Source organism: Colias eurytheme, chromosome 1, assembly GCF_061535395.1.
Source record: "Colias eurytheme isolate Ceu_HAF_F1 chromosome 1, ilColEury1 Martin Lab GWU primary, whole genome shotgun sequence".
NCBI lineage: Eukaryota > Metazoa > Arthropoda > Insecta > Lepidoptera > Pieridae > Colias > Colias eurytheme.
Window position 1 is genome coordinate 90,435 of NC_142980.1, and position 119,859 is coordinate 210,293.

Here is a 119,859-nt window from a genome sequence, read left to right on the forward strand (position 1 = left end):
ATCATCTAATTATAAAGTTTAAGAATAAGTTGTTCTTCTATACTAATATTATAAAGAGGAAAAGTTTGTATGTATGTATGGTTTTCACGCATAAACTACTGCACCGATTTTGATGAAATTTGGCACAGATAATCTTTAGACCCTGAGAAAGAACATAGGCTACCTTTTATTGCGAAATATGTACCACGGGCGAAGCCGGGGTGGACCGCTAGTATCCAATAAAATTTTATTTTCAATAAAAAATAAGTATGTCCTAGCACTGGAATATGAGTATTTTATTTCGATTTTAGTTACCCACATATTAATAATTTCTTAAAAGTATAAATTGATCATAAGAGCAGTAAAAAATAAAAGCGGTATACTTGATTTTCACTCGTAACTGTATGATTTCAAAAACTTCCTAGAACGCTCGCGCGGGGGACATGCGTCACCCATGTACTTTTATATTTTCGCAGAATACACTTCGTTGCACCAAGGAAGCTGACACGCTGCTAAAATGTCCGGAGATTGGTAGTTGGGGAATACCTGAGACAACAACACTTAAGCAAGATTCTTTAAAAAAATATTTAGCAATATATAGCACTGGGTGACCTATGTCCCCCGCGCGTGCGCTCTAGTGTTAATTAACTAAAAGTAAAAACTAATTTTTCGGGATTTGCTGTATTCCTATTACCTTATTATTTATAGACATTTATCAGTTCTCAGGGAAAACCAATTAAATGGTTCACCTTGTGACAATAGTTGAAAATTTTATTATAAAGCAATAATTTTTTTAAACCTCAATAGACATGTTTAAATAGAACATTTATCAATGTACTGATGCTATGAAGTAATAATAACAATATAATACTACAAAGGGTATTTTCAACCCCATAAACTTTGTAATCGCCATATCTCGGTTTTCACTTTTTATGATTTAATTGGTTTTAGTTGTATGGCGGCGATAAACAAAAATAGTAACAGGGGCAGCTAAGAGTGACGGGCAAGCAGAGGTGTATTTGGGGAGAAGAAAATGAAAAAATGGAAGTGGTTTATACTTGAAAAGTTGACGAATTTTGGAGAAATAAAATGGAGTTGGAAACTCATATATTTGTACAAAAAACACATACTTCCAGAGTTGGTAGTTTCCCACCGAAACCTTGGTATGCCTTTGTCTCTTTGTTTTAAAGGTTTTTGTCTATATATACCTAGGTATATTATCATGATTTATTTTATTATCATGGATATTTTATGATTCAAATGATATTCACGATTTGGGTATAAAATATTTAAAAAAAAATACATAGTTTCTTCGATTCGATCGTAACTACGATATTAATTATTATCAAAAACATTAAAAATCGATTTTTACTAATGTGTCTTTTGTTAGTAAAATGTAAGTTTATAACATTTTACAATTTACATTAATAACAAAGTAGGTACGTACCTACACGATTTCTTTAAATTATAACATAGGTAACAATTTTTTTTCACATACCCTCAAATGCGGGTAGTTAGCGTTAGAAATGTCCTTCCTAATTATTATAAAACACCATGTCATATTCTTATTAAAAGTGTTCAAACGTATTTCATTTCGTAGTGTATTATGGGAACGAGGGTCTGAACGGCAAGCGGCAACGTTTCGGAAGAAGTGGCTGATCTATTGTCGCGCAGTATGAGCGCTTTAGAGGATATGAACTCTGAACGGCAAGCGGCAACGTTTCGGAAGAAGTGGCTGATCTATTGTCGCGCAGTATGAGCGCTTTAGAGGATATGAACTCTGAACGACAAGCGGCAACGTTTCGGAAGAAGTGGCTGATCTATTGTCGCGCAGTATGAGCGCTTTAGAGGATATGAACTCTGAACGGCAAGCGGCAACGTTTCGGAAGAAGTGGCTGATCTATTGTCGCGCAGAATGAGCGCTTTAGAGGATATGAACTCTGAACGACAAGCGGCAACGTTTCGGAAGAAGTGGCTGATCTATTGTCGCGCAGTATGAGCGCTTTAGAGGATATGAACTCTGAACGGCAAGCGGCAACGTTTCGGAAGAAGTGGCTGATCTATTGTCGCGCAGTATGAGCGCTTTAGAGGATATGAACTCTGAACGGCAAGCGGCAACGTTTCGGAAGAAGTGGCTGATCTATTGTCGCGCAGTATGAGCGCTTTGGGGGTCGAATGCTTCCGCGTCCGTAGGTATAACCGAGCGACACCCTACACGTGACCCCCGGGTGGTGCTAAACGGGAGCAACGCCGAGCAACAGGCGGCGGTGAAATAACCTGTCTCCTATAAAAGGATGGCTATGGGGGCCATGAGGAACTAAATAGCCTCAAAACAACCCAACGTAGAAGGCAACGGGAAACCACTACGATTATCCTCCCAAGAAAACTCCATCCATTCAGATAAAAAATAAACATGAAAAGTACAATTAAAAATATAGCGATGTCGAGTGCCCCGGTTGACCACTGGCGCCCAACGATTTCCGGGTCTTTGGGTGTGAAATATGCGACCGATGACTCCTCAGGAGTGGATCATCAGGCTCCTGTGGTAGTAAATGCTACTGAGATAAAATAAAAAATATTGCTACGTAAACAGCACAGCGAATGTTGAAATACTTTGGGCATATTTCACGCCGGAATCCCGACAACCTAGAAAAATTAATTATTACTGGCAAGGTTGAAGGCAAGAGGTTACGAGGAAGGAGTCCCAAGCGGTGGTCTGACCAGATTTCGGAACACATGGACCTACCGATGAATATGGCGCTACATCTGGCCACAGACCGGACTCGATGGCGTCAATTAATTAACAACCCTGGTGGTAGGAGTCTCGATCCTCAGTAATGAGGGAACGACTAAAGAGAGAGAGATGAGCGCTTTAGAGGATATGAACTCTGAACGGCAAGCGGCAACGTTTCGGAAGAAGTGGCTGATCTATTGTCGCGCAGTATGAGCGCTTTAGAGAATATGAACTCTGAACGGCAAGCGGCAACGTTTCGGAAGAAGTGGCTGATCTATTGTCGCGCAGTATGAGCGCTTTAGAGGATACGACGTGAAGCTGTTAGAGGCAGGCTTACATTATTTGAAAGATATATTTCAAAACTAGATAAATCACAATTAAATTCCAATAGCAAAACTGAATTAGAATTACGAATAGAGTCAGCTTGTACACTTTTTCAAAGTTACAATGATATTCAGAGTAAAATTGAACAATTAGTTGAAGTTTCAATATAGCGGTTCAATTAGAATACCGTGAATTGTTTGAACAGCAGTATTTTTCTATTATGGCTAACGCGAAGTGCTTAGTGAATCCTAACAGTCATGAAAAAACACAATCTATTTGTCATCAGGTTTGTAATTCTGTGTCTAATAAATTGCCAGTAATAAAACTACCTGTCTTTGATGGTGCTTATGATCAGTGGTTGTGTAATACACAGTCGTGAGGATCTGAATGATATACATGTAAACGAAGTACTCATGTGAGTCTTTCTTTAAAATTGGCTATCATTGCTTACTATGTGGGTTACACTATGGTTTGACGTTACTCTATAATTTAAAAGATTACTTGCTGCGTCATGTGCGACTAAGAAATAAGGAGGTTATACCAATTGAATTAAATTGCAAAACAATAGCTTTAAATGTTGTTTCTCTTTTTCAGGTGAGTTTATTTTTAAGATTAAAGTCTTGAAAGTGTAATTAATAAACTGTATAAAAACTGTGTAACATTGATGTAATAAAAAACTCTCTCTTTCAGAGCAACACACTTCTATTGTTTTTCTGTTCATCATTTGTCATTACTACCTAAATGATATAAAAACATTATAAAAACAACATTTGTTCAGCTAGTTTTCAAACATAAGTAATGGATAAATTAAAATTTGAATTCACGGTCAAGGCCAGTGAAGATGTTAAAACAAATATAATTTGTGTAACGAAAATAACGGATTAAGAGGGCAGAACCTTTGCCATCCCAGATAAATTACAACCTGTTAGACTGCATGAGGCTATAGCACAGACCCAAATATTTTAAAAAGGCCACATTACAAAGACGACATGAGAAACGACAAGTATGGGTATCCATGAAACCGGAGATGAAGATAGTTTCATTGTGATGAAGATGGGAATATACAATTTATTGGATACTTATTGGAGGAGCAAACAGAACCACCATCTGCTACATCAGGAATTTCTGAAGAATCACTATCAAGGATCATTGAGGGCTTCACTGAAATGAAAAAAGATAAATCAAAACCAGTTAACATTGGCAGATTGGCAGAAAAATTTGTTATTGAAAAATTCAAGTAAAATGTAAGTTTATAACATTTTACAATTTACATTAATAACAAAGTAGGTACGTACCTACACGATTTCTTTAAATTATAACATAGGTAACAATTTTTTTTTCACATACCCTCAAATGCGGGTAGTTAGCGTTAGAAAATATGTCCTTCCTAATTATTATAAAACACAATGTCATATTCTTATTAAAAGTGTTCAAACGTATTTCATTTCGTAGTGAATTATGGGAACGAGGGTCTGAACGGCAAGCGGCAACGTTTCGGAAGAAGTGGCTGATCTATTGTCGCGCAGTATGAGCGCTTTAGAGGATATGAACTCTGAACGGCAAGCGGCAACGTTTCGGAAGAAGTGGCTGATCTATTGTCGCGCAGTATGAGCGCTTTAGAGGATATGAACTCTGAACGGCAAGCGGCAACGTTTCGGAAGAAGTGGCTGATCTATTGTCGCGCAGTATGAGCGCTTTAGAGGATATGAACTCTGAACGGCAAGCGGCAACGTTTCGGAAGAAGTGGCTGATCTATTGTCGCGCAGTATGAGTGCTTTAGAGGATATGAACTCTGAACGGCAAACGGCAACGTTTCAGAAGAAGTGGCTGATCTATTGTCGCGCAGTATGAGCGCTTTAGGGGATATGAACTCTGAACGGCAAGCGGCAACGTTTCGGAAGAAGTGGCTGATCTATTGTCGCGCAGTATGAGCGCTTTAGAGGATATGAACTCTGAACGGCAAGCGGCAACGTTTCGGAAGAAGTGGCTGATCTATTGTCGCGCAGTATGAGCGCTTTAGAGAATATGAACTCTGAACGGCAAGCGGCAACGTTTCGGAAGAAGTGGCTGATCTATTGTCGCGCAGTATGAGCGCTTTAGAGGATACGACGTGAAGCCGTTAGAGGCAGGCTTACATTATTTGAAAGATATATTTCAAAACTAGATAAATCACAATTAAATTCCAATAGCAAAACTGAATTAGAATTACGAATAGAGTCAGCTTGTACACTTTTTCAAAGTTACAATGATATTCAGAGTAAAATTGAACAATTAGTTGAAGTTTCAATATAGCAGTTCAATTAGAATACCGTGAATTGTTTGAACAGCAGTATTTTTCTATTATGGCTAACGCGAAGTGCTTAGTGAATCCTAACAGTCATGAAAAAACACAATCTATTTGTCATCAGGTTTGTAATTCTGTGTCTAATAAATTGCCAGTAATAAAGCTACCTGTCTTTGATGGTGCTTATGATCAGTGGTTGTGTAATACACAGTCGTGAGGATCTGAATGATATACATGTAAACGAAGTACTCATGTGAGTCTTTCTTTAAAATTGGCTATCATTGCTTACTCTGTGGGTTACACTATGGTTTGACGTTACTCTATAATTTAAAAGATTACTTGCTGCGTCATGTGCGACTAAGAAATAAGGAGGTTATACCAATTGAATTAAATTGCAAAACAATAGCTTTAAATGTTGTTTCTCTTTTTCAGGTGAGTTTATTTTTAAGATTAAAGTCTTGAAAGTGTAATTAATAAACTGTATAAAAACTGTGTAACATTGATGTAATAAAAAACTCTCTCTTTCAGAGCAACACACTTCTATTGTTTTTCTGTTCATCATTTGTCATTACTACCTAAATGATATAAAAACATTATAAAAACAACATTTGTTCAGCTAGTTTTCAAACATAAGTAATGGATAAATTAAAATTTGAATTCACGGTCAAGGCCAGTGAAGATGTTAAAACAAATATAATTTGTGTAACGAAAATAACGGATTAAGAGGGCAGAACCTTTGCCATCCCAGATAAATTACAACCTGTTAGACTGCATGAGGCTATAGCACAGACCCAAATATTTTAAAAAGGCCACATTACAAAGACGACATGAGAAACGACAAGTATGGGTATCCATGAAACCGGAGATGAAGATAGTTTCATTGTGATGAAGATGGGAATAAACAATTTATTGGATACTTATTGGAGGAGCAAACAGAACCACCATCTGCTACATCAGGAATTTCTGAAGAATCACTATCAAGGATCATTGAGGGCTTCACTGAAATGAAAAAAGATAAATCAAAACCAGTTAACATTGGCAGATTGGCAGAAAAATTTGTTATTGAAAAATTCAAGTAAAATGTAAGTTTATAACATTTTACAATTAACATTAATAACAAAGTAGGTACGTACCTACACGATTTCTTTAAATTATAACATAGGTAACAATTTTTTTTTTCACATACCCTCAAATGCGGGTAGTTAGCGTTAGAAAATATGTCCTTCCTAATTATTATAAAACACAATGTCATATTCTTATTAAAAGTGTTCAAACGTATTTCATTTCGTAGTGAATTATGGGAACGAGGGTCTGAACGGCAAGCGGCAACGTTTCGGAAGAAGTGGCTGATCTATTGTCGCGCAGTATGAGCGCTTTAGAGGATATGAACTCTGAACGGCAAGCGGCAACGTTTAAGAAGAAGTGGCTGATCTATTGTCGCGCAGTATGAGCGCTTTAGAGGATATGAACTCTGAACGGCAAGCGGCAACGTTTCGGAAGAAGTGGCTGATCTATTGTCGCGCAGTATGAGCGCTTTAGAGGATATGAACTCTGAACGGCAAGCGGCAACGTTTCGGAAGAAGTGGCTGATCTATTGTCGCGCAGTATGAGTGCTTTAGAGGATATGAACTCTGAACGGCAAACGGCAACGTTTCAGAAGAAGTGGCTGATCTATTGTCGCGCAGTATGAGCGCTTTAGAGGATATGAACTCTGAACGGCAAGCGGCAACGTTTCGGAAGAAGTGGCTGTTCTATTGTCGCGCAGTATGAGCGCTTTAGAGGATATGAACTCTGAACGGCAAGCGGCAACGTTTCGGAAGAAGTGGCTGATCTATTGTCGCGCAGTATGAGCGCTTTAGAGAATATGAACTCTGAACGGCAAGCGGCAACGTTTCGGAAGAAGTGGCTGATCTATTGTCGCGCAGTATGAGCGCTTTAGAGGATACGACGTGAAGCCGTTAGAGGCAGGCTTACATTATTTGAAAGATATATTTCAAAACTAGATAAATCACAATTAAATTCCAATAGCAAAACTGAATTAGAATTATGAATAGAGTCAGCTTGTACACTTTTTCAAAGTTACAATGATATTCAGAGTAAAATTGAACAATTAGTTGAAGTTTCAATATAGCAGTTCAATTAGAATACCGTGAATTGTTTGAACAGCAGTATTTTTCTATTATGGCTAACGCGAAGTGCTTAGTGAATCCTAACAGTCATGAAAAAACACAATCTATTTGTCATCAGGTTTGTAATTCTGTGTCTAATAAATTGCCAGTAATAAAGCTACCTGTCTTTGATGGTGCTTATGATCAGTGGTTGTGTAATACACAGTCGTGAGGATCTGAATGATATACATGTAAACGAAGTACTCATCTGAGTCTTTCTTTAAAATTGGCTATCATTGCTTACTCTGTGGGTTACACTATGGTTTGACGTTACTCTATAATTTAAATGATTACTTGCTGCGTCATGTGCGACTAAGAAATAAGGAGGTTATACCAATTGAATTAAATTGCAAAACAATAGCTTTAAATGTTGTTTCTCTTTTTCAGGTGAGTTTATTTTTAAGATTAAAGTCTTGAAAGTGTAATTAATAAACTGTATAAAAACTGTGTAACATTGATGTAATAAAAAACTCTCTCTTTCAGAGCAACACACTTCTATTGTTTTTCTGTTCATCATTTGTCATTACTACCTAAATGATATAAAAACATTATAAAAACAACATTTGTTCAGCTAGTTTTCAAACATAAGTAATGGATAAATTAAAATTTGAATTCACGGTCAAGGCCAGTGAAGATGTTAAAACAAATATAATTTGTGTAACGAAAATAACGGATTAAGAGGGCAGAACCTTTGCCATCCCAGATAAATTACAACCTGTTAGACTGCATGAGGCTATAGCACAGACCCCAATATTTTAAAAAGGCCACATTACAAAGACGACATGAGAAACGACAAGTATGGGTATCCATGAAACCGGAGATGAAGATAGTTTCATTGTGATGAAGATGGGAATAAACAATTTATTGGATACTTATTGGAGGAGCAAACAGAACCACCATCTGCTACATCAGGAATTTTTGAAGAATCACTATCAAGGATAATGAGGGCTTCACTGAAATGAAAAAAGATAAATCAAAACCAGTTAACATTGGCAGATTGGCAGAAAAATTTGTTATTGAAAAATTCAAGTAAAATGTAAGTTTATAACATTTTACAATTTACATTAATAACAAAGTAGGTACCTACACGATTTCTTTAAATTATAACATAGGTAACAATTTTTTTTCACATACCCTCACATGCGGGTAGTTAGCGTTAGAAAATATTAGGTCCTTCCTAATTATAGAACACCATGACTAGTTCTTAACACCTTCGCTGCGTTAGAAGGCCTGTAGACCACCTGCAAGTTCTTCCGTCTAGTGCGGGTGAAAATGCTGCTATTTCGCTCTAGTGCGGAGCCCATAAGATTAAAACTACACCATGTATGACAAAGACAAATATATGGTTTGGTTTGTAATTAAAAGCACTACTATATTACGTCAAAATAACTGAAGTAGGTCTTTAGACCTCTAACCGCACTGTAAAGAAAATAATATCATTCAGTGCGGTAAGGAGTTCTAAAGCAGGTCTGCAGCTAGACGGTTAAAGCCGCATTCATATACCGGTCCAGATGGTGTTCCACCTTTTTTGATAAAGGATTGCATATCTATATTTGTAAAACCGTTGTTGTATTTATTTAATTTGTCTGTGCAAAATAATGTCTATCCTACCGCATGGAAAGTTTCTCGCGTCACGCCCGTAGCAAAAGATAGCAATAATTGTGATGTAACAAATCATAGACCAATTGCTGTTCTCTCAACATTTGGAAAATTATTTGAGATGCTGGTAGATAATCGCATCAAAAATCAGATCGGTACTTACTAAAGTGATGGTCAGCATGGATTTAGGTCTAAGCGGTCAACTGTTACTAATCATTTAAATTTTGTTACTTATGTTAATACATGCCTGGATGAAAACCAGCAGGTAGACGTCGCTTATTTTGATTTTCAAAAAGCTTTCGACAAAATAGATAACGATATCCTTTTAAACAAACTTGCCTCATTCGGGTTCTGCCCTAAACTTTTGCAATTTTTTGCGAATTATTTAAAAGATCGTTTGCAATATGTTCAAATTGGTAATCATAAGTCACGTATTTATTCCACTAAATCAGGAATAAGTCAAGGATCGACCCTAGGACCGACCCAGATTTTAATTAATGATTTACCGAATGTTGTCAGCAGCGCTCAGTGCTTGATGTTCGCAGATTTACGTGTAAGTGTAGTCTCAGTACAAAAAAACTATGTCTCGGGAAAAGCGATGTAGAAGAATGCTACAAATGGTAAACAATACAAATGAACAAGAAGAGGATACCTCCATTCCAAAATATCGTCGCGTTTATCAAAGAGTAACTTAAAACCCGGTAAGTCTACCGTCTTCAAGTAAAATCAACATTTTAGAGGATATAACGATCTATCCTTCTGCTCCAACACTAACCTCAACTCCATGTCTTGATAATTGTGAAATGACTCCTAAAACCCGCAAGATTACGAATCTAGTTAAACAAAAAGAAAACTCTGAAACTTACACAAGCCCTAGTACAACTCATACTTATAAAGTGTTGAAAAATGTTGAAATTTCTAATACTCCTACTTCACGAGTTTTAAAAGTTTTTAAGAGCATTTCGCCATATTGTGAACAAATTTTACTATAATTGCTAATGTTTAGCAACAAAACTTGTGAAAAAAATTCAGAGGTATCACAGCGACCAGATGTCTTCCTATTATTCCTCTTTAAAAAGAGGCATAAAATGGTTCCGCAAAGTGATGATGGAATTATTGTTTGGTGCAGCTTTGATGAATAGTTGGGTGGTTTTTAATATGGGAAAGGAGACTAAAATGCCAAAGAAGGATTATCTTGAATCGGTGATTGAAGGATATCTACTGGTGGCACAGGTAGATTTCAAATAAAAAATAAAAATAAAAAGCCACAAGGGCCCGAGTGGCTTTATTCGTAGGATGTGACGAAAGTCAAAGAAAATAATCGCGTAAACCTGACGGTTGCTAATATTTCAGAATCTCCTATTACGGTAAAATCTAATTTAAATCTCGATATAGTTCCTTTAAATCTTACTGCATTTCAAGTAAACAATAATAATTATCATAGTGTATCTAAACGAATTCAAGAAATAATTAAATCCTTAAAATTAGATCATTTGAACGACGAGGAATATAATTCCCTCACAGAACTTTGTTCTCAGTATGCAGATATTTTCCATCTCCCAGATGATAAGCTAAGCCACACCACAGCCATAGAGCATAAGATTCAAACTAGTACCGATGTCCCAATTCATACTAAATCTTATCGTTTTCCCGAATGTCATAAAAAGGAAGTAGAAACACAAATACAGAAAATGTTAACTCAAAATATCTTTGAACCGTCTTGTTCTCCATGGAGCTCACCCCTATGGGTGGTGCCTAAAAAGGCAAATTCTCAAGGTCAGCCACAATGGAGAGTTGTAATCGATTATCGAAAGCTGAACGATATAGCAATCGGTGAAACTTATCCAATTCCACAAATCAATGAAATTCTTGATCAATTAGGTAAAAGTAAATATTTCTCTACTCTTGATTTGTGCTCTGGTTTCCATCAAATTCTTATGTCTCCTTCAGATGCTCAGAAAACAGCATTTTCCGTCGCTCAAGGACATTTCCAATTCAATCGAATGCCTTTCGGGCTGAAAAACGCCCCATCTACCTTTCAAAGGTTAATGAATAACTGCCTCTCTGGATTACAAGGCAGCCGTTGTTTCGTCTATCTCGACGATATCGTCACTTACTCCTACGACTTAACAACGCATATCAATAACCTCCGAGCTGTATTCGACAGACTCAGGTCCTTTAATTTAAAACTCCAGCCCGATAAGTGTCAATTCTTACGAAAGGAAGTTACATACCTAGGGCATGTGATTGGGGAGGATGGTGTCAAACCCAATCCAGATAAAACTAAATCCGTGACCGGATTTTCTACTCCGAAAAATCCAAAGGACATCAAATCATTTCTAGGCTTAGTGTCTTATTATCGTCGCTTCATTCCCCATTTCGCTAAATTAGCAAAGCCCCTTACCAGCCTTCTCAAAAAGGACGTTCCTTTCAAATGGGAAAATGAACAAATGCTAGCTTTCGAATCCTTAAAAGATAAACTCGTAAATGCTCCTATTTTAGCATATCCAGATTTTTCACGGCCATTCCTATTAACGTGTGACGCTTCAAATTTCGCCATGTCTGCCATCCTGTCCCAAGGCCCAATTGGACAGGATCGTCCAATTGCATTCGCTTCACGCAGTTTGAACAAAGCCGAAAGTAATTATAGCGTCACAGAAAAAGAATGTCTAGCAATCATTTTCGGAACAAAGACCTTCAGACCGTATATCTACGGTCATCGTTTCACAATCATTACCGATCACAAGCCTGCAATGGCTTTTCAATTGCAAGGATCCAGATTCCCGCCTAGTTCATTGGCGTCTTAAACTTGAGGAATTCGAGTATGAAATTCAGTATAAAAAGGGTAAATTTAATGTAAATGCCGATGCCCTATCTAGATATCCTGTTAATCCCGTCCTTCCTGAAAATGACGTAGATTCAAATCAACCTAACAACGGATCTCACATTGATGCGTTAGATAAAGACCTCATGGACCTCCTTGTTTCACCTCCATCGTTTCAGTTAGACAATATTAGTCCAGGTTTTCCCGAATTTGAACTGCCAAGCCCATTAGAGCCTAACCGAAACTTACCTGACCAAACAGTAGAACCACAACCTTCTACGAGCTGGCAAAATCCTGAAACCTTACCTGTAGTCATTCCAAATCCCGAAAATCCTGCTGTTATCCTTGACTCCGAAAATCCTGAAACCTTACCTGGTGGTATCCTTGATCCTGAAATCCCTGTAACCTTACCTGCTACATCACCGAATCCGGAAAGTGCAGAATCACCTGAAATTGTAACAGATGAAAACTATAATAAATTTCTAAAATCACCACCTAGACAATATAATACATACATCAAAGAACGTAACGAAACCTTATTAAAATCAATACAAAGGTTAATCGTAATACCAACCTCTATAGACATGGATGAATCCATGCCATATGCCTGCGATGTCCTCAACAATTGCCCAAATCCTGAACGTGAAGAATTCCTTAAGTTAGAAAAATCACTGTGTTCATTCTTACCGCTAGTAATCGATACCAAGACATACATTTTCTTATTTACAAAGGTTCACCATTTTGACGATCATTCCTATCCAGATATCTTCAAGGCTCTTAAATATTTGCGTGATCAAGTAATGATGACATATCCAACTGTTAATGAAATTGCTATTTCCGATTTTAAGAATCCATTCGATAAGCATTCTTTTGTTAAAATATATAATATTATGTTAACTTATCTCTTTGACGGAACAAATATCATAATTCACATATACAAGAATAATATAATTTATCCAGCCCTTAGTGAAATTCCGAAGATTTTAAAAGAAAATCATGACCTACCAATTGCGGGACATTTAGGTTGCTCAAGAACACTGAAACGAATTAAGGAAAAGTATTATAGACTACAAGCCCGCATAGGACAAAAATATGGGTCAAATGAACCACCAGGGGACATATCTAGAACGATAGCAGAGCAAAAAATAATAAAATTCATCACTATGCCGTCACTTGTAAGCTGTCCAACTGAGTGCAGATGAGAATTGAAAAGTACAGGTAGACTCGGTAAATTTTGGTCATATATTTTTGTACGGCATTCTTAACCATCGATAGATCCATTAAAAATAATAAGGAACCGCTCAGTGCCGTACAAAAATGGTGGTCCACCAAGTCGGAATTTTTATTTAATTTCCGAGAGTTACCGGGGGTAAATTTGGTCATTTGACCATGTACGGCATCTGTGTCATACTATTGCTATACTGCTTTTAATCCATTATTCCGCAACGCCGTACAAAAATCATGGGGACAAGGGGAAAAAATCGAGAGTTGCAATCCCCTCTCTTTCTCCACTCCACGGGGTCATTTGACCAAGTACGGCTTCGGTTCCAAAACATTATCTAGCACTCAAAAGTACTATTAAAAGCAATGCCGTCAAAAAATAATTGTTCTTTTAAATGTATACCAATAATCATCTTAATTTCATCGAATTCTTGATATAAAGAGCTGTAAGGTCATTTGACCCTGTACGGGAACTTTTTTTTAACATGATTTTGTAAAATTCAATCCCACCAAAAACATTTTCATGTAAAATGTTGCCAAGACGAGTCCATATGACTCGCACTGTCAAAAAGTTATCAGATCTCATGTAGAGCCAAGCTTCAAACACTACACGCCCTAACTCTACAAGGCCTAACTTCACAAACTCTACACCTTAGTCAAAATATGTGGCCTGGCCATTTCGCTACATTCACATCGGCGTTAGGTGAAAAATTAATTCACTGTTCATTACTTTTGTGTTATACAATAGTTCTTGTAGTAACGAACGGCCAAGCCACATATTTTGACTAAGGTGTAGAGTTTGTGAAGTTAGGCCTTGTAGAGTTAGGGCGTGTAGTGTTTGAAGCTTGGCTCTACATGAGATCTGATAACTTTTTGACAGTGCGAGTCATATGGACTCGTCTTGGCAACATTTTACATGAAAATGTTTTTGGTGGGATTTCATTTCTTTTTGTAAGTTGTTTGTAACAATTTTATTTTTTATTTTTAGCTACTGTGTGGACGTAAGAGGCAGGAGACGTTCGCAACACTTCTATTCATTCATATTTATATGATCTGATCTGAAGTATATGTCTCAATATATGTCGATTAAATTTTTAAATTTTTTTTGAAGTGAAACTTCTTTATCGGGGTTGGACAAAAATTTAGTGTTACATTTTTGCGTTACGCCGTACGCGTGACATTTTTGCGTTACGCCGTACGCGTGACATTTTTGCGTTACGCCATTCTCGTGACATTTTTAAGGTCATAAAGAAGTTTCACTTCTTACGTGTGTACTCTAGTACACGCATACATTTTTTATTTTAACAAGGAGTACCTATACATATATATATCTAGGGGAACCAAGTTTTAGATTATTAGATTAGACCTCTAGCGTCATCAAAATTTAATTTAAAATTACAGGTCTCATACAAACTCCCATCCCCTAGTTTAAGGGGTTGGGGGATGAAAGTTACAAGTTTTATAATTTTTTTGTTGTTTGTGTGCTAATACTAGCTTACATACAAAATTTCAGCTTTCTAGGGCATTAGGAAACACCTTAAGAATTTTGATGATCATCAGTGAGTCAGTGACGAAATTAGCGTTTTTTAGATATAAATAAAATCTGAAGTATAAAAGCTAATGTAATTAAAACTTAATATGTTCAATAAGTCCGCTATTGACAATATATCCCGAAAATTTTGTTGATCTAGCATAATCCAAACCCAAGTTATGAGGGTTCAAAAAAACGTCGAAGCGCTTCGAGAAAAGGTAGGTAGTGCCCGTGCGCGTAGTCGCTTGGCTCGTCTTGGCGGGGGCACTACCGTGCCCCCAGATTGTTGTATAGTATTGCCGTTCAAAAGAAACCGTTCTAAAAAAAGTTATAGAGAAATGCAAAACCAGAAATTTTGTTAAAGTTTAAACATCGTAGATTAATGAAATATAATAGTTTTCTACACTTTATCCGTTGTTTTAAATAGTATTAACATAGATAAATTAGGAAAAAACGATGCCGTACATTTTTGTGCAGACCACATCTTTTAGGCTGATGAAAGCGACGAAAGCTACAATTTTAAGAGTGCTTTATGGCCATTTGATACAGTACGGCATTAACATATTTTTACCCAACTACGGCAAAGCAAAAGGAGGGTTATGGTTGTTTACAGGTCATGTATATATGTTCATCTATTCCCTCGTAACTTCTAAACTACTTATCAGAATTCGACAAATGACATATCATTAGAGGCGTCTGAATTGTTCACTGGATAACCAACGACCAGCTAGCTAAAGGCTATATGGGGTTTCACAAAATCTAATGTGCCGCCCTCTAGCGGACAAAACATACAGAGTAAAAAAATAAAGTTAAGATAAATATGCAGTGTTTGGTATCATTTGAAAGCGCTTTACTTGTACATTTTGAATATGTATATATTACTAGCATTTGCTTGTGACTTTACCTGTATTCATGGACTGATTGCATATAATTCACATCTTTTCGTTCATAGCTTTTTTATTAGTTCATCAATTTAACGGAGTCCATTCCACCTGACTCCGACTTTCCAAGGTGATAATTAACCACCTCGAGCTTCTTAATATTAATGTATATTTATATTTTATTATAAAAATATAAAGCAAACATTTCGTTATATGGATTTTTTTCTTTTTCAGATTTTTCCCCTTTGAACCAACGAAAATGTACGGCACATGAAAAAATATTATCTATGCATAAAATACTTTAAAAATAAATTTATTTCGTGTTGTGTCAAATGACCCCCTGGAGTGGGGAAAGAGAGGGGATTATAACTCTCGATTTTTTCCCCTTGTCCCCATGATTTTTGTACGGCGTTGCGGAATAATGGATTAAAAGCAGTATAGCAATAGTATGACACAGATGCCGTACATGGTCAAATGACCAAATTTACCCCCGGTAACTCTCGGAAATTAAATAAAAATTCCGACTTGGTGGACCACCATTTTTGTACGGCACTGAGCGGTTTCTTATTATTTTTAATGGATCTATCGATGGTTAAGAATGCCGTACAAAAATATATGACCAAAATTTACCGAGTCTACCTGTACTTTTCAATTCTCATCTGCACTCAGTTGGACAGCTTACAAGTGACGGCATAGTGATGAATCTTATTATTTTTTGCTCTGCTATCGTTCTATATATGTCCCCTGGTGGTTCATTTGACCCATATTTTTGTCCTATGCGGGCTTGTAGTCTATTATTGTAAAAACATGGGCTCTGACGTTGAAAATTACATCAAAAACTGTCAACTGTGTCAGGCAAATAAAGCCCTACGTAAAACAAATAGAGCGCCAATGGTTATAACGTCGACGTCAACATCACCGTTTGAAAGGTTAGCAATTGATATAGTAGTACGCAAGGCGCGTTAGAAAGGTCTCATTCTACGCTAAAAGAATATTTAAAATCTTATGTAAACGAAAATCAAGATAATTGGCCGCGTTATGTATTCACTTCAATGTTAGCATATAACTCCGCCGTACATTCCACAACTCATTATTCACCGTATGAATTATTATTTGGTCACAAACCTCATATCCCTAGCTCTATATACGATAGTTCAAATACTACTTACCCGGAATACGTAAAAATGCTACAGCATAGAATGAAACATTCGAGAGATAAGGCTCTAGAATTTATCAACAAATCTAAAATAAATTCCATAAATTATTATGATACACACACTCGGGTTGTTCAATATAAGGTAGGCGATTACGTTTTATTAAAGAATCATTTAAGGCTGCGAAAAGCCCTATCACCAATATGGAAAGGTCCTTACAAAGTTGTGAAAATTAATGGAAATCATACACTAACATTATTGATAAACAGGCGCCACGTAACCCATCACTATGATGAAGTCAAGCTAGCTAATTGCCCCGGCGACGCCTAAATTATAAATTGTATTATCTTAAGTATATCTTAGTTATACCAAAATATATTGTTTTATTATTATGCGTAATTTAATTAATGTGCGTGACGCATAAACGTACTTTATACCTAGTTCTCTTCATCCCAGACATTAATATAATCATCATAGATAAATACTAGATTTAATTATAAATATTATACACTCTATTTCCAGTGCAATGGCCCATGGTCACCCCGAATATGTACATCGAATCAACTCCAGTTCCGGTGTTTATTTTGACCCGATTGGGAAATTAAATATTAATGTAGGCTATTTAGATATATCTTATATAAATCCGCATATAGCGAATGTTAACTCGTTTTTAAGCACATTACGTTTCATATGTTACAAAATCCAGGCTCATTATCCTAATAACACTGAATGTAGTTATATACTAAAACCTCTCAAAACCCGATATAATGACATAGTATCGGAGTATTCTTCTTTTTCTCACTTGATCAGTAGTAAGTTCAAACGAGGGGCTTGGTTTGCTGGTATTGGCACACTCTCCAAAACAATATTTGGCACTTTAGACGAAAATGATGCAGTAAAATATGATAACGCTATACAAGCTGTACAGAATAACGAGAAAAAACTGAGCTCATTACTAAAAGAAAATATTTTAGTCACATCTTTTACCTTTTCTAAATTCAATTCAACATTATATGATATAAAAAGTAATGAGGCCAGTCTCGCAGAAGCTATCGACAAACTCTCTTCTCAATTTCAGAATTTTTCAAATCTTTCAATTAACTTAAATATTAAATCAAAAATTGATAATATATTAGCTCGTCTCGAAGCGTCAATGCTGACGATATCATTCCGATTAGAAGACATAACAAATGCTATCCTATTCAGTACACAAAACATTTTACATCCGGCTATATTAACTCCCACGCAACTGTACCAAGAGCTTGTCGATAACTATAGACACATACCCGTAGATCGTAAGTTACCTTTAAGTATAGAATTAAATAATATACATTTGTTATTAAACATCTCTAAAGTTATTTGCTATAGTTTTAATAACAAGATCATTTTTGTTTTACGAATTCCGTTAGTTGCCATACAAGATTACAAATTATTTCACTGTTTAGCCTTACCTACTCCGCATAATGGAGATAAACCTAATTCCTTTAGTTATGTAATTCCTAATATTAAGTACATCGCAATAACCACTGATAATTCATTATACTGCACATTAAATTCTATCAAATATTGCACCGTTATAAACCCAAATGAGCTCATATGTGACGTCACGAGTGTATACTCAACAACTTCAAATCCTCGGTGCGAAAGTGAACTATTAACAAATGCCGTAAGCGCCCTACCAGTCCAGTGTCGTACAGATTTTATATTCGGAAATGTAACAATTTGGCAACCTATTTCTAATTATAACTGGATTTACGTGCAATTCCCAAAAGATAAATTATTTGTAGAATGCCGCAATAGAAAATATTAACCATTTCAGGAACGGGTATCCTGAATATCCCAAATGACTGTGTAGCTCATAATAAAAATATTCGGCTTATACCTAAGTTCAAAGACATGTTTTTAAATGTAACGCTTGCTAATTCCGACTTTAATATAATTAATGACTCATGCTGTAATAATATAAGTAAATTTAAAACTGAAAGGAATAATGAGCCTCCTATGCATTTAAAGGATATTAATTTAGACATTTTTACAGTAAAATCAAAACGTAAATTTGAAACGATTTCGGACGACATAGACGAAATGATTAACCAACATCAAATAATTAAATATGAGACCCATTATTCTATAATTTTAGTTCTAGTAATAAGTATAATAATTATATTTCTATTTTATAAATTAGCCGTATACTTCAAAACCGGCAACTGTCCTCGTTTCCTTCACACACCGCCTGAACCTGAAAATATTCCAATACCAAATGTCCAAGAAACCCCTCCGAGAAAATCCGTTTCATTAGAGAGTTCAACCCCTTTACCTAAGTCCGGACCTAGCACCAGAATTAATTATTAATTTCGTATTTTTCCTTTAGTTCCGCTCCAAATCTAAACTACGTAATGTTTTAACCCCGTAGTTTAGACTACCCCCGGGAGGTGTTATATTCCGAGACTGTATACATTAATGCATACAGCCATCCCTCTAACTATCCCGTCAGCACATTCCTTTCCCGCCATATTCCTTACGCAGTCTACTTCCAACATCCTAAGGGTACGGTTGCCGGCAAATCCATATAAGTCTGTGTATTAATCTTAGGCTTAGGCGATAAAAAAAAAAATAAAAATAATCATTGTGTTGTAAACTAAGTTTTAAATAATAAAATCTTTTTTTAAAAAGAGGTTTATTTCACCTCCCGTAACAGTTCGCATGGAATTCGAAAAAAGGGCGACAAACTCATTATTTGCGGTTGGTACAGTAGCTGTTTCTAGGAGTTGAACCGCAAAATTAAGTTTGTTTTGCATTGTTCATAGAGGTAGCTTTCACAATGTGAAAATAAAAGTAGTCTTAGAAGTGTACCTGTAACTGTTTCAGTTGAAGCTTCTGGAAGTGGCAGTGTCACCTGTGGTAATGAATGATCTAAATCAGGAGCAGGCACAGTGACCACTTGTGTTGAATGTTGCAGGTGATAAATCACCTGCAACAGTGAAAATTTTAAATTATATATGTTGTTACATCAGGATGGGTACCTTAACATTATCCACTATGCAACTATGATATGTAGGGTAAAGCAGCTAGTGAAATTACTAGCATGTGATACTGAAGAACTTATACCTCAAGGTGGTCACCACTTACCATCCACCAAGGGCAATAAAAAAACTACTACCTACTTACAAAATAACCATGGGGAATAAACTTGCCTTACACAAAACTCGACACATAGTTGCAGTAGCAGATGTGGAGCAAATTAAAGGGAGTTATTAAGGCAGCTTTCACTTACCGTGAAGATGTAGTGTAGGAATAGCCATATAATTTAATCGATTATTCCGATTCTTATCACAATCACGGAAATGAATATCACAGATAGAGACCTTCTTCTTATAATATTCATATCATCATCATCTGATGGTGTTTCCAATTTGCCACCAACAATATGAACCCAGGCCTTGAAACGCTCAGGATTTCTTTCCATATGTGGAAATTGGTGGAATATTAAAATAAAGAAAATTATAAAAACTGCTAAAAAAAACTTAATAACTAAAAACTAAACTGAACTAAACTGTTAAATTCACATAAAAATAAAATCATCATACTATATAGCTTTTTACACAGGCTTGTTATTAGTAAATAATGTATTACACTACACACAGTATACTTATATCAAAACATAGAATTAAACACAACGACAACATCAGGTATTTTACATTTAATAATTGCAATGTTTTCTTTTAGACTAAGCACAGATACTGAGCCAAGAACGAGCCAAGAACCCAAGAAGAGTCAAGAATATGAAATCACACGATTGGCCGCTGAAAGTATGGCGATTCAGGTAATTTATTTATTTATTTGGAAACCCAAAAATAGCATACCAGTATAATTTTGGAATTATACAGGGTGTCCCACTATTGGTATACTAAGCGCGAAGGAACTTGTAGTTTTGCATACACTGATCACGTAAAAAATACTTAAAAAAAAAATTACGTCCAAAATTTTACAAAAAAAAAACAAAATTCAAACGTCATATTCCTGAATTCTTTTCGGCATTTTAATCAAATTTGTCATACTGCCATCTGCAGGATACTTGAGTAAATGTAAATTGCTTAGTAATTTCGGATGGTGTCGTTAGAGAGTGCTATTTTCAATTCAGTGGATGATTTGACAGCTTGTTTTAAGTGTCCCCCCACTGATTGCTATCAAATTGCTAAATTGCGTTTTGAAGATTACATCCATTTATGCGATGCAATTAGCACAGAAGAAGGTGCAGAAAATGTTGGTCTATTGATTATTTTACCGGCGACATACACAGGTAGCCCAAGTGAATATGCGCAAGATGCAATGAATAATATGTTCGTCATTATGGTCGGCCAGATTTATTCATTACATTTATATGTAATCCGCAATGGATGGAAATTATTCAACTGCTGCTTCCCGGACAAATATCAAGTGATCGGCACGACATCACCACACGTGTTTTCAAGCAAAAAATCCGATCACTTATGAGTTACATTAATGGAACACATCTTTGGGATTATTCAATGATGGATGTATTCAATCGAATGACAACAATCTGGCTTGCAGCATGCACACATTTTAATTTGGTTAGTCGAAAGGATTCGGGCAGATAAAATATTATATGAGTGTGCGGGGATTGCTAATCCTGAAACCGATCTAGACCGACATAACGTTGTTATCACGAATATGATTCATGGACCGTGTGACACCATCAACCACCAATCACCATGCATGGTTGACAGTGAGTGTACCTGTACCAAAAGGTATCCACGAAAATTGATGGCAGAGACCATCACAGGCAACGATGGTTACTGTATCAGCGTCGATCGCCCAACGATAATGGTAAAATTATTATCACAACTAAAGTGAAACGAAACGATGGCGTGGTCGATAACAGTTAAAGAATGAAAAGAGTTAATCCATGCTGCACAAATTATTAAAATTCAGTCATTTTTCTCTGAGACGTGTTTGAAGTAATAAAATAAAATACTATTACATATCAATCCATATAAATATTTATTTTGTATCATTGTATTACGTTCATCAAAGCCTAAATTAGTTCAGCTAAAAGGTAACACAACATTCATTGACAGGGCGGTACAAAGTTCGCCGGGACAGCTAGTTGTTTATAAATTAAACATTAGTTAAGGTTCTAATTCGTTTTGGTAATCATTTTGGTCTTTATTTTTAGAATTTAGTTTCATTGCACAAATAAAATGCAGCATTTTTTGATAATACGCTTTTTTTAAATCTGTCAACAATTTTTCAACGAAGACACTATCAAAATTGACAGTCAGTATAAAAGCCCCTTTGTCAAATGAAGAATATATCACAAATGAGGCTTTTGTAACATTAATAATAGCCATTCCTAATTGCACTTGTCCATAATACTCATGTCTTAAATAAATGTTTTCACCCTCTTGGATCAAACATTTGCCAATTACCGATTGAACCACTACATGAATATTCTTAGATTTACCTTGAACAGGACATTTAATTTCTAGTAATTCTGACGGTTTTCCATCTTTAAAAATAACTCCGTCAGGAGAATAAGCAATCCAAGGATTTTGTTGGGATATAATCAATCCTGTTTCAATAATATCTTTCTTTGTAGCATTTCTAAAACATTCCCGGTTTTCCCCTTTAGTTTTTTTCCCATAGTCAGTGTGCTCACTTCGAAAATTTTTCGGAGAAAAAAAGGAATCACATTTTTTCGTCCAGTCCGGATTCTTATTAGGGCGTATTCAGAAAGAAAGCTTGAAACTTATAAGCGCTTATCGGCGCTTGTCATGTTCATATATTTTCCTGTCAGTGCTGGTAACCCGCGCAGGAAAATATATGAACATGACAAGCGCCGATAAGCGCTTATAAGTTTCAAGCTTTCTTTCTGAATACGCCCTTAGAAGTATAAGAAAACAGATGATAACAAGTTGATCCGGTAATCCGGAATCGCCTCTCTTTATGCCATTCTGAGTAATGTAATTTAGTTTGAATACAAACTTCTTCATAATTACAATACAAGTCTTTTATAGTATCTGCACAGCATTCGTGTGGATAAGAAACTTTGATATTTTTGATGTTCTCCATCAATTCACTTCGCTGTAACGTAAATATCATATGCTGCTTTTCTAAATATGTGACGTCAACATTGGTAGTATGGTTAATTACAATAGGTTCATGCCTTCCAACACTGAAAAATTATCAAAATACAATTAAAATATGAGCTTTCATTAACAAATAATAAAATTCACGAAGTTATTTAAATTATGTTTACAGATGTTTAACAAACGCTGAATTTTTCAACCGAGCCCGAACTTTTTCAACTATTTGCTTCTTTTGATCCTTACTGTGCTTTAGACTCTTTACTGTGCTCCATCCTGGACGCTTGCATTTTATAATACTGGTAGAAACCACTTCTTCACCTTCACCTTCGTTGACACCAAGATCTTCATCTTTGTCATCTCCTTGATTCGAAGAATTATTAACTGCTGGATCGTTCTTTGAATTTTCTTGGCTTTGACACTTACGTTTTGCTTTGGAGAAACAAGCATGTTGATGAATTGGAGTTGAATTATATTCTTTCACAATACGATCTTGCTTGTTCTTCCATTCACATTTTTTGTCAGTAGAGGATAAAAAGCGTAGTTGATCCCCTGCTCTAAAACAAAAACAACAAACTTTTCAACTAGCATTAAACAAAAATATTTTATTAAATACAAATAATTTTTTATTGTGTTCTGACATTTGAGGTTAGAAAATAACTTACCGATAACAATATAATAAAGCAGCCACAACATGCTTAGGGCGTTTGTCCACTACAAGGAATTTTACGGTCCGGCATTCCGATTTTTTACGGTCCGGTATGGCACGCCATTAATCTATATACTAGCTTGTGCACTATACGTAATTTTACTGTCCGACATTTTACTTTTCCCTATTCCGGATGGTTTTTTGTGTCTACGAGTCGCTGTAGGTATAATTGTTTTCGAATGCCCACTTGCTTGGATTTTACTGTTTTTACTGCATATGCCAATTAAAAGCAAGCTCTTGTTTTACTTTCTTTTAGTTGGCAATGAGATTTGAGAAGTCGGTATTGTTATTTTATATACATTGACCAAGCATTGACCTATAATTATTATCTAAGTAAGTGTTGGTAAGTTAAAGTTCAAGTGGGAATAGCTTTAGCTCCTCGTCACCGATTAAAATAAATAAGTGAAACACGCATTTTAAATCTCTTACGGAACTTTACTTTTTATTATAACGAAGTAATATAATATTTCACCTTCTATATTTTTTACTCGTTTCTTGTAAAATGCAAAAAACAATCATTTATGATAGCATTATACCGCCAAACTTCCTTGAACTGTACCGCACTGATCCGAGTAAAGACGGATAGGTGCACAAGCAATTCATCGGTTTTTTCATGCCACACCGGACCGTAAAAAATCGGAATGCCGGACAGTAAAATTCCTTGTAGTGCACAAGCGCCCTTACACTTTGTGCCCGCACCAGCCTTGCATGAGCATGTGACCGATAAAATTTTTCCTGATTTGGAAACCAATCCTTCAATGTCATGAGGTTTTTCCTTCACATGCGAAGTTTGTAAACATAGTGCGGTAAAACTTACAACATCACTGTTTGGATTGTCATTATTTCTACCACATTTTAACAAATGTCCAGCTTGTTTTTTATATATATTTTTTTATATTTTTTCTTTTTCTTTCTGTGTCTTTTATATTTTTCTGAGCTGGATTGGATCCAACAAATTGAAAAAATTCATTTATAGAAAACATAAATAATTAAAATTGATGACACTAATTCAATGTAACTTATGGTTATTTCTTTTGTTGCACACAATACGTAGCCATGTTTTTTTAAGCCCCGCCCACTGGTCCGTTGTCAATATGGCGAGTCATTGCTTCTTTATTATTGAAGAAAACTAGCGATATGTAATCTATGTTTCTACGAAAACGGTACACGTAGAGTATCTTGCTATTATTGGGATGAAAGCAACAAAAAAGAGGTGCAAATAAAATCGCAAGTATTCTTCACAGTGACATAAAATCTGTGGATGAAATAGAAAATATAAAACACCTTCTTCTATATTGCGACTGTTGTCCTGGGCAAAATAGAAATCGCACTGTGTTAGCCATGGTACATTTTACCTTGCAAGAGATATTCAGACCATACAATTAACTACTTATTGACAGGACATACATACATGCCTGTTGATAGTGTACATGCCGTAATAGAGAACAACCTGAAAAAAACTATAATTTATGCGTAAACAATGGTTTACTGTGTTTACTACGGCCAGAAAGGAAGGTTCCATATGAAGTTGAAGCAATGACTTTTGAAAGTTTTAACAGATGGGATGTCGTTGAAGATAAATAGTTCAAACGAAATTTAACTGGAAAAATTAGCAAAGTTCGTGTCGTGACTTTCAAAAAAAATAAGCCTGCGATGATTTCTATCAAAGACTCCATGAACGTTACCGCAAAATCTGAATGAAAAAAGATAAAGTAATACCTGCTCTATCCCAAAGGCTATTGATGCAAAAGATACCTTGCCTGAATCATATATTGAAGATGATTAAAAATAAATTCAACACACACATTCTACTCTGTCAATTATAGGATTGTTCCTCAACTGCTGCTAGATTCATATTAAATCTTTCTTTTTGTTCTTATCATTTCATTTGTAGTTTGTTATCTGGTTACCTGCCAACAGAGAAGAACCATGCTCTAATTGATTGGGTTTAGTTGATAACGTGACTGTGTTACTGAGCAACGTGTTGTTACTAAAATGTAGTACAAAACTAGTACTAGTACACAATCTTTGTGTTCTTTGAATAAGGAACCTAATTTACTTGCAGTTACGAGACCCAAGGGTTAGTATTTTTACAACTTATTAGTTTATTAGAAATTAATTTAATAGCTTTAATAGCAATAATATAAACAATAAATAAATATTATAGAACTATTGACGAAATGGCATTATCACCCCACTTCGATTATAATGAAAAGAAAAAAAATTATACCGGCCGAATTGATAACCTCCTCGTTTTTTTGGAAGTCGGTTAAAAAAAGAGACAATATTGTCGGCTTTGTGAACAATGGCAGTGAAACCAGAAATCAGATAGCAGATCATGCATTGGTATTTATGATACGTGGAATTTGTAAGAATTACAAACAACCTATCTGCTACACTTTTTGTTCCGGGAGCACAAAGAAAGATGACTTAGTTGTACTTATTAAAACAGTAATAAGAAAATTAAACTCAGTGGGATTCAACGTTTTAGCAACTGTTTGTGATCAGGGTACTTCAAATGTCAGCGCTATAAACTCTTTAATTGAGCAAACAAAAATGGAATATGTAAAAAAAATGAGAAGAAATGAGAAATGCCACATTTGAAATTGATGGCAATGAAATAATATCATTATACACTCACCGGCACGGAATCTTGGCCACTGCAAATTTTTGGGTAAAATAACACAATTTCTTTTCTACTACAAAATTCAATAAATTTTTTATCAAAACTAGTTACTTTAATGTTTTTACTAACTTTTAGTTAGTAGTAATGTTTAATTAAACAAGAATTTACGCTTTTCCTGTGAAATTTAAATGATTTCTTAAAAAATGCACAAAAATTAGAAAGAACGTTTCCATAAAAAAAAAAAAATTAACCTTTGAATATAGGATGTTTCCTTCTCTTTCCTTAAACACTGTTTGCATCCAGTCTGGCATACTCTAGAAGACATTTTTGATGTCCACTTGAGCTATAGTGTACCAAACGGCCCCAGCTGTATTTCTAAGCTCATTTAACATTGGTGCTGGGTTGGAATCGAACTTTATGTTTCTTTTAAGCATGTCCCAGATGTGTTCTATTGGATTAAGATTCGGGCTACGAGCTGGCCACTCCAATTTTTCAATAATAACCTCTTGAAGGTACTCTTATACGCATCGTACGACTCGCGGACGTGCGTTATAGTGTATTAGTAGCAAATTTTCTTCACTGATAAACCTGTAATAGGGCTGAACATGTTCCTGGAGAATTTCCTCAATGTACCTGAACAAATTTAAGGCATTATCTACGATAACTAACTCCGTGCGAGCATTGGAGCTTATACCTCCCCATACCATTATTGACCCTCCATGAAAAATCGCAGTTTGAGTGTGGTGATGGGTGAAAACCTCTCTTCTCATCTCCTCTATACTGACTCTTGGCTATCAGAAGCTCGTAAAGTGCCTTAGCAGTCATCTGTGAACACCTCACGAGCGCACTGGCTGTGGGTCCAGTTTTCATGTTCTCGTGCAAAACGAAGACGTGCTTCTCTGTGATGTCTGAGGAGTTCTGGACGGCGTGCTGGTCTGCAAACCTTCAAATTAACTTCCTTCATTAGTCTTCTCACCAATTGCTCACTCACATTTCTTATCCTGATGTTTTTAGAGCCGGTGGCGTATCTCAAAAACTGTCAGAAAGCCATTTCTGAGTATCTCTTGAACAATAAACGGGTCTTCTCGAGCTGATGTGCACCTCACGCCTTCATTTTCTGGTCTGCACGTGTAGCTACCAGTCTCCTGGAATCTTTTCCATGCATAGTGCACCGCTGAACGTGGTACGTACTGTACATTAGGTACTTTACGTTGCGGCAGTCATTGGTCTGACATTGTGATAGCCTGAGCAGGTTGTTCAGATGTTAACGGCATTTTTTATTGTTTGTTATGATCATTGACTACAGTACAACAATAACAATATCTTAAAACGTCATAAACGATATCGAAAAAAGTTAAAAACGAACAATTCGTAACTTCGGCTTAACCACACAAATCACAAATTTCGAGTAACTCTTAAAAAGTGGTAAAAGATAATTCTCAAACTTAATGATTTCTTACCAAAAAATTAAACAAATAATATGTTAACATATCTGCATACAAAAAAATCGTGAAAAACACTTCAAACTTTTTTTATCGGCAAATTTGTAAGTGGCCAAGATTCCGTGCCGGTGAGTGTATGATGTCCCACATTTACTTAAAGGGATAAGAAATAATCTTCAGACAAAAGAATTACATTTTAAAATAGATGGAGTGGAAAAGGTGTGCGAAATGGGACCATATAACCCATTTGACATTTGACATTAAAATTATATAAAAACAATCCCACATAGGAATAAAAATAATAAAGAAACTAACAGAGAACCACTGCCGAAAAATACCGAAGATGATGCATGCTATATGCAATAGCTTTACCGCGGCAGTTCCCGAGTGCCACACGTCTTTTTTTATTATTTGCACTCTAATAATTCGCCTTTTCGCATTAAAAGTGTACAATTACCAAAAATATTCGAAATTGAGTTAATATGCGGAAACATTTGGTATCACCATTATTTTTCTCTTAAATACTGACAAAACAGCGTAGTTCATCAAAAACTCGCTAGAAGGCGCATTGTTTAGTTTTAAATTGACAGAAGTAAGATTTTGTGTCGCGCGAATACTGTACAACTTTTAGTTATGTTCAAACGACCGACCTGTGGCCTGTGCACGTGTTTGTGTCTCTTCAAAACTATACAAAAACGAAAGTTTAACCCCAAGGTAAGCATTCTATTTCATTAGTATTATACAATCTCAAAATTGTATATTTATTGCTATAAATGTATGGCAAGGTTTGAATTAATTCTCTCTTTAAATCTGTATAATTCTGTAATTGTACAGTTTTTGTGATAAAATATGAATAATACTGTCTCGATCTTTAACATTAAAACTATGTTTTTTTTTAATTGTATACTTTTTAAGATATTTTGTGTGGAAAGTTATATTTTAATTTAAAATTGTCCACTTTTTATCATAAATCTGATGTCAGAAATAGTTTTATCTTGAAAATGTTTTCTTTTTATTAATTAACGTAAGACTATTTTGATTTTCGTCGTGTATGATTTCACTTGTTTCAACGCATTTCGGCACTGCGACGGATCGTCGGGGGCAAGTTGCCGCGAAATTTATAGGTAGCTGTCGCGTCCGACCGTCCATTGTAGTGGCGGCTCTAATTGTATGTTTTAAAATGTTTTCTTTATTTATTCAGATTACTTACATTAGTTGCTTTCGAAATGGCACAAAGAAGCAAATTTTTAGAGAGCTTGAAAAAAATATAATTATTCAGAAAGAAGTTAATGAGCTGCCTATCGCTGATTCTGAAGTAGAATCGATAGACATACTACATGAAAATAAATCACAATTTTTAATAAGTCAAAACATAGGTAACATAGGTTTTTTTTTATATTACTAAGCATTATTAATGAGAATTAATTTATTTAGGTACTTATTACACTTGAATATTTTTCTTTGACAGGTTTACAGGGCGATTTACAGGAAACGACCAAATATCTCCAGGAAGGTTTACAGGAAGATTTACATAAATTGAACGAAAATCTCCTGGAAGTTTTAGAAGAATCCAACGAAATTTCCCTGGAAGTATTATTATGTATCAAAATTGAATTCCTACAACTTTACCATCTATGATTTGAAAACAAAGGATGTAGAATGTTATTTTTGGCACGAACAGCAAGGCAATAGAGGCGCGAATGAAATTGGAACCTGTGTGTATGATTATATTGTATCTATGTGTACGAGAGTAAATGAAGACGTTGATTTAATTTTTTATAGCGATAATTGTGCAGGTCAACAAAAGAACAAATTCTTTATAAGTATGTACTATATGCATGCGGTAGCAACGATTCCCCGTCTTAAAACAATAACGCATAAGTTCCTTATTAAAGGACACACTCCAAACGAAAATGATTCGGCCCACTCGGTAATTGAGAGAAATATTAAAAAATCACTAAGATCTGGGCCAATATACAGCCCAGATCAATACGTTTCATTGATCAGAACCGCAAAAAAGACTGGGAAATCTTACAAAGTTAACGAATTAAACTACACTCACTTTAAAGATTTCAAATCTCTTAGTAATGATGTGGGGCGCTATTAAAATAAAAATACTAGTAATGAAACTATAAAGATGAATGACATAAAAATCTTAAAATTCACTAAGGAAAATCGCGGTTGCTTTTTTTATAAAACTTCACATAGTCAAGATGATTTTAAAATGGTAAAGGTTGGACCCACCGCTGCAAAAGGCCTTCAAGATAATTACCGTTTTAAGGCAGTATATAAGGCGCCAATTAAAATTGGGAACTATATTTTCTATCACCAAAATTTATATTTGTCATCAAGTTGTATCACCTAATAAATAGATCTATCACCACGAAATATTTTCGTTCTCAGATAAACAAAAATTGTTCCCAGGTATGAATTATCAAATTAATGTTAATATATGTGTAAAATAAGAGATCGATAACCAATAAAATTATATTGCATTACATGAATATAAACTTCGTTCTTATAATAACAGTTTTGTTACTTAAATAATAGCTCTGTGCTCAGAATGGTAGATCTGTCACCAAATAAATCGATTATCGATCCCTGACTGCGACTCCTTTTTATTTGATATTTTGTCACCAATACATTAGTAACATTTTATTTCGTTCATATATTAAATTAATAGTATTCGTTACCAATTTAATACATCAATTTATAATTTTAATGAAAAAATGATCAAAGGGGCGGAGACAAATTGGCGCGCTTTAAAAATTAAGAATAAATATTGATTATTTTAATTTTAATTAAGTTTCTTATCTACTATTCTGCTATCCATAAGCCAGCTATTTTAAACCAGCGCTGATTGTTCAGTGGTAATTATTTTAAACAATAAATATTGATTATTTTGACTTTAATTGTTTTATTTACTACTCTGCTAAATTTAAATATAATTTATACTACCAGTGGAAATTTAGAACCTTGGGATTCTAGTTAAGTAGCAGAATCTTTTGGTTGAAACGATGACGACAACCCTAATTTTTTATTTGAACTTAATACAATTTTCTAGTAACATAATATGAATTATTGGTGATCTCTTTAAATTAGTTTGCTTAAATACTTATTAGGACACACCTAATATAATACATACAAAAACATTTATTTGGTACTAGACCTTATATTTCAGGATTTTAGGTGATTTATTGTGGAACTGATTTTGCATTGTTTGGTGACTACATTTTGGTGACAGATCTACTATTTTGAGGACAAACCCTATTATTTAAGAAACACAAAACTAATTAAATTGGTGATAGCTTAAATGATACCCATTAAAATTGTCGATCAGAAAAAAAAAGGGTTTATTAGCTTTAGTTAATAAGAAAACTATTCCGGAATATTATCGTCCATTTTATGAAACTCTGTAATATTTAACAAATTGATGTAAAATTAAAATAAAACTTTGTTATAATACAAATTGAATAGGTTTACTTGTATTCTTTAGTAGGTAATGCTTTGCATTTTTTAAATTAATACTAAATAAAAACGTACATATTTTATTTAAATTATTATACGTATAATTAATAATACTGAAAAGACTGGATAAAGATCTTGAACTTAGATTACATAAGTAAGACTGAAATACCTTGATTAACAAGTTCCTATCTTAGTGCTATGTTACTTAGTGATTATCGTGATTTAATCAACCAAATAATTTCACTTATTATTTTTTTTTTGTGTTTGTGCCATTTTGTTTTAAGTTTGTGAGACAATTTGTTTTAGTTTTTGTTTAAGTTGCATAACTATGTTTTAGTTCATATTTATTATAATAATTTCATAATTATTGTACTGGAAAAAATAAATATTTAATAAAATAGTGTTGTTTTACTGAAAAAAATCTTAGTATTACCTTCAATTAAATCGTATTTAATTATTTATATAGTCATTTCGATTTTTTTTTACGTTTGTTTTGGCTACTATATAATAAAATTAATATATAATTTCATCTTACTTTTAAAGACACATAATGTAACTAGCAAAATATAATAAAATGAATGTTGAAAAGATCATAATTATTTAAAATATTACACGTTAAACCTTTAAAACGCTCTCCTGTAAAATTAGTAAGTTTTGAGATTATACGGTTTTAATGCGAAAAGACGAATTGATAAAATAAAATTATTCGTACGACTTCTGTACGAATAATAATAAATTGTTTGTCCAGTACCCGTATTGATAATTATAAATTATTCGTACGGAACCCGTATTAATAGACTCAGCCTATGTTTTTTCCTTAATTATTATTCATATTTTAATTAGGGAATAACAGTAAAGAAACATTGCAGAAAAAAGCTGGCAGAGTCAAGTATGGGTATCCATGAAACCGGAGATGAAGATAGTTTCATTGTGATGAAGATGGGAATAAACAATTTATTGGATACTTATTGGAGGAGCAAACAGAACCACCATCTGCTACATCAGGAATTTCTGAAGAATCACTATCAAGGATCATTGAGGGCTTCGCTGAAATGAAAAAAGATAAATCAAAACCAGTTAACATTGGCAGATTGGCAGAAAAATTTGTTATTGAAAAATTCAAGTAAAATGTAAGTTTATAACATTTTACAATTTACATTAATAACAAAGTAGGTACCTACACGATTTCTTTAAATTATAACATAGGTTACAATTTTTTTTCACATACCCTCACATGCGGGTAGTTAGCGTTAGAAAATATGTCCTTCCTAATTATAAAACACCATGACTAGTTCTTAATAAAAAAGTGTTCAAACGTATTTCATTTCGTAACACCAGTGTATTATGGAAACGAGGGTCTGAACACTCGCGGGCCCTTGCTTTTTGTCGAAGGACCATGTTAAATCGTGTAACTTGTAAAGGTAGCTGGTATAAAGCAATAAAATAGACTACTAGTTAACAGCGTGTACTTTCACCATCACATAAAAACGGAAGTACAAAAAAATTGCCATACTTAAAACGTACTTAAAACTAAATTACGTACTAAATTATTATTATTAAATTATCTACTAATAACGTACTTGGGGATACTATAGTGTATGTGAATGAAAGAGAGGGAAGTATTATGTCATCTCTTGCGCACGTGCAACGGTGAGTGGTGACATCGCTCACGCAGCTCAGTTGGCTGCAGGCGGTCAGAGTGAGAGGGCACGCGCGTCTAAGAGCCGATAATAGGGAAGGACATAATTCAAATTGCGAAGAGGACAATGAGGAGACCTGAATTTTCTATTTCAAGAAAAATTTTCAAATAAGGAAAATATTCCAACATTAAATGTCATTCTCCCATCGTCATCACAAGAGAAAGAGACATTAGCAGAGCAAGTTATTTCAGAAAGGAGCCGGGTTCACTGTTCTGCATATACTGCGGGGTTTATTTGTAGAAAACTTTCCAATGGTGTAAAATGCAAAAATTGCTTAAAACATTTACCAGTCCAGACCACAGTAACATTCATGATTATATTAAACTAAGAGAATATAAGCTTTTAAAGATCAGTAATTTGTGCTATCCAACATCCAAATTGGTTATATTGTACAGGGATGGTGCTCAGGTTATTCATAATTATTTAAAATATATGTATTGTCATACATCAGGCGTTGGTCATAATTTGCGTCACCACATGGAAACAAAGTTAAGTTATACTTGGCTGAGATGCGAGAAACATAGACATATTGTAAAATCTTTGTTTTTCAAATTTTTAATATGGCTCCAGGTGCACAATCGGTGCAATATTATTAAAAAGATTTTCAAAGGGAGCATTGAAGATAAATATGTATCAAAGATGTATTGTCCCTAAAAACGGGCCCTGTCAAAATATTAAAAAAAAAGTTAAAACGAAAAGATAGAATTAAAACATCTTGAATTTTTTTTCCTTTTTAATGTTTAAAAAAATTAAAATTAAAGTAAGGCACACTAGACCATCGATAAAATTAAGTACATCACTAGTCGTCGATATCGATGACAATTACTTTTTCTGTATATTGCCCATCAGTAAATTTTTCCATTGTGCGATATGAACGACTCCAAAGAAAAAATAATCAAGAAAAAATCTAATGAATGACTGTTTTGGAAACTAAAATGTAACAAATAAATGAATATATAAATTTTAATTTGGAATTCTTAACCAAAGAGGAGATATTTGGGATCAAAGTGACCTGTACAACAAAACGCCAATTTCATATGTAAGGAATAATATTAAGTACCTACATTAATCATTCTTTCCTGAAAATCTACACGACCTTGGTTGTTAAAATATTCTGTGAATCTCCACACCGTCTCACCGCATTACCATCTCTAGTACGCTGTCTGTCTGTTCTGTTAAGATGCAATGAGATGTAATTTTCCCGCCAATCTCCTGGGCGAAAGGTGTTATTTTCAATACCTTCCCGGTCGACACAATTTCTTGTGACGTAGTTTTCAGACGTTTTTCTCAAATTGTGAAGCAAACATGAAGCCATTACCATTACGTGTACATTTTTAAAATTCATTGTGATAGGTTTCTTAAATACCCTAAAACATTCAGCTAATATACCGAATGTATTTTCAACAATTCTCCTAGCTCTGGAAAGTCTATAGTTGTATATTCTTTTTATAAGATTTTCATTCATTGCAAATGCACTGTCTGCAACTAAACAAAATGGAGCAACTACATCTGATGAGGGCAAGACAGATAGATGGTCGTGGTAAATGCAGTTGAGCAGACAACAAATTTTCATGAAAAGACGTATGATTAAATACTCCACCATCCAACGGGAGAAATACTCCCGTTTGTACCTGCTTTCACATAAATAAACTCGTAATTGGCTTTAACAATACCAAGCAGAACTATGCTGAATGATCCCTTGGAATTATAATAAGTAGAACCAGATGTTGGTGGTTTTTCAATGAGAACATGCTTTCCGTCTTTCAAAGTCGTGTGGTATTTTAACCATTCATCTTCTGTTTCAGGAACCTGCAACAAAAATGGAAAAGAGTTCAATGCGGCAAAATGCGCTTTACAAGAAACAAGAACAATTGTTAGAGTCCGCAACACAGTTAATCAAAGACCGCAGCTCGCATGAAGACACGATCAGCAGCTGCTTTTGGACGATCAGTGAGCTCTCAATTGAAAGAGTTACCGAAACTGCAAAGATGCATTGTAGAAAAATTGATTGTAGAACTATTGTTCTATGCTTCCCCTTCTATTTATTTTACATATTAATAACATTAACACTTGTTTTCTCAATTCGAAATTCTTGCTCTATGCCGATGATCTAAAGGTATATAAAGCTATAAAAACTACACATGACTGCATATTACTTAATATCTACTGTTCTAATAACAAATTAAATCTTAGTATTCCCAAATGTCACACTATTACTTTTACAAAGAATAGGAATCGTATTCTATTTGACTACAATCTTTGTAATGAAACATTAGATAAGGTTACGTATTTGCGAGATCTTGGAATCACTCTCGACGAAAATCTTCACATGAACTTACATATCGCTAACATCACCAGGGGGCCTAGACAAAAACCAAGCGTTTTCAATGCAAGCGTTTTCCGCTCACGCTAAGGACTTGACATTAGCGTGTTGAAATTGGTAGACATGTTACACATGGAACGCTGAATGCCCATTCCGCAGCGTTACCCGAAACACTCTATAATTAGTCTATGGAATAGTGTGTAGCAAGTGTCAACTGTCAATTGTCAAAGAGTCAGTATCTGTTACTGCCAAAGTTCAAACGCAAACTCGCGCGCTTAGAAATCAGATAACTTATTACTATATTATTTGCTCTGTGATAACCAGTGATAACTATGGAATCCAGACTTCGTGCGAGTCCCGAACAATTTAGTTTACTAATAGAATTTATGGAAAGGTAGGTTTTTTTCGAAATCTGTCATTTATTTTACATTTTGTTATTCTTAAGAAACTCGATTCAAACCTTAATAGGTACTTGTTTGATAAACATGGTATTAGAATGTTAGTAGCAAACTTTCGGCTAATATTCTCACTGTACACTAATCTTATGAATATTATTTTTAGCCACGGTGATCTTTCAAGGCCACAAGTTGGACTTCAAGGAAGGGTAAGGGGTGAAGGCTTGTGGCAAGAATTAGCCGAATTGTTCAATTCAGTTGGTGGAAATGGTGTTAACAAAAATCCCGACAAATGGAAAAGGGTAATATTATAATTAATTATTAAGCAAAGTCTGCTGTTGCTTAGGTACCTCTGAACAGAGGCGGCGCAAGGCGTGGGTGGTGTAGGCGACCGTCCACGGCCTCGCGCCCCTTGGGCGGCGCGTTTTTTTAGCATTTATGAGTATCAAAAAAAATCTTTTAATTAAATCCGTCTTTTTGCATCATCCCTTAGGGGGCCTCGCATAATATATTTTCCCCACATAAAAGTTAGGTCTTGCGTCGCCACTGCCTCTGAAGAACATTTATTTTAATGTTAATATTTTATATTTCGTGCTACAGGTATGGTCTGACTGGAAGACCAAAACAAAAAAGAAAGCCTCCCTTATAAATCGGGATAGTGTCGCCTGGTTCCTAAAGCCATTGAGTAGACTTGAGTAGAGGGTGTTAAGGTCAATTGGGATTACCGCAATTACTGGAACAGAAGCCATAGAAGAAGCGGGATTCCAAGTGAGTGAACATTCATATTATTATATTAATGTTATATTTAATATGAGCTGGAAACTGAACGGCTCAAAATTGAAGCACAACGTATCCAAGTTGTTAGAGAGCGAGTGCAAGTGGAAGCCGAGCGCGTTCGGGTCGAAGAAGTCCGCAACCGCACAGAGGCAGACCTACGTGACTCCACGCAACAACTTAATTCAAGAATATCACAATTGATATTACTCCACGAAGATCGTAATTTGAGACCAAATTAATTTATTTTTAACTGACTTCAAAAAAAAGGAGGAGGTTATCAATTCGGCCGGTATCTTTTTTTTATATGTATGTACACCGATTACTCCGAGCTTTCTGAACCGATTTACGCGATTCTTTTTTGTTCGATGCGGGATGGTGTCGAATTGGTCCCATAAAAATTTTATACGCCTTAGCCCAGTAGTTTTTATTTTATAAGCATTTTTGTCTTGACTCGATGACTTAATTGGAATGTAGCAAGTAACTTTGATTCGCTTCCCGGTAACCGATTGAGCTGAAATTTTGTATATGTAATAAATGTAAATTGGATAGCGATGAAACATTATCATGACATAGAGCTGATTTGATGATGGAATCGGAAGGAGGCCATAGGAAATCTATATAGCCATAGGATATAATATTGACTCAACTTTATCGAGTTTGGGCTGATTCGTATTGAAAAATACACTAAAAATTATTAAATAAAAATAACTGCGTTAAAAACAACCGACTTCAAAAACGGAAAAGTAAAATATAAAAAAGATTTGATATTATTCATTACTACATATTATTTAGATGTGCTATTTACTAAAAAGGTTTGAAGTCGGTGCCAAGCACTAAACACTTAGTATTAAGCTGGCTATCAAATCTTTTTTATTTTTTACTTTTCCGTTTTTGAAGTCGGTTGTTTTTAATGCAGTTATTTTTATATATTTTAATCTAATTTTAATTTAGGATATTTTGTATTTGAAGCTTTTTAATTATATTTTGTTATTATTTTTAAGACTCCTTTTATACTACACATATTAATTTTATAAGTGCATATATCCATACTAATATTATAAATGCGAAAGTAACTCTGTCTGTCTGTCTGTTACTCAATCACGCCTAAACTACTGAACCAATTTGCATGAAATTTGGTATGGAGATATTTTGATACCCGAGAAAGGACATAGGCTACCTTTTATTGCGAAATATGTACCACGGGCGAAGCCGGGGCGGACCTCTAGTTATTAATAAAACATTATTTTAAAGAATATTTTTAATTTTTATCTTAAATGGAAATGAAATTTTTACATTGCTTTCACAAATTACTCACTGTCATTACATATTTTAAAATTTACCACCGATTCGGAAAGCAGTATCTACGGTGAAGAACCGGCAAGAAACTCCATAGCTGCTCTTTTAAATAATGTCAGTTTACTAACACAATGTACTGTTATACACTAAGGCCCTTCGCTCATGGAGCTACTCAAAAATGACTGAACTAATCAGTAATTACGATTACAAACCAGTTACAAATTGTATCTCGCATACAACGCTACTCAAGTTATAAGGTTTCAGTCACTTGTCAATGTTTGCTCGTTCATTTTTATCATAAAAACAAAGAAACTCGGGAAACCAGTAGCGTGGAGACCGACACGACGCGTCGCGCGTGATTTGTTGCTAACGCGTTACTCACCAGTTAGTAACTAGTCGCGTCGTGTGCGAATCTCCATAGAACATGTATGGGCTGTGACGCTCAGGCAACTCGTTAATAATTTGAGTTTGTGACTAGTTCTTTTCGAGTAGCTCCATGAGCGAAGGGCCTAATAATAATCGCCCACGGTTGGAATATCTATTGTCTACGTGACAATAGATATTCCACTTATATGCAATAAGGCTTGCAATATAAGCGGAAAAAAATTTAAACGACATCACATTAGAACCTCAAAAATAACAGTACTTCTCCACTATTTAATGGATGTTATTATACATATAAACCTTCCTCTTGAATCACTCTATCTATTAAAAAAAACCGCATCAATATCCGTTGCGTAGTTTCAAAGATTTAAGCGTACAAAGGGACATAGGGAAATAGGGACAGAGAAAGCGACTTTGTTTTATACTATACTAGCGACCCGTCCCGGCTTCGCACGGGTGCAATGCTGATACTAAATACACTACAGAAAAACTGTGAACGTTGTATATAAAAACATAGCGGCCCGCTCCGGCTTCGCACGGGTATAAAATAGATAGCCGGGCGGCCGGCCGGTACCGCCGCAAACGCTACGTCCCGCAATTTTTAAATCTGTAATATCTTCGAAATATTCACTTAAATCATACGGTGTAAAGGGCCATATAGATTAATATTAAATAAAAAATTTATTCAAGGTATTTAATTGGTTAAGGATTAATGCTGTATTGGTTAAAATCGCATCGAAAATTAGCCAATATTTGTCGTAAAAAGTAAATGACAAAAAAAAGTTATTGTGGGTTATCCATAAGAGATAGACATATACCATCGCGGACTTTTCTATAGACCTTTTCAATGTGTATAATACTTAGTACATTATTTTGATAAAACTCGTAGGGTTCAGCCTGCGTTTGCAGTGTAAGCGGAAAAAATGTAATTTATTACGACATCACATCAGAAAACTCAAAAATAACAGTACTTTTCTACTATTTAATGGATGTTATTATACATATAAACCTTCCTCTTGAATCACTCTATCTATTAAAAAAAACCGCATCAAAATCCGTTGCGTAGTTTCAAAGATTTAAGCGTACAAAGGGACATAGGGACATAGGGACAGAGAAAGCGACTTTGTTTTATACTATGTAGTGATAGTGATATATATATATATATATATACATATATATATACATAAGAAACTCTTCTCGTACTTGTACAGAACTAGCAGCTGGTCTGCGAGCCATTTGTTGCAAATCCTGTATATCGTTATTACTTGAAATTTCTTAGCGCCATGAACCAGGCTGTATCAAAGTTCTGTCACTATCGTAAATATCAATAGTGCCTGGTGGACAATAATATATGTATTTGTGACGAAGTATTAGTTTTTTTAAATAATTTTTTAGCAGTATACATGCAAGTCATAGTGACAACAGATGCTTTCTCAGGATTTAGCTCGAAAGGTGATTTGAATATTCGAAACTTCGCTGACAATATTCCAAATGTATTTTCTACAATCACTATAGAGCTAGCTTTTACAAACAGGGTGGGTGTTGAAGCATTTGGAATGTCGATTTTTGAATGGCAGCCATCGCAACTGACGCTTTGTGATCTGGTGCGTTGTCTTGGTGAAACAACATTCAAGCCCGCAGTTTGCCATGTCTCTTTTTCTTTCTAACCTACCGCATTCTTTTATTTGGTCTGTGTAGTAAGAGCCCAATATAGTGGCTACCTTCTTAAAATATTCCACCATAATTATTCCTTTAGCGTCCCAAAAAACTACGACTTTAATCTATCCCTCTAATTTTCACTTTGAATTTCGTTATCGTCACTTTGGAAGCACGCATCCAAGCCATTGATTGTTTCTTGGTTTCAGCATAAACATGGTGAACCCAGGTAACGCCCATGGTCACAAATCATGACAAAAAATTATCCTGATCTTGTTAAAAATTTAGAAATTCACCCTCTAAATGTCGAATCGTTGTTTTTTCTTTTCATCGGCAAACATTCTGGCTCGCACGGTTCACATTAACATTAATGTAAATACTTGGAAACGTGGCCTGTTGATATGATTTTTTTGTGATAACTTAGTGAGTACATGAGCAAGAAAAAAAATATTATTTTATATTTTTATGTGCACAGGAAATTGCACCGACAGCCCTAGGAAATTTTGAATGAAATCCTGTTTGAATTTCCAGCCACTCTACTATTGATGATGGTATCTGTAAAATATAGAAAATAAATTTTATTTTAATCTGTTTCAGACAGAGGAGCCTTTTTTTATAGTGGGGAAATCTTCCACTGATACCCACGGCCCCCGGGGAAGGAGCCGTGGGTTATGTCGGATTCTTACCGACTAAAACCCCACTGTGTTCCGTCGAGCCGCTTTAATGATGGGGCCGCGGGTATTTGTTAGAATTCTTCCGCGAACCCCTCGGCGGCAGACAGAAGAGCCTAGGACTAGTGGAGAGAATAAAGAAAACCCTCAAACTGAATCATCTGAACAGACAAGTTCTCCTCGAGTACGTCAGTCAGAAGTAAAAGAAGCTGGGAAGTACTTGAAAGAAGCCTTTAGCACATTTCAAGAAAACATAAGAAAACGGGAATTTACAGCACCCCCAGATGAATGTGAAATCTACGTGTTGAAATATTGAGTTTATATACAAAAGTTTCTCCTTTTTAAAGCTATAATTTATTTCGACATTTTCAAGTATTATTTATTATCGTCGACCTTTTTCTTATCGTAAACATTTGGTAAACTAATTATAAGCCCTGTAAGTACCACGTCATTTGAGTAACACATGTTCACAACTTGTGAAGATTTATATTATAGTTTCTTAGTAGTAAAGAAACTAAATAGCCAAACACGGTCATAAATAAAAGTGTAATGTTGAGTGTTGAATAGACCCTTATAATTTAACACAATAAGTTAAATCTTTTAGCTTTAAGAGTTAGTTCACTCGTATCCTTCAGACTGTAAAGACATACCTTCGATACTCTATTTGAAGATAAATAAAGTGACTATCTTCCTACAACAAAGTGCTTGAATTATTTACTAAAATTAATCACACCACTATCCATAATCCCAATAGGTTATGGGCCCAGGCTACGTTGTTGATTAATTAAAATACAAATTTTATTGAGAGGAAGAAAATTAAAATTTCAAAGTGCAATTGAAAATTAGTGAATGTATCGTAAGTAAAACATTCAGAGTGAAGATAAAGATTTTATAAACAATATGGAAAATATAAAATCTAAAAAGAAACATCCAACCTTTCAACGGTGAAAATTATAATATATGGAAGTTCAGAATCCGCAGTCTCTTAAATGAACTTGAAGTGATTCATGTAATCGATAAACCAGCACCAGCGAATCCTGACAGCAAGTGGAAGAAATCGGAGTCAACCGCAAAGAATGTGTTAATTGAATATTTGTCCGATTCGTATTCGTATTTAAGTTACGTGAAACCAGAATCGTCGACAAAACAAATTTTTGATGTACTAAACAATATCTTCGAAAGAAAAAGTGTAGCAAAACAAATTGGAGCTCGGAAGAAATTATTTAATTTGAAGTTGGAAGAAGACACAGATTTGTGTAAACATTTTATGATGTTCGATTCTTTGATATCGGAGTTAGCATCAGCCGGTGCGACTATCTCAGAGGTTGATAAAGTGACTCAACTATTGCTTACTTTACCACCTTCTTACAATGGTGTTATAACAGCCATCGAGACTTTGTCAGAAGACAACATCACGTTAAGTTTCGTGAAAACAAGATTATTAGATCATGAAGTTAAACTTGTTAATGAAAGTCTTGACACAAGTAAAATGGTTCTACATGTTGAACAGAAAACTAATGAAAGAAAACGAAATAATAAGGAGCTTAGAAAACCATCGAAAATACGTCGTGGAATCGTCAAGCCGAAACTAAATGGTATAAATTATAAAGGGCACATTAAGTGTGACAATTGTGGAAAAAGAGGACATTATAAAAATGAATGTCGTAACTTCTCGAAACGCTTTAAGTCCAAACCAAGTACAGAAAGACAAAGGACAATTCAAACCATTCAAGCTGAGCCAGTGATTGAAGACAGCTTTGCATTTATGGCTGGAAATTTTCAGTTAACAAATGAAGGAAGTGAAATATCCTTTTAGCAGTTAGTAAGACAGCTGACAGTGAGGTGGAATGGTAAGACGGCAATGACTGGTAAGCCGAAATACAATATATCTATTCTGGAATTTTCGGTAAGTTAAACTTTATTAATTATTAAAATAAAGATTCTAATTCCGAATATAAATATAAGCATCAGTGACGAGGTCAAATAAGAAAAGATAAATTTTATTAAGTTTGATAAAGTTAAATTATCTAGTAGCTAATAGATGACATTAAACGAATAAGTAGATTACCTGTTTGTGTAAAGTTTGTATAAACAATAAACAATAAACAAGTAAATGTCATTTAATAAAATACTGTAAGTATTAAGAAATCAGATGTTTATGGTTCTCATGATTAAAAAAAATGAATAAATAATAATAAAATTATTTTGTAATGTTTATGATGAATTTACTCATAAGAGTGTAACATATTTTATGAGAAATAAATCTGATGTATTTTAAACCTATTTACTGATAATGGTAAAGAAAATTTATCTTACCACAAAAAAAAAGGTAGATAAAGGTATCAGTTATCATCTCACGTTGCCACGAACTCCATATTTAAAATACTTTTAGGTTTTCGAATCAACCGTATGTTGAAACCAGTAAAACAAATTTGATGAAAAGTCATCAAAGGTAAAATGGATATAGAGCGTATAAAGTGGAGAGTAATAAATATGTGGTAGAAAGAGATGTAAATTTGAATTAAAGGCAAAGGGAGACGAGGTCAATTCAGGTTTAAATACTGAAGTCCCTAACGATGTGTTAAACTCAGTTAGTAAAAACTGAATGAATAGCTATGTGCTAATCTCAGTTGGTGAAAACTGAATGAATAGCTATGTGTTAATCTCAGTTGGTGAAAACTGAATGAATAGCTATGTGTTAATCTCAGTTGGTGAAAACTGCATGAATAGCTATGTGTTAATCTCAGTTGGTGAAAACTGAATGAATAGCTATGTGTTAATCTCAGTTGGTGAAAACTGAATGAATAGCTATGTGTGAATCTCAGTTGGTAAAAACTGAATGAATAGCTATGTGTTAATCTCAGTTGGTGAAAACTGAATGAATAGCTATGTGTTAATCTCAGTTGGTGAAAACTGAATGAATAGCTATGTGTTAATCTCAGTTGGTGAAAACTGAATGAATAGCTATGTGAATCTCAGTTGGTGAAAACTGAATGAATATCTATGTGTTAATCTCAGTTGGTGAAAAACTGAAGTGAATAGCAGCTATACGTTAAACTCAGTACCTAGACGAAAAAAAAAACTGTAGTCAATAACTTTGCGTTAAACTCAGTTGCTAGTCATCGATAAAATAATTAGGCAGAAGGCTATCGAAGTACTGAAAATACAAACAATACAGTGCCTCTAATTTAATGACACACAGACAATTAGTATTAACAATCAAACCGATATATCAGATAGATATTAAAAGCCAAACTTCATCTAATGAAGATGATTATTAGCCGTTTGATTATTTACTGTGCGCATAATACATTCTATATTTACTCCTAATTCATATGAGATAATTGAAAATAGGAATGATGCTAAACAATATTCTTTATTTGTAAATAAAGCTTGGACTTTAGTACCAAAACCAAGTAGTACAAATATTGTATATAATGAAAATGGATATTATAAAGAACGATGAGTTCGGAAATCCATAAAAGTGTAAAGCCCGTTTAGTTGCTAGAGGTATTAGTAAAAATATCGGTTGCAACAATTTCGAACGTAAGTCTTTCAACAGCAGCATGGCTTGTTAGTTTACCAGATTGATTAAACTGCATTTATGTGGTCAGTTAATTGTATAGTATGTTAAAATACTTCAGGGTGTGAAACGTGAAAACACTTGTGACCCCGATTGTAAATTAAACAAAGAATTAGGTAGCATATTGCTTAATGGAAGTTGCCAGATGTTGAATTGAAATATTTGAAAAGACTATTAGAAAAAGGTTTTACAAATTCTTATAAGGATCGATTCATGTACATACTGAATAGATGAGATATCTCTAAAATATTTATACTGAATTAAATGTGAACGATCTAGTAATTATAGTGAGTGTCTATTGTTGAAAAACGATGCAGAATTTAATGAATTAATTTAACATGGGTGATTTAAAGAGGTTAAATTCTTATTAAGCTTTAGAATCACGAGACAAAATAATGTCGTAAAACTAGATCAAAGCACAGAAGTAAAAATTAAAACCGTATGAATAAACTTAGTACAACGGGTGATTAACATGTTCTTACATAGTTAGAATTCAATTTAGATTTTGAGGCAATGGAATCCAATGAGAATTACGATGCTTTCGAATTCTTATTGGAAATCTAATGTATTTAATTTCATGTACAATGATCTGACTTTAACCATAAGCAGACGTATGTGAATAAAAATAACAAAGAACTTGATAATGTTTAAAACGAGTAGATATTTACAAAGAATTATAATTTCTAAAACTAAATATGTAAAGGAAACATATAAGAAGAAATTGATAAGATACTTGATTCTAATTGGTGAGGAAATGATTAATCCTGAGTTTGAAAATAAAAGTACAACAGATTATTTCTTCTAGTTGTATGATTGATGTACAATATGTACAATAAGGCAGGCATGTGTGATAGGTTCATCTACAGAAGCTGAATCTATGGCTCTGTATGAAGCTGTCAAAGAGGCAATGTGGTTAAAAACTTTAGCAGCAGGTATAGACCTGGAAACTAAAGAACCTATCTTAATATATGAAGATAATACTGGATGTATTAGCATAGCTAATAATCCAACAAGCCACAAAAGATCTAAACATATTGATATCAAATATCATTTCTCTCGAGATCAATGTGAGAAAAAGACAATAATTATTAAATATATTTCAACAGGTGAACAAATTGCAGACATGCTGACTAAACCACTACCGAGGTTGAGGTTCCTGGAGCTGAGGGTGAAGATGGGGCTAGAAGATTAATAAATAAATAATAATTGATATCTCGATGTAAACATAAACTGTAAATTCTCATTGATTTATGATCTGATTAGGTTTTTCTGGGTTTCCCTTATCGCGAAGACAAATGTCGGATCATTATGTACACGGTTAGTAACCGTCCCAGCAAGAGTATATGAAGGATATGTCGATAGTTATTAAAAGTATTGTATTCAACTTGTAAGTTAAGCTTATCTTATTGTATACATATAATAGCAATTTAAGATGTAACTAGTACAGGGTGGTTCTAAATTACGTTGACCAAAATAATAAATTTCAAACATAGGACATGCTGCGTTGCTTTTGTTTTTTAATTATTATTTTCACATGTTTTGGCGCCAACTAAACGTTATTTGTGTAGAGAATAAATTAAAAATTAGTCATTTTTTACTATGTTTGCTCAAAGAGGTGCAATAATATCCTTATATGAGGCTGGTAAGCGGCAGCGCGCGATATTGTGACTTCTCAGTATCAGTCGGCAGTTAGTTTCTTCTGCTATTAAACGCTACGATGAGCTTGGCCATCTTGGTGACCGTCTGGAAAGAGGCAGAAAAAGAACTGTAAAGACGCCTTGGCTTCGACATATCGTCAAACAAAGATAGACCCGCAATTCACAAGCCAAGGTAAGAAAAATGGCTCGAGATTTAGGTGTAAGTCATTCAACGTTAAAACGAGTTGTTAAAAATGAGCTCAAGTTAACAGCATACAAGCTGCGAAAAGCGAAGCGGTTGGATGATAAAAATAAAAAAATACGCCTTGAAAGATGTCGCTTACTGAAAGCGCGCTCCGCTGGTGAAGCGCGGAAAATATTTTTTTCACCGATGAAAAATTTTTTCAGATTGAACAGTCTCATAACCGCCAAAACAATAGAGTTTACTCTTCTAGTCGCCTTGGAGCCACAGCAATTATCCCCCATCGGCAAAGACCGGATTCAGTCATGGTTTGGCGTGACATTTTCTCAACAGGCAAAACTCCTCTCGTTTTCGTAAAAAAAGGTGTGAAAATGAATCAAGAAATATACTGACGCAATATTTTAGAGAGTGTAGTTCTTCCTTGGAGCCAGTAGCACTTCGGTGACCAACCGTGGACTTTTCAACAGGACTCTGCTGCATCTCACAGGGCCTTAAATGTGCAGTAGTGATGTATGGACCATTTGCCAGAGTTCATAAGTTCCAAGGAATGTCCTCCATTTTCATCAGACATTAATCGAATGGATTTCAGCGTATAGTCAATTCTAGAGACGAGGGCCTGTGCAACATCACACAGAAGTGTAGACGCGCTGAAGGTAACACTTACTCGTGAGAGGGACAAAATATCTGAAGAGGAGGTACGGAAAATCGTCGAAAACTTCAAAAAACGTTTAAGCCTTTGTATTAAAGCTAAAGGTGGTTATTTTGAAAATAAATAGATATATTTACATTAAAATAATACTGTATTTTTATTATAAAGTAGTCACCGATACACTGTGTAAAAGAAAAATAAAATAAACCGTAAAATAAGTTGTCAACGTATTTCAGAGCCACCCTGTAAAAGAGATTAACTTTTGAGGGGGCGTGTTGAAATATTGACTTTATATACAAAAGTTTCTCTTTTTTAAAGCTATAATTTATTTCGACATTTTCAAGTATTATTTATTATCGTCGACCTTTTTCTTATCGTAAACATTTGGTAAACTAATTATAAGCCCTGTAAGTACCACGTCATTTGAGTAACACATGTTCACAACTTGTGAAGATTTATATTATAGTTTCTTAGTAGTAAAGAAACTAAATAGCCAAACACGGTCATAAATAAAAGTGTAATGTTGAGTGTTGAATAGACCCTTATAATTTAACACAATAAGTTAAATCTTTTAGCTTTAAGAGTTAGTTCACTCGTATCCTTCAGACTGTAAAGACATACCTTCGATACTCTATTTGAAGATAAATAAAGTGACTATCTTCCTACAACAAAGTGCTTGAATTATTTACTAAAATTAATCACACCACTATCCATAATCCCAATACTACGAAACTATGTTAGCAAAAAATTGCGCGCATTCAGCGAAATGGAAAGGTTGGAAGTTATGTATGAAATAGATGGCCTTATTCTTAATCGCCGCTGCCGTTCAATGGAGTCAAACGCATCTTCCAGAAGTACTTTTGTTTTACTTCTGACATGTGTAGGAGGCCATCGTCTTCTATGTCAAGTTACTCAGAACCGGCGCGCAGTGGACGGGTGTATAGATCAGGACAGCTCCGACAGACCACACGCATTTCATATTCTTAACCACCACAGATCCATATAGTGGATCCATCAGAAATTCATACACAAGTCGATGATCTTCCATATATTGAACCACCACAGCTTTATATTCCGGAACCACCGGAAGTTCACACACAAGTCCATGATCCAAATGTGATCATACTTCAAAATGATGTTATTTCAAACTAGTTCAACGCTTCCAATGAGACGTCAAGGTCGTTCTCATACGTCACGTACTGAGCAAGCGATTCAGGAAGTTATTCAATCAGTTGAAGAAAATGCAGAACTCTCTACGCGGCGACGTTCATCGACTCTGGGGATTTCGCGAAGCACTTTAAGGCGAATTTTGAAATTTGATTGATTTAAAGCTTCACCCTTATAAGATTCATTTGGTCCAAGAACTTACCCATGACGACCATACAAAAAGGGTGGACTTTTCCACCTTGATGTTAGAGCGATTTTCCAACTTCGAAAACATTATTTTCTCGGATGAAGCCCACTTTCACCTAAACGGATTCGTCAATAAACAAAATTGTCGTTTTTAGAGCGCTGAACAACCTTCGCTCAAGCATCAAAAGCTACTCCACTGTCAGAAAGTGACTGTTTGGGCTGCCATTTCTGCCAAGGGGCTGATAAGACATTTTTTTTGAAAATTCTCTTGGTCAGACGCTCACAGTTAATAAAGAGCGTTATGTAGAAATGCTTCAAGAGTTTTTAAAGCCTACTCTTGCTGGGCTCCAAGAATACAACTTCCAGACCTGGTTCCAGCAGGATGGTGTCACATGCCATTTGAAATTAGAAGTATCTAGGTAATGCCAGCGTACGGGAGATGTTCCACCGTTAAAGTCCTTGGATCATTACTGTTCCTCATATTTGTAAATGATATCTCAAACTGCATATTTACCAAAATTAATTCCCAAGATGATGTTATTAATATGCAGCATGACCTCTCGAGGCTTGACAACTACTGTATTTCAAACAACCTGTGTAACAATCTGGTGTATGTGTTGTATGAAAGTTAATTTATTATCGAAAACGATACCTAAATCTTTTATTTGCTCTAGCTCTTGGACAATCTCAGATTTTATAACATAATTGTTGCGTATCAGATTTCTCTTGCGTGCAAATCTCACTAAAAAGCATTTTTTAGGATTAAGGTCCATTTTATTAAAGTTGCACCAATCAACAAGCTTGTCTATGTCACTTTGTAGTTTGTAACAATCGTCGATTGTGTCAATTGTTTTGCAAAACTTAAGATCGTCAGCATACATAAAACTTTCTGAGAAAGATAACAGGTGAGGAATATCGTTAACGAACGTGTTAAATAATATTGGGCCTAAATGTGATCCTTGAGGAACCCCAGAATTAATATAGTGTAATGTAGAGCGGAAGCCATTAACAACGACGTAAAACCTCCGCTTGGACAAGTAAGAATTAAACCATTGTAAGAACTGACTTGAGATTCCATAAATGTGTAACTTTTTCAATAACAATGTGTGTGAAACCTTGTCAAAAGCCTTACTGAAATCGGTATAAATAACATCGACTTGCCCATTGTGATCTAGGGAACTAGAGAGACTTTCACTAAAATCCACTAAGTTAGTCGTGGTGGACCGAGATGGCATGAATCCGTGTTGACTAAAACTGAAGAATTACTTGAGATGATTTTGCAATGATGGGCAAATTAAGCTTTCCAATATTTTTCCAAAAGATGACAGTATGGATATTGGTCTGTAGTTATTGATTAATTCCATAGAACCCGTTTTATGTATTGGAACGACTTTAGCAAGCTTCCATTTAGATGGAAAGACACCCGAAGACAGTGATTTGTTGTAAATTTTTAAGATGGGCCATGCCAACTGCTCCGCACACTCCACTATGAACACTGCAGATATTCCGTCGGGACCTGCACCCTTCTGTTTATCTAGACTCTTCAATTTTCTTAGAACCGTCCGATAATTCAGAGTGGGGGTATTTAGATGTAAATTATTATTTCCTAATTGGTGAAGAATACTAGAAGCAGCACTTTGATATTTATTATATTCGCTATCAAAATTAATGTCGTGTAATAACATTGTTATCATTCGTATAAACTGATACAAAGAAACTAGAAAATAGCTCACAAATTTCCATCCGAGGTGGTTATTGATCCATTCGTCATGGATGCAGGGTAGGAGCTGCTGCCGCCTCTTTTTGATTTGATGTAGGACCAGAAAAGCTTAGGGTTACTGTGAAATTTATTTTCCAGATCTTTCATGTAGCGGGAATAGTTATCTTTTCGCATCTCGAACTGAGCAATTTAAGCTGCAACTCATCACGTGGATTTTTAAAAATTTTGTACCGACGTCTTACACGATGTTTTTCATTTAAATTGCGTTTTAGACTATAGTCGAACCATGGAGGGAAGTTTTTAGATTTAAGCTTGTGATTTGGTACATTATCGACAATAATTTTATTCAATACACTATAAAAGACTTCAACCATATCGTCCACGTTCCGAGAATTTGCAAATAAATCTTTCCAATTACATTCTCCTAGCAGTTTACATATAATTTCGTAGTTAGCTTTATGAAAATTGAAATAAGCTGTTTCTTTATTATATATGAGATTCGAATCCCGATTAAATGAAATGTTAATATCTAAAGGGGGGTTTAAAACATCTATATTAGTTAAGGGGTCAAGAGATTCAGATACAATGCAAGAATTTATGTTAGACAAGACTAAGTCAAGAATCCGGTTAGACGTATTATAAACATGGTTATGTTGTTTCAAATTATTCAAATAAATAAAATCTACTAATGGTTGATATAAATTAGGAATTTTAAATTCAGCTGTTTCATCCCCCAACATACTCCAGTCCAAGCCACTTAAATTAAAGTCACCTATTATACAGTAATGGCTGGGGCGGTAAACCCCCAAAAATTTGTTACATTCGTCTAGAAATTGCTCCAATAACATGCGATTAACTGGTGGAGGCAAATAAGTGACGCAAATTGCCAACTGATGCGGTGGAAAAGACTTGACTGTGGGTGTATCAATAAGCACCCAAAAACTTTCCAAAGATGAATGTTCAAAAAAAATTGGTTTAGAGATAATTTTTGTAGAAACTGCTATTAAGACTCCACCACCATCACGTTTGCAATTCGTAGAGTCACCTCTGTCCCGTCTGTAAACAATGTATCTCGAGTCAAACAATTCACTACTGGGCACAGAACTGTTCAGCCAAGTCTCAGTTAGAACCACTACATCAAAAGAGTTACACAGAACTTGTCTAGAAAAAGCGTGAGAAACTTTAATTGGCTTTATGTATTTATCCTAACTGCTACATATATCTTGTTTGTATAAGCTGTTGGTGCTCCAAGTAAATAAATATATAAATAAAAGAGAACATCTCGAGCGGAAATGGCGACTATATCCATAGGAACGTTTAGCGCGTTTTTAATATTAAGATCCGCGAATAGAAGAGTGCTCGCGGCGAGACGGGTCACACCTGGATGATGTAATTTTTAAGACCTATTTATTACCTACATTAATGTTCATGATTCAATTACTTTTTAAATAAATTCTTTGTCTTATTCCAGTCTTTTTTTATATAGGTTTTAAAAGTAAATTTTATTCTGGCATACCCTGTATTTTATAAGATTTATACATTTGGCTACAATTTTGAAAATTTTAAGAACTGTGATCCAACTGCCACCTGAAACAGGGAACCTCTGAAAATCAGCCCTGTATCTGCTTTGCAGATGAAGCACATGCTGAGAGGTCTCCCTTTCTGTACTAACTACTCTCGTACCTTATATTGTAGTTTTAACTACTTATTTTTATTTCATTTTATTTTAATCTTATTTTTGTCCCTTTTAGTTTTAAGTTGGTGCATGAATAAATTATTTCTTTCTTTCTTTCAAATATCTCATAAAAAGTGATTACCTATATTATGTACCTTTTAGTATTTGTAATATTTAAAATCTTTTGAGACTGTGATGTTATAGAATATTTTCTTTATAAAATTTCCTTAATAATTTTATAGTTATAGTTTTTCATGGTGGCGGTAATCAGCGTGCCTCCGACCCCGCAAGGATCGCGCAAACACTTAGCGCGCTGGCCGGTCTAACCGCGGACCAGGCGATGAGAGAATTGGAACAAATGGAGCGCCCGGGTAGGCGTCTGGAGGCGGCAGTCACGGCCCTAATAAATAACAGGCCTTTGGCTTCCCGTGCTATCGACTCCAGAGTGTGCCTGGTGTGCCTCGCGTGCCACTTCTCGGGGGAAGAGAACGTTGACATGGACGGGGAAGACGACCAGACGCCTCTGAATGCTGAGGTCATCAGGAGAACCCTGCTCCGCGGTGGCTCCAGTGCACGGGCCATGGCCATGGCAGCCGCCGCTCACAACAGGGAGATGCACGCGGCAAACGGCAATATACACTTCCTCACAGGCCACGCGGAAAGGAGAATTGACACAATAGAGCGCCTCCGGGACCTGTCGACGAGGGGGGACAAGTACGTCTGGCGGACAAACCGCACTGTGTCGGACTACCAAAGCGAGGCCGAGTTGGAGCTCCCGGCAATGACTATCCAGACCGGGGTGGCGGGAGGGTCACAGTCAACATCGGCCCTGCCCACTGTACACTGTTACCTCGGGACGGCGGGGGCTATAGTCCCTGACGACTTCTGCACCCCCCGGGAAGGGTCCTGCACGCCTGATGCATCGGAGGGGGGTTCCGAGACAGAAACCCGGGCCCCGGAACCTACCCCCGGACCTTCGAAGGCGGGGAGGAGGAAAGACTGTTCGGTAGATGACAAGAAATACAGCCTCCTGAAGAAACTCAAGGGCCTCGTCAAGCTGAAGGGGAGTAAGAAATCTATGGGGGACGAGACCAAGCAGGTTTTCAACTCCCTGTCAATACAAACCTCCCGGGAGTCCCTCAGCGAGAGCGGCTTGAGCGGGGGGCATACAAATAACGCGGAGGAAGCGAAGAAGGCCTGGGGTGACCTGTACTGGTTCGGGGTTGGGTCTGAGCCTCATTTTGACGTAGCCGAGTTTATACCGTCGGCGGGCTGTATCGAGGTACTAGAGGCGGAGCGCGACCCGGGTAGTAGAGACGACAGACTCAATCCCTCTCAGTCCCGGAGTGTGGACGTACATCAAGGGCGGCGCGAGGCTGCAGTCCGCAGTGGCGGGCTCAGCCACCACTATAAAGGGAGATGTCCGACTCCCGGCTCTTAAGGTAAGGCTTCTAGACTGCCTGAAGGGGTACGGGCTGCCTTTCCCCTCAGGGGTCAACTGGGCGGTTCCCTATAGGATGGACGTGCCCGCTGAGGTGGACACCCGGGACGTTCTGGACGGCTGGAATTACCAGTTCGTCGCGATCCCACCGCTCGTCCTCGACGTTGCCTTCGCGACCCGCGCGGACGGCGAGCTGCCAGTTGGCGGAGAGGTCTGGAACCTTAGAGACCCGACCGTAGCGGTAGTGGTGCTGGATGCGGCGGCTTCTGACTCCGCAAACCTTTGGGCACTGCAGATACTGATGGCACTGCCCTACCCCCTCCTCACGCGGACGGAATGGTTCCTGATTAATAACTATCAGGGGCAGGACGAGATTGAGCCGAGGGCCATTGTGCGCACGGAGGCACTCGTAACCATCCCCTCGGAGGTCAAGAAGCTTGTGCTGATATACTCTGGGGGTACGGGGTTCGTCAACATCGGTAACCAACACATCGCGGTGCAGGCACCCGACGGCACCCGCCTCCCCGAGCTAAGGGCACACGACGCTCACGACCTTATCTTCGACTCGGCGCGTCTCGTAATGGGATATCCGTTCCCTGCCTCGAAACTCCTTGACCGGTGGGCCTCTGAAAGATTGGCCACCACATGGCATGTAATGAGACTGAGAAATATTTCATAAGAAAGAAAGATTTAATAAACAACCAACTGTACCGTCATAAAAAATTGTATCCAAAAATACCAAAAAATAAAGAAACAAGCTATAATACCACTAATAGCACTATAACGGTAATGAAAACTTGTGGAAACACTACACCATTTTACAAATGGTAGACATACAAAATTCATCGAATGAAACCGAAAAGTCTACCAATGCGACTAAAGATGTTGAGTCGGCAACTTCGATGACACCAGTGTTGATGTAAGTTTCAATATCCAAACTAAAGAGTCACGGTCAAAATGGGCGTAAAACCAACAGCTTTAAAATATATTTTATGTGAAAGCTAATGACCATTACTTAAATTTATACTATGACGGCAATCACCCAAACAATCGGTGAGCAGAGATATTCAGTGATGTTCAAACGTATTTGTTATAGAATCCAAAAAAAAACCGGAGATAACACGACACGATGTTGTGCAAAGCTAGGCCAAAGAAACCAATCTATTGGTTGGTAACCTAACGGAATTACTACATTCCATCCCTTTCTAACTTCTCTCTTAATCAGGCGCCGACCAAAAAACAAGGGTGCGAGCAGGCCGGGCAATGCGCGTCAGTCGTTATTCATATTTTTCATTACTCATGCTCGGAAAGAACTCGGAGTGAACTTTTCGCAACTTGTGTTCTGCTGTTTTTGTTAAGTACAATGGAAGAAAGACAGTGTGTTATGTGTCGACGCTCTGTTTATCGACAAAGACGTCATGTTTTGCATGAAGATATTCCTCAGCGCGATCCACAAATGGCAGCATATATACGAGAACATGCCGTGATACATGTAAGTATTACGCATTACCTATGATATAATCATATTTACATACACCGCAGTGCACAATTCGAACTCTTTACCTATCTGCTACCTGTCCCGATGACGAATCCAGTGCTAAGATGACCCATAAACAAAATGAACAAAATGTTTACTAATGCCATTCAAGTGTATAAGGTTTTAGCAATAAGCAGCATAATTGCGTGTAAAACGTAAAGATCTTTAGTTACTTTTGTTCTGTGAAAAGTATTGTTATGGCTCACTCAACAAAATATCGCAAAAGACAAAGCAAGCGACTAATTATATTTTGTTTATTCATTTTTTTAACTTATAGTTACATTTTTAAATATTTCTTATATAAAAATAATTATATTTATTATTATTAGTACTATACCGACATATGTCGTTTTATCTCCGTTGCATTTGTGATTTTACCTTGAAGTACCTACATCACGATAGTTATTTGTGTTTTTATTTTTCAGGTTGAATTCAATAACGTCTATTCAACGTGTCATAGATGCTGGCAACGATTAACTAATGATGTTCCAAGGATTGAAGAAGTACATCCCAATGAAGCAGTGCAGCCTAATGCAGCTATACAACCTCAGGAACGAACTTTAGAAGTAGATGATTTTATGAGAGCTCCAAACAGAGCAGATCGTTGTATTTTTAATAACTGTCATAACGAAACACGGTTACGAATTCCTATGTCTATAAAAATACACATGTTATGTGAACATAATTTGTATATACCTGGAGAAGCTAGAGCGTGTCGACAGCACCTTGAAAGCAATAACTGGAATGATTTAATTAACAACTGTCGCACATATCACGATTTTAATGCTGCTCAGTTTACAGATATTTGTAATATTTTTAAAAACGCTGCTTCGCGTGGTACAAGATTCGATTTTGATTCAATGACTGAATTAGACAACGAAGACTTGTTTTTTTGGGTAGGATTTAATTACGAACAATTTAACATTATTTTAAATCAAACACCCTCACTCGCAAATCAAAGTCGTCCCCGGACAGTACTTGGAGTATATTTAACAAAACTTCGCACAGGTGAAAGTAATGAACGATTGGCATCATTGTTTGGTATGTCTCGTCGAACTCTAGAAAGAAAATTGAAAATCGCTAGAGAATGTATAGAGGCAGAATTTACCCCTTTACATCTAGGGTTTGACCATATCACAAGGAATAATATCTTAGAGAGGAATTTGTTGATACCAAAACACATATTCGGTAACAGTGAAAACAGCAAAGCAATAGTTATTTGCGATGGTACTTATATTTATATAGAAAAAAGTTCTAATTTTTTGTTTCAAAGATTGTCTTACAGCTTGCATAAGTATGAGAATTTACTAAAACCCTTTATGATTGTCAGCACTGATGGCTACATTTTGGATGTCCTAGGTCCGTATGCCGCCACTACATCTGATGCAACAATCATGCAAGACATTATGCGTGATGAAAATAGTGCTTGGCATTGGATTTTTCAACAAAACGACGTTATTTTGGTTGATCGGGGTTTTAGGGATAGCTTAGCTAGTATTGAAGAGTGGGGTTATGAGGTACACATACCACCCACAAAAGACAGAAACGAAACCCAATTAACAACGGACCAAGCCAATAAATCGCGAACGATTACCATTAGCCGCTGGGTAGTGGAAGCCATGAATGGCAAAATAAAACAGTGTTTTAGACTGCTGCGACAAACATATATTAATAGAGCTCTTCCCCACATGTTTGTAGATTTCAAAATTGGTGCTAGCCTTTTAAATGCTTTTCGCCCAGTTTTTGAAAACCATCGACTAGCTTCAGATATAATAAACATTATTGATGAAAAAATAAACAACCCGAATCGTTTATTCGATTACGTCGAACTTAAAAATCTGAATCGACAACGTCGAGACTTTGTAAGAATGGAAGCAAATCTACCATTCCTAAATGATTTTCCACGTTTAACAGAGGAATGTATAGTGCTTCACGCTTTGGGAACTTATCATATAAAACTGGCAAAATCGTATGTCGCAGAACATTTCCGCGATGGTGTTTATTTAATTGAATTATACAGGGTGTCCCAAAAAGTAGTGATGAACGCAAGTTGGGAGGTAGAGGACCTAGAGGGCTATCCGAATCACCCCCATGTATGTTATGCGATTTTTCGTATTTTCGGAGTTATGACGTTTTTTTCAATTTTTCTGCTATCGCCGAGTACGATGATATTTTCACTCATGGTGACGTGAATTATTGCGCTAGATGCTTGATTTTTTTTGTGTGCTAAGCTGAAAGATAGGTCAATTCAGTATGGTAACATTTATTATCGTTAAATCTTCAAATGGAATAAAAAAAAGAGTTAAATATCAAGAAAGATAAAATTATCCAGTATGTTCAAAACTTCAAGGGCCCATAAAAAAATAAAATCACATGAAAAAAGTTTTCCATTTGGCTTTTAAAAACTTGCTCTATCTATTGGGTAGCTACCCTAAAAATTTCATTTTATTATTCAGAAGGTTTCAATCGAAAAATTGAAATCTAAATGAGGCAAGTGAAAAAATTTAATTTACATGATGATTAATAAAAACAAATTAAAACCAATAACAAGGTGTTTAATTACCAGAAATTTTTAAAATAACCCTGCTGTTGCTCAGTGCAAGTGCGACATCACCGTAAAAAGTTGTCTTTTAAAATATCTGAATGCCCTTTTATCATTTTTAATGGTTTCTTCTGCTACTATGAATTTCGGGGTTATTTCGTCCAAATTATGGCAGTATCTCGTTTTTGTAGTATCCCCACGGAAAAAAATTAATAGGGTTTATGTCCGGGGACCATGGAGGCCAGGCTAAAGGGCAAAGATACCCTGAAAGATAGATTGGTCGTTGCAGCCTGCGCATGCGCCGGTGACGCCTGCCTTAAATCCTGGCCTCCACGGTCCCTCGACCTAAACCCCATTGAATTATTTCAAAGGGGATACTAAAAAGACCTCGGCTACTTGAAAGAATGCCACAATTTGGACGAAATAACCCCGAAATTCATAGTAGCAGAAGACACCATTAAAAATGATAAAAGGGCATTCAGACATTTAAAAGACAACTTTTTAAGGTGATGTCGCACTTGCATTGAGCCACAGCTGGGTTATTTTAAAAATTTCTGGTAATTAAACACCTATTTATTAGTTTTAATGATCATCATGTTAATAAAATATTTGCACTTACCACATTTGATTTCAATTTTTCGATTGAAACCTTCTGAATAATAAAATGAAATTTTTAGGGTAGCTACCCAATAGATAGAGCAAGTTTTTAAAAGCCAAATGGAAAACTTTTTTCATGTGATTTTATTTTTTTATGGGCCCTTGAAGTTTTGAACATACTGGATAATTTTATCTTTCTTGACATTAAACTCTTTTTTTTATTCCATTTGAAGATTTAACGATAATAAATGTTACCATACTGAATTGACCTATCTTTCAGCTTAGCACACAAAAAAAATCAAGCATCTAGCGCAATAATTCACGTCACCATGAGTGAAAATATCATCGTACTCGGCGATAGCAGAAAAATTGAAAAAAACGTCATAACTCCGAAAATACGAAAAATCGCATAACATATATGGGGGTGATTCGGATAGCCCTCTAGGTCCTCTACCTCCCAACTTGCGTTCATCACTACTTTTTGGGACACCCTGTATAGAGAGGAGTCATTAGATGATTTAAACAGATGTAATATTCTGCAAACTAATGTGTGGTTGCTTCGAATTAAAATACAGTCGCGGCATGTCAGATCGCGCACATATAACACTTACATTTTGATCGATAGAGACCAAATCGGTAGAAATGCGATAGTTGAGCATTACTGTACTTGCTTAACAGGCAGAAGAACAGTAGGAAGTTGTGCCCACATAGTTTCAGTTTTGTGGTTTTTGGGGTTAGGACGGCACGAGCCTTTCATTGCACCCGCAGAACATTTATTAGATGTTATAGTTGATGATAACCATTGATATTTAAATAAAAGGTATCAATATTTATTATTTTATTACAAATATGTGTGTTTTATTTAACCAATCTTTGGGACTTTTTTGCAGTGATACCCGGTCGATATTGGGGTTAACAAGTATTTAGGGGGTATTTAGAAGTACAATAAAGTAAATTACTTACAGTGAAACTTCTTTATCGGGGGTGGACAAAAATTTTGTGTAACATTTTTGCGTTACGTTACGCCGCGCGCGTGACATTTTTGCGTTACGCCGTACTCGTGACTATACCTAGTCTGGTCATAAGTTCTGTCACATATGTTTTATTGAATAAACAAAAAGTTACTTTTATATATTTATTGTTTTATATGTGGCAATAAAGCTTACATATTACTTAATAATTTCGTATAAAAATTATTCAAAATGGCATCTATGTTTTGCGATACAAGCTTTCAACCTCCGCGGCCAGTCGTCTATCGCAGCACGCACCATGGCCATGTTTATTTCAGCAGCTATTTTAATATTGGATGCTTTGAGTGACTCCAAATTTGGGTGAAGATGACCAATCTTCATGACGAATGATGTCAATCTGATGGGCGGCCAGCCAATTTTGGATACTCTTGGCTTTGTGGGCAGGTGCTGAGTCCTGCTGGAATACCCAGTGCTGTTTTTTAACATGGTCTGAGAAGGAGGTTTTACGAGGTTTGTCAGGACCATATTTTGGTAAACATTGGAACTTATTTTCACACCCTTTTCACAGAAAAACACCTCTGTTAGGCTAAAATAAGACACTCCCAGGAAAGCTATTACTGATAAGGGGTGATGGCCGCGTTGGACTCGAAATACACGTTGAAACGCTTCTTCACTACTGTGGGTATACACTTTGATATTCTGTTTGTTGCAGCACTCCTCCACTGTAAAATTTTTTTCATCTGAAAACAGGATTTCACGATACATTTTTCTCGCGTATCGTTTAAGTAAAGCGCGACATTTATCCAGTCTTAATTTCTTCAGGCGTGTGTTAAGAAGATGCGATGTTTTTCTACAATAAGCCCATAGTCCTAGGTCCTTGTTCAACACTCTTTTATCTGTGGTACTGTTAAGGCCCATCTGCAGTGCTAACTGTTTTCGATTTCGGACCGGACTTTTTCTTATTCGCACCTTTACTGCATTTATCACTGCTGTCGTCCAAATCGTACGACAAAGACCACTTCTATTCCTATCTTCTACTCTTGAATCTTACTTAAATCGTTTTATAGTGCAAGAAAAAAATTTCTGTGTTATTTGTAAATTTTAAAGCAAACTGAAAATTTCTCTTGGCGCGTAACCGCTACGATGCAGAGCGAGAACAGCGACTCTGTCCTCTTTTTGCGTCCACTACATTGTAACAAATACGTTATTCTAATAAAGTGTGTCGTTTTTTAACGCGTAAAATAATCAAAAATCGAACGTGAAAAAGAAATTTGCGGTAAACATAAAACATTTGAAAATCTAACATAATGACAGAACTTATGACCAGACTAGTTATACATGTTATATTAAAGTGATCAGCAAAATCAAAGGGTTTGTTTTAATTCTAATTCCAGTGAATTTATAAAAAAGTAAATAAGTAATTACATCTATTTTTCAATTACTTACTTGTAATAATGGTATCTATTTAATTTAATAATTTATATAATATAATATATAATTATATTATTTATATATTATATTTATGTAAACTCAAACTCAAACTCAAACATTCATTTATTCAATTAGACTACTATTTAGTAGCACTTTCGAATCGTCATTACATAGTATTTTAACATTTACCACCGATTCGGAAAGCAGTATCTATGGAGAAGAATCGGCAAGAAACTCCATAGTTGCTCTTTTAAATAATGTCAATAAATTTACATAATATGTAACTTATATCTACCTAACTACATAATATGCCAAAGAACTGTCCTGTGGTTTTTACGCGACAACCCTCCATGGGTCTTTATCGTCCATATATTCTTGAATACTGTAGTACGCTCTCTGAACTAGTACATTTTTTATGTAAGTTTTAAATTTAGTACTACTAAACTCTTTAATATTATGAGGAATTCTATTGTATAAGCGTATACCTTGACCCATAAATGAATTTTTAACTTTAGCTAATCGGAAAAATGGCATTTCAATTCTATTCTTGTTCCTTGTGCCATAATCGTGTCTATCTCCTACTCTTGTGTGTAAGTCAGAGCTTTTGTGTACATGTAAAATATTATTAAATATATACTGTGATGGTACAGTAAGGATACCAGTATTCTTAAAATGATCTCTTAGTGAGTCCCGAGCACGTAAATTATATATAGAGCGAATGGCTCTTTTCTGTAAGATAAATATAGTTTCTATATCTGCAGCCCTGCCCCACAGTAGAATTCCATAGGACATAATGCTATGAAAGTAGCTGAAATAAACCAATCTGGCCGTATCTTCATCGGTGAGATGCCTTATTTTTCGGACTGCATATGCAGCAGAACTGAGCTTACCTGCAGCGGTGTTGACATGGGCTCCCCACTGTAGTTTCTCGTCCAATGTTAACCCTAGAAATACAGTAGACTCAGTAGGATGCAATACCTCCCCGTTCAAGGTAATATCTCTGTTCAACTTTTTTACATTAGGAAGTAAAAATTCAACACAAGTGGTTTTTTTGGCATTTAATAATAAATTATTGGCAGTAAACCATTCAGATATGTGTAAAAGAGCACTGTTCACTTCGTCAACATTTGGGTCATGCCTATCCACATTAAAAATTAATGAGGTATCATCTGCAAACAGAACTATTTCACACCTATCCTGCAAATAATAGGGAAGATCATTGATATATACCAAGAACAAGAAGGGACCTAAAATTGACCCCTGTGGAACACCAATGTTAATTGACGCACCGCTAGAACGTTCTCCATTAACAACTACAGTCTGTATCCTATCATGCAGGTATGACGCTATGAGGTTCTGGGCTTTTCCTTTAATTCCATAGTGATTAAGTTTACGTAACAAAGTACAATGTTCAACGCAGTCAAATGCCTTGGAGAGGTCACAAAATATCCCTAGAGCATTTTTTGAGTTTTCCCATGCCTTATATATATGTGTTAGAAGTGCAACTCCAGCATCTGTGGTTGAGCGCCCCTTTGTGAAACCAAACTGTTTGGTGTGCAGTAAATTATTATTTGCAAAATGACTACTCAATTGGTTTAATATTAACTTCTCGAATACCTTACTTAATGTTGGTAAAATAGAGATAGGTCTATAATTGTTACAGTCTTCTTGATCGCCCTTCTTAAATAAAGGTATAACTTTACTAAGCTTTAGTAAATTAGGAAATGTACCATAGTCACAACACTTATTAAATATGGAAGCTAAATTTTTCGCAATATTTTCTATTATATTATTAACTAAATTTACGGACATTCCCCAAAGATCACAAGTATTTTTAAGATTAAGCGTCTTAAAGGCAGTAACAATATCATTAGCAGTTACGTGTCGTAATTCAAATAATGTACTGCACTCCGCAACATGGTCCCTCAAAAAGGTCTCTGCAAGTGCTGAAGACGAATTTAAACTATTAGTAATAGTAGCAGGGACACTACTGAAGAATTCTTCAAAAGCAAGCGCAACATCAGCACTTTTGTCAATAACCCTGTCATTATTTACAAGTTTTATGGTATTACATGATTTGCTTTTACCCATTTCACCATTAATAATTGACCAAACTGTTTTAACTTTATTATCAGAGTCGCGTATTTTTTCTTTGATATACAAACGCTTTGCAGTGAAACAAACTTTTTTAAAAATTTTTGAGTAATTTCTAACATAACTAAGAAAAGATGGGTCTTTATTATATTGCTTCATACCATATAATTCATAAAGAATGCTCCTGCACCTATGTATACTAGCTGTCGCCCATTTACTAAATGGTAAATCCTTGGTAATATTTAAAGATTTAACTTTAAATATTTTTTCAAATTCTTTATGTACTAAATTAAAAAGGTTTTTAAACATTTCACAAGGACTATTAGGATAGGATTGATCATTTAGTACGGGCAGGTTTTTATTAATATTATTCCTAAATTTATTAATGCCTTTTTTAGTTATAGGCCTAACATTAATCCTTTTAAATGTAGGTATGCAATCCCATTCAAAAACTACTTTCTGGCCACAGTGATCCGAAGTCAATGTATTGAGAATATTTTTCTCTAAACAGATGCAGTCACAGTATATATTATCAATACAAGTTGCAGAAGTAGGTGTAATTCGTGTGGGTTCGTTAAAAAGTTTATATAGATTAAATGACTGAAACAAATTAACAATTCGTGTAGCCGTTTGTGTTTGTAAAAGTAAATCAATATTAAAATCACCACATACTATAACTTTTTTTTTACTCCTGCTTAGACGCTTTAATATATCTTCCATGACTGTCTCAAACATATTATAGTCACTGGAAGGGGGTCTATAAACGCAAACAATAATATAACGCTCCAGCTCCACACAGGACAGTTCAATGGTCCGTTCTACAGAAAGACTAACAATGTCAGTTCGTTCTTTACATTTTACACTATCATGTACAAAAATAACAGAACCTCCGTGAATAGCCTGTGTCCTAAAGTATATACTTTTTAATTTGTAATTTTCAATATTTACTAACGACTGACATTGTTTAAGCCAATGTTCTGTTACACAAAATATTTTAATATTGTTATCATTCAGAAACAATTCTATTTCTAACAATTTGCTAGCCAAGCCTTGAATATTTTGATGCACAATGGAAAAAGACTGCTTAGCTGTTGTCTTATATACTAGTTTAAATCTAGCTTAGGGCTAGATTGTCTGTCTACACTTAATCTAGGTTGATGTATAAAATTACTACTACATAAAATTATAGTAGATCGATGGTCTGATACCGAACATGTACCAGACTGGTTAATATTATATGCTATTAACATAGCAAGTTCACGCTTATATCTATATGGCAGATACACTGTATTCTTTGTCAAAGTAAAAGATGTATTATTTATATATTATTATTTATTTATATAATTATAATATAATATATAATTTATAATTTAATTGTGGTATTTATTTTTCTAAAATTGTATTTAAAGTTAACCTCAGTTTTTGATTGAATTTTTTAAAACATTAATAAATCTATGACTCACGTTAACACGTGTTTGCTTGATTGGTGTTCAATTATGATTTTGTGAATTCAATATTTATAACTTATAAGAATAAACCTCAAACTCTTTATGTCCAATCAAAATCCGCCTAAGTCGAAATCCTTTATAAGTTGAAAACTCTATATAACGTGGCCGGCGTAAATATTCAAATAGGTAGCGAGGAACGAAGCGACGAGCATCTTAGGTTAACTTTTGAACTACCGCACGAGACGAGCGAGCGAAGCGAGCGAGTTGCAGCAGCGGCCGGTGTAAATATTTAAATAGGTAGCGAGGAGCGAAGCGACGAGCATCTTAGGTTAACTTTTGAACTACCGCACGAGACGAGCGAGCGAAGCGAGCGAGTTGCAGCAGCGGCCCGTGTAAATATTTAAATAGGTAGCGAGGAGCGAAGCGACGAGCGTGTTAGACTAACGTATTTCTGTAATATTGTATACAAGCTGTGCCGCGCGGATTCACCCGCGTGGCTATGCTCCTGTTGGTCTTAGCGTGATAATATATAGCCTATATTACTCGTGGATAATGTAGCTTTCGAATGGTGAAAGAATTTTTAAAATCGGTCCAGTAGTTTATGAGCCTATTCATTACAATCAATCAAACAAACAAACAAACAAAGTTTTCCTCTTTATAATATTAGTGTAGATAGTAAATTATTTTTTGAAAAATAAGGTCATAAAGAAGTTTCACTTCTTACGTGTGTACCTACTCTAGTACACGCACACATTTTACACGCACAAAAATGTGTGCGTGTACTAGAGTACACACGTAAGAAGTGAAACTTCTTTATGTCCTTATTTTTCAAAAAATAATTTACTATACCTATACAATATTAAAGAAATACGTTAGTCACACGCTCGTCGCTACCTACTTAAATATTTACACCGGCCGCTGCTGCAACTCGCTCGCTTCGCTCGCTCGGCTCGTGCGGTAGTTCAAAAGTTAACCTAAGATGCTCGTCGCTTCGCTCCTCGCTACCTATTTACATATTTACACCGGCTGCTGCTGCAACTCGCTCGCTTCGCTCGCTCGGCTCGTGCGGTAATTCAAAAGTTAACCTAAGATGCTCGTCGCTTCGCTCCTCGCTACCTATTTACATATTTACACCGGCTGCTGCTACAACTCGCTCGCTTCGCTCGCTCGGCTCGTGCGGTAGTTCAAAAGTTAACCTAAGATGCTCGTCGCTTCGCTCCTCGCTACCTATTTGAATATTTACGCCGGCCACTGCCGCGACTCGCTCGCTTCGCTCGCTTGGCTCGTGCGGTAGTTCAAAAGTTAACCTAAGATGCTCGTCGCTTCGCTCCTCGCTACCTATTTAAATATTTACACCGGCCGCTGCTGCAACTCGCTCGCTTCGCTCGCTCGGCTCGTGCGGTAGTTCAAAAGTTAACCTAAGATGCTCGTCGCTTCGCTCCTCGCTACCTATTTACATATTTACACCGGCTGCTGCTACAACTCGCTCGCTTCGCTCGCTCGGCTCGTGCGGTAGTTCAAAAGTTAACCTAAGATGCTCGTCGCTTCGCTCCTCGCTACCTATTTGAATATTTACGCCGGCCACTGCCGCGACTCGCTCGCTTCGCTCGCTTGGCTCGTGCGGTAGTTCAAAAGTTAACCTAAGATGCTCGTCGCTTCGCTCCTCGCTACCTATTTAAATATTTACACCGGCCGCTGCTGCAACTCGCTCGCTTCGCTCGCTCGGCTCGTGCGGTAGTTCAAAAGTTAACCTAAGATGCTCGTCGCTTCGCTCCTCGCTACTTATTTGAATATTTACGCCGGCCACTGCCGTTTTCAGCTTATAAAGGATTTCGACTTAGGGCGCTTGTGCACTACAAGGAATTTTACTGTCCGGCATTCCGATTTTTTACGGTCCGGTGTGGCATGAAAAAACCGATGAATTGCTTGTGCACCTGTCCGTCTTTACTCGGATCAGTGCGGTACAGTTCAAGGAAGTTTGGCGGTATAATGCTATCATAAATGATTGTTTTTGCATTTTACAAGAAACGAGTAAAAAATATAGAAGGTGAAATATTATATTATTTCGTTATAATAAAAAGTAAAGTTCCATAAGAGATTTAAAATGCGTGTTTCACTTATTTATTTTAATCGGTGACGAGGAGCTAAAGCTTTCCCACTTGAACTTTAACTTACCAACACTAACTTAGATAATAATTATAGGTCAATGCTTGGTCAATGTATATAAAATAACAATACCGACTTCTCAAATCTCATTGCCAACTAAAAGAAAGTAAAACAAGAGCTTGCTTTCAATTGGCATATGCAGTAAAAACAGTAAAATCCAAGCAAGTGGGCATTCGAAAACAATTATACCTACAGCGACTCGTAGACACAAAAAACCATCCGGAATAGGGAAAAGTAAAATGTCGGACAGTAAAATTACGTATAGTGCACAAGCTAGTATATAGATTAATGGCGTGCCATACCGGACCGTAAAAAATCGGAATGCCGGACCGTAAAATTCCTTGTAGTGGACAAACGCCCTTAGGCGGATTTTGATTGGACAGAGAGTTTGAGGTTTATTCTTATAAATTTTGAATTCATAAAATTATAATTGAACACCTGACACCAATCAAGCAAACACGTGTTTACGTGAGTCATAGATTTATTATCGTATACTCCTAAAATGTTTTCTAAGAAACAATAGTGTACTTACATTGTCGGCACGTTCTTAAAGTCGGTAACTTATTTTTGTTCGAACAATAGAGGTAATAAATTCCTAATGATCAATTTGTAAAGGTTGTAAAATAAAAAATATTCTATATTAAAACGTATAAGTATATAATATGTGCGTCATTAATTTCTGACTGTTTCGAAATTTGGTGCAAAATAAAATAGTGTGTAAATAAAATTTGTAAAAAATCAATAAAATAAAACAATTGAGTAAAGATCTATAGGCATATTATGTATGTATTATACATAATATGCCTATAGGCATATTATGTATGTATTATTAAAAAATTCAATCATAAACTGAGAATAACTGTAAATATTTTAGAATTAGAAAAATAAATATGTACCACAATAACATTCAAGTACCTATTAGAAAAAATTTATACATAATTCCACCCACGTGCTAGTGTATCTATACATATTATCTATACATATTATAATAAAATTCAAAAAAATTGAAAAATACAATCAAAAAGTGAGGTTAATTTTAAATAACTTAGAAAAATAAATACCATAATTACACCTAAGTATTAGAAAAAGATATGTAATTACTTACTTTTTTTTTAAATTCACTGCAATTAGAATAATTAAAATAAACACTTTGATTGTGCTGATCACTTTAATATAATATTATCACGTCACCATAGAGCGTTGGAAATAAATACGAGTGCAATAGAAAAACGGTCAAGTAAAGTGGTAGGACGTACGTTAAAACGATACGATATCCCTACTCCGCTGGAGAAAGTATACGTCGAATCACGCGTGGTAGGGATAAGAAAAAAAATGTCACGAGTACGGCGTAACGCAAAAATGTAACGCGCGCGGCGTAACGCAAAAAATGTAACGCGCGCGGCGTAACGCAAAAAATGTCTCACAAAATTTTTGTCCACCCCCGATAAAGAAGTTTCACTTCAAAAATTACAACACATTTTATTTCTGTTGGTTTTACGCCCAGCTCTCATACAAAAATGCCCATGATCTATTGTAATAATTTTTGTTCTGTTGACTATTGTCAGGTACTTTATCAATACCAAGTACGAGTACATCTAATGACGTTTCCCGTTCCCAAATACAAGAGATAAGCGAAAATTCTGCACATTCTTCAAAATCCCAATTCTTCAAACAAGTCGCGAAAAAAAGAAAGCCAACGCAAGAAATACAACCTTATTGGTTAGGTTGTATTTCTTGCGTTGGGGTGGATGTATATCCACCCCAACCCTCTATATTGGGTTGAGCAGTAGCACTCCGCTGGCCTCAGCAGGACCACCGTAAAGTTCTTGCAATTTCACACAAGCATTCCAGTTGTTGGAAAACATTTGTTTTCACTTAAACGTGGATAAATGTAACGTCATATCATTTACTAGGAAAATTAAGCCAATATTATTTAATTACTCTCTGAACGGAACTTCGTTGACTAGATTGACTGAAGTCAGAGATTTGGGTGTCTTTTTGGATCACAAATTAACTTTTGCTGCCCATGTTAATTAATTACGTTACAGCCAAAGCATATCAAATGCTTGGTTTTGTTTTAAGAATTGGTAGGGAATTTAAAAAGTGTTCAACTTTGATTCTTCTGTATAATTCGTTCGTTCGATCTATATTGGAGTATGCATCTATAATCTGGAATCCGCAATACAATACCTATATAAATAATCCATACTAATATTATAAATGCGAAAGTAACTATGTCTGTCTGTCTGTTACTCAATCACGCCTAAACTACTGAACCAATTTGCATGAAATTTGGTATGGAGATATTTTGATACCCGAGAAAGGACATAGGCTACCTTTAATTGCGAAATATGTACCACGGGCGAAGCCGGGGCGGACCTCTAGTATTGAATATGTCCAAAATAAATTTATCAAACATTTGAATTATAAAAGTGCTAATCAGAGGTCCCACTCCCGAGATTATCTTTATCTTTGATAAATAAAAATTTACTTTTAATTTACAGAAGAACCTACGATTGAAGACACTGATTCTCATGACACTGTTTCTCTTCGTCGCATCCAAACATTAAACAGGTAGGACTAGCTAGCACAAACGCGAACCAGCAAGCACCAGTTACTATAACAGTACAGTACAGTACCACTGCTTGCACACTTGACACTACTGGAAATACTAGGAGAGCTAAAAAGACTGAAGATAATTTTCAATAGGTTTCTTATCTTAAACATAATAAAAGGTTAATAAATTAACTGAGCCTAACGCCATTCAAATATTTAAGGGCTGCTTAAACGTTTTAGCACCGCTTAAACTTTGTTTTCGTATTCTCAAACGTCAATCCATACTAATATTATAAATGCGAAAGTAACTCTGTCTGTCTGTCTGTTACTCAATCACGCCTAAACTACTGAACCAATTTTCATGAAATTTGGTATGGAGATATTTTGATACCCGAGAAAGGAAGAAAGAAGAAGGCTACTTTTTATCCCGGGAAAATGACGCAATCCTGGAAATCCCACGGGAACGGGAACTATGCGGATTTTTCTTTGACTGCGCAAGCGAAGCCGCGGGCGGAAACCTAGTTTTAAATATCTCTTAAATTTAAGCGCACCTTTAATTAAGTTGTGCTCAAAGACCACTTAGCTCAAGGCATTCAACGCAAAAGCTTCGAAATAAAAAAGAATAAGCCGTCAGTAAATAATTTTTTTGAAGTGCTTATCCCTGAAAACAACGATGAAATGAAAGAAAAAAAAAACAGCTACCAAAGTTGTAGGTAAAGGACGACGCGTCAAATTGGGCCTGAAACTTGGGTTAAGACCAATACACGCGAAATATTGTTCATTTGGACCCCAAACTAGGACAGCCTGTATTTTGGGGTCCACCTTCCTTAATGACACAATAATAACAAAACTATAGCATAAATAAATAATGATTTAGGTAATTTAGCTATTTTTTATACAAAATTATACAAAATAAAATTTAAATTATACATTTTAACTCAAGTTTAGTAGATATACTCATATGTTGTGCGTGCGTGTTTGAATGCATGTGTGAGCGTGTGTGTATGTATGAGTGTGCGTATGTGTGTGTGTGAATGTATGAGTGAATGAGTGTGTAAGCGCGTGAGTGGATGTAGTGGCCGTTGCATACACAATCGAAAACAATTCATGCGATAGGTGACGGTAGCCTGTCAGTCAAAAAATTCAAAAATCCGTCAGTCGTCTTTATATATTGGTGGTGACCGCACGTATTATCTTTGTATGGAATTATATAGAGCTGCTGTTACATACCCTTCTTAGTTTTGTTTCAAAGTTGAGTTTTCCGATAAAATGATTATTTACACAGGTAGCAGATAGCAGTGGGGAAAGTGAAAATTAATAAGAGCATAATGAAAGTTCTGATCATTCTGCGACATCAGAAATAGAGATAATCCCTGATTCTGTAAATCCTTTGGACTAAGATTTTAATGATTAGATTTCTACAATTTAAATGCAAACCAGTGTTTGAAAATCATTTTTTTAAATATAAACTTTGTCTTATTTTTAACCTTCCATACATCCATCATTACGCCAGCTTCAGTAAGATACTTTAAGACGAAGTGGTAAGTTAAGAAGCGTAAAATATGGCGACAGAGGTGTCTTTGAAACAGTTTTTTGGTATCAAACTCTTAATTCTATGGAATGATATTCCTACCATCGTAAAGATAAAGATATGCCTTGTATTGTCATACACGTGGAAACACGATTAGAGTAATTTGCCTCGATAGAAAAAAATCCTGAAAATCGTTAAAAATCGTGAATTTGTTACAATTTTACAATTTTACGGCGATTGTAAGGGAAGAACAAGTATAAAATCTATATTTTCATAAACTGTACGTCAAATCCCATATGGTAGTACAGAGGGTTTTTCTAAAATAGAAGCTTTTTTTTATTATTAAGTAAAAAATACAGCGCTCGCGCCTACGATGCAGAAGTAGCTGTCTCAGACGGCCACGAGCCCTCGTCGCGAGTAGACACGTACTGCATCGTCGCGCTCGCCACTCTGTGCGAACTTCGCAAATAATATACCCATTTCGGCAGTGTTTACATTTTGATATACAATGGGCAATAAAAGCTTTAGAGGAAGGAAGATATCCCGTTTGCGGAAAAGAAGGATCGCCCAAAACAATCTATCTCAGTAAGTATCAACCTACCAACCACATAATGCGGAATGTCTAGGTACCCTTTTTAGGGTTCCGTAGTCAACTAGGAACCCTTAAGGTGGCTTCCCACGGTATGCGATGTCGCGGACGGACGCGGACCAGCTCGCACCTACGCACCGTGGGAAGGGACTCGTCCGTGGTAGCACAGGCGCGTCTGTGGCGGTGCGCCGTATCCGTCGCGAGTCGGTTTTTTCAAAGGTGCGGTGCGAGCTCGTGCGGCGCGGTCCGAGCGCGTCCGTGTCATCACAGACCGACAGGTCACAACTTGTTCATACGCTGCCGCGAGTAGTAGTGTTTTGGTTGCGAAAATGGAGTGGACGAACGAACAAATTTTTGAATTTAAAATGAACCAACTTTATGGAATTCTTCAGCGCTAGAACATAAAAATAAAACCGATGCATACGATGCATGGAACCGCATAAAAATCCAGTTAAAGGATGGAACAATCTCATTGAAGGAAATAAAAAAGAAGCGTGATAATTTAATGTCGACATACAGAAGACAAAGGACTAAAGTAAGAGAATCTATAGTTTCGCCATGTCTGTCTGTCTGTCTGTCCGCGGATAATCCCAGAGACCGTTAGCACTAGAAAGCTGAAATTTGGTATCAATATGTATATCAATCACGTCGACAAAGTGCAAAAATAAAAATAGGAGAAAACATTTTTATTAGGGTACCTTTTTTTTTTAATTTTTACCCTAACGTGTGATGTATTGTTGGATAGGTATCAAAAAATTAATAGGGGTTTGCTAAGATCATTTTTTGATAATATCAATATTTTCGGAAATAATCGCGCCGAAAGGAAAAAACAAAGCGTCCCCCCCCCCTCTAACTTTAAAATCTGAAAAAAATCTCATAAGTAGGACTTTATGTAAACTTTCTAGGAAAATTATTTTGAACTAGATTGGTTGAACAGTTTTTGAAAAATTTCAGGTTTTAGGTTTTTTCTCGAAGGTTAGTTTTTTTCCACAAATACGATCTGTCGGTCATCTCTGTGGTAGGGACACTTATTGCTACAGGCTAGAAACTACGGAACCCTACACTGAGCGTGGCCCGACACGCTCTTGGCCGGTTTTTTATTATCTTTTCATAATCTTGGTAGAAAGTAAAAATATCTGAAAAATAAATTTGGTCTTTTTAGTTTTTTACTTTTTGAGATATTCATAGACAAAATGCGCCTGAAGTTTTTAATATACAGGGTGTCTCATAAGTACCCAACGATTTCATGATGCAAAAAATTTAACTAATTATTGGTTTTAAAATATAATATTGACAAATTTAATAGAAAACAAAAGGAATTTTTATTTTTTGAAGATTACATCGTTGAGATGGCGTCCATTACGATGCCGACATTCTTCGAGTCTTTGGTGAAAGTTTCTGAAAACTTTCTGAAGAAGAGGTCTATCTACGGACGCAATTTTTTCTCCGATGTTGGTCTTCAAGTCGTTCAAAGTTTGCGAAGAATTTTCATACACATTTGACTTAAGATACCCCCATAAAAAAATCGGGTGGCGTCAAATCCGGGCTTCTGGGGAGCCATTCAATGTCACCCCTTCTTGAAATGACTTTTTCGGGAAACAATTGGTGTAGGGCTTCAGTTGAGTGGTTAGTTGTATAGGATTTGGCTCCATCCTGTTGGAACCATGTCCTGACATTATAATGCTCACATTCTTGAAGCTCTGGCTCGAAAAAGTTGCGTAGCATGGCCACCTAATGCTTATTTGAGGTTGACGTCGCACCGAACTTGCCACCAACTCAATGTTTTCATCCGTTCTTACACTTCTTGGGCGCCCAGATTTCTTGCTTCCTGTTGTGTTTCCGGTAGTGTTGAAACTCCGGATCCATGAGAGTATGGTAGAGTTGCTGGGCGTTTCATCAATATGCCTCAATCGATAATTGAGACGATACAGGCGCCGTCGATTTATTGTTTTGAAAATAGGCGCGAACGCAAAAACCGCGTTGCTCTCCCGTGAACGACATGGCGGCAACTAAAAATCCTTGGAACGCGCTAGCTAATGCCGCACTCACCGCTCCCATCAGTTGCGCCGGCTAGTCTAGACACGCTTTTGAAATCGTTGGGTACTTATGAGACACCCTGTAGCTGCAGCTCGCGGCTTCCCCCGCGTGGATGTCTGACTTCGCAATATCATAATAGAGTTTTACAACAAAGACGCTTCCCGAAGAGGATTGCTAATAAGGGTCACTGTACACTTGACCAAGTATCGGTATCACCTCGTATCGATTACTATCGATACAATTTATTGTTTTCTTAGTACCTATGAATATGAATGCTAATAAGGGTCACCGTACACCGGGTGTCGGCATTGACTTCTATCGGTATAATTTTTATTTATATTATTGGGAACGATACTAAGGGATATTTGAATACATATTTGGAGGTTACTAACATTTGATAGATTAAAATAATATAGAAGACTTACTATTTTACAGATTACGAGCATTGGTTGGACAAACAAATATAACAGAATTGCGTTCAGTGAGTCCTGTTCAAGTGCCATCTACGTCTAGTGTAAATTTATCAGCGTAAGGAATTCATTTATCAAATCATAAGGGAGTAACTAATTATGACCAACGTGCTTTTTAAAGATACAGGGTGTACCAAAAAGTAGTGATGAACGGAAGCTGAGAGGTAGAGGACCTAGAGGGCTATCCGAATCACCCCCATGTATGTTATGCGATTTTTCGTATTTTCGGAGTTATGACGTTTTTTTCAATTTTTCACCTATCGCCGAGTACGATGATATTTTCACTCATGCTGACGTCAATGATTGCGGAAGATGCTTGATTTTTTTTTGTGTGCTAAGCTGAAAGATAGGCCAATTCAGTATGGTAACATTTACTATCGTTAGATCTTTGAATGGAATAAAAAAAAGAATTAAATGGCAAGAAAGATAAAATTACCCAGTATGTTCACCACTTCAAGGGCCCGTAAAAAAATAAAATCACATAAAAAAAGTTTTCCGTTTGACTTTTAAAAACTTGCTCTATCTATCAGATAGCTACCCTGAAAATTTCATTTTATTATTCAGAAGGCTTCAATCGAAAAATTTAAATCTAAATGTGGTAAGTGCAAAAATTGAATTAACATGATGATCATTAAAACCAATAAATAGGTGTTAAATTACCAGAAATTTTTAAAATAACCCCGCTGTTGCTCAATGCAAGTGCGACATCACCGTAAAAAGTTGTCTTTTAAATGTCTGAATGCCCTTTTATCATTTTTAATGGTTTCTTCTGCTACTATGAATTTCCGGGTTATTTCGTCCAAATTGTGGCATTCTCTCAAGTAGCCGAGGTCTTTTTAGTATTCCCATTGAAACAAATCAATGGGGTTTAGGTCGAGGGACCGTAGAGGCCAGGCTTTAAGGCAGGCGTCACCGGCGCATGCGCAGGCTGCAACGACCAATCTATCTTTCAGGGTATCTTTGCCCTTTAGCCTGGCCTGCACGGTCTCCGGACATAAACCCTATTGATTTTTTTCCGTGGGGATACTACAAAGACGAGAGACTGCCACAATTTGGACGAAATAACCCGGAAATTCATAGTAGCAGAAGAAACCATTAAAAATGATAAAAGGGCATTCAGACATTTAAAAGACAACTTTTTACGGTGATGTCGCACTTGCATTGAGCAACAGCGGGGTTATTTTAAAAATTTCTGGTAAATAAACACCTATTTATTGGTTTTAATGATCATCATGTTAATTCAATTTTTGCACTTACCACATTTAGATTTAAATTTTTCGATTGAAGCCTTCTGAATAATAAAATGAAATTTTCAGGGTAGCTATCTGATAGATAGAGCAAGTTTTTAAAAGTCAAACGGAAATTTTTTTTTATGTGATTTTATTTTTTTACGGGCCCTTGAAGTGGTGAACATACTGGGTAATTTTATCTTTCTTGCCATTTAATTCTTTTTTTTATTCCATTCAAAGATCTAACGGTAGTAAATGTTACCATACTGAATTGGCCTATCTTTCAGCTTAGCTCACAAAAAAAAATCAAGCATCTTCCGCAATCATTGACGTCAGCATGAGTGAAAATATCATCGTACTCGGCGATAGGTGAAAAATTGAAAAAAACGTCATAACTCCGAAAATACGAAAAATCGCATAACATACATGGGGGTGATTCGGATAGCCCTCTAGGTCCTCTACCTCTCAGCTTCCGTTCATCACTACTTTTTGGTACACCCTGTATAATAGTATACAGGGTGTAATCGTTAAGTGTGCACAAGCGATTATTCCGTAACTATTGCAGATATCAAAAAACTTTAAACTGATATCGAAAGTACTTAACCTAACGAGTAAAATGGCTATAATAAATTTTTAAAAATAAAACGTGAAATAACCAAAAATGTTACATTAAACGCTCCCATACAATTTATTTCCCATACATTTTGTATTCATAGCAGATTTTCGAAGTGACGTCCTTATTGTGCAGTTGTGTGAGGAGGTCTATTTACAGTTTCTAAATGAACTTCCCTCCAAATTTGCGAAGTAATTAAAGCAGAAAACCAAAAAAATAAAGAAAAAGCCAAAATCTTTCATATTAAATGTATAGGTTGATCCAAAAGTAATGATAATTGGGTATTTCCTGTGCACATAAAAATATAAAATAAATGTTTTTTGCTTGCTCATGTAATCACTAAGTTATCACAAAAAAAAATCATATCAACAGGCCACGTTTCCAAGTATTTACATTAATTTGAATGTGAACCGTGAGTGTCAGAATGTTTCCCGACGAAAAGAAGAAACAACGATTCGACATTTAGAGGGTGAATTTCTAAATTTTTAATGAGATTAGGATAATTTTTGTCACGATTTGTGACCATGGGCGTTACCTGGGTTCGCCACGTTTATGCTGAAATCAAGAAACAATCAATGGCCTAGATGCGAGCTTCCAAAGTGACGATGAAGAAATTTAAAGTGAAAATTAGTGGGATAGATTAAAGCCGTAGTTTTTTGGAACGCTGAAGGAATAATTATGTGGAATATTTTAAGAAGGTAGCCACTATATTGGGCTCTTACTACACAGACCAAATTAAAAGATTGCGGGTAGGTTAGTAAGAAAAAGAGACATGTCAAACTGCGGGCTTGAATGTTGGTTTACAACGCACCAGATCACAAAGCGTCAGTTGCGATGGCTGCCATTCAAAAATCGGCATTGAAAATGCTTGAACACCCACCCTGTTTGTAAGATCTAGCCCCTAGTTATTTCTATCTCTTTCCTCGGCACAAGAAACACCGTCGAGGCAAGAAATTTTAAGACGACAGCGAAGTGATGGCCGCTTTTGAGGGGTTTTTGTAGATGAAGTCAAAGTTTTTTTTAAGTTTAGGAAAAAAAATATCGAAGTATATTATCTAGTTAGAAGACTATCTAGAGAAATACATAATTATTTTAACTGTAATGACGTTGTTTAATATTGATTATCATTACTTTTGGATCAACCCATGTACATGGGATATTCATATCTCATACTAAATGTATGGGAGGGTTTAAAGTTAATTTTTTAGATGTTTCTCGTCTTATTTTCAAAAATGTATTATGGCCATTTTACTCATTAGGTAAAGTACTTTCGATATCAGTTTAAAGTTTTTTGATATCTATAATAGTAACGGAATAATCACCTGTGCACACTTAACGATTACACCCTGTATACTTATATTGCAGAACTCAATTTTCACTTGACCAATGTACATCAATGGAACTGACTCCTATGTATGCTGACCTATTGCCAACCACTTATAGCGCCTTGCGTTCAGAAACTGCACAAGAGTGAGTGTCAAAGCTATAAGATGTAAAAATTTACAATAGTGTAGTTATACCATCGATGATAAAGGACGGTATTTTACATATAAGTAATTTAATAGGAGGAAACCGTGGGGAAGCTAATACTTGCGATAAAATCGAATGCGCAAGGCCACGATAAAATATCGAGAGAGATGATTTTGCTTACATTGCCAACCACATTAAAAGCCATGACCGCTATTCTAAATCGTTCACTTGAAACTTTAATTTTCCATCTGCTTGGAAGATAGCTTTAGTCCGACCACTACCTAAAAACAACGAACCTTCAGAATTTAAAGACCTAAGGCCAATTAGTTTGCTTCCATATTTTTCAAAATTATTGGAAAGAATCGTGTACAATCAAATAGTTATTTATTGTGAAGAGAATAATATCTTACCAAAGTACCAATCAGGTTTCCGGAAGAGCCATAATGGCTCTTCCGGAAAACGTGACAAAATCAAACGTTTATCTCGAGAAAAAAAGAGCGCCAAAAGTGGTTTATCGCAGATAAAACCAAAACTAAAAGTAATTACACAAAATGCTCTGACAAATATCTTGCAAATGTTTTAATATAATTGTTTATGAAAAAAAAAATCATAATAAGTATTACCATGTCAAGTAGAAAACGTAAAAGTGTGAAAATTAGAGCTAACTTGGTGATTTTTTTTATCGAGTAAATTTTAATATTTTATGTTTTTGATTAAACAGAATCGTTGAACATATCATCTAGTTTGATATATATGTGAGAGAATCATAACAGAGTAGTTGTTATGTGGCTATACCTTCCTATTATAATGTACTCTATTGTGTACAACATAATGTCGATATTGAATTGATATGAAATGCATGGGCTTACGGGCCATGCTATGGTTTATATTCCTTGAGTCAGTAGCTCGATGATATAGTCTCGGTACTACCATCGACCGCGCAAGGTGTGCGCACTGAGTCATTATTTAATATTATTTCACATATCTACCTAATTATAATTAATTATGGAGAGTTATTTAAATTCTCCGACAGCAGCGGTGGGATCGGCACTTATTACCCCCGATTTGCAAGTGAGTGAAACGAGTGATAGTGTTAGTGAAGTTCAAGAAGAAATAGATAGTGTTAATGAGGTTCGAGAAGCACCAGAGTTTCCACCAATAAATCGTGAGAATGTTAACATAACAACAACATCATGTGTTGTGTGTGGGTTTTTCCAATAAAGCATCATGTCGTGCGCATCCCTGTTAAAAGAAATGGCAGATACACTTCCCGAAACGAAATATTTTGTTTCCGGGTCTAATGCATAAGTAAGGAAGACCCACTACGAGGCCAGCCTTCATCTACCTGTGTGGACATTATTTTTAACGTGAAAAGAAGCTAAGAAGCGAGAGGAAATACCTTTTCGAGATATGGTATGGTAAAAAAAGTGATCGAGTTTCAACATACATCGAGTGCTCCACTACAAAGTTGGCGCTAATCGACCGGCTGAGAACGGGCTGGAACTATGCGAATATAGTAAATTCGTGGTAGAAGGTATTGCAGATGACCAGGTATGATCTGATTTATTATGATACACGCCGATTGATTTTGTGGGTCTTGATAGACATTTTGGCACAAATCATTTAAAGCGTCGCATGTTGCAAATTGTTTGCTATAACTGTGTGTTCACATGTCATTACAAACGTGACTGTAAATCTCGCCCATGAAACAAAATCAGTTACTTTAATCGATAAGAATAACAACGCATTTATTGTCATAAATTTGGTCACATAGAAGAGGTTTGTTTTTCTAAGCAACGGGCGGCACGCTCTTAAAGAAACAATGCCCTTATTAATGTGTGTTTACAGCACGATACCCCGCTTACAGTCAAAGACGTTGCCGGCGTTAAGTTCAAGTGCCTTATTGACAGCAGGTCCGATTGTTTTTTTTTCCTTTGTAAAAGGATAGCCGATAGCATGACGCCTCTAGAGTTTGTATAAACTCGCGTAACAGGAATTGGCCCTGTATCAACCTATTCATTCGCCCGCTTAACATTACTGGTTATTGTAATAATGATGTTAATATGAGCTTTGGTTATTGTAGACTCTCGAGTACTTCCTGGGATAGAGTAACAGGTTGAGATGTTTGTACTAGAGCCGGACGTAGTTTGATTATGAATAACACTGGGACTCAAATTATTCGTGAATATAAAATAAACAATATTTGTTTTTGCGGAAAGTAATTTTGAATCTATAGACACGGATTTAAATGATTTTAATGATTTTCATCGTGTCAGATCCATTATTGAAAGTAAAGCACAAATTTTGTGAAATGGGAATAAGACTTGTGAATACAACCCTAGCACAATCTACAGTTCTTTCAACATTGATAAGGTTTTGTAATGCCCTTGTTGTTAACCAAGGACTAGATAAATTACATGACTTCATAGCTACTTTTTATAATCAACGATGTTCTCGAGTTTTCAAAATCATAAGAGGTTACATTCTTTTGTTTAAAAAGAGTATTGAAAGTCTCGCATGCGCAGAGTTTTCATTTAATTGGAATAAATGCAAATTGCTGTTGCAATATTGAATAGGTATTCACCACAAGGTTTCATAACATCGAACGGTAGACTTGTTAGATAAAAAAAAAATAAGGCTCTTGCTGAAGCATTATTGTCAAAAGAACGTTAAAATTCGCGAAATATTTTAGAATGATAAAAAAAAAAGATTTCTGCTTCTTTATTAACGATCTTCGTACAAATCTCGTTGTCGAAGTACACACAGATTCCTGTTCAATAGATTGATAGTGGTTCAGTTTTCCTACAAGAAAGTAATGATCAACTTAAAAGTCGAATATTATCAAAGAATCACTGACACAGAAAGTTGTTATCATAGTTATTAAATAGAGTTAAAATATTTAAGAAGACCTCAAGCATAATCAATTAAGTGTTAACATTTTAAAATATTAACAGACTGAAATAGTCTCAAAGCATCATGTCATAAGAAAAAGATTTTCTCCTCGTGTTCATAGATGATGGGCTTACATACAAGCTTTTGATTTCGATGTTGGTACCTACGCAAGGGTGCAAGAATACCGCATGTAGATTTTATTAGTAGAAACTAATTGTCTCCACATAATGTTCAATTCGGGCAAAAATAGTAAAGATTCGCGACATGTGCGATGAAATGGCATTATTGATTTAAGTTTAAGGTTGTCACATACGATAAAAAAAATGCCTGCTATATAAACATCTTGTTTTGTTAGGTGCAAATGAAGTGTTATCATTCGTTTATTGATACAATCATTTCATGATTATTTGAAACATTTAAGTTTGGAAATCCTGCAAAAATTTAGTGTAATTTCGTTAGAACGTACATTGATCGTTTTAACATCGCAAAGTTAATAAAAGGCCCTCTAGAGCTGGACAGTCGACTTAACATCCGATAGAAAATGTGTCAGAGCCACTTCATACATTACAATCGATACGAATGGCACTTACGAGTTTAAGAAATGCGCATTGGTAATTGTTGACGCATTTACTGGTAAATAAAAAAAGAGCATGTTAAGCGCTGTGATTTTGAGTTTTACAAAATTACAAGCGGGATGAGTTGCGCTAACGGGTTATTTTAAAAGGTTTATGTCTGTTCTTAAGTTCATTGTTTCATTATCGCTGAAAATCATGAACGTAGATAATGGTATTCTACAGTTATTGGCGAAATTCAACTTACTTTGAATTGTATTTTATCAAAAAGCTTAACACAGGCGACAGCCCAATGCAATTGTCTATAGGCTGCAAGACCACTACGTTATAATGATTTAGTACGAGTGTCAACACTTTAAAAGTTAACCTGTTTGAAATTAGAAATAACGCAAAAGTCAGGATGGACGAGCATTTGAACGTCTATAAGGCTCGTATTGAAAAAAAAAAAAAAAAAGGCATTCTGTTTAATGTTGATATTGTGTTAGTAAGAAAGAAAAGCCGATTGTAACATCAATATTATTTTACTTGTTTTGGCGGTCATTTATGATTATTGAATTGTCTCAAGGTAGACTATGAAAATGTGATATCGTCGGTAGTGGTAAATGGATGATGGAAGTCGGTGTGACTTTAGAACCTGGTTCAGTCCTCGTAAATTAATTATTAGCTGTTAATCTACCCCGTAAAGTGTTCTTATTATACCTAGTATACATCAAGGTATAAGTGCAAGGTGGTTTTGTGTATTCCTGTAAATACACTAGATATGTCACTGGACGACGATTTGATGGCGTGTCATACCTACGATGTAAATTACTAAGTTAGGAGAAAAGTTCTCCAGTCCATACAAAATAATCTCAACTTTGCGATAACGAGAGGTATCGAATCGAGCCTCAAACTGGAGGTCATGCTCAGTACATATTTGTGTCAAGAACTTCCAAATTTATCTAAGCAGTTGGAAAGTGAGCCAATGAATAAAAATGTATTCCATAAAAGTTATTCCTTACTTCCAGTAATTTGCAAGTTGCCTGGCAGAGATTGCTGTGTAGCAATAAGGCTGCATATTGTGCGAAATATTTTTACTTTATAAGTTTGTACTAGATTTTCTTACATTGTTTTGTACAATAAAGTATTGTAAAAAAATAAATACTCCGTATAATTTTATTTTTGTTTTATTTTATTATTTTTACCTATTTATTTCCTCGGTTGTTACATAGTTCCGTATAGTTAATCTAAGTAATACACAAAAGTTTCATAACACACATGCACACCACACTTTAATAGCTCAATAATAGCTCTGTGTTTGACAAAGCAAGGCGTGTATGTCATATTGTACATTGGAAGCTCCGCGCTTCATGTAGTTATGGGTAGCATTGCGCTCCTTGTGATAACAGTACATGGCAGGCTCCGCGCTGCATGTAGTTCCAGATGTTATGGGTAGCATTGCGCTCCTTGTGATAACAGTACATGGCAGGCTCCGCGCTGCATGTAGTTCCAGATGTTATGGGTAGCATTGCGCTCCTTGTGATAACAGTACATGGCAGGCTCCGCGCTGCATGTAGTTCCAGATGTTATGGGTAGCATTGCGCTCCTTGTGATAACAGTACATGGCAGGCTCCGCGCTGCATGTAGTTCCAGACGTTATGGGTAGCATTGCGCTCCTTGTGATAACAGTACATGGCAGGCTCCGCGCTGCATGTAGTTCCAGTATTTGTTCAGAGCTCTACACTTACAATATAATACACACACACACAATACATTCAAAGCTTCGCCTTTAGGCGACAGTAGCAGTTGTTGATATCACCGATGATGACGATGATGAGTAATAATTTGAGAGTCGGTGTGTAAAGTTACAAACCGGGAAGGGAAAAGAGTTTGAATACAACAAATGAAATACGACGCAGAAGTAATCTCGCAAAATTACTTGTCGAATTGTTCGCGCGAGAACGCGCTCGTTGTCAGAATGGCCGTGTGAGAGAATCATAACAGAGTAGTTGTTATGTGGCTATACCTTCCTATTATAATGTACTCTATTGTGTACAACATAATGTCGATATTGAATTGATATGAAATGCATGGGCTTACGGGCCATGCTATGGTTTATATTCCTTGAGTCAGTAGCTCGATGATATAGTCTCGGTACTACCATCGACCGCGCAAGGTGTGCGCACTGAGTCATTATTTAATATTATTTCACATATCTACCTAATTATAATTAATTATGGAGAGTTATTTAAATTCTCCGACATATATTTTATTTTTTAGATTTGGTCTTGCATATTACACGTATCGTCTAATAGAAGATTGGTTATTTTGCTTTATGCGCCCCCTTAAACAAAAGTTAAAACATCTACTTCTGGCAAGACAGTAGTTACTGCATAGTATTTATAGCACCAATCAACCAATCAACACCGCATCTCTTATCATTTAAATTCATATTCATATTTATTTATTTATTTATATCTATTATTTGTATTAGTTAAATCTATTTATTATTTATATTATTATTTTTGTGTAGCAAATCAGTGGAAAGTCGAAAGCACACCCTCCATTCGGTCTTGACAGAATACCAGCGCTGTAGTCGCAGCTTGCTGCGATTATGGCAGAAAGCTGAGTCAAGACCCTTTTCTGGAAATGCAGTGCACACACAGTACCAGATTCTCAACAAACATGGCGTCTAATTTATGTCTAATTTTATTATGTATCGTACTTTCTTTCTTCTTTTTTTTGTGTTTTCTTCTTGTGTGTGTACCTTTTCCTAGAAATAAATGTTTTTTCTTTCTTTCTTTCAAATAATAATTGAGAGATTTGTTATATACATTATGATTAGTTTTATTTTTAACTTATAGGTCAACAGACAATTTAGAGGATGAACTTATCATACTGCCTGAGAATAAATCGGACTTCAAAGAAATTAGTGGCAGGAGAATAGTGGACATCGACTATTTTTTCCAACAATTAAAAGAAATTGACCATGAATCTTTATTTGAATGCAACTACAGGCATTTAATTTTCCTACGGGAAAGGCGTAAGGGTTTAGCGTCCACATTTTTGTTTGAGTGCGAATTATGCAAAAAGAAATTCGAGCTATCCTCCGATAACCCTAGCAATGTGATGCCTGAAAGAGAGCGGGTTGAAATCAACTTGGCTGCAACGTCAGGAATGGTAGCGTGTGGTATAGGATATTCACAATTTGAGGAAGTCATGTCAGCTATGGATATACCAGTATTTAATGAGAAGTTTTATGCTAAGACTCAGAACAGAATTTTCGACGAATGGGAGGAGATTGCAGATGAGACGATGGCATTGGCAGCTGAAAGAGAGCGCACAGCTGCTATAGATGATGGCAAATTGATAAACGGTATACCAGTTATAGACGTTTATGCTGATGGCGCTTGGAGCAAGCGCTCTTATGGCACCAATTATAGCGCAATGTCTGGAGTCGCAGCAATCGTAGGTCGACGATTTGGTGAAGTTCTATTTATTGGTGTAAAAAATAAGTATTGTTTGATATGTTCAAGAGCAAAAAAAAGTGAAGTCGAGCCAAAAATGCATGTATGCTACAAGAATTATGAAGGCTCGTCCAGTGGGATGGAATCTGCAATTATATGCGAAGGGTTTAAGGCATCCATGGACATGTACGGACTTATTTATGGTAGGCTAATTGCCGATGGGGATTCCTCGACTTATTCCAAGATATTGGCAGCCGACCCATATCCTGGACTCACAGTCGTTGGCAAAATAGAGTGCCGTAATCACCTTTTACGCAACATGTGCAACAAATTAAGGGCTTTAGGTAGCTATTTATCATTTTATTACTAACCATCTACAACCACACTTACCCCTACAAATTACTCTCATAGCTCCCTTCAATCTATTCTAATAACTTCATGTACTACTAATACTGACGAGGTTGATCGCGGAACGTAGTGTAGGTAGTGACATACCTTTTTTTTTGCTTGACGCTTTGACCAAGTTGCACCGGCTGTGGCCACAAGCACCATGCAATGCGATAGTTTAAAAGTTAATAACACTAATGACTTTTCGCTGTTTCAGGCAAAGACACTAAGTATCCAAAAGCACTGCGAAAATACATAAGTGACGACAAAATCTTATCAATGCGAAAAGTGGTATCTACATCTATATCCACCAACAAGAAGGTGACAGGTGTCAACAGCAAAGTTAACATCAGCTGTTAGATTTTAAAATTAAAAAATTATTTAAAACTAATTGTATAGTGCATATAAATAGAAAATATTAGTAATAATTAACCATAACATTGATATACAAGTGAAAATTATTGTGAAACACACCTATGGGATCTACGCAACGTTTTGTATAACGCGGAGGTCAACGTGTCAACGGTTATCCTAATTCAAACATCTTCGATAAACCAGGGGAGTACTAGTTTTATAATTTCATATTTAATTATAAACAACACTTACATTCATTTGTAATACCAACACCGCTCATATTTAATGAGCTACGTCACATTTAATACATTGGCACAAAAGTTACCGTCTCACTTTGCTTGACAATTTGGAAGCAATTTAGAAGACAAAAACTTATAGCCCCAGACAATATTATTCTTTACTCTTTACTACATCATACCGTTAATCACTTATCAACATTTAATACTATCATAATAGTATCCAAATATACTTATCTCATACATTTCCTTTCATCTGTTTCAGCAACTAAAAAGTACAACATGCTGACCCGCAAGGCAAGGCAAGGCAAGTAGCTAAGGACATGTAGAATAAATTAAAAGCTACACTCCATGATTTGAAAGCTTCACAATCTTTATGTGAAAAACTCATACAAGAGCGGGATGATAGTGAATTAGAGATTCAAGAAATTATAAAAAAGAACTCTCTTCTGAAGGCCGAGCTGGCTGAACTACACATGAAATACATTTATAGTGAAGACAAGTGCAAAGCCCTACAAGACGTTGTGGACAGCTTCCAGCAGTTCTCTAGTGATCATGAGAAAGCTCTAAGCCGTATCGCTGAGTTGGAATGTAGCTTAATGGAAGCGCAAGAGGACAATCCCAAGCGGCAATGCAGCACACCAAGTAGTCTTCATGATGAATTAAATGAATGTGGACAGTTAAGTGGCTCTGTAAACTTTAAAAAAATCAATTTCTCTTCCCATAAGAAGTTGAAAAAATACTTTAGATTAAGTAAGTTTATCAAGCGTACCCAGCCAATTGTTAGAAAGAGTTCTTTAAAAAATGTAGTTCAATTAAAGAAAGTCAATAAAAACCTGGTTGAAGAGTTAGATAAATATCATAGGGATCTAGAATATTATAAAATCTTGTATGATGTAGAAACAAATGAATTAAAGGAGAAGATAGACTCTTTAAGTCATATGTTAAATGATGTCAACCAGAAATATTCTGCTGCCCAATTGCAAATTAACGAGCATATACAAGAGGCAGATTACTTGATTAAGCAATGAAAATATGGATCGCTTTGAGTCGCTGACCAATAAATATGTATGTCAGTGTTCAAAAAGTGACAGTGAGCAACCGTCGCCCCATAAGTTTGACTGCACTGACATACATAGTGTTAAACCCGTGACAACAATTTCAACTAGTAAAACTAAACACTAAACGCTGACTAAGACAATGGCTCACAATATAACGTCAGAAAGTGTTCCAGAACCACCTACATTACACATTTTGGACGATGAAACATATCAGAATGTAACACAGACACAGCCTACATCAACTTACAGGGTTTTAAAACCAAGTTTGCTTCATATTTTGAGCGATGGAAGTATTACCCAAAGTCAGCCAAATACAATTTCAACGTACTGCGTCTAATAGAGATTTAACTGAAGAAACAATTGCTACTCAACGAAATATAATAGACGAAGCACTGTATAATTCTGGATACAAATCATATTCGCAAAATGATTAATGATTCTATTTTTACATATACACATATATTGGTTTTGCACTACTTCATCTTGATTATGAGAATAAAAAGTTTTATTAACACGTAATAAGTACCTACTGTTTTATTTATTTAAATACATTAAATACTTTATGATACCTTTATTTGATCCTTGAGAACTTCGTTTAGAGAATCACAAACTTCGATCACTATCTTTGATATCAGTTGACTGGAGACTTTGAATAAATAATGAAGACTTTTATAGGAGTCTCCTGTTGCCAAAAACCTTATAGTTATTGCTAATCTTTTTTTAGCTGGTACTGCTTCTCTCAGTTGGCTATTTTTTTTAACAATAATAGATGAAACTTTACTTAGTAGGTATTCAAAATCGGATGTTGACATTTGTGTGAAATTATCAAATTCCCCAGTAGTTCAGTGAGCTTGCTATCCATAAATTCTCTGAAAATGAATACAACAACGTAATTCAATTGTTATTATTACAATAGTAAAGTATTTTTAAGCAGTGTTGAGTGTTATTAATTACATTTAAGGACAATTACATTTACAGTTAAGGACATATTTTTAAAATTAATGAATGAAATCGCTTAGTTATTGTATTTTCAACTGAAAAATAAAACTGCAAGTGACTCATACCTTGTTCTGTTACGGTGTATAGATGTTATCCACCATCGCCTTCTTCTCTAAAGCGGGTGATCCATTGGCGAGCAAAACCGCTGGTTCGCTAACGAACTCGCGAGCCAAAGGTCTAAACCGCCAATGGAGCACTTAAAAGTCTGCGGACTTAAAGAACGGCGAATTTGCTCGCTGGCTCGTTGTGCATGCTTGAAATTCGAAGTCCGCGGTCCAGAAAACAGCCAGTGGATCAGGCGAGCCGGCGAGCCTACAGTCTTTTTGCGACTTTCGTGTAGACCGCACGCGCTGCGTCTAGCTACAAAAATGGATTTACGCTCGTTTCGTCGCGAGTTTGTGTCGGAATTTATAAAATGTTTTTAGGAACATGATTGTCTATGGAAGTACATCAGCAGAGACTATAAAAATAAATTGCTAAAAACTTCCGCGTACAATAAACTTTTAGAGATCTATCAAAAAAATGATCCCAACGGTACAATATCTGATATTAAAAACACCATTCAATATCTGCCTCTTTTCTTCTTTTTTTGTTCTTTCTCCTGATTTAAAAGTACCCCCAAGTAACACGCCATGACTTCGCCAACGATGAGAGTAAACTGTTTGGTACGCTAATGGATCACCAACGCGAGTCGACGAGCCAACGAGTCAACGATCTAAACCGTCGGCTCGTCGGCTCGCCAGTAAATCACCCGCTTAACGCTTTTTAACTTTATAAGTGTGATATACTTTAACAAAATTCATATACGCAAAGACGCATAGAGTTGCGGCACTTGTCACTTCGATCACGTCCATTATACATTATAAAAATTTTAATTAATTTTTTTTTTTTTATTTTGTACAATTCACATTGTTACTTGCATATGGGAACCCAATATTTCCTGAAATAAAACAATTTTATTTTATTATTTATTTATTTATACTCGCGACACAGAGAAATGAACAAAGGCGAGAGTGAAGATGGATACAACCTCGTGTTGTCTCTCCTTGCTTAACCTCGCACCTCGCCTCGCCTAACCTCGACGAGAGTGAAGAGCTAGCGTTACTCTTTGTTTTGTAGTACCATTAAGCCGTTGACAAAAAGAAACCGAGCCATACAGCCTTTGGACAAAATTCTTATAGCTCTCCAAATTCTTATCAATAATTATTCCTTCAACTATTCAATAATATATCCTTATTTTATTAATAAAATAATTATAATAATAATAGAATAATAATACAAAAGATTTATTTGCAACAAGACTGCGTAAAACGAACAAAACACGTGACCTAAATTATTTTGTAACAGAGAACGTACTGAGTACAACTTTTTCTAGCAGGATGTTGCCATTATGTAAACATTTGAGGACTGCTTGCCTAATCACGGATTGAAATTGCTTGAGTAGCGTTTATGTATACCGTCAGTTTCCATAGGTAAGTACTTAAGTACACTTAAAGTATATTTTTAAAGAATTCTTGTGAATTTATTGTGCGTTCTGACATTTTTGAGTTTTTTCAGATAGGGCTATACAGAATGTTTGGGGAGGGTCACAATAGACTGCATGACATAAGGTCAGCATTACAGTATTCATAAGAAATTACAATATTCATATGAAGGAAAGTGTGCTATTTTATTAACCCATTAGAAGTCACCATACTCATTTGAATACAACTATATTTCTTGTCATCACTTCCAGAATTCGTTAAGCGTATTATTTGAACATCAAAAGGTTCGGTTGGATCATTTGTTTGCAGAACAAAGAGCTGCAACAAACGATTGGTTGCCAGGTCGATAGGGACCTGGTTTGAAAATATTAAGCTGCCACACTAAATAAGTAAATACATTAAACATGACTACAAAAGCTACAGATTAAATACTATTAAAAAACACTTAGAAAATGCAGGAAGCTCAAAAAAGGCCCTTAAAGAATTAAAAACAAACAAACATTGGATAGATGGCTTAGAACGCAATGACATAACCGTAAATAACCGCAAAGAAATCATAGATGTAGCAACCCAGTTCTATAAAACCCTATATAAAGCACAAGGCAACGAGTGTAACACCCTTACCTATGCAAAAGACATCTATAGCTCTACAAACAAGAATGAAAACATAACACCAATAACGGAAGAAGAAGTCTTACAAGAAATTAAAAGGTTGAAGACAGATAAAAGCCCAGGACCAGACGGCATTACAAACGAAGCCATAAAGACTGCCTGGCCGCTGCTGATTTCGCCATTAACACTCTTGTTTAACCTAATATTAAAAACTGCTGAAATACCATCGCAATGGGTAGAGTCGGAAATAATTTTAATTTACAAAAAAGGAGACTCAAAAGATATCACAAACTACAGGCCTATAAGCTTGCTCTCATGTATTTACAAACTGTTTTCCTCTATAATTAACAAAAGAATAAGTGTCACAATAGAAGCAAACCAACCAATAGAACAAGCCGGCTTTCGCAAGCGTTATTCAACAACTGATCACATACATACTCTAGAGCAAGTAATGGAAAAATACCAAGAGCAGCAAAGAGCGCTTTACATCGCATTCATCGATTATAAAAAAGCTTTTGACACCGTGTCACATTCAAGTATTTGGACGGCCCTGCAAGCTCAACAAGTTGAACAAGAGTATATAAATATAATCAGGAACATTTACAAAGATAGTACAGCAAAAATAAAACTGGAAACCACGGGCCCTACGTTCCCTATCGGAAGAGGCGTGAAACAAGGCGACCCGCTGTCTCCAAAATTATTTATATCCATACTGGAGTTCATAATAAAAAGATTCAACTGGGAAAAAACAGGACTAAACATTGATGGCAAGTACTTATCCCACCTTCGCTTCGCAGATGACTTAGTCCTGTTATCAGAATCTAGCACACAATTACAAAACATGATTGATACACTAAACACAGCTAGCAAGCAAGTAGGGCTGGAAATGAATCTCTCGAAAACAATGGTCACAACAAATAGTATACAGAGAAGAATATCAGTGGACAACGAAAATCTGAAATATACAGAAAATTACATCTACCTTGGAAAACAAATAGGCTTCAACAGAAAACAAAATGAACTAGAAATAGATCGAAGGGTAAAAAGCACTTGGAATAAGTACTGGTCATTGAAAGAGATTTTTAAAAGTAACATGCCAACAAGTATCAAAACGAAAGTCATGACGTCATGCCTCCTACCTTGTCTAACCTATGCATGTCAAACGTGGAAATATTCAACAAAAACAAAAAACAAAATCACTACCTGCCAACGTGGAATAGAAAGAAGTATGCTCAATATTAAAAAGATATACAAAATACGTCATACAAAAATTAGAGAAACCACCAAAGCGAAGGATGCTCTAACCCACGCTAAGAGACTAAAATGGAAATGGGCTGGGCACGTAGCGAGGCTAAAGGACGAGAGATGGACCAGCAGGGTAACAACGTGGAAAGGCCCTATCGGCAAACGTCTCAAAGGCAGACCCTACACAAGGTGGGCAGACGATTTGATAAAAACAGCTGGCACCTGCTGGCCACAAATAGCTCAAGACAGAGATACATGGAATTCTTTAGAGGAGACCTTCACCCTCACTTGAGGAGGGGTTCATGTAAACAACTTTTGCACAAATTTATATACTTACATTATTTAATATTTTTTTTTCCATTACTTTACATGAAATAAAAGGTTTTTTATTTTATTTTATTTTATTTTATTTATTTATGTATTGTAGTACATTTATTTATATCATACATAAAACTTTGTAAGTATGGTATCAAAATGGCACTTAGAAAAAATATATCAAAGAAAGCTCACCAGAAGAGGTAAAAACAATGTTGGAACTGCTGACCCTAGGAGACGCCGGCGACTTTTTGTATTTAAAAAGCAATCTGGAGTAAAGTGGCGCGAACAAATCACACTATATTTTTACGGAAACCAGTCATCTCGTCTAGTTGCATCAATCCATTCTTTTTTGATATCCGGATCTTGCGGATACCTAAAAATAGTATTCATATTATTTTATTACAAAAACTTATCATTTTATATTATAATATAACTATATTATGCAACGTCATTCATGTCATTAATTTTGAAAACAAATATTATAAAATCGCGAACCTAAATAGTTTTCGATAATTATTATCGATAACAACTGGAACGTCACTAGTTACACGTGCCACACCATAGAAGAAAAGGGATGCGTGATCATGTGCATACGAAAGAAAGAGATGCAATTATAATCGACGCGCTTTGTCAATTGACCAGTACCAGCGTAAAAAGAACTCCGATAAAATATTGTTCGTAATAATATTTAAATTATACGCAAACAAACTACTTACATAATATGAAAAGTAATCCCGTCCTTCTGCAAACTTGAGGTTTTACTCGTTTTACCACACCATTTAATACTACAAGGAGCCATTGTTTCTTTTTTTTAAAGGTTTTTTTCGGACGTGTTAACAGATCACGGAACTGGCCGAAACTGATAGTTGCGTTTCGTATGGCAGCGGTTATAAGTCCTATTAGACACATGCGTTGACAGAATCAGTTCGTCTGTTATTAGGCGTCTAGTGGTTGTGTAGTCGATGACCAGCAAGAAAGGCCAAAGATTGGTGGACCTGGTAAAGTAGTGCACAGCGGGGGGACAGTGCCCTTGATCTACCAAGATCGCAAAGATAGAGGTGCCATCTTCTTCTTGTAACTAGAAATACTTCATGTCTTGCTAAATGAATAATATCACAATAGATGTCGCTGTCCTAGAAAATTAATCAAACAATCCTGGTGTTGCAGATCTAAAGAACTGCTTCAATAATGGGAATAAATAACCAGTCATGTGAATTTAAATAACGATTATAAATATTTAAATAACGATTATAAATATTTAAATAACGATTATAAATATTTAAATAACGATTTTAAGTGTATCAATTAACTTATTACTTTTATTTTTAGTTTAATAAGTGACTGTTACTATAATTTTTTGGATCACAGCCGTTAATTCATTCTAACGCATTAACAGAATTGGGGAATTCATTTTATTAGAGCATGGCAACACCAGTGTTTTAAATTTTGACGTTGAGATCACACAAAATGGCTGCCTGCCGTGCCTGGTTGTGGTCTTGCGTGTACGCATTTTGATTGCTATTCGGTGTTTATTTCTTGGATTAAGTGCCTTTATCATACGTGACGCTGAGTTGAGCTTGCTCCTCGCTCCTGGTGTTAAAGTGCTGTTCCGGAATACAGTTTCTTGTGTCGCATTGACGATTCGGCTTATAGCAGTAATAGTTTTTGCGAGAAAGGACGCTACAATTTACGTTATTTGGTGCAAAAAGGGACGCTATTTATGTTGTGTTTGTTGCGAAAAGGACGCTAATTAAATCTGTGTTGTGTTTTCTGCTGTTACCAGCCTCATTACGATGCCTCATCTTTGTTCTTTTGGATGCAAGTATACACCCGGTAAGTACCTAAATTTTGTATTGCCTTTCATACCATATCTTTGACTTTCAACAAGTAGTAAGTAAACAAGTAGGCATAATTAAATCATAGGCGTGGTAGTAAAATGTCAGTTTGGTAGTCCTACATGCACCATTAATGGAACTAGGTACTTACCTATTTTAAATGACTTGTGATGTTCCTTACTCTCCTTAATAAGTTCAATCAAACTTACCATTGGGAATATCATCCCCTCTATTATAACTTTCTGGGCATTAATAACCTTGGCTGGTTCAAATGAATGTCAAACATAAGTCATAAGTTATTGGTGAGCTCTAATGTGACAGCCATTTGTTACTAACTTGTTCAGGTGGGTATCAGCTCAGAGCTAGTGAATACTGGGGCTGAATAGCACTGTTGTAGAGTAAGATCCCAGAGCTGTAACCTATCTACTCATGCTTTTGGTAGGAGATCCTTAAAATCAGATGATCTAACAAGATATTTTATATTTTACTGTTTACAAATAGGATAGCGGAAACTGCATTTCACCTTATGTTGTTCTTAATTAATTTTGGTAATTAACATTTTTCAGGAGTTGTTATGCATCACTTTCCAAACCCAGACAAATTTCCTGAACGTTTCAGAGCTTGGGTAAATCTTGTTGGAGGGAAACTGGAAACATCTTCAGATTATCAATTTTATAAAAGGAAGATGATATGTGATATTCATTTCATCGATGATCACAGAAACCGCTACAAACGCTTAAATGCATTGGCTGTACCAACTCTGCATTTGCACGGTGAGTTTATAAATATGAGATTCAATTTAAAATTAAAGTAAAACTTGCCACATGTAAACCACAATAATAATAGTAGGTATTGTTTGATTTTTTTTTTTACCAAGAAAAAATATTTTTGTTTTGTAATTTTGCTCCTATTAAAGGTTTTATTTCTGCTATTTTTTGAGTATCAGATGGTCCTGAAATTCAACATCTGATACTCCGCCGAATATCCCTAGCACTGTCGCCACTGGGAATCAACCCTGCTCTTCTATTCCTGTTACCACAGGTATGAATTTTTAAAGCTTTTATTTAACTTGCTATGTTTGTATGTTTTCGAGCTCTTTGGTGGGTATGCATATATGTATCTGACTAGCTGACCCGCCGCGAGCTTCGCTTCGCCTTAGAATGTTTTCCTTCCCATTAGGAAGTTCTCTAGTCCCTAATATTTAATTCTAGCTTTACATACAAATGTGTTTTCCCGCTAACTCCCGTTCATGAGGGAATTTTGCTATATCCTCTTGTAACTAAGCTTTAAGTTTACTAAGGTACCTGTATGCCAAATTTCAAGCGTCTAACTTAAGCGGTTTAGATTTTTTATACAAAAAGTTTTTCCCGCTAATTCCCATTCCCTGGGATTCCTTTCTTAGTACATCCCTTCCAAATTTCAAGTGCCTACGTTTAGCAGTTTGGGCTGTGCGTTGATGAGTCACTTTATTCTTATATAATTAGAATAGATGCTGACTGTACCTATAAAAGCTTAAAGTGGGAAACTTGCGGAGAAGCTGGTCCGCCCCGTCTTCGTACGGGTTGTCGACATACCCTATGTTACACGCTGATAATGTAGGATTCTAGAATCACATGTGAAAGAATTTTTTGAATCAGTCTTTATATTATAGTTTTTGAGTTTATTCAACACAAAAATCCAAAAATACATATCTTTTGTCTTTTAACCCGGCGTCATTGTGGCTACTAAACAGAACTTGGTCGTTGTGGCCGGGTAAATTTTACCCATGTACATTATTGTGCTCTGAATCAAGCTTATGTCAATATTAGTTTTCTATAATAGGGAAATAGGTAGTTAAATACATTATTAATAAAAATCAAACATTTATTTATTATAAAATGAGCATATTACTCATCAAATTAAATCTTTTTATTCTGCGATAATTTTTTAGAACATAACTTAAAACGTTTATTCGAAAACATAACATAATAGATATTTTGAGACAAAACATAAAATTTTCTTTAAAACATAAACCTGAAATCATGAACTATATAAAACAAAGCTTATTTACTAATAATATACCGACTTTTTCGCTATCGAGATCAACGCAGCGTTTTCTGACCTTGTGCGGACGTTGGTCCGAGGTGGTGGAGACCATTTGGTGGAATTGTCTTTACCAATATAAAACTGCTGGTTACTTGTTGAAACAATTACTTCTTGCTCATCATCGCTGCATTCCTGTTCCGTATCACTGCCTTGACTTCGCTCTGAAATATGGTCGATTTCACCCTCGTCGTCTGAACTGTACTGTTCATTTTTACTGGCGTCAGCTTGTTCAAACAAGGCTAGGAGTCGACGTTGTTCGCTTTCGTAAGACATGGTTCATAAAATTGTGCAAAACGATATGCAATTTATCAATAAACAATAAAAAACAACAAACACGCTGTCTTTATAAATGTTACGTGGCCATTGTGGCCGGGTATAACTTACCCGCGCGCTCTTTACACATGTCTACACTACGAGGTAGCCGAAGCAACACAAAATAGAGAAGAGAATATGCAAACAGAGGTCAACGACCGCAGCTACTGTAACGGACAAAAGACGTGCACATTTTGTTTTAAAATTATGACAGTTTTAAAATGCGTCGGGTATTAGATACCCGGCAACAATGACGCCGGGTTAAATATTAGTATAGATATTAATTCGAATGTTATTTTATATATTTTTCAGATGAAAGCTACGCCGGTGTTATCGCATCGGCAATAACAAGGGAGCACAATTACTGCGTAAACTTAAATCGAAAGATATTTAAAGGTATAATTGTTTTTCTCATAATTGTCTGCATCAATTTATCTACCCACCCGTAGCTTCCAATATGCTATAATTAACTACAAATATATGCGTACAATGTTGTCTCATCGAGGGTAGGCAGGGATTAACGCTTTACTCTAAAAGTGGGCCTATCATGCTCATAAAAATATTTAACCGTATTCCTAAATGTATACGAAACCAAACATTTAATGTCTATAAAAATAATCTAAAGAAATGGTTGATCTTAAATTGTTTTTATAGCATAAAAGAATTTTTTGACCATAAATGTTAATTATTATAATTATTATAATTGAAAGATGTGGCACGTAAAATGTATATAATCAATAATGTATTACTTTGCATGCCGTTGAATGACGGCTAAACATGCTGTAAATTGTAATAATGTATCTTAACACCTATGTATACCATGTTTACTTGCAAATAAACGATTTTTTTGAATTTTTGAATTTGAATTTGACACACTACAATCCTGTATACAAAAATTTTAATTTAAAAACATTTATTCAAGAACGTGACCTTTAACTACGAGTTAAAGGTCACGTTCGAGTCATGTATTTTTCTGCTATCTATGTAACATGTAATTTATCACTTTTCAGATGTTCAAAAACGAAAGCCCATGTACTGTGTGCCAACAGATCGACTCGAAATTAGACGCCTGCGGTCTGAAATATGTCGATTGCGTAAAAAAGGAGCTTCATTTAAGCAACGTTTAGAAACGGCGCAAAAGTTTTCTGAAGATGTCTCTTTCCAAAGAGTTATAAAACGATTGCAAAGACCCGCTCAGATATTTCTTCACATGCAGCTGCAGTCAAAAAAGAAACCAAAAGGTAGACGCTTCACAATTGATGACAAAATATTGTCATTATCTCTATACAAAAAGAGTCCAAAGGCATACAAACATTTGTGTAGCTATTTTTGTTTGCCGTCAATAAAGGCTATGAAACGTTTTCTAGGCCAAATCTGGGGGCACGGCAGTGCCCCCGCCAAGTCGAGCAAAAAAAAAGCGGCACGGCCGTACCATCCTTTTCTCGAAGCAATTCGGGCCTTTTTCGACCCCCTATAATTCGGTTGTGGATAAAGCAAGAAACCTGAATCTTCAGTAACTAATCCGGCATTGTATAAACACGGAATATTTAAAATTTCAGTCAATTTGAACCAGTAATTTAAGAATGACAACTTGTTAAAGTTTCTAAATTTTGTCACTCACTGACTCACCGATCATCAAAAGTCCAAGGCACTTCTAGCAGACTTAGAAGCTTTATATTTGGAATACATATAGAGTTTATTTTATTTTATTTTTATTTTCTTTATTGGAAAACATACAGAGACAAAGACAGAGATATATAAAACAAAACAGATCTTACTAACTAAAGATACATGAAAATGTCTCCTTATGGTGTTTTCACTGCGAACATATATTATTTTTGCCAACACCCAGCAGTAGGAGAGACAGGGAAAACATACCTAGTTGATAATAATTAATATTTAACATGAGTAGTTACATAAGGACGGAGGTAAATACCATTAACATTCTTATGTGTTCAGTAGCAGTTTTTTTACATTCGTTTTGTAAGACGAAGAGGAACAAGAAAACATATCAAGATCATTCATATAAGTATTATAAAAACTAGACATTCTGTGAAGAGGCACACGAAGACCAATATTGGTTCTGGCGGTCGGTATATGGAATAAATCTTTTGAGCGCGTTGATCTGGATGGGATGCGATAATTTATTAAACTAAGAAGTTCTGAGCAGGCTATTTCTCCTACGCATATTTTTCTTAACGTGAGAGAATCGATTAAGTTTCGGCGCCGACTTAACGAAAGAAGATTGTAACGACGCAAAAGATCCTCGTAATGTTGCCGACCGCCATTTAGGCGGAAATTTAAAATGCGTAGAAATTTCTTTTGAACCATCTCAATTTTATTTATATAAATATCGTAAAACGGATTCCAGATGGGACATGCATACTCTAATTGAGATTGCACAAGAGTTTTGTAGAGACATATAAAAGCTTCTCTATCCTTGAAAGTTTTAGTAACGCGTGTAATAAAGCCCAACATGCGGTAAGACTTAGTGAGTATGTGGTCTATATGTTGATCAAGTATTAAACATTCGTCGAAGTAGACACCAAGATCACGAATACAGGAAACCGAGTCCAGTAGGTGACCTCCCAGATTAAATACTGTTGGAATTTTGTTAATTTTTTTAGAGAAAGTAATATGTTTACATTTATTGTAAGCCAAAAATAATTTATTACGTTTACAATAATCATCCAATCTATTTAGGTCGTCCTGAATATGTTGTAAATCCTTAGTATCAACAACATTAGAGTATAACTTTAGGTCGTCTGCATACAGCAAAAATTTACATTTTTCAAAACATTGTGAAATATCATTAATAAATAAGTCAAAAAGCAGGGGCCCGAGGATCGAGCCCTGCGGGACGCCCGAGGAGACAACGACTTGAGTAGAAGTGTAACCGTTAATGACAACTGATTGTACTCGATTGCTTAAATACGCGGCAAACCAGCGTAGTAGATTTCCCTTAATTCCATTAAATAACAATTTTTGTAGTAAAAGTAAGTGATCTACTTTATCGAATGCCTTTTTAAAGTCCGTATATATCGTTTCTATTTGTTGTTTGTGATCCAGTGCATTGAACAAGTAATTGGAAAATACGAGAAGATTCGATACGGTTGACCTACCAGCGACAAATCCATGTTGTTGGTCTAAGATGAGGTGTTTTAAACTTGAATAGATGTGACGGTGTATTAAAGTTTCGAGTACTTTGGGAATGGCCGAAAGTATCGAAATGGGGCGGTAATTCTCTACGTCATTTCTCTCACCGGACTTAAAGATAGGTGTTATGTATGCTTGCTTCCATATATTTGGAAAGGAGCCAGAACTCAAGCATTTATTAAAGATAATCTCCAAAGGGGTACAGAGTGTTTTACTGGTTTGTTTGAGAAAAACTGGGCCTATTTTATCCGGTCCTGGACCCTTGTTAGGATCGATGTTTTGCAAGACAGTGCGTATATCGGATTTGGTAAGACGAATGCAATTTATATTTATGTGCGTGTTATCATTATGATCGTCTGTGAGAATTTTATCCACATTGTATGCCGCAGCAGATGTTGGCTCGAAAACTGACTGAAAATATTTTGAAAACATCTCAGCTATAACATTTGGATCGTCAGATTTAGAATTCGCGAACTTCATGACACGCGGGTACCCTGAATTAGAATTTTTTAGAGAAGACGTGTATTTCCAGAAGTACTTAATATTTTCTTTAAGAGACTTTTCAATATTAGCCGTGTAATTATTGTGACATGTAGTAAGAAGCTGTTTTACTCTAGTTCGTAACAAGGAAAACTCTTGATAATCTCTTAGAGAACCGTAAGTCTTCCACCGCTTCCATAGTTTACGCTTACGCCTTAAGGCTTGAATTAAACATTTAGAAAACCAGACTGGGTATTTTGTGGACTTTACTTTAACCAAAGGAATGTGTGAGTTAATGATGTTATAAATATTAGCGTAGAAAATATCAATTGCTTTATCCGATGGAAGAGGTGTTAGTAAAGAGAGCCAGTCTATATTATTTATTTCATAGTTAATTTGGTCATAATTACCTTTGAAAAAGTTCCTTTTGGCTAATGAATTCACAGGCATCACGTTAGAAGCAGATATCGAGCATACTATGTCTAAGGCCGGGTGATGAGGGACAACATTCAATAAGGGATCAGCAGAAGATTGAACACAATTGGGTATATTAGATAGTACTAAATCAAGCAGTTTCGCATTTTCATTATAAATACTATTTGTTTGCTTTAGGTTCATAAATGACATAGTACACATTAGAGATTTTGATGTTTCAGTGTGCACGGTGCCAAGAAAGGCGTCTGAGTTATCAAAAGACCATTTTATATATGGCAGGTTGAAATCGCCGATGATTAGAAAATTACTAAAACGTGAACTAGAATATACGTCACAAAGTCTTCGAAAATATGTATCATAAGAGATGTTACCTGAAGCTGGTGGAATATAACATGCGTTTAATAGGAGCCCCGAATTAGACGGAAAATGTAAAAATATTTCTTCAATTTCAGGTGTCTCGAGTTCAGAAGTTCTCACAGCCTTAAATTCTTTTTTGACAAATACTAACACTCCCCCTCCCCCTTTCTTACCTGAAATTGTGAGATTTCTATCGCGGCGAAAAATAACGTAACCATCTGTTAGAAGCTCCGCGTCTAAGATAGATGATGTCAACCAGGTTTCGACCAATATTATTAAATCATAGTTACTCGAAAGAATATTTAATTTTAGTTCAGTAAGTTTAGTTTTTATGCCTCCACAGTTCTGATAAAATATATTCAAAGTTTTAGAATTCATTGTACATAGATATAGGATAGAAATAAAATATAATTATTCCTTTTAACAATATAACGACCGTAGAGTTAATAGTGTTCGTGTTCCTCTCCGCATCAAATACAAAATTAAAATAAGACATTGAATAGTTAATATAATTATTAAATAAGCAATAAACATGTTTAAACGATGACAATTTAGCATGCTTTATAAAAAAGTTTTTTATAATTAGTGTAAGGTTAACAGCAGCTAGTCATATGATTTTATTCAAATCATCAGTACATCGCACATGAATGACCTTGGAATCATCTGTTTTGCGCAACAAAATACAGCTATTTTTCACCCAAGTGTATTTATAATTTTTTTCTTTGGCTAGAATACGAGATTTACTAAAAAGAATTTTATTTTTAAGTGTAAGGTGTTCGTTTATAAAGAAGCGCGTATTTTTTGTTGCATCCGCGGCGTTTGTAGGCGCACCAAAAAGTTGAGCAGTGGTGAGGGAGCGCCGCGCGCGCGCGCCGGCGATCAGGTCGTCGCGTTGCCGGCGAGTTGTGAGTTGCAATATGATATTTTTTGGGCGGTCTGAGGGGATGCCTGGTGCAACACGGTGTACATTCCTGATATCGCTGTCTTTCAAGTCGACGCCCACCAGTTTACAAATCTCCAAACTGAGATGTATTAAATTTTCCCCCTTGCGTTCGGGTATATTTTGTATTTCGACGTTGCAGCTTCGGGAAGCTTGTTCGAGATCTTCAAACTTAGAGCTTAGCGTTTGCAAGTCCGCGCGGAGTGCATTATTTTCTTGTAACAACGTATTGTCCGACACAGATTGCAAATAATTTCCGTAGCCCTTCTCTAATTGCGTTAACCGCTCCTCCCAACAGTTCATACGTTTCGCCAGGTTGTTAATATCGTTATCAAATTTTTTGGAGACTTCTATGATGGCAGAGTTTAAATCTTCGCGCCATTGCTGCCGCAGACTATCGAGTTTTGTGTCCATATAGCGAGTTAGCGCATCGGTGTCTACATTCAGTATCGAAGCTGGCGCCAAACTCGCTTTAGGGGAAGACGAAACTGGGGCGGCTGTATGCTTCTTAACTTTGCACGTAGGACACTTCCATTTCAATTTATTCATAGGTAAAATTTTTTTGAAGTCTGATTCGGTCATGTCCACGCAATAGAAGTGCAAAACCAAATTACATGACGTACATTTTATGCCTTCCTTATCAGTAATAATCTTCGAGCATAATTTGCAGCAATCCATGTCCATTAAAAAGTTGACTAATATGAATAAAAACTTTGTAGTAATGCGCCAGCTGATTCCTTTGTTAGTTGATTATAGTTGGGTGCATAGAAAATTACAAAAGCGGGTAATATTATTATAATATTGTTCACGATGTATCGCAGTGTAAAAGTGTCCGAGAAGAAGGTCGTAAGCGCCGTGCAATGAGCGTCGCTTACGCGTTTTAATAACACACTACGTAAACTTTACTGATTGTTGATAGTTTCGAAAGAAAAAATGTTTTTTTAATGTTTATAAAGACTTACGATGAATGTTTATACACTGAATTTATTCACTGATGTGCCAGTAACGAGTACACACAATTTTGAGCACTTATATAGACTGTATACCACTCAAACTAATTTAATTGTTGGATACTAATTATTGCACTGCTACGTGAAGGCGAGTTCGATGATGTATAATTCTAGGATGTTTAGTGTCTTAATCATGGGAAAACTTAAATATTTTGTAATTTCGGTCCAGTTTTCCAAATACACCACCACCGTGGTTGGTGGTGGTTATAATTAATTTAATAGGTGTAGATAGGTACCTACCATATGAGGCAAGGGAGGGGGTATAGGGTGGGTAAGGGTGTGTTTAGCCCATGAAACTGAACAACATTATTACTTGTAAAATGGTCGACGTAATGAAAAACACATGATTGGACATGTCTTGAAGTACGAAAATCTAATAAAACAATATATTATAATTTAAATCTGTTATATATAAATTGTTGGCGCGACTAGCCTCCTTACAGACAGACTGGCCTCTATTTTACTCTATGACTGACAAGCAAAATATACGCCAAAATGACAGAACAATGAAATGTGAATGCCTTCGAGCGAGCGGCAGCCGCACGCATACGTGCGAGCGCCCTCATGCTGTTCGGATGTGCCTCGAAACCTAACCTATAAGTTTGCGATTTTCATTTATAATTTCGATTGATAAATTACATTTACGACTAAAAGGCTTGCTCATTAGTTTACTGATATTATTTGCTTACGATTGGGATTGAAATTATTAATAGAGCTTATGTTCATCGCGAACAATTTCCCATATGTATAGCCTATGCTATAACTATACATAAAAGTCAGGGCCTAAGCCTAAGTAATGCGCTGATGGATATAGGTTCTGCAGTGTTCACATCCGGTCAAGCTTACGTGGCACTTTCGAGAGTTACAAGTCTGGGCGGTTTAAATATCATTAATGTCGACTTTGGAAGTATTAAAGCGCAGGAATCATCAATTTGTGAATAAAACAGATTAAGAAGTATTTACCGTCCAGACTTGTCAAAAATTGAGACATCAAAGCCTCCGAGAAAAGCCCATAGAGACAGGGTGACAAATCAACATCGAGCTATGCTGCGCTGTACTGCGTTGTGCTGTGCTGTGTTTCTTAAGCTACGTTTTTTTAACAATTAAACGATGCTGCGCTGTACTGCGCTGTAATGTGCTGTGTTTCTTAAGCTACGTTTTTTAACCTTCCTATACTCGCGCGTTGGTCTGTGAGACCGACGAAACACATTTTCGTAATTATTTTTATGCAGGTAAATCCTGTGAAGTCGAGTTCCTTGCTAGTTTCCGGATTTGGGGCTAACTTCATTTTAGTGCACGTCGCATGGTCGGCAGAAGTTCACGTGTCATAGCATTTGGCGCCAATCGGTCCATGAGACCGACGCGAGTATAGGTGCAACTTTTTGTGTTAGTATTAATATTATATATTTTGTACATTTATATATTTTTACAGACATTGAATTCTTTATGAAGTATGTATAGTAAAATATATGTACGAATGTTGCTCTAAATTATATTTTGACCAATTTTTTAGGCCATACTTCATGTCAAAATGAACGATGATCAAATCAGATTGTTGCTGGAAGAATCAAGTTCTGGTTCTGCTATGAAGATGAAAATGACAGTGACGTGGAAGACAACGTGGAGGTACAAGAAGAGACATACGAAACCGAGCAAGACGATGACAATGAAGAGATATCTGAGGAAAAACACAGTGAAGTTCCAGTGATTTTTACTTGGGAAAAGATGGACAGACAAGGCTCAAAACTAAGCCAAACATAGATAAATATTATGTGCTTTGATATGTTTATTATTATTATTTAGAAGTTTATTTTGTTTTGAAAAAGAAATTCTGTTTTTAATTTAGTTTTCCCTAGTACTTAAGAAAAACATCTCAAATTCGAGGACTGATTTGTGATAGACTATAAGGCAATAAAATAATTAATAAACTAAGTATGATCAATACTATTTTGTTTCAGTACATCCTAAACAATCTAGCTCAGTATAAAGTAATCAGTAGCTCGTGTAGTCGTTTATCTCGTCAAATATGACCCTATTTTCAAAAAAACGTAAACATTACGACATAGTTGAATCCGATGAAGATGAAAGTGAAGAAGAAGCGGATATGGATATTTTATGTGTTATTTTGTCGTTAAAAGAGTCCAGTCACGGTAGCTTGTTACCTCACACCATACGTGAAAAAAAAGGAAAATTTTAATGAATTTAGGCCGGGACTCCACCAAAGCGGAGACGAGACGAGCGGAGAGGAGATGTTTTTTAAACAACCAATAGAATTGAGTTATTGACACGTCTCCTCTCCGCTCAGCTTCAGTGGAGATCGCTGTGCGGAGATGTGTAATATTTGTATGTCGCGATGGAAGCGGAGATGTGAGCTGTGCGCGGACGACGCGCAGTGGAGACGAGAGATGTGAGCGGCGTGCAGTGAGCGATGTCACCCTCCCCCCTCTCGCCCGCTTGCAACCCGCAGAACCCCGCGCGAACCCCGAAACATCTCTTCTCGCACAGCACACAGCACACCGCACACATCTCCTCTTTGGTGGAGTCCCGCGAGCTGAAAAACATCTCTTCTCGCACAGCACACAGCACACCGCACACATCTCTGCTTTGGTGGAGTCCCGGCCTTAATGCGGCGATGGAGGGGCACGCAGCGTGCTCCAAACCTAGCATAGCTCGACACAGCGCAGCATGGCAGAGCTCCATAAAAACATAGCACAGCGCGGCCCAGCACGGCGGGTAGCGCGCCTCGCTCGAGACTGCTGCGTTTTTAAACAGAGCGTAGCCTCACACAGCGCAGCACAGCATGGGTTGTTTGTATCCTCATTAAAATATTAGACGAGCGAGTTGACCAAACACAGCACAGCGTAGTACAGCGCAGCATAGCTCGATGTTGATTTGTCACCCACAGGGAGTGGGCTTTGAGAAAAACTGTGGCTGAAGCTCAGGAAGTAGTACCGGAAAAGAAAAAGAGGAAGACTACATATAAAAATAAGAAAATATCATAAGACCTTTAACAAAATTCGTTAGAAGTAGATGGTATCAAAAAGAAAGGCTCTACAAAAAGAAGTGAGATCCCATCAAAAACATCCTGTAAAAAACCCAAGTCTCGCAGCTCAGTCTTTCTACCGTCAAAAGTTGTGAGATCCATGTAATACCAAGTCGGTTAATCTATTTAGTGTCTACTTGAAGGACCTTCTGTCTTAAGTTATTACATAAGTTATTATCATGCCAATATTAAAAATATTTAACGTTTTAAACAAATAGATCGACTTGGACATCGCATGAAAACAAAATGAATATTACAATATTATATTAGCCTCTCTCGCGCCTCACGCGATTGAAACTCTCGTTCCTGTTGGTCGCTGGCCCGTCGTGCTGTGTAGTGTGATACATAATAATAATCAAATCAAGCGATCAATGGTTGGAAAACAATCTTTAAACACATAAATATGTATATGTGTGAATTTTTTTGGGGTTAAATATAATGACCACCACAAAATGTTCTTTTACCAAAAATATATACTGAACACCAGAAAAATTAAGTCTAAAATTACAATAGTACTACCTATAGTCACGACTGCTCTTCAAATTGTATTCGAACACCAAATATAGTAAATGACCACCAAATGCTAGCGAGCAAATTAATGCGATATTTCTGTCTAAATAAACCACTATGGTTGCCATAAAATGTAGGCTTATTACCAAATAAAGTATTATGATGCCATATTAAGTTATGTCTCCGGCTTGCAATCCCCCCTCCCACCGCATCGCAAGCGCCGCGCTCGCTCGGACACGATCTCCAATTTAGTCACGTGCAAGCACTTGCGTTCATTGGGTGTGTTTTGTTTTCTGTCTGTTGCGCAACCGACCCAATCGGTTGGTATCTTTGCAATGGCTAATGAAAACTTAGCGGGACCGAGTTCTTGTGCTCCGCTGTTGAGTTCGTCATCGGAATCAGATAAAGACGAAGATAAAATCACAGAGCATACGAAAAAACGTCGAAGGCAAAATAAAGTTTGGGTTTTTGAAAGAAAATTTATAACTGTGCGGAGCGCAGAGGAATTTATCAAAAATGAGAAGACCTGGTCAATACATAAAATTCATATGACTGAAGAAGGAGTAAAACGTTATTATCGTTGTAACAAAGTGAAGCTTCGGGCTGAAATTCAGTGTTCTGCTGCGATTTATCTTTTATTTGACGCATCGTGTGATGATATATTATTATTTCGTACTGAAACATGTCACGACCATGAAAATAGTGACTATCAGTCGACTAGTGGAATAAATCAGGCAACGAAAAAGGAAATAGAAAAACTATTCGAACTGCGTTTGAAACCTAAATCTATTATGAAGAACTTAAGTAAAATTGATGGACTAGTTCTGCCGACTAAGTTACAGTTAAACAATTATCTTAAAATTATACGTAAGAAAAAATACGGGCCGTCGGTAATAAGCTTGGGACAGCTTGAATTATGGTTAAAAGAAAACTCTAAAGTACCTGATGACGATCACGAAGTTTTTGTTTTGGCCTATGAAATTTCTGAAGATGATTTAGATCAGAATTTCCGGTTCATGTTAACGACAAAATATTTAATCTGTCTATCACGCCAATGTTCTGTTCTTCACGCGGATGCCACATATAAGCTCATTTGGCAAGGGTTTCCAGTACTTGTGATTGGAACTACAGACAGAGATAAACATTTTCACCCATTTGGATTAGCTGTGACAACAGCAGAACGAACGGAAGATTTCATATTTTTATTTTCCGCTTTAAAAAAAGCAGTTTCCTCAATCTTCTCAGACACTTTAACTTGTAAAGTTTTGGTCTGTGATGCAGCGAAGGCTATACAAACTGCCTTTGCGTGCACGTTTGGAACGGATACAGTCATAAGAATGTGCTGGGCGCATGCGAAAAAGAAGATACAAACAAGAGTAGAGCAAAGTGTGCAAAAGAAATCCCAAAAAGAGATTTTACAAGATATTGATGCTTTACAGTGTGCCTCAACTCTATTTGATCGAGCCAGCGAAAAATTTTTGAACAAGTGGAAAGCCGAAAATGATTTTGTTACATACTTTGAAAACGAATGGCTCATACTAAATCGTTGCTGGTATTTGGGCGCATCACCGGGGACTCCTGCTACAAACAATACTCTAGAATCTTTCAATAAAACAATAAAAGATGGTGGCACGCTTCGTGAGCGTCATCCCTTGGCGCGGTTCTTAGTAATTGCTTCTGATATAGTCAAGGACTGGTCTAATGAATACATGACTAATTCTGAGAGACGGTTCGCTGAATTGCCGACAGTATCTTTAAAGACGTGGACAGAAAGTTACCAATGAGCAAAACTGTCGAAGCAGGTGCCATTAAAGAATAGCACTGAGCTAGTTTGCTCATACAGAATTCCAGCTGGGTCGGATTTAGCTTGCAAAAATTATGAAAAGCCGTGGGAGACCTTTGACGAATACAAAGAGCAACATTTTAGCGAGTGGGAAGTTATAATGCCCCGAGTAAAGGAAAATTGGTTACACGGCACATGCAATTGCCCAAAGTTTCTCAAAGATTACATTTGTAAGCATCTCGTCGGATTGGCGATTCGGCTTAAGCACGTCCAGCCACCTTCAGAAGCCAGAGCTATTCCTATTGGCATGAAGCGCAAAAGAGGACGACCAGCCAAAGCTAAAAAAGCATTAATTGTGCAGTAAATTATTACAGAAGACTGATTCTTCTTAAGATTTTTTAAATGCTTTTAGTTTTAAGATCTTTATACTGTTTATTATTAGTTTTAAAAGGACTAATTTTTATGATTGTTTCAACAAGTCAAAAAAAGGATTATTGAAATTGGAGTTTTATTTTTTATCTTAGGTATAGCATCCTAGGTATAGTATTTTTTTCGTAGTGGATTTTGAGACAAAAAGGAATTTATTTACTGTGTTTGTCAAATATTTTTTCCCGAGGGTAATTTACTTTAATCGGATAACGAGATGTTATTTTTTGCATGTCCTTTTAAATTTAAATGTGGCCTAATAATTTGGTGTTTGTTAACTATTTATGGGGGAACAATGATTTTTTTGGACTCAGTTTGCTTAAAAAGGATAGCAAGATGTAAAAACGTTGGTTATAATTTTAGTTTTTACATTAAAATGCTGTTTTAATTTTGGTGATCATTTACTACTTTCGGGTTAACAATGATTTATTTGGAGTCATTTTGCTAAAATAGGATAGCAAGATGTTAAAACTCTGGTTATAATTTTACATTAATATGCGGGTTTCATTTTGGTGATCATTTACTATTTTTGTCTGCTATATGTTACTATATCTGGTAGTAAGTTAAACATAAGCCCAAAAAATTGTAAAATGGGAATACTTCCAAATGGTACGCTGCCGACAAGTCTTACGGAGAGCTTCGACTTTTAGACAAAGTAACAGAGGAGCACGTCAACCCAGAAAAAATTAATAAAATGCGAGTGAAACACGCGACACAAATTTTCAGTCACAGTATGGCTGTTGTGGCTGAGCATTTAACAGCCCGAGGAGCTCTCTCGGAAGATTGTCGGCAGATTATAGATTTAACTTTATTATAAGACAATTTATTTGACACTCTAAATGGGAGTACAATGACAATTTCGCCAAATGGCAAAATTTATAAAGGGCCTGTTAAGCAGTCATCGCCTCATCATAACTTGTGGAAAAAAGCGAAAGAAGTTTTAAAAACTGTTAAATTTATTAAAAAAGTTAATGTTGCCGATAAAATCCACAAAACCGAAACTACTGTACCATCAATTACAAATTTTATTAAAACAATTGAAGGCATGGAGGCTCTTTGGAAATTATTGTCTGGTAAATATAAATTGGATGCCATGTTGACCAGAAATTTTAATCAGGACCCATTAGAGAATTTCTTCGGGAACATCAGGAGTTATGGGGCAAGAAATGTAGCACCTAACTCCGTTGCATTTGAGGGGGCAAATAAAGCACTGATGTTAAATAATTATAGCACGCCGCACTCAAAAGGGGCTAACTGCGAAGAGGACGTTAATGAGTGTCTCCAAACCTTAGAATTTTTTATAAGGGAAAAAATCGAAGCCCCTGAATCTCCTGATGTTCCCGAGGAACAAGAAATAAATTTCAACAAAGAAATTTGCCTCGAACAGCCTATCGAAGCAGATTCTGGCCAAAGAAACTATGTTTGTGGCTGGGTCCTGAAGAAATGTTTAACTAACGTTGTAAAAAATTGTCAACAATGCAGACAAAATTTATTGGACAACAGAGCATCCAATGAAAATAATACATTTATGAAAGCAAAAGAATATCAAAACAAAAAGTGGCTTTGTTATCCTAATGAGGAAATAGAAAAATATTTTCAGGAAATACAAACCATAGCCGTGACATTCCTAAAGAGCAACATGTCAAGAAAAAATATAAAGTTTAACATTATTGCGTTAGTTGATATATTCATAGATTTGTCATTTAAATGTACAATACATAAAGACAACTTGAAAAAGTGTTTTATAAACACAACTATAAATGTTTTAATATATAGTTGGTGTAGGTCGGTGAATCGGATTTTAAACGGTAAAATTAAGTATAATGGTGATGATGAGACGAAACTTGCTGCCCAATTATATTTTAATAAATACCGGCATTACAAGAATAAAAAATGAAAACTAAAAAGATCTTTTATTTACTTTTCTCAGTGATGAGTTGATGAACTATTGTTTAAATACAATTTCGCAGACTTACTTATTACTTCAATGGTGTTATACTTTATAGTGTGCTTTACAAGAAAGTAATAAAATAACTCATCATTGAGAAATAATTTCCTTAACTTTTTAATTTTGTTTATTAATTTGAAATAGTTTTGTCTGTTATTTAATTCCGGAACCCTTCTTGACAATTAAACCCTCTACTTCGTGGGTTTAAGGGTCAGTTTAGTGGCCGAATTAAAAACAGGCTAAATTATTTCAAAATCTATAAGTATGGTGCTACAAATACTATAGGTAGGTATGAATATAGCATGCATTAGTTTCTGGTTACAAAGTATAGATGGCGCTTTCAATTTATATGCCAAAAAAATCCTCAAGAGGGCTCTCTTTTCCCCTTATATTACTTTACTCTTTGGTAGTGCAGATAGATGAAAGTAAATTTGGGAGGAGAAAATACAATAGAGGTCGCCGAGTCGAAAGTCACTAGGTGCTGGGTATGGTCGACGACGAAACTAATGAGTTGAGACTCGTAGGGACAGGTGTCCTAACAATGAAAGGTCGGCAGAGGTACTGAAGCTTCTGATCAAGAAACATGTCGCAGAGAGAGACATAATCCACACGGACTGTTGGCGTGCATACGATTCCTTGGATATACTCATAAGAAAGTGAATCACAGTAATCCAGACAATCTATTTATTACTGAGGATGGGACACACACCCAGCAATCTGAAGCGACGGTTTCACAAAGTGAATTATAAAGACAATTTTGAAGATTGGTTAATAGAATATTTATGGCGTACTGACATTCGAAAAAGTCATTTAGACAGCTTTGAAGAGTTGATAAAAGCAATTAAATATGTTTATGAAATTTATTTTTTGTTTTTTTTTAATTACTTGCTTCCCTAAACAATAAATAATACCCTATTATTTAAACTTAGCAATAATTAATAATACTCTAATGTTAAAATCCTTATTTATTGCTTGCTTCCCTAAGCAATAAATAATACCTTTTATTTATCCCTCCTGCTATAATAGACGATTTTTTTTCACATTATGAAAATACTATTGAAGGTGTCTCTCCTGATTGTATAATAAATTATGATAAGACTAATCTCACTGATGACCCGGGCCATAAGAAATATTTATTTCAGAGAGGTTGCAAATATCCTGAAAGGGTAATCAACATTACAAAAACATCTATTTCTTTAATGTTTACCGGCACTGCCGATGGACAGTTGCCCATATACGTTGTATAAGATCATTAATGGGATCAATGGCTAAAAGGAGGGCCTGAGGGAACGAGGTTAAAAATATGTAATAACGATTTGAAAGTACTTCTAAAAGAAAAAAAGTCTAATTGAATAAATAAATGTTTGAGTTTGACAGCTGATTAGCAGGTGAGTATTGGAAAATTACGCTACTATTATGTATTCTGTGCTAAAGGATAAATAGTTTCCTGTCAAAGAAGACCGAAGTACTAAAAATGTCTTAGTACTTTTTTGTAAATTCCCTAAAATTGGCATGTATTGAGATTATTATTAAATAATATTTCAAGATCCTTGAAATCTGCACCTATTTACGTCCCAGAACAATACATAACTTTGATTAGAAGGATTAGAAGGATTAGAAGGATTTGCTAAAAAAAAGGCAATCCATACAGAGTCCACGACTGAAGCTTCAAAACTGTACTGGTAAAAATTCGAGCTAGCAAAATAAAAAAGAATTTGAGTTCAGAATTACAACCGCTGTATTCAACAAAATTACCTATATCTGACAGTAAGAAAGCAGGTATAAGTCTATCCCCCCCATCAGTTCCAAGCCTTGTCGTGGCCGGGGGGGCTCAGTAGCTCGGAGTACACTGTGTACTCTGGGTGAAGCTAATTGGACGCGGAGGGGCTGAACGGCCGGTCTGTCGTCTGACGACTCGATTGGCTCGACGGCCAGGGATCCATATAGCTGGCTGGCTGGCTTGAAGGCCGGCTGGCCGGGCTGGCTGGAACCGGCTGGTCACACCGGCTGCCTCGCAGGCTGGCTGAAACCGGCTGCTCCACCGGTTGGCTGGCCGGCTGCCTTGGGCGGCGGCTGGCTGGCTTGCTGTCACCGGCTGGTTGTCCGGCTGGCTGGCTGGCTGGCTGGATGGCCGGCTAGCTAGCTAGGGTCCTCCGGGGGGCCAGGTTTGGCTCAGGTGCCGTTGCGGTACGGCGATGGATGGCGGCCAGCGGTCGCGGCCTGGCGATTTGGCTGGGAAAAAATGAGGTTGGAAGGTCGATCGGGGCTCGTTTGGGACTCGTTCCGACTGACTGGCAGAGGGCCGCGCTTTTGCGGCGGCGGATGGCGGCCAGAGGCCGCGCGTGTTGTGTTGACTACCAACAAAGCAGGGGGCGGGATCCCGACACGTCACTTTGGTGACATGCGGTGACTCCTGTAGGTGGGTGTGGGGCGGCGGCTGTCCTGCGACAGCCGTCTGCCAACTCGTAATCCGGTCCGTGGGGCCGGACCGAGGGCCGCCATCTCTGGTGTGAGGTGGGGGCTGCGAGGGAAACCTCTATAAAAGTGCGCCGGAGGGTCCTTCGACGCGTGAAACACGTTTCGTAGGGCCTTTCGGCGCGCGCCCTCCGGCCGGTCGGTGCTGGGGTCGGGGGTTTGGGGAACGCCGATGATGGAACGGGGAACAATCCATCGTCGGCGAGTGGGTGGCGTGAGCTCGTGTTCCAGCTTGCGCCGCCTCGTGGTGGGTAATTTGGTGGAGGGCCTGGAAAGAGGCAATTCGCGGAGGGCCTGGAAACGGGCAACTGCTGGGCGGGACATGCGGAAGATTGCGATAGTGTCCCCGCATCCCGTCTAAAGCAGCGCGTTGGTACACAGTGGGGTTTTAGTCGGTAGGAATCCGACATAACCCACGGCTCCTTCCCCGGGAGCCGTGGGTATCTTAGGTAAGATTTCCCCACTTAAAAAAAAAAAAAAAAAAAAAAAAAAAAAAAAAGGTATAAGTCTATAGTATCAGTATAGTATACTTACACTTTAGATAAAAATATAACACCTAGATTTTATAAAATGAAAATCTGTGACTTCATTGTTTTTTTTTAAAGCGAAACTTTTATTACATCGTCTTAAACTTTTTGGTCTGTGTAGCGCATGTCGCGTGACGGTTGGCTGCAGAGTAGGTATAAAGCAGTGTTCGGAACCGTTCGAACAGTTTCACTTTTACCGTGGTTTCATAAAACCACACAACATTTTTTTTATGTTTTTCTATTTTACCACTAATTGTTATTTTTCTAGAAGAGTTTTTTTTTAGACTACTTTTAATTGAGAAGAGACTGAAGTTTAAGTTAATGCTATATATTCTATATTATTTAGCCCGGTCAATTTAAACCAAAAAATTAGGGTACTACTACATAAAGTCCCAACAGGCTGAATTTCTGTGAAGTTGTTGAAAACATAATTATAAACAATGTCTGAAAGTTCCCCATCATTCCCCTGTAAGCTAAAAATTTTATTCACGGTCAAAGGTCAAAAAAATGAGTTTTTCGCGATTTTCAGCAAAACGGTAAGTTTTATCATAAAGTACCTCAGGCAAAGATTGTAGATCATAAAATTGTCTATAAAAAATGTATCAATACTTTTTTTCTTACGAGCCACCGTTTCTGAGATATAACGATTCAAAAAGTTATAAAAGTTGTTATCGTCATAATATGCATGAGTACGCCACGTAAATTAGGTTTGCTTTTTATGTTATAACCAGCGTGTGAATCATGGCACATGTTAAACTTCTTTTTTAACGGCATTTGTTTCACACGATTGACTATTAGTAATTTTCCAATTACACGCCGTCAAAATAAATAATACTTTCAATTATTATCGTTTTCACAGATGTCACATTGTTTCTGAAGAAAGCTTTATTTCTGGAGGAAGCTTTTGACGACTGACTATTGGTAACTTATCAATTATCATACAAGACGGTTTTCAAGTTTTTTATCGGCTTTTGATTCTTGAATAATTTTCAGTCCGGTTCATTTTTCAGCCTATAAATGTTATTTAACCTCCCCTTTTTTTCCTTTTTCTAGAAAAAGTTTTTCACGGTTGACTATTAGTAATTTTTCAATTACATGTCCAACTTGATTTATGCATCTAAAATACTTTTAGAGACGCCACTCTTTTCCAGTTTAACCTCTGAAACTTTTTCTTCTTTAAATAAGAGACATCCAGAAGCTATGTATGGTAAATGTTAAAAATACTATGTAATGACGATTCGAAAGTGCTACTAAATAGTAGTCTAATTGAATAAATGAATGTTTGAGTTTGAGTTTGAGTTTATGTTTCTGAAATATGTTTTTCACGGATGACTATTAGTAATTTTTCAATTTAATTGAGGTAATTTTCGTTTTTCATCTGTTTTGGAGTATGTTTTACACGGTTGACTATTAGGAATTTTTCAATTATATTCCACTTAATCTCCAGCTATTAAAATACTTCGTGTAACGTTTACACTCTTTTCTAGTTCAATTTTTATTACCTTGTTGTTTCCAGAGATATCCATAGAGGCATTTATAAAATTTGCTGTTGTTGGGAGATGTTATTCACAATTGACTATTAGTATTGTTTCAATCAAGTGATAATATGCTTCTTAATACTTTTTAGAGATGTTTTCCTTTTTCCTCGTTTCATCTCTATAAGTTCGTTGTTAAGTTGGAAGATGTTCTTCACGGTTGACTATTAATATTTTTTCAATTACATGCAACTCATAGCAATACTTCTTTGAATTCAGGCTCCAGGGATCGCTGTTAACTTGTATAGATACAGTATCTAGATGTATATCTAGGGTTATGAAAATAAATCATATCCATTTTTGACCCCTGGTTAGCTGGACTTAATTTGTTGCAAATGACATCTAGTGTAAGTGCTGATTTACACAGGGTCAGTAGACAAGTCAGTCGCAGCGCCAATGTCGGCGTCGCGACTGACTTTAACTGTTTAAATGAAGTAAGTAGCAGTGGTGCGTTTCTCACGGTGACCACACGTTTGTGAAGTCAGTGGGAAAAATGAATTCGTGAAAACAACTAAAACGACGATTTAATTATTTGTTGAAAATTTTTTTCAATTTTGCTGTTGAATGAATTAATAGAAATGGTAGAAAATGAGATTACTAAAAATAAACGAAAATGGGTAAGCAAAGGGATTTAGGGATTTAATATCCCAAAGGCACTCGTTTTTGCCATATAATTGCACCAATTTTAAAGTTTCGCCTTCGCTAAGCTTATGGGTCATTTTTATCGCCAGCGAAAAAAACGTGGTAACTCTACAACGCAGCGGCAGTGAATAACCACGCACTGACTTGTCTGTTTACACGGGGTTTATTTGGCTGACGCGGGGGTGCGCGGGTGGCGGGGGCGCCAACTGACTTTAAAATATTCGTGTCCGAATATTCAACTCAGCGCTGACTTCAAGCCTCTGTACTGACTTCAAATCTGTTTATACAGGGTTTTTTTCGGGTCAGCACTGATTTGCCTCGAATTTGTAGTCAGTTACTGAACCTGTGTAAATCAGCACTAACCCCTTTGAAGGATCACGTCGAATTACCAGTCATCCTGTATATATATTTTTCTATCGGTCATTGTAACTTATACAGTAGAACCTCGATAACTTAAATCTCGGTATTACATAAAAACCTCTGTAACTTAAAAAAATAATATGTTCCCTTCCCATCAGAGCTCAAAGCCTCTTTAACTTCAAATACGCAACCTCTATATCTTAAATAAATAAACTCTGTATTGCAAATTCGATGCGTAAAACACAGAAATCTACCATTTACGATTGTTTTGAAAAAGTAAATATTGATATTAACAACACTAATGCGACATACATCATTGACGGAAGATACTTACTACACCGCGTTGTGTGGGATAGCGAAGAAACATTCAACGTTATCTTAGATAAATACGTTCAATATGTACGTAGACATTTTGGTTCCAGAGTTACTGTCGTATTTGATGGTTATGATGATTGCACGAGAAATATCAAAGCTGCAGAACAACGTCGTCGAACTTTAGCAACATCTTCATCTTCTGATATTTTATTTGATGAACTTATGATAGTCCCAACCAGTCAACAGAAATTTCTTTCAAATACTCACAACAAGTCTCGGTTCATTTCAATGTTGAAACAAAAGTTTACGGCTGAAAATATATTGGTAAAACAAGCCAATAATGATGCTGATGTATTGATTATTGAAACAGCAATAGAGCAATTCAATTTGACAAATACATTAATACAACTATTGTTGTTGGTGAAGATGTTGACTTACTTGTCGAACTCACTGCTCGAACGCCAACTGAAAAAACTATTTTTTTCTTAAAACCAGGAAAAGCTCAGCATCAATCAAATATATATTCATCAAAAAGTTTATTTACTTTGTTAAGTGTAAAGATCTTGTACTATTTTTACACGCAATAACTGGCTGTGATACGACATCTGCATTTTACAGGAGGGGTAAAACAGCAGTTTTCAAAATGTTTGAAAAACAAGATTTAATTCAATGTGCTGAAGTTTTTAAAAAGAGTAATTCAACTCAACAAGAAGTTATTACCAACGGCATCTGCTTTCTTCTTTCTATGTACCTAGCTCCTAAAAAAACTACCTGTTTAGATAAGCATCGATATGCATGTTTCGTTAAAAACACTAAACATAAAAAAGTCGGACTATCTTGTTCTTTGGCATGCACAAATTGTCAAGGCCGGTCGTGCTCTAATATTGAATCACAAACAATGCAGGATTCGTTTGACTCCGACGAAGTATCATGCGATACATCGCTATTGACGCAATTTACTTGCATCCAAAATGAAGATGAAGAAGAAGCAGGAGAAGAAGAACAAGAAGAAGATCAAGAAGAAGAACAAGAATTTGAAACTTACGAATAAGACGAATAAACTTCAACACTTTTTTCTAGTTAAGATCGCTTTTATCTTTCCCAATCTTTGAAAATTTCCGTTATTTCGCAATAGTTTTACATTAAACAGGATCACAACTGACCCGTGGAGTAAGCCTACTGGGGAAACCACGTTAAAAAACGCGCTAAGTACACTACCTCATAGGCGGCGTGGAAACGTGTGCATATTATGACGATAACAACTTTTATTAATATTATTAATTAATAAAATTTTTAGCTTACAGGGGAATGATGGGGAACTTTTAGACATTATTTATAATTATGTTTTCAACAACTTCACAGAAATTCAGCCTGTTGGGACTTTATGTAGCACCGAATGTTTAAATTGACCGGGCTATATTGGTAGAATTTTTATTATTTGATTTTTAATTGTTACTAAAAATCGAAATAATGGTACCTCTATTTGATTTTTAGATAAAACGTTTTATTAATAGAAGCCTTTTTTTAGTTTACTGAAAATAATTTTTCTTTTCTTTTTGTAATTTTATTTTTTTATGTAAAAAATGCTTTAAGTTTAAGCTCATTGATCTCAATAAGATTCTAGCCATTGATTAATCTAATAAGACAGTGTTAATTTTAAGATAGGGGTGTGTTAAGGAATTTTATTTCATTAAAAATAATTTTAAATGGATGTGCCATTCTATAAAAATCTCAAATTGTAAAATAAACTTACTCAATAAAACAATTTTTCCGTTATGAAGTTATTTTTTTTAGAAAATCCGTGTTTGTTATATTCATTTTTTATATGTAGATGAAAAACACTTCTTGCTAGAAATGATTTTTTTTTTTCAAAAAAAATAATTAAATTACACACCACCTAAATCCCCACGTAAATACCTTCTAAATGATATATGACACTTCTATGTAAATATAACACTTTTATAGAAAAACTAATTTTAATGAAATCAAAAACTTCAAACGCTTGTACTGTAAAATTTGTACGAACTTTTTGAATAACGCCATTTTTCTATTTAACCGACGATATGTGAAACAAGTAAATGTTCTAAAAGTCTATAACTCTCATTAGACATTCGGATTTATACGAATATAGAGAATTTAGCATAGGAATACTCGTCGTATAGACGTCCATGTTCTATCGAACGTGGTCGTCCGTGAACCGTCACGGAGGTCAGTTGCTTTCTAACTTGCTGTCGAATTTTTATTCAAGTTCAAGTGTGTAAATCTAATTTCTTACCTTAAATTTAGTATAATTATAAAGTTAACTTTTCTGGCTAACGAGCAGTGCAATTTTTTCACATAATTGTCAAGACATATTTAGACTACAAAGAAAATAAACAATCGTTCAAAACTCGTAACGGTTAATTCATCACTGCAATACGCGGTAAGCGGCCGAGGTGATTCATCGCTAGCACAACGTTCCGCTAAGCGGAGTCTCGCCGCCCGAGCGTCCCGCCCCGCGTGCGCCTATCGCTTGCGCGGTGAACTTTGGACTCGACTCAATTGCAACGTACATTTAAATAATACAACGATGTCGGCGTCCGCGTCGTGCAGTGGATGCGGTAAGCGAATTGTTACACTTGAATTTATGGAATGTTGTAAATTATTCGGCGTGTCTAAACATAACGCACACCACTTTCAGTAGCTATGATACCCACTTTAAGCATCGATGGTTGTGTTCACTGTGCCCTCTACCTAAGGGTGACAATAGTGGTTCTAATAAAACAATATATTATAATCGACTAGTGGTTCTGGGTTAAATGCTACTTTTACACCGAAGGACACTATAAATATGACCCGTGGTAGTCGCGCCAGAGCCCAAATAAATTCAATAAATCTTGAAATTATTAAAAACTGTAATCCGGAATCAGATATTCAACAACTAAAAATAAGAATACAGGAGCTGAGTACAACAAATAAATGTAAATGTATTGATCAAAACGAAATCAGAAATATTATAAGGGAAGTGTTTTCATGGAGTTTCTTGCCGGTTCTTCTCCATAGATACTGCTTTCCGAATCGGTGGTAAATTTAAAGAATGTAATGACGATTCAAAAGTGCTTCTGGAAGAAGTCTAATTGAATAAATAAATGTATGTAAATGTAGAAGAGTTGCAAAGTTTTTTTAGTGGTCCTTTTTTTCATTCATTTATCAGTGAAATAGTTGAACAAATGAATGTCTCAAAACTGACAATTCAAAAACCAATTGACAAACCGAATCTGGGGGCACGGCAGTGCCCCCGCCAAGTCGAGCAAAAAAAAGCGGCACGGCCGTACCATCCTTTTCTCGAAGCAATTCGGGCCGTTTTCGACCCCCTATAATTCGGTTGTGGATAAAGCAAGAAACCTGAATCTTCAGTAACTAATCCGGCATTGTATAAACACGGAATATTTAAAATTTCAGTCAATTTGAACCAGTATTTTAAGAATGACAACTTGTTAAAGTTTCTAAATTTTGTCACTTACTGACTCACCGATCATCAAAAGTCCAAGGCACTTCTAGCAGACTTAGAAGCTTCATATTTGGAATACATATAGAGTTTAGTGTCTTATCTTATATATAAAAATGAATCGCAAAATGTGTTGGTAAGCGCATAACTCGAGAACGGCTGAACCGATTTCGATAATTCTTTTTTTATTATATTCCTTGAAGTACGAGGATGGTTTTTATGTAGAGAAAACGTAAATAATAAATATGTACCACGGGCGAAGCCGGGGCGGACCGCTAGTGTCATATAAATATATGGGATTACAAAGTTATTTATGCAGTTGGTGGTTGGTGGTGGTTATAAATTTAATAGGTGTAGATAGGTACCTACCATATGAGGCAAGGGAGGGGGTATAGGGTGGGTAAGGGTGTGTTTAGCCCATGAAACTGAACAACATTATTACTTGTAAAATGGTCGACGTAATGAAAAACACATGATTGGACATGTCTTGAAGTACGAAAATCTAATAAAACAATATATTATAATTTAAATCTTTAATTATATATAAATTGTTGGCGCGACTAGCCTCCTTACAGACAGACTGGCCTCTATTTTACTCTATGACTGACAAGCAAAATATACGCCAAAATGACAGAACAATGAAATGTGAATGCCTTCGAGCGAGCGGCAGCCGCACGCATACGTGCGAGCGCCCTCATGCTGTTCGGATGTGCCTCGAAACCTAACCTATAAGTTTGCGATTTTCATTTATAATTTCGATTGATAAATTACATTTACGACTAAAAGGCTTGCTCATTAGTTTACTGATATTATTTGCTTACGATTGGGATGTTGTTTGGTTAATTTTAAGGAACTTACATAAATACCTTAGTCTTCATATATAAGTACTTAATAGTGTCGGTCGAAATAACGAGACCAAAGTTACGTTTAAGTATTAATTGTATTCTTACATGAAAAAGAGGAAGACTACATATAAAAATAAGAAAATATCATAAGACCTTTAACAAAATTCGTTAGAAGTAGATGGTATCAAAAAGAAAGGCTCTACAAAAAGAAGTGAGATCCCATCAAAAACATCCTGTAAAAAACCCAAGTCTCGCAGCTCAGTCTTTCTACCGTCAAAAGTTGTGAGATCCATGTAATACCAAGTCGGTTAATCTATTTAGTGTCTACTTGAAGGACCTTCTGTCTTAAGTTATTACATAAGTTATTATCATGCCAATATTAAAAATATTTAACGTTTTAAACAAATAGATCGACTTGGACATCGCATGAAAACAAAATGAATATTACAATATTATATTAGATTCTTTAGTCTCTCGCGCCTCACGCGATTAAAACTCTCGTTCCTGTTGGTCGCTGGCCCGTCGTGCTGTGTAGTGTGATACATACTAATAATCAAATCAAGCGATGTCCAAGTCGATCTATTTGTTTAAATAATTTTTTAAATAATTTGTCCCTCGAAAAAGCCATATATCCTCAACGCTGGAAGAATTCTAGAGTTACGCCTGTTCCTTAACTTCAGGCCCATTGCGGTGCTTTCTGTATTTGCTAAGATCTTTGAATCAATGTTGGATAACCAAATTAGTCAACAGGTAGCTAACATCCTGAATGACTGTCAACATGGCTTTCGTAAAAACCGGTCTACGAACACCAACCATATCAACTTTATTGACTATGTTGCCTCTGAAATGGACCTTGGTAACCAAGTTGATACGGTCTATTTTGATTTTAAAAAAGCCTTTGACCTGGTTGATAACGACATTTTACTCCAGAAGCTGGCTGCATCAGGTTTCACTCCTAAGCTTCTAAAATTTTTTTCAAGCTACCTCAGGGATCGTAGCCAGTTTGTGCGTATTTCTGGTAATGAGTCAGATAATTACTATACGCGTTCTGGAGTAAGTCAGGGAAGTACGTTGGGTCCAACATTGTTTCTGCTTATGATAAACGATCTGTCCAGTACCGTACGAGCTGCGAGGTGCCTTATGTTTGCGGATGATCTAAAGCTCTTTTTGAGGGTTCGCAATGCTTCTGACGCTGAAGTTCTCCAGGAAGACATCGACGCTATAGCTCAGTGGAGCAGTACAAATCACCTGCCCTTCAACACCGACAAGTGTAAAGTGATGACTTTCTCGCGATCCCGTTCCCCGTTTTATATGACCTATAATTTATTTGACATTCCACTGGAAAAAAATTTATGAAATACGTGACCTAGGATTAATCGTAGATGGTAGACTTGACTTTCACTCACATATGACAGATATTTGCAAGAAAGCCAATAAAACGCTTGGCTTTATTATTCGAGTTTCTTCGGAATTTACTGACAATAGAGTTGCCATGCTTCTATTTAATGCCTATGTGCGTAGCAAATTGGAGTACGGTGCTACGATCTGGAACCCTTATGAAACGACATACTCCTTAATGATCAAGAGGATCCAACGTAAATTTGCGCGATGGATATACAAACGTTGCTATGGATATTACCCACATCCATCGATGTATGTGTTGGGTATGGTGGGATTCAATACATTGGCACTCCGGAGAAAGATTCTTTTGGTGGTGCATTATTATATGATAATCAATAAAAAAATTGATAACCGCGATGTGCTGGAGCAAATGATCTTCAGTCTGCCAAAGGGTGGTGGGGACGGTACGCTTACCGCGCGCCGGCCGCACCGCCTCTTGGCACAGCCGCTCACGCGCTAGGAACGCGCCCACTGCGCGAGCACGAAAGTTGCTCGGAGACATGCTTGCCCAGTACCAACATTTTGACATTTTCGCAGATAATTTGACTGTGT

General features: G+C 36.0%; 2 protein-coding genes, 1 long non-coding RNA gene and 2 pseudogenes across 3 annotated transcripts; 3 read left to right on the forward strand and 2 right to left on the reverse strand.

The window, feature by feature from the left end:
- The first annotated feature begins 11,646 nt into the window (after positions 1-11,646).
- LOC149910815 (uncharacterized) lies at positions 11,647-19,051 on the forward strand (annotated as a pseudogene).
- Positions 19,052-33,921: 14,870 nt separating this feature from the next.
- Positions 33,922-86,068, reverse strand: LOC149910816 (uncharacterized). The gene is made up of 3 exons (XR_016456717.1): positions 85,807-86,068; positions 85,312-85,611; positions 33,922-34,560 (listed from the first exon to the last, which is right to left on the reverse strand). It is a non-coding gene; the product is annotated as an uncharacterized LOC149910816 (long non-coding RNA).
- LOC149910817 (uncharacterized) lies at positions 75,652-83,951 on the forward strand. The gene is made up of 3 exons (XM_090119394.1): positions 75,652-75,794; positions 82,102-83,048; positions 83,309-83,951. Exons 1-3 carry the CDS (start codon positions 75,721-75,723, stop codon positions 83,449-83,451), a joined length of 1,164 nt encoding a protein of 387 aa, XP_089975520.1. The 5' UTR covers positions 75,652-75,720; the 3' UTR covers positions 83,452-83,951.
- A 12,599-nt stretch (positions 86,069-98,667) lies between the features above and the next one.
- On the reverse strand, positions 98,668-99,582 carry LOC149910818 (uncharacterized). Its single transcript, XM_090106740.1, has one exon. The coding sequence runs from the start codon at positions 99,580-99,582 to the stop codon at positions 98,668-98,670; it is 915 nt and encodes a 304-aa protein (XP_089962866.1).
- Positions 99,583-102,695: 3,113 nt separating this feature from the next.
- On the forward strand, positions 102,696-105,712 carry LOC149910819 (uncharacterized; annotated as a pseudogene).
- The last annotated feature ends 14,147 nt before the right edge of the window (positions 105,713-119,859 follow it).

Coding starts and splice junctions, on each gene's coding strand:
- LOC149910817 (XM_090119394.1), top strand. CDS start 75,721: ATGGAACTGACTCCTATGTATGCTGACCTATTGCCAACCACTTATAGC. Junction 75,795..82,101: donor CGTTCAGAAACTGCACAAGA/GTGAGTGTCAAA, acceptor TTTAACTTATAG/GTCAACAGACAATTTAGAGG. Junction 83,049..83,308: donor CAACAAATTAAGGGCTTTAG/GTAGCTATTTAT, acceptor TCGCTGTTTCAG/GCAAAGACACTAAGTATCCA.
- LOC149910818 (XM_090106740.1), bottom strand. CDS start 99,582: ATGACCGAATCAGACTTCAAAAAAATTTTACCTATGAATAAATTGAAA.